The sequence below is a fragment of the Micrasema longulum genome, unplaced genomic scaffold, assembly GCF_059751315.1.
Source record: "Micrasema longulum isolate JH-2025_06_02 unplaced genomic scaffold, ASM5975131v1 h1tg000506l, whole genome shotgun sequence".
NCBI classification, from domain to species: Eukaryota; Metazoa; Arthropoda; class Insecta; order Trichoptera; family Brachycentridae; genus Micrasema; species Micrasema longulum.
The window spans coordinates 80,474-224,652 of NW_028277703.1; the positions used below are offsets into that span (position 1 = coordinate 80,474).

Genomic DNA, 144,179 nt, shown 5'->3' on the forward strand with positions numbered 1-144,179 from the left:
AATATATTTCAGAAAATTACATTTCTTAATAGTACACATATGTATGATTTTATACTCATATACCATACATGTATTACATTCATTCTAATGGTGCACAGGGCAATGTTTTGGTACACTTCACCAACTGCAGCGAATATTAATATTTTTTGTTAGATTAGTTTTACTCTTTAAGTGTCAGTCAACTGCCTATAAAATATTCTAGTGTAAAACACGTTTTCAAATGTATATTTCGTGTTAACCATTTCGGAAATTGCACCCGAGACCTCTCGCATGGTAGGCAAACGCGCTTCAATACTTTGGGCGTTCCGAGAACGGGCGGTCGACTCTCTTCTTTTTAGTCGAGGCTTGTTAACCACATGGACGGTTCTCGGATCCGCCTGAAGACCTTTATCTTCAAAGGACTCAATTACGGATTAGTTTGTTCAAATCAGAATCTCAGCTGGAGATAATCATCATTGTGACCTAACGTTAATTATATTTGCATTCAAAACAGGTTCCTTGCTATACCTAGACTTATCTTTATATATAAAATTCCTCTGAACGCGTGATGTCACCGAACTCCTCCTAAACGGCTTAACCGATTTACGTGGAGTTTTCAGATAAATATAGATCTTAGCGCTGTGCGTATTCGTAGATATTAAAATCTCTAATCTAATGTGTAAAAAAGAAGTTAGGAGCATAAATGTTTTATTCATCGATCTACCAGGGTTGCATTTGAGGAGAATGCATTTACAAAAAAATGGAAAGATGTTGTTTTTTTGTTTATAAAAAAAAATGATTTTGAATGTTTATAAACAACATTTGCTTTTTATGGATTCCAATTAGGTTCTTTCCTTAAATTCCTTATAATTTCTACCCATTTATTTCTTTTTACTGGATGTTTGGTAATACTAAAATAATATTAAATTTAATACATTTAAAAAAATCGTATTCCTACATAAGTACACCACTCTGTTGGTGATAAGACCGGAGTTTGACGTTTGCAAAATAATGCCGTATTTGAAAAAATATTTATTTTATGTTTTAGAATTCAACCATAAACAAGTACCTAGGTACCTACTTAAATTCAATATTATCAATTTTTAGTTTTGGAATTTAATCACAAACAAGTACCTAGGTACCTACTTATAAATTAAAAGTCTTTTTCCAAGCTAATAACAGGCAAGCTAACGTTCGGGCAGGACAACGTCTGTCAGGTCCGCTAGTATTTTAACATATTCTCACGTTTATGTAGAAATGCTTTATTTTCAATTTCAAAAAGTAGGACCAAGTGTCTTCATTTTTATCTCTCACTTCTTTATAATATTCTTCACAACCCCTGCGCTCCAAAATATCTTGCTCAGAGTTTCATTTACCTTTCTGATCATGGTCTTTCGTTTCGCTCTTCTCAGGAGAGAACACTTTCCATTTCTCGACATAGCCCATCATTTTTCAGCTATTCCTTTTCCGTCCAAGCTGCTAGACTTTGGAATGAGCTACCTCTTCATATAAAAAATGCACCTTCTCTAGCCACCTTCAAGAAACGCCTGAAACATTATTATGTATCACCAGAATACTAAACTCCCTAACTCCCTGAATTTCACTGTTTTTATTTTAATATATATTTTTATCTATTTTTCTTTCCTTGTTTTTCCTATGTCTTTCCTTTCAAACTCACATTATGATTCCACATTCCTCATCATTTAATATGTAGGTATGACTTAATGTACTTTAAAAAAAAGTTAATTGGTACAGGCTTTTGCTACAAAATTTTGACCAGCTCTTTTTTGGTTGACTGGAAGATATTGTTTTTAGCAGCAAGTCCGTCAAAGCACTTATTCTTTGTACTTAAAGTTTTAAATAAGTATGGTAGACAAGAAGTTATATCTGAAATCAAATAATGCTAAAATTCCATCTTAAATTTAAATGATGCTGGTAGATTCTGATGACCATTTCATCGCTTTATACTTGGCAAACATGCAATATATTGTTCAAATATTTCGACGCTGACGCCATGTTGAATTGCGGTTTAATCACGATTATCTGCTTTTACGAGGATTACTGATGGTTTCAAATCCTAAAATGGACGAACAGTGAAGCACAAATCTTTCTTTTTTCTCAAATTGATACGATTCAAGCGAGCTGCATAATTCCGTTTTTGGACATATTTACAATGAATGATTTCAATTCATTTTTTATTTTGTATACGCCGCGCGGTTTATATTCATAATATATATTTCTTTTGTGAATAGGAAAATGGATTTAAAATGAGAGCGACTGAATAAAATCAATTTGTCACATGGAATTTAAAAAGCCAATCGTTCATGTAATATTCAATTTATATTTTGAATGATAATTGACCTAAAACACTTTTAATTATGACTGCAATTTTATTTACTACAAATTGAATTATAATATAAATATTTTTTTTAAATAGTTAGACTATGCAAAATTGAACTCTCTATTTAATATACATTTTTCATCAGTAAACATCTAAAATCTACAGAAATCTCGTTATGAATTGACAACATTTTCGTGCAATGCATCCTGATAATCTGTATATTTGCCACCTAAAATTCACATATTGTGAATAGATTTATTTTATTTTCTTAGGTAATTCAACAAAGATACATACTAGAAAACATACTATTTGAAAGCATTCGTCGATTCAATTTTACATGCATATATATCTTCAATTATAGAATAACACAAAATAGATTTGTATAATAAGATGTAATACACTTTTTAAAAAAATATATATACGGATACAATGCAATAAAAAGTGTATGCTTATTAAAAACATGTATTCCTAAGAGATTATTCGCAAAAGCTGAGAGATTATCATGAAAAATGTCCATTTTATTGTTTCGGCAGTATATATTATATTCCCGACACATGCGGGCCATCGGTGTGTGGTATGTAGCTTTACTTAAAAACAAAAGCAGTTTAAATATTTCCCGAAGTCTGAGTGTTCTCAATCCCGCATTTATTTGTATTTTATTTAGGAGGTTAGTATCTACTGTATAGTTTAATATTTTATGCATAAACTTTATATCGAAAACAACGCGGCGTTTTATCAGAGAATCACAATGAAATAAAATTAGAAGTTACTCGTAATTTGAATTTGAATTTGAACGTGGATTAGAAATTTGGGACTTATACAAAAGGTACTTTAAGAACTTTTTTTGAACAGATTCTATTAAGTTTATATGATTTTGTATATGTAGGGTCCATAGTCCATAGTCGATGACACACACGTGTTAAATTAGTTCACCTAAAAGAGACTAATGACCGACGATGCAATGTCATCATTTTCAATCGAATCCTATACATTTATAAAATGCAACTCTGAGTATTTTACATGAAATCGGAGGGCATCGTTCTACAGTACATTCACACCGTCCCTACCATGAAGAAATGAACTACAAAGGAACATCGTCTATAAAGAGACCACAGGACGCAGCCAACATCAGTCAGTCAGTCAGTCAGTCAGTCAGTTCAGTTCACGTCATACCAGCTCGACGACATTACACAGTTCCAGCATGTAGTTCAAGTGCAGCTTCTTCAACTCCTTATTGACGTAACACTCGTCCGACATAATTCATTATTTATTCACCATGTAATAAATAAACATCAAACAGCAACCTCGTGTCTTCTCTGTCAATCTCTAACTGGGGTAGGAACTCCAACCAAACCCTCAGCAAATAAATCCTACATATATTCTGAAAAAGTTTGAATGTTTATACAATTTAATTGTCAAATTATGAATGTTTCTTTTTATTAACTAATGTTATATGGAAAAAATTCTTTCATTATGAACTTGTTAAATTATTTTACATGCGGGGAGAGAGTAAATATTTTGTTCACATATGGTTTTGTCTCTTTTTACTGGACTGATCTGGTCTGTGGATGGGAAGCATAAATGCTTCGCCCTCAAGTTTTCCATCACAAAACACACATGAACACAAACGTATCACACACACGATTATGTAAACTCTCTCCTTCTATATTTTACTATTCCGGTTAATTTTTACATTTTGCCACACCATGGTTTGCTAAAAAAAGTAGCATGGATGATTGGCCTCGAGAGGGGAGACTACACTTACGGAGAAATGGAGTAAATGTTAAAAATTTCAAGTCTACAAAAACGTCGAAATAACATTGACTCCATATTTATGTTTAATTTACTGAATGGCTTAATTGAGGTACCATCGTTACTGGAACATGTGGCATTCAATGTTCCAATCCGCCGGTTGCAAAATAATAATGTGCTGTTCCTCGATCAGCACCTCACAAACTATGGCTTGCATGCACCAATGTCCCGATTGTGTCATATTGTAAACTGTAGACAAGATCTGGACTTTTTTGGTGTAAGTCTTCATACATTTAAAAAATCACTAAGATAGACCGGATCTTGTCTTGAGGTAGTATTTTTTTTTTTTGTCCTAGCTTTAATTTTATATAGTTGTATTTTATTTTATTAGTGCCTGTATTTATTATTAGAAATTCTATTTACCATCGTTAGAATGGACTGCATAAGTCCGTCAAATAATAAATAACAGGCTAGGAGGCTCAACAGGGAAATATCACATACTACAATACCAATAAAAATATATGAAATGGATTTAGAATAATTAATTGTATTTTCGTAATCAATATGGATATTGCGGAGAAATGTTTTTATACATAAATGTAAAAAATAAAACTACGTTGCTAGAAAAACTCAACATGTTTGGCCTTAGTAGTTGTGACGTCACGATTTGTGACAGTGTTCTTAACAAATTTGAATGAATCGTGACGTATTAGGGGCGTGGCCAATGAATTGACCGTTTTTGTGGGAATTCAAAATTACAAATTAAAAATATTTTTTATGCAATAATTAACAAAAAAATTTTTTTTTTAGTGAACAGTTTTTTCTTTATTATCTTAAAAATGTTTTTTTTTAAATGTGAAATTTTGTTATTACAGTGTTGAACATGTGTGAATATGGGTGGACAGATCATTATTGCATGAGAAAATTTATATTCCATTTGAGTATTCCCCGGGAATCGAACTCGAAACCTTACGTGCGTGAGTCAAGCATCTTAACTACGCCACGGAAGCATATTTTATTTTTAAAAAAACAGTGATTATTTTTTTTATTTGCTCTAGGATTGTTAACATAATTTTAACTTTTTGTTGTGCTGTAAAATCCCTAACTAAATTTATTAAAATAAAATAGTTGTTATTTTATTTATTTCTTTTGGCAACCCTTACCGGTGTGACTGCCCTAGGAATGGAAACAATAGATTAAGTGGAACATCGCGTGATCTGCTAAGGGGGTTCTGTCCAGGGGTGGGGGAGGGGGTGTTGCCATGGCGATACCAAGTACCAAGCTGCTACCTACATCAGTAGACACCAGCTTCCAGGCAGAAAAAGGGTGGCTGCTTTGATAAATCCATCTCCACAGGGTTGTACAAAGCTGTGTTGGGAAAATTTCACAGAAAAAAAATATTAAAACGAAAATGCCGACGTTTTGTTACACAGCTATCCATTGCCGAACCTCACAAATAAAAATTATCATAACCCATACTTGCGTTTTATGGTGCAAAGAGCATTACAAATTACTTAAGGCAAACTCGTCATTTCTAACTAAAATCTTTAATTCGGAAAAATATAATTAATACTGCAAAAAGTATTGTTTTTTAATGTAAAAAAAGCAATAAAAAAATGGATGAAATAACAAAAGAAAATCAAATTAATTCAATAAAAAACTAAAAATCAACATTTCGTACTACGAGAATATAAGAGGGTTAGAGTGAAAAGGAAAGAAAGAGATGAAAAGAAAAACTAAAAAAAAGAGAATATTTAATAGTCACATTTCTTCGGTGATTTTAATGTGAAAAATATAGAGGCATCTCTGACATAAAAGTAAAGATTTCTTCACAAACGAGCAGCTATATAAAATGTTGCATACATTGATCATCTATTCCAAAAAGGTGATCAGTTTTACGCTTCAACTTTTACTCAATATTTTCACGCGCAAAATTCAAAGTTTATTTTTTTTATGGCTGGATTCCATCCAGAAATTATATATTTTAATGTGACCATTGGCCAGATGTGGTGCTAAAAAAATTAAATCACAAACAGCAATTGATTAAAAAATACATATGGTAGTTTGTATTCACCCGGTAGTTATAGGGATGTAGCAAACTGCCTCATCGTTTACTCTGACGGAAGTTAATAGATCCCCCTTTAAGAGAATCTTCAACCGAACAAAGTTGCCAAACCCTACACAAAATACCATTTAAAGTTGGAAGCGCTGAATTACATCGTTCTTTATTTAAAACGATGTTTTAAAGGAATGAAATGAAGAGTAGAGGAAATGTAGATGATTTATTATATGAGGAATGGTTAATGTGACAGTGTGTAAAATGGCCACTTAAACCAACCAATGACAGGTCACAAGCCCTGTAAATTCCTTTACTTCCCTATTTCTTTTTCGAAAAAGGTTTCCCTCTCAGTTGCGAAAAAAGTATATCTTAATAACTCCCCAAGGAGTAAATCCAATTTGTCTACAAACATTTCGACGTACTCAAAACACTGTTGTTTTTTTTTTAACAGTTATTTAAAATCTACTTAATTTTAATAAAAATTTCAATTAAAACATTTTTTATTGATTTCTAGAAATTCATTTTTAGTTGAAAAACTTATTTAAGCAAAGGTCAATTCAAATAACTTGGTATTATTAATAAGGAAGTTCCGTTTTTTTAATTTTTTTATCTGTTAATAGAATATTAAATTAAGTCTTTTTTTTTTATTTTTTATATTTTTATATATCGTATTATCATCGCTATGATTTTCTAAAGTTTTGTATTTCTGAAATAACTCCGCGTGTGACGTCAGAGGTTGGTCTCTGACATTTTTTCCGATTGGTTCGTTTACGGTGACCAAACCGGATATCCTTCAAAGCTTTCGTATCATTGGATGGTTCATATGAACCAGTGACGTCATTCGAAGTAGTGCGTTTTTATTAAAATATTTTTTATAGTTTTGTTCGTACCCTTTTAAGAAATTTTGCCGTACAATTAAATGCTCTAATTTTTACCGCGCGCGCAAGAAAACATTTTTTGTATAAAATTTCCCGTAGGGTTGAAGTTCCTCATTGCTCTTTTTGAATAAAAATCTTTTTCATTTACCTCGCTCGAACCGGTAAAACTTTCCTTTGTATTTTCCGGTCGATCCGAATGGAATTTTCATCCTGTCAACACCATCTAGCGACGATCGTCGGAACAACTTGTCTTATATCCATATTATAACAATTACTAAGGAATTATAATATTGCAAAACGTATCTGGGCCTGAGTTATCGTAGGCGGGGGTTAGTTTTTAGGGAAGGGGTGGTATTGGATGGAAGTTTTAACCTTATGAACAAAAGCCTCCGCTTGCGAACAGTTTGGGGTACAATTATGCAAATCACAAGGATATGCAATGTTTTGCCTGCGTTTAATGATTTGGTGTGAGTCGAAATGTTGGTTTTGCGATTACGCTTTGATGTCATTTGTAGGTTTGTTTCTTCTGAGATATTTGCCTAAAATTAAGAGGGTTTGTTTACCAGCGAATGCTAAACGACATGTAAATAATTTCAACCCCATGCATTATCGGATTCACGCAACCAAATGTAGACATTTATGAAAGAAAGTGGATTGAAAATACAAACTTTTAAATTGTTTGTAAATTTATTTGAAATGTGGATAAATGTAAAAATAGGTAAGTCCACTTCGGCTTTCATCACCATCATCATACCTCTGTCCACGCTTGATGGTGCATATGGAACTGAATTAGTACACTAAATGTAGCGCACATCGATGATCTATTTAAAAAAAAATATATGTTGTTCCATGTCTTGATTCTGTCGCCTTTTAACTCGAGAAAAGATCTGGGCATTTTCGGTGTACGCCCTTTGTAACCTGTTAGTAAAATTTATCGTAATAACTTTCATAATATGAATATAATTTAATGAAATAAATTTATAAACTTTTTAAAAACTTATTTGTGCATGTTGTTTACCTGCCACATGAGGATTCTAGTTCTATTTCACACGCATAACTGTTTTTTTAATTCGCCCGAACATATAGGCTTTCATGATGCATATTTAATATTTCTTAAAAACAATTAGTCTTATCCTTAAACTCAATCTTTATTATTTACTCAAATTAATTTGAATAAGTTACACACTTATTTTATATAATTTATGAAGGATGGTGGAGTTGAGGATTTATATGAAGAATGATACCAAAGCTCACTAACAAATTGTATGTATTTTATGTATCCGTGTTAAAATTCTGTCATACATGTAAGTTTTTTAATGAATAAAATAATATTTTTTTAATAAAAATAGTTTTCAATTTTGTGCTTTTTAATTACCGAGTTCTTTTTAACTAATATAAAAAAATACAATGTTTTGAGTTTGTCCGAATTTTAGTAGACAAGAAATGGGTTCAACCTTTAAAATATTTTATGTCTTTCTATTTCTTTTATTGAGTCAACCGGGTGAATCTCACCCACACGATAAAGGTTTCAGCTCTTTTACTTCACAAAGTCAACAGATGGAAGAGTTGAGGAAATGTGGATGCCGAAAATCTAAACTTTGAAGTGCAAAAATGTGTAAACTTTATTTTTCCCTTTTTATAAATTCGCAGTATTACTTTATACATTTTTTGTACAGTTTTATTTTTTTGCTTTTTTATGATAATTTCCTGTTATTTTTATTTCTATTCGGAATGCGCCAATAAACTTATATTTATTGTTTGTGTGGCGCGATCTAGATATAATTGATTTTTGATATGAATACACAAATTTGAATAAATAAAAAAATAAAAAATACATAGGCAGAATAGTGTATGTTACACAGTGTGTAAATGGTCACTTTAACCAGCAAATGCCAAAATCATAAGCCTTGTCAATGCCTAGACTTCCATTTTCCCTTCTCAAAATGTTTTCTCTCTCTGTTCCAAAAAATTAATATTTAAAATTAATTTATGTTATTATTTTGTAAAAAAATTTGGATTCAATAAATTATATTAACGGTTAATCATAACCCCATGACTAGCATCTTGATTCTCTCTTAAGAGGTGGAAACATTAAATATAAACATATTATCACTAGGGATGGAATGACTGAGAAAGATATTGAAAGGAGGGTGAGTGCCGGGAATAGAGTGAACGGTGCACTTAAATCGACCTTGGCAAATAAATGCTTGTCACAAGAGGCGAAATTGGCAGTTCACAACGGAGTCCTGGTCCCATCCCTGATGTATGGGAGCGAAGTATGGACTCGGAAAAACAGGGATGAAAGTAAGCTGAATGCTGTCGAATTGCGATCTCTCAGGAGAATGTGTGGTAAAACTATGTACGATAGATGCACAAATGTTGAGATCCGTACATTATGTAAGGCTGAGACAAGCATTATCGACAAAATCAAGAAAGGAGCTCTGCGCTGGTTTGGACATGTAGAACGAATGGACAGCGAGAGAACGGGTAAGAATATTTACAATGCGAATGTTGATGGATGCAGAAATAGAGGAAGACGGAGAAAGACATGGCATGACCAAATCCAACAAATAGTTAAAGATGGACATGTCAAAAGTCGGAATAATCGGCGCGCGTGCATGAGAAGATGTATGAATGTAGAGGAAGCGAGATCTGTATGCAAAGATAGAGTGTTGTGGCGTTCTATCCTCTCTCCCTACCCTTACGGGGAAACGGCGTGATGGTTTGTTTGTTTGTTTTGTTTGTTTATGATATTTAAAATAAAAAAATAAAAATTGTAAAAGTTTTTTGATTAAATAATAAAAAATTTAAAAAAACTGTAACAGAGATGAATAAAAAAGAAATTTAGGCGTCTATAGGGCTTAAGACCTTTAATTGGATGGTTTAAGTGGCCACTTTACACACTGTGTAACATTCACCATTCTGCCTATATTTGAATATGTATATTCCTTCAATCCGTCTATCTGTTGATGATTGTGAAGTTAAAGAGCTGAAACCTAGACTTCTTTATTCACTTCACTTAAATGTTCCTCATTTCTGTTGGTTAATATTAACAGTTCCCTGGGGGGTTGAATCCTGTCCTTGTCTGTAAAAATTTGGACACACTCAAAACATTGTTGAATTTTTAAAAAATAAGTATAAATTAACATATAACAACACAGATGGAGAACAGTTTAAAGAAGGAAATATAAAAGTCTGGTATTTACATGACTTATGACCTGTCATCGGCTGGTGTAAGTGGCCACATTACACACTGAGTTACTTTTACAATTTTGCCATTGTTTGAACAAACTCAAAATACTGTTTGTTATCTCTTGTCTGGCTTTGATGTCACACTAGTCGACAAAGGACACAAGTCTTGATATATATCTCTTGTTTTTTAAAAGGATTAACTCGTATTTTTTGTAATCTTCAAATTGACATGTTCCCCACCGGATTTGGAAAGTAAAATTTGTAAAACTATGCTGGATGTTAATACAAAAATATTTATCCTTGGTACGCAAAGAATGAATGTCCGCTAATTCACCAACACATCTGCGTAAGAGAGGGCACGAAAATTGAACTCTTAACAAGGATGACAGAGACGATGTTCTTTGGCAGGTGCTGTATAAAACATATTCAGCCTTCAGTCGGTTGATAACAGTGATAGTGGACGCGCGCGCGTAATATTTATGATTTTTATTTTATTTTGCTATAATAAGCGTAAATTTTATGTTTCTTTGCATAAATTATGGGAAAGGAATTATTAAACTGTATTTTTCCATGTTTTTTTTTCAAATGTCTTAACTTTAGAATATTCCGTCTTTTACTAGTGGTAACACAATGTTACATCATTGCGCTCAAAAGGATTATTTCACAGTCTTTTAAGAGTAAAACAAAATATATTTTCTAATTTTTATACTCACTAAATTCAAAGGATTCAAGATTTTTTGTGTTTATATAACTTTAACCAATATTGAATTAAAAATAGTTGACTATTTAAATTGTTAAATTTCAATAACAATAAAAGCAGAAATAAAACAATGTAATTCAAGATAGGTGCATTGTGATTTTATTGATAAAACGTGTAGGTACATGGTATAAATGTGCATTTTACAAAATGTGCAATTCATCACACCACTTACCGTATCATATTTTCATACCAAACAAAGCAATCAAGCACCGTTTAACTGCGTTCTCTCCACCCGCTAAAAGCACCCCTCCCGCCCAGCATTAACACCCCAAGACACCCCCATTAGCAGTACGGCCACAATGTTTACTTAGTACCCTTTTAACTGTTTCGGCTACCTACCCCTAAATTACTTCCCCCAGGGATGGCCAGGGTGGTTATTAATGGGATATTTTTAGACCTATTAAAAATAAAGTAACTAAAATAAATAGATGCCACTCTTCCCACAGAAGATTACTTATAACATCTCTGAAATTAAGTTAAAGAAAAATTATAATTTTCGGGGTTTTTTTTTAAAGGAATAACCCACTCTTCCTCTATTTACAGGCTTGTCAGCAGGCGGGATAGAGAGGATATAGAAGCAGGTAATGAAAAATACGCCACAACACACAGACCGTTTGAGGAAAAAATCATTCTTGGATTTCTTTTCGTGCAACAGGCAGGAATCGAACCCGCGACAACAGTTTCACAGTTAGCCATTTAACCAACTGCGCTACGGCGCTTGTCAAATGTGGGAAGTGAAATTAAAACTGTATTCTTAAACAGAAGTTTAATTATCATCAACATTCCCTTTCCGTACCCAGTGGTGTATAGGGCACTTTATTGATAAACCAACAATATCTTCAATTATTTTTATATAATCCCCTCTTGGCACACTGAAATTTCTTAGACTATATAATATATTGTACCTAGTTTAAACTTCTTGAAAACCATATTAGTTTAACGATGTCACTAGAGGGATGGAACCCTTTGTTGGTCGATCAAAGTAAGTGGGTTCAAATGTTATTCAATCATTCATTAAAAATATTATTAACCCTTTCAGACCTGAATTAATTCCTGTGGATATAATAAAATAATTTTATCATGTGGGTACCAAATAAATTATTTGAAAATCTTTGGCTTTTTTATGTTTTTTTTTATCTTTTATATTTTAAGAATTATTTGACGTCAATATTTTTATAAAGAATACAATGCAAAACAGATAATCAGAAATAATTTTTAAAATACAAATTACGATTCATCCATAATTGAATATACAAAATAATGGTATCATTAAATTAACAAAATAATGGTAAAATATAGTAGTATTAAAAAAAAACAAAATAAGAGTATTATTGAAATCAACAGAAAAAAAATGTATGTATAAAAAACATAATTGAAATGATAATAGAGATATGTTTTCTAGAAACTCACTCAATGCTATAGTAATAAATATAAGAATAAAAGAAACAGAACATGGACTATCTCTTTGATCCAGTAACGAGAGAACCCTTTTAGTACTCATTCATCGCTCTATTTTTTTTGCTTCCTCTTTTGTAGTGCTCATTGCTCGATTATGGAATAATGTACCCACTAATGTCATAGATGCTCCTTTTTTTATTTACATTTAAGTCAAAATTTAAATGTCACTATCGAAAATTTTGAGTTGTTCCTTTCTTATTCTTCGTTCCTTCGAATCCTCTCTTCATAGTAAAGTGTAGATTTTTAGTTAATTTTTGTTTTAAATTTTGTATAAAGCTATAAGATTCCGTATATGTATTCTCGCATATTATCGGCCTCGTGGTGTAATGGTCAGCGCGTTTGCCTACCATGCAAGAGGTCTCGGGTTCGATTCCCGACATGGATGACATGAAATATTAATTTAAAAGAGTGTTTTTACACTTAGACTAGAATATTTTATAGTCCCTGGACTGGTACCTGAAGCGTAAGACTGATCATCTTACCTTCATGTAACAAAAATGATCAAGATACGCTGCAATTGGTGTACCAATGCAGTACCCTATGCACCATTGGGTGCGGAAAGGGAATGGGTATGGGTATATGTATCCTAGAATATGTCCATGTACTTGTAACTTTCTCAAATTGAACGGTTTGGGTATTTAGGAGGAAATTGCCTAAAGCAATATGCCTGCCCTTATATGCATATATTTTTTATTGATTAATATCATTATAAAATTGAAATAAGTTTTTTTTTGTAAAATCTAATTTTTCAATTTATTAATGATATATTTGTTACTTTACAAAAAAGAGACTAGCTCTTGTGCCTGGAGAGTTACGCTGTTATATGTATTTAGTAGTTTGAAGTTTTATAATTTTGAAAATACATAAACATAAAAAATTATATTTATATGAAATAAAAGGAAAACCAGAGAATACTTGTACACTTATACTAATTTAAAAAACAAAATTTTTTTTACTCGGGTTCGAAAAATTTCTTTGAATTTACCCTGGATTTATTGACTGATGTATTAGTTTTAATAGTATTTAGTTCATTGCGGATTTTTGTAATTTTTTATTACTAAAAAACAAAACTATTTTGACCACGACTTGTGTGGAATTTAGAAATTTCGATATTATTTTGGTATGTGAGTGACTTATTCATCTCAAATACGGTTTTTTTTTCTTCTTTGTGAATTTGTATAGTGAAATAATTTTTTTAAATAGCGTTTACTTTATGAACTTCCAATATAGATTTTTTGTTTTGAATGTTAAAGGTTTCTTTAAAATTGCTTTGATAATTAATCATTGTACCATTTTATGAGGGTTTAATACATTGGCATATGCACCACCCCATCCAACAACACCATATAACATACATACAATCGGCATTTGATATTTCTTTTAAATTAAAATTTTGATGGAATATGTAGTTGAAAAGGAGAAAAAAAGGAAACGGTCTTATCATATTGTTTATGCATATAAAGTGTTAAATAGATCAATAAATATATTTGAATAAATACACGGGCTTTAAGTGGTTAAAAACAACAAATATGTCATCATTTTTATTAATGATCAAAATACGCTGCTACCAGTGTATCAATGAACGCAGTGTTCTGTCATGCTCATCATCGTCACTCCGCGAATTGTGGTGTATAGGGTACTACATTGGTAAATCAAATGCAGCGAATTTGATCATCAGTTACATGAAGGTAAGGTGATTAGTCCTTCGCCTTAGGTGTCAATAAACAATAAAATATTGCAGATTAAAAAAACATTCAAATCAATACTTTAGTCCACCCTGCTTCCAGGAATCGAACCCAGGACCTAAAGAACGGTAGGCAAACATACCAAACAATCACCACAACGAGGCGGATTTATCTACACTCGATTATCTTATTCAGCATTTTTTCTGAGAACAGCTATCGAGTCGATAGCACTCATCTAGGGTTTGGATTCTATTTCACACACAGAACTGTATTTTTCATTTGCCTGGACACAGAAAACTTAACTTAACATAATAGTAAATAATAAAGAATTTAGAGGACTAGAAAATATCTTTATTATTTTTTTATTTATATTTTTTATTTAAATTTTTCGTTTTTTTTACAATATACATAAGAGGTAAAACAGAGTATTTAAAAATAAAGGATAATTACATAGCAATGAAATACATATAAATAGTAAAAATAGGCATGGCGTGTTCGTGGGTATACAAGAAAATGTTAATGAATTTTTGCTCCTATAATAAAAAGACGGTTATAATATTTTAGTGTAACACAAGAAAGAGAAAATAAAATTTTCTTTAGAAGATTGTATGGTATTTTTTGTAGAATAATTAAAAAAAGAAAAAAAACATAAAAATATTCCTTATTATAAAAGGGCAAGAAAATATACCACAAAAAAGAGTTCATATCTTCATCGTTGTTTACACTGAAATATTTTATTATTCCTGGAATAATGGCACTTGAAATACGACTGATCCACTTACCTTTATGTAACAGACGCTTGAAATAAGCTGCATTTACAAATGCAGTGCCCTATGCACCACTGGGTGTAAAAAAGGTGATTTTGATGATAAATAAAGTTAAAACGCAAATTTATAAAACGTTTCAAATTTATTTTTTACACATATTTATGTGGTATGTTTTTGGTCCTGTATTACTGCAGGATTCTGAAATGAATTTCAGTGCTCACCTCTGGCTGAAAGCGTTCAGCTTGTTCGATTCGAGGCCTAATCTGTTGAAGTTCGGGACTCCCTATTTCGACAGGAAGGCTGTCCATGTAGTAGTGTAGGGGGTGACGTTGGTGGGTGGGGCTGCCAGTGGGGGATGATAGATACTAAACAAACGATCAGCGGACATTGCTAACTGCTTTGTAATAGGGCATTGAAAGTTCCCGCGAGTGACTGAATTTAGAGTGATTTTAACAAGATGTACATCCAATAAAATTAACAAGTTCAGCCACTTAAAGGTTAAATACACAGGTAATGACATTTACCTGTGTTAGTTAATCTGTATCATCATCACAGCTCTATCTGCCCCTAATGATGCATAGGGCACTAAAAGTTTTCGAGAGTTAATGTATTTCGAGTTATTTTAACATGCTGTATATTGGTTTGTCAAAATAGATTAAGAAACTGATTGTTTGACAAACCAAAAAAAGGTATGAAATTTTTTAAAATACAAATCCAAACGAAAACCTTGAAACGTTTTAAAGGATTCTTAATAATTACATAAGTATTATACTATTATAGCATTAGATAACAACTGGGCTAATTATTTCCATAAAAAAAAAAAAATATGTTGTAATATCCAGCATATATTATATGGCGGCACATTATATGTTACAGCAACTCATCCATCTGTCGACTTTTGTGAAGTCAAAGAGATGAAACTTTTATAATGTGGGTGAGATTCATCCGGCTGAACCAATTCACCTATGAGGCCTGAAAACAATTTTCTATTTTTTTCGTACATGCGCTCTGTAGCTGCAAGACATGCTGGGATGTTTCTTTATTTACAGCGCCCTTAAGGTGATTATCCAAATAAAATAATTTGTTTATTCATATATTGATTAATATTAGCATATTACAACAGAGATGAAAAGAGAAGGTAATATAGAAGTCTAGGCATCTACAGGGCTTAAGACCTGTCATTGGCTGGTTTAAGTGGCCACTTTACACACTGTGTAACATCTACATATGTATATCCCTTCGATTTTTTTATCTGTTGATGTTTGTGAAATTAAAGAGCTGAAACCTTTATTTATGCGGGTGAAATTCGTGTAGTTAAATTATTTTTTTTTACCTACATACTAGGGGAAAAACATTTTTTTTCAATAATTATACTTCTTCATGGACCAGGTGGATTTACCAACATTTTATTGAGTTTGTGCAAATTTTCGTAGACAAGGACTGGATTCAACTCCCTGGGGAGCTGTTAATATTAAAATATTACAACATTTATTAATATTTTATAGGTTTTAGGCTAGATGTGCCAGTATGAAATATTTTAGTTTCTAAAACACCTTTTTTTAAGTAAGTATTTAATATTTTTTAAATTTTCTTCAATGTAGGTATACTTTTCGCGCTTATTGAAAGTCAATATATATGAATAAACAAAAGAACACAAAGATATAGTCAAGTTTCTATAAATAAATACAGATTAATTTTTTTATTTGTTCTTAAAAAAGTACAAACATAATAAATGAATGTCCTAATATTACTTATATCTAATTATTATTAAAACATTTACTAATTATTAAAATTTCTAAATAACATACGTACACTTAAAAACAAAACTTCTATATAGCTAACACGAATAAGATTACTTTTTTTAAAACTAATATATCTGCTAAACATATGTTTTTTAAACTTACATTTAAATGAAATAATACCTTTTTGCTCTCTTATTTCTAATGGTATTTCCTTATAATATAACTGTACAGAACGGTGCATCAACGAGTTCTATGTATTTGTTTTTTTACGAAATGGTACTTTTACTATTTTATTTCTTGTTTTATATCCGTGTTCACATTGATTAGAAAAAACCTTTTGATTCAACTCTTTTGAAGTATAACCATTATTCATTTTGTGAAAAAAAAACATTACATTAAACTGTCATAATTTTTGTTTGTTTTAACATCAACTTTATCCGAGTGTATTTATTTTTTCTCAAAATAACTCTTATGCCCTATTCTGCATAACAGTAAGTTTATTTTTTTCCCCTTCAGTTTCCAAAAACAAAAAATAAATAAATCAAAAATTTCATATACTACTGTCTTCCATGTACTTATTAAGTCCATAATAGGCCATTTTTAGAAGTACGCCTTTTATAAAGATAAAAAAAATATTGTCTGTCATAATTATGACATTATCGGGTATTCTATTGTAGAAGCGTACGCAGTGCCCCACAAACAATGTGCTTACTTTATTTAGCTTTGATTTCGGGATTACTAATTTGTCATTACTTCTAGTATTATAATTATGTTTGTCGCTATTTTTTTAAAAATGGAGATATATTTAAGGCATATACATAATATTTTCATAAATAAACTGACTTTTTACCGTCATAATGTTTATTTCTTTAATAAGCTTTCTTAAAAAATCACCAAAATGTAATTTTTAGTTCTAATTATACCGGCAATAAAATAATTGACGCGCCTGACCTAATGCGCTAACGCACTAGCCACTAGACCACTATACAGACAGATAATAACAAAATAATAGACTAGTTAATGTGCAATAAGTTCGGAATACAAACATATTTTCTATAAATATATTTATAAATTGAAAAATCATACAAATTAAGCAATTTATCAAACGGATTCCAAAAACTAATAATGCTTTCGGAAGTTGCTCTTGATTACCTTTAACGACACTAACATGCTTCATAAATTACAACACGGAAGAGTAAAATCAATTAATTCACGTAAAAAAGCATGCATCAAAATTATTTAACGAAAATTATGCGGTATAAATGGTTTGTTCCTTTTTACCAGAGCCGCGCGCTTGTAAGACAAATCGCCGCCAACAGATGCCGTTTAAATGCCAAACATAATGTGAACTCACTTTCATGCATCTCTCTCACTCGCATTGGCTAGGTTACAACGGTGGGAGGGGGACGCGAGCATGGCGCGGATGCTGCGAGGGAACGAGACGGCATGCAGTAGTATTACCGGAGAGAAGGATAAACAGTATAGTGTCATAACATAACAAAGGACAACTGCCTCACATAAATCAATGGTTCGTGGAGCACTGCGCGGGTAGCATTAATAATTTTTTTTGTTAATGTGATTTAATTTCTCCGGCTTGTTCCACTTAATATTTTATTTAGAATTAAGGAGATTTTTAAAAAGGAGTATTTTTTAACAATACAATAAACTATTTTCATAGATATAAAAATAGTCATTAATATTATCTGATTAGTAAAGCGCCATTTTTATGTAAAACGACCTCAATGGTAACTTACTTAAGATTTTTATTTATTAACTACTTGATATATATATATATTGATATGGCGGCCTCCGTGGTGTAGTGGTCAAGGCGCTTGACTCACGCATGGAAGGTTCCGGGTTCGATTCCCGGTGAGAGAACAAAAAATAAAATGTGATTTTTCTCAAGCCTGGGTGTTCTGTGATGTAATTCACCACAGTCATTGGGCCTCTTGGCCTGTTGCGGTGCAAAAATAAATAAATAAATATTAAAAATATACTTAATTTGGCGGGCTAATTGCCGAAAACAATATCTTCCTTATAAAAAAAATTAACTGTTTTCATATTTTAGCTGTTTTAATATGGGTAGACAGAGCTTTCAAATAAACTAATTGATAAAAATACTTTACAATCGTGTACTCACGTTACATTCTAAGGAAGTATAATTAACTAGCGAAAGATGCCCGGTTTGCTTACCGTTAACGGACCAATCGGCAGAGCTGACGAAAAATAAGCGGAAGAGGACCTCTGACGCCACTCGCGGAGTTTTTTCAGAAATACAAAACTTTAAAAATCATAGCGTTGATAATACGATATATAAAAAATAAAAAGATTATTTTAATAATCTATCATTTTTTATCTAAAAAAAAAAACCTTTCAACTTTATTGGTACCGCATGATCTCTGAAGCTAGTAGTTCGACATGTTTTCCTCAGGCTGAATCTAATGCTGACCTAAGTAAAGATTTTATATAATTTTGTTTGTATAAACATTCCATATAGTCGTGATAAAGGCCCTGTTGGATAAACAGGTCTGTTGGCTTCCATAAATAATTTAAAAAAGTTTTATAATAATTTTCGCGAATTGGTCATGTCTAATAAATTAAAATACCTGTCAGTTAGAATTCACTTGTCTCTTTCCCTCAATCCAAAAAAGTGCTATGAACATCTGGATTATCTTCTTCAGCACTAGTGCCATTTCATGAAAGGATTTGAATACTATTTATCTTTATATATAATTCCTCTGTACGTGTGATGTCACTGCACTCCTAAACGGCTTAACCGATTTACGTGCGGTCTTCAGAGAAATATAGATCTTTGCGCTGTTCGTGTTAGTAGATATTAAAATCTTCAATCTAATAAATAAAAACGAAGTAAGGAGGATAAATGTTTTACGATCGATCTACTAGGGTTGCATTCGAGGAGAATGCATTTACAAAAAAATGTAAAGATTTTGCTTTTTTGTACTTGAAAAAGTTTGTTTTTGTATGTTTAAAAACAACATTTGTTTTTTATGGATCTCAATCAGATTCTTTCCTTAAGTTCTTTATAATTTCTACCAATTTATTGCTTTTTACTGAATTTTTGGGAATACTAAAATAATATTAACTTCAATTCATTTTTTAAAATCGTATTCCTACATAAATACACCCCTCTGTTGGTGAGAAGACCGGAGTTGGACGTTTGCAAAAAGAATGCCATATTTAAAAAAATATTTATTTTACGTTTTGGAATTCAACCATAAACAAGTACCTAGGTACCCACTTATCAAAGAAAAGTATTTTTCCAAGATAAAAGCAGGCATATCAACGTTCGGGCAGAATAAAGTCTATCGGGTCCACTAGTATTGTATATATTTGTTTATATATTTATAAGTATGTCGTATGTTAAAAATGCTTTTTTTCATAGGACTTTTTCAGTGCACAATACAAAATTTAAAGATATAGATTACACAAACATCACTCTGTCAGATTTAAAATTTACACTAAAAATGCATTATGTAACTTAGTAGACATATAATAATAAATGTGTACATCTCCCTTCCCCTCCTTATCCTCTTTTCAAGCATTCTTGTCCTAATCCCCGCCCGATTTACAGTAACTTAATTTTCTTAAAAAATATGAAAAAAAAAAAAAATTGATTATTAAAAAATATTTACGAGTACATGAAAATAACATTTTTATATGTATAAACTTAAATGTATTTATTTGATATGTAATATATTTTCTTTACTAACTTTGTATACTTTGTGGAAATCTGTTATTAGTGCTGAGTTTATGCACTAAATCTGTTTGTTTACTATAAATATGTATGTAGAACTGTTGATTTCCCAAATAAAATAAAATATGTCTTTCTACTTTTCTTTATAATATTTTTTTATGTAATAACATGTCATTTAAAATGCTCATTGGGCATATATATAAATAAATAAATATAATGTATAATTAGTATCTAAGGTGATGAAAAATACAGTTATGTGTGTAAAATATTATCATGATCCTGAAAAAATGTTTTCGACTCAATGACTGTTTTCGGGCAAAAAATCTGAAAAAGTCATCTCGTGGTGGACAGAGCATCGCGTTGACGCTCCAATAGGAGCGCATCTCGATCATTTTTATGACACTGAAGACATGACAGCCTTACGCTTCAGGTATTAGGCTAGAAACAATGAAATATTATAATAAATATCACATAAAACTAATATTTTAAGTCCACCTTGCCAGATAAGACCTCAAGCGTGATAAAAGAATACGCCAACCACTACGCTACGAGGGGAACTTATCTCTACTCGATTTCCTTTTACTGTATTTTTACCTGAGAGTAGCCATCGAATTTTAAGCACTCGTCCAGGGTTTCGGTTCTATTTCACACTCATAACTTTGCTGGTTTCTTCATCCGCCGGACTCGTAACAGAATTTGTAAAACAGGAATTATTTATTTGAAAAGGTGTTATAACTAGAGTATTTTATAGGCCCTGGACTGGCACCTAAAGCTAAGACTGATCATGCTATCTATATGTAACAAAAGAAATCAATATTCGCTACGTTTTGTGAACCAGTGGAGTGCCCTTTGCATCATTAGGTGCGAAAATGATAATGATGATTATCCATTTATTTGCATATAAAATATATCATTAGATTACTATACGACACCTCATTATAAAACAGTATTTGTATTCTCATGATTAGCAATTTTTTTTATATGAAGACTATTTGCTAATTATCGCAAGAAAACGAAAAAACGACACAAACTTTTGTAAAAAAAGGTTAAACCCTTAGTCCATGTGGCTACACACATAAATAATACAAGAACAATTTACAGCGAAAAAAAATGTATGGCGTTGATATAAAAAAAAACATATGTATAACAGTGTAGCTACATTGTTTTTTAATTTAAAAAGAAAATAATATATCTTCAAAACTGATTAACTACAGAAGAGTTTTTTTATTATTTTCATTACTTTTTTATGTAAGTATCTAAACAATTGACAATGAGTTAATCTAAACATAGAATTAATTGTATTCTTAATTATTAATTAGTAAAAGGAAAAATAAATTCATTTGTGAACAATTTAATCACGCTTCTAAAGGCTAAATAATTCCTGAAAACCCCACTTTTAGTGGACATTAAAAAAAACATACTCGAAATTGGCTCCCACTTCTAATATAAATATAATTAATGTATCAATAAATATAAGAAATTTAAAAAAATATCCAGTAATCATATTTCAATAAAATTATAAATATACGCATTTTTTGCCGAAATAATAATTTATTAAAATCAATCCAAGTAAACTTAAAAAAAAAAACGGAATTTGTATGATGTTTTTAATTTAGAATACATATATATAACATTTTAAAACCTGTATTTTAAATTATTTTTTGAAAATGAAAATGATGAAAGTAATAAAAAAGTAATGTGTAAACTGGGCCATCAAGCTGAACGTAATAAATAATGTAATCGACCTTTATTAATTGATAACCAATTAAAAATGTCCGCCAACTAATATTATACCTTCATATTATAATAAGAAATAGATGTAGAGTGACACAAAAAATAAGTTGAGTCACTTTACCCATTAGCGTCAAAGATCACACATTAAAAAAGAGATCTGATGAATCTATTTAACTTATAATATGTACGTCACGTCATCCCAAGCGCATACATCATAGTGACGGAATAAACCTTAATTATAACGGGTTATTTTCACCGATTCAATTAACGTTATTGATTCGGAACAACAGAAAACGTTGTTTGTTAAATACTTAATCATAATAACATATGTATATAATATGATACAAGATTATGACATGATGTTACAAGTCCGATTGTACGTAGATATGTTTTTAAATCTAACCGAAAATAATTTATGACTGAAGACAAATATCGATGATTGGAAAATATAGTAGGTATATCATAAAATCATTCATGTATACTCGTCACTGGCCATTGCCCGTAAGATAAGCAGAGAAGTAGGCACGACATACCACCTTATTTAATTAACTGTATGAAGATTACACTAAAATTTCCCAAATCGACTGATTTACTTTAAATATTTAATCATGAAAATAACTGTTATAATTGTTTTTAGGTCTTTCGTTTTTACTTACTTTTAAATAAAAATTTAATCTTAGCTAGTTCAAGAATATTTTTTTAAATTACATTTTTTTTTTCTTTATTTGGATAACCAACAACTAAATTTATCGTGCGGTTTTCAGAGAAATATAGATCTTTGCGCTGTGCGTGTTCGTAGATATAAACATCTTCAATCTGATATGTAAAAAATGAGTAAGGAGCATAAATGTTTTATTAATCGATGTACCAGGGTTGCATTCGAGGAGAATGCATTTACAAAAAAATAGTAAGATGTGATTTTTTTGTGTTTAAAAAGTTTCTTTTTGAATGTTTACAAATAGCATGTGTTTTTTGTAGATCTCAATCATATTATTTGCTTAAATTCCTTATAATTTCTACCCATTTATGTCTTTTTACCGGTTTTTTGGTAATACAAAAATAATATTAAATTCAATACATTTTTAGAAGTCATATTTTTACATAAGTACACCCCTCTGTTGGTAAGAAAACCGGAGTTTGACGTTTGCAAAAAGAATGCCATATTTGAAAAAATATGTATTTTATTATTTGTAATTCAATCATAAACAAGTACCTAGGTACCTACTTAAATTCAACAATTCAATATTAACAATTTTTAGTTTTGGAATTCAATCACAAACAAGTACCTAGGTACCTACTTATCAATAAAACGTTTTTTTTCAAACTAATAGCAGGCAAGCCAACGATCGGGCAGGACAACGTATGTCGGGTCCGCTAGTCTTATATATAAAATCAAACAAATTACAAATAAGCCAATTACAGGTTTTCACAAGTAGCATCACAGTAAGTTAAAAAATATTCTCGAACAAAAAATGTACAGTAATAGTAACAGTAATGTCAAATCAAAAACAAAAGAAAAAACACCACGAATTATTTCGAAAGCAGACGCCGCACGTCATTATGATTATTTACAAGTAAATCTATATTTTATGATTATGTTTGTGCATTACAATTATTAAAAGTTCGCCATAAATATGAATTTTGCTTATAATTAGATGAAACATTTTAAGAGATTTTGGTATAATTTTGAATTAAAATAAAAAAAAGACATGTTGTAACCAAAGGCTATTTTATTAGAGACAAGGGTTGTTAATTGTTTATTCTGTGATAATTATCTTTAGTTTCAGCTAGTCAAAATTCAGAGCAGTATGTTAGTCGAACAAATAAAATAAATAAGTGGTTCGGCTAGTGTCGTTAAATCAATATCGATATTCGATTCCTATTTCCAAACAACGAGTTAATTCAAAATAGTCCCCCAAATTTAAACATCTTTTTGAATAGTAAGAACGGAATTATTATTTTTTTCTTTTAAAAAAGCATATTATTGTTATCGTAATATGGCATAATTTTATAATTATTAAAATATTCTTACAACGGAATTTTTCGATTATTGACTGTCATAATCATCGAATAATTCCACTATGACGTCGAATTAATCGCATCACTAATTCACTCTGAGGCATAAAAAATAATATTAAAAGAATCAATTACATAAAGTAGCTAGTGATGATAATAAAAGTGCCGTAAATCTCAAGCAAGTTTGACCGCGCGTTGGGTCGGCCGTGCTCCCCAAACAAGTGACAAAATGCCTATAAATTAGCCCTAATGGAGTGGCGAGGTGATTCCTCTAGCCCGTTGTGATGGACGATGTACGGGGGCGGGAGAAAATAACAACTTTGCGGTGATGTCAAAATTACGACACCGATATATTTTACAAAATTAACTGATTTTAAATAAATTTCAAGGAGATAATTTGTTCAAAAATTATTTTTCTACAGTAGATAAACATGTTTCAGACACTTTAATTTATTAAAATTACAAAATTCGATTATAAAAAAGCCACTTCAGTAAATTTCCTTAATTTGAGTAGAATTTTTAATTACGACAGTGGGCTTATTATACTACTCATCATCATCATCATCATTCCCTTTTCGCACCTAATGGTGCATAGGGCACTGCATCGGTACACCTATTGCAGTGTATCTTGATCACTTTTGTTACATGAAGGTAAAATGATCAGTCTTACGCTTCAAATACCAGTCCAGAGACTATGAAATATTATTCTGTGAAAACACCCTTTAAATAAATATTTCATGTCAATTATGTTGGAAATCGAACCCGAGACCTCTTGTATGGTAGGCTAATCCTCTCACCACAATACTGAAAATGCTTTACTACTAGTTTTCGTTCATTATTATTTTACAAATAAGAGATATGTTCTTACCATTCAACTATATAATAGTGTAAGATTGTCGGCAATGTTTCTACGGACAACTTAAAACAAAATAAAATAAGGTGGCTAGGGCCCCAATTACAATTGAAATGTAAAAGAGTTATCTTTAATTGCCTATAAATTCAAATAAAATTTTCTGCACTAAAATGTACATAGTGGTATAAAAATTAAAAATAGTAACCTAACCGTCAGCAACCTAAAAGGTTTTTGGCGCGGGTAAATTTTGACGGTCTTTAACGGCCATTTTGTTTTAATGACTATTTATATATATATATTTTTAATTAAATTATTTATGCCAAATCACCATGGCAAGTAAAACAATTGAACAGCACGTTCAAATGATATTTTTTTAAATCAAAATGATAGTTCGTTAGTGCAAAAGTTGCGCTCATTTTACGGTAGACGTGGTGGCCCTTCGCAGTCAACTCTTCAACGTTTGGTGGCTAAATTTGAGACGACCGGTTTAGTAATCAATCAACAAATATTTGTACCTTCAAGGAACGCAAGATCGGCTGAGAACATCGCCGCTGTTCGTGAATGTTCGAAAAAAAATGCTGCTTTTGCGATAGACTCATCTCTCAGGACGTCTTTCATACATTACACAACTGTCGTATAGTAGACACCGAACAGTTAATCGATGAACAAATGAATGTGCCCATATATGGCGTAATTTTTGACAATCTAGAAGAACTAATAAGAAACGAGGCCACTGCGGGAATATGCGAGGGTCATTAAAAAACGAATGCATCCTATTTTTTTCTACTTAAATAAACTTAGTTAAGTTAAAATTTGGAATTTGGCGCTATTTCTCGAACCTTCTTCTAAAATCTATTGCAGTAGTAACTTTCTAAGTCAACAGATGGCAGCACTGCATTCGCCTGAAAAATGGCCGATATCAATGTTTGTATTAGACAGCGTTCTCTGATTGAATTCCTAGATGGTGAAACGCCTATTTGCATTCATGAAAGACTGAAAAATGGGTAGACTGATTCAAACAGTGGATGTCAGTACTGTTAGACGATTGGTTCGTTGCTGTAAAGAAACTGAAGAACTAACACCGTTGGCTGACGAAAAGTCGAGCGGCGGGCCGTTGACTGCAGTGTTTCCACGCAACATTCAGCGAGTCAATGACATCATTCGTGGTGACTGCCGAATAACTACAGATGAATAGTATCACATTGTCTCCCTCAGTAAAGGCGGTGTAGCTACGATTATTTGACAATTGGAGTACTCAAATATTTGTACTTTTTAACATAATGGAATACATGTCCTTGTTAAAAGATGGACCAAAACAGTGGATATTCGCGGAGATTATATGTCACTCTTCAATCAGTCAATTGGGCAATTGGCAGTTGTGTTTGGCTGACTCTCGTATATCGACTTTTTGAGGACACTAGTGCCAAAAATTAAAAGTAAAACAATAATAATACGGATAGTAAGTAAAGTTAGACACATGAAATCTAAATGGAGCATGAAAATATTATGGAAAAAACATTTGGATGTTTAATACAATCAATAACTATAAAATCAATAACTACATAAAAATATATAAATATATTAGTAAAATTCTTGTAAATTTCTGTCATGCACTCTGAAGCATACACACATATGCGCACAAAAACAGTTTTCCGGGAAGCGAAGGTATTAAAGTTAGTTTGTTTATGACGCACCACTTATAAAGAAAGTGCTGTAATGATGAATGACCAATTAAAGTGATATTTTATATATACGAACCTATTTAATAGTTCAGGACATAATAGTTTGATTCGTAATGTGTCCAAGTACCAGCTGAATATTTTATTTGTACGAAGTAATAATGTTTCCATGAAATTTAAAAAATGTTGCCAGTAGAAAATGGTTTCTAAAAATATTACATACTTAGTTGAGGTAATTTAAAAATCAGTTCATACGCTATTTGTGGTTTTTTTAACACCCGTAAAAAAAAGCGTTCTTCAGCAAAAAAATATAAATACTAAATAAAAAATGAACTTAGTCAAACAAAAAGTTTAACATAATTTATTATAGTATTATTCTATCTTGTTTTTATTAATGATAAATAATCACTTAACATATGATTTTTTTTTTTTTGACAAAAACGTTTTTATCTTCCAATACCACATCAATAATAATACTTAATTATAAGTAATAAAAGAACAATAAAAGTACTAAAAAACGTCGTTACAATTTGGTCTTCGATGGCTTACAAATTACAGCATAATGATATGTAAAATTTATTTCATGTATAATAACTATAATATAAATGTAATGTTAAATTAAAATTACGCAATCAAAATAACACTAGCGCCATGATGACGTACGTTTAAGGATAGCGCTTTATGGCTCGAAATGGGGGTAGCGAAGCCAACAACTCATAAAATTAAGCGATTCGAAATTCGAATGTGAGTTTAGTTGAACTTTGAGTATCGTCGGGTCGGTTCTGTCGACAGACTTGCGCTGCTCGGCGTACATATAAATACTGCAAACCTTCGTATAAAGTGTCTCTATAGAGAAATACACACACCGGCGCATATTTGCTACTCGGGGTTAATTTTACAAATCGTTTGGGGCACTTTATTCAAACCCCCGAGTGTTGCAACTTTTTTGTTTTACTGTCAATTCAATTATCACCCCCTTTGTTGACTGGTTTTTTATCGGCTTTTTGACAGCAGTGAATTATTTACGTGATCATCTGACAGTTCGTTAACAATAAGTTTGTTTTGTTTTGTTGTTTACTTTTTGTGTTTTGACATTTCGTATGTTTTGTTTGTTTTTGTGTCGTGGTCTTGAGAAATCGTTTTTAATGGATCTGTATCGTTTTAGTGGATTGTGAAACTAATAAGTTAGTGATTTTATGTTCCGTCGGCATATGGATAAATCAATGGATTCAAATTGAAGTATGTCAAAGCATTTTTGTTAATACATTTTCATTTTGTTTTATTCAACACCTGTTTATTTATTGTCATTTTGCATTGCTCACATTTATATCAACATATTAAAAATCAATATAATATTCGAATCTACTTACTTATTAGTAGTATAAATAGATAATTTTTTAACAGCTGTAAAATATTATATTAAGTGTTAATTTAAAAATACGTACTACATTTATATTTATTTCATTCATTTTCTTAGTTATTATTATTATTATTATGGATAACTTATATAGCGCCATTTTCGTAACTAAATACCTCAAGGGCGCTTTACATAGTGATTCTTTTAAATTTGTAATTTTATCAAAATAATTTATTTTGCTGTCACATGCTACGGATTTATTCAAATGATTTAGAGAACAAGTGGGTTTTAAGCTTTTTCCGAAACATCACTTCACTTTCACAGCCTCGCACCTCTGCTGGGAGAGTATTCCATGCCATAGGGCCTGCGACCGCAAATGCACGTTCACTAAATTTAGTGCGTTATTTTATTCATTTCGACGAAATATTATCAAATAAAAATTCACGTTATTATAGATCTTTTTTTTTGTTGATAATGCTTTTCAAGATGAAACGACCGTCATTTTTATTCAAAGTGGCTCCGTAAAAACAGTTTTTATATAATTTGAATTTCCCCATGTTTTTAATCAATTAAATCAATAAATAATTATTAATTCTGCTGTAGGCTTTGATTGTTTATACAGTCGTTTAAATTTGTATGTTTTTTTACCCTATCTGCGATTTACATTGCATTAGATACCCAATTTGTTGCATAAAATGAGGATAGATAATCAGTTGTTCGTCTCAGATGACCGTCCTGAGAATAAAACAAATTGTAATTAAAACAACAGTGTATATAATTATTAAAATTATGTTGATCGCGTCGAAAATTGAACTAAAAAAATATAGTAGCCAAATGCGCCGCGCTGCGCTGACCGCTAGATACGCACATTACACGTCATGCCCATCGATAATGCCGGTCGAAACGAAAATTATGCTGGACGTTAAAAAGTGATACTTCAAAATAAAAGACGAGCCACAAACACGGTGTTTCAGGGCCAGACCGCAAAACTACAGAGGAACATTCCTCATGGTAAACTTTTTTTTAAAACCTAATAATTTTTTCCAGAAACTAATTTTTGAACAAAAAATATATTTTTTATTAAATCTCAAAATAGAGAAAACACATCCCTAGCCGCTTTTCTTGTCCGCGTCTAGTGCGTATCGCTTCGTTGGTCAAATGCGTTTTTTATCTCTTTTTTCGTAGGGGAGGGGTAGGGGTTTGTGGAAGGGATACTAGTTAGAGAAATTATACAGATTAACTCTAATTTCAAATTTTATAAAAAAAACAACAAAAACATATATTAGGATTATTTTAAAATTAACCACGAGGAACGTTCCTCTGAAGTTTCGCAGTCTGGCCTTGAAACACCGTGTATACATATTTAAAATTATTAAAAAACCTTTACATTAATTTTTGTATTTACACAGCAACATTTTATAAGAATGTCCTTTAGACAATAGTAATAAAATTCAATTACCATTATACTATATAATATTGAGTTCTTTATCGTTACCAACTTTCTATAAATGGACATGATTTTATAATAAAGATTCCAGTCTCGAAGATGACACGAAAGCAACGAAACCGGTCACTGGTTATTTCAAATTTGTTGATTTAAGTATCACTTGTCTTTTTATTTCTACGGTTAAATACTCGATTTATATAAGGGCATTACAGAGCAGTGAAATTAAATAACACGGGCACAGCCTAAAAAGCCTTAATAAATTCATGAATATGTAAGCGAGTGTAATTTTGAATGAATAAATAAATGAATATATTTTCGAATTAAAGGTAGGTATAAGGTTTATATTAACATTAAGTACAATTAAGTAAATTCAAGTAGGTAGGTAACTTCTATGTTCATTTAACGTTATAAGATAACTGAATACTAGATATTCATTTACTAAGAAATTACTCTTTTTCCGCTAAAATATTTGTGTAAAAAAATAAGAAAGTTTTTTAAAGCTATATTTTTTTAATGATAAACATGTTCTTATTTGCTGTTTTAGACAATATAGTTTATTTTTTGACATTAATATGTAACCCGTATAGCAAAACATAAATTCAACAATGTTTTGTGGATATATATTATTTGGATGCATTATTTGCCAATTTTGTACACAGACTTGTTAACGAAAATCAAGATCTGATTTTTTTGTGCGTCAATTAAATAACTTTTCTAATCAATTAAAAATAAACAATTGTTTTAAATACGTTAGAAAATCCTTACACCTATGTATATATTATAATCAACCTGAGCCCCGATTACAATGGAAATCTAACAGCTTCGACTGTTTATGGAGATATTTTTATATTTTTTTAAAAGAAATATTTGCGTTCTTCTGATTTACCCAAATATTTAATTTTGAGGGCCATTTTCAACGAGTTATAAATACATAGCTCACTATTAGAAAATAGAATCAAGCTGGGGTAGAGTGGGAATCGAACCACGGACCTTTGGTCCGTGAGTCCAAAACACTAGCCATGGGACCACAACCCGTTAAATCGAATTTTCTTGGCGAGAACGTATATACTCGTATAATTAAGATTTTTTATTTGAAACATGTGTAATACATGTTACGAACGAAGATTCTTCAAATTTTTATACAAATTTAAGGTATTTTCGCCAGAAACCTGTAATTTAAAATGTTAGCATTTTTTTTACGAACATTTAATTTTTTATGTGGAAAATTTATTTTGACTATATAGACAATTAAAGACTAACTTCTGTTTTTCTGCTGTTCTGTTAACTTTCTATTGTTTTCGGGGCCCTAGGAAACAATAACATACGCCGTCTCCATGGGTAGACACATTGAGGCAGTAAAAAGTAAAATTAATATTTTTGTATAAAAATGTGTATATTTGTATGAAAATTTAAGTATCGTCGTCAGTTAGCTGTAATTGAACATGTTTAAAAAATATATTCTTAATTTATTTTTCTTACGGAAAAATTTAAGATAAATGTTAACTTCCTATTGTAATATATCCTAGATCTCATAATGTCAATCTATAGGTACTTCATATTTATTTGTCTAAGATTTTTAAAGAAATTGTTTTGTTTCTAGTTTTTGTTACTATATATTGTACGTTTCGTTATAATATTATGTTTAAAATGGACTAAAATAAAAAAGTAGACTTGCAATACTGTGCATGGAATAAGTTATGCATCACAAATGTTCACACGGTAATTTGATAATATAAAGACGATCCGAGGCTTTTATTCGTGATCGTATTAAAAACAACTAACGCGAAATAAGTGTAGCAACCTACTTAAAATAGTTGGTTACACGTGATTTATCGTTCTGTTATTCGGCTTATGTTACATTAATTTTTAGTATTTATTTCTTTTGCAAAAACCCATGCACCGTGTAATACTTTGTGCCTTGATGCTCGAAATTCCCTGACTCTGTCAAACCAAATCATCGAAAGGGTTGAGAGTTTCAAATACCTGGGAGTATACGAGTATATTACATAAAATGGCAGCTTTCAAAAAGAACTGGGAGTGCGGTTACGAGCAGCAGGCGCCGGCAACAGCATGAAGGCTCTCTGGAGATCAGATATTTACTCAGATAACGCCTGCATAACACCTCTTCTCCTCTACGGGTGCGAATCATGGCACCTTACTGGGGCCTAAAACAGCGAAATTCTTAGTTTTGAGAATGGGCGTCTCAGGAGAACCTCGACTGTGCGGTGGTTCGACTTTGTGAGAAATGAAGTAATAGGAGAACGAACGCAGTAAAATCCGGTGCAGCAACTGTTGTCAAGCGGAGGCGATACGGTTGGCTGGGTCAAATATTGCGGATGCCTCCTGAGAGCCTTAACCACGCTTGCCTACTATACGAGGTATCAGATTCTCGACGTCCTGGCGTCCTCTGCTGACTGTTTGTCGGCAGTTTATGTCATAACTTCGGGACGAGAACCTGACTTGGGAAGAAGAAGCAAAGGAGTTGGCTACCAAAAGAGATAAACGGAGGCTCTTTGTGGATACCATATGCTCAAACTAGGGAGCGGACGTGTAATGATGATGATGATGATGATGATTTATTTAATATTCATCACTTTTATCCGTGTCCAGGCGGATGATTTATACAGTGTTTTCGTCTCGATAGCTCATCTTAGGAAAAAATCCTGATAGAGGAAATCAAGTGGAGTGCATAGGTCACTGCATTGGTAAAGTACATGCAGTGCATTCCAATCGTGTGTTACAGGAAGGTAAAGTGAATAGTCTTACGCTTCTAAACCAGTTCAGGGACAGCGAAATGTTACAGAGTTAAAGCAACCATGTGTCAGACTTTTCTCTACTGAAGTTCCTTTTGCAGAATTTTTAACTGAGAGTAACCATCTAGTCGAAAGCACTCGTCCTGGATTCTGGTTATATTGCACACATCATCATCATTCCCTTTCCGCGCCGAATGATGCATAGGGCACTACATGGGTACACCAATCGCGGTGTATCTTGATAATTTTTGTTACATGAAGGTAAGATGATCAGTTTTAAGCTTCGAGTATCAGTCCAGGGCCCCGATTACAATGGGAAGTTAACTGGGTTATCTTCGACTGTTTATAAAGAAAAACCGATATTTGTGTACAAAAATGAGTATATTTGCAGAAGAACTTAAAGTATATTCGTTGTTAAACTATAATTTAACATGTTTAGAAGAAAAAATCTTATGCGTGTTCTGCTTTTTATACAGAAAACTTAATTTTTACTTTGTAGATAAAATTGAAGATAACTAACATAGATTGAAATGTCACTATCTAAATATTTGAGTTGTTCTTTTCTATTTCTTCTTTCTTTCCCATCACCTCTCTTTTCTTCATAGTAAAGTGTGATTTTTTATTTAATTTTTTAATTTTGTAAACGGTTTGGGTAGGTAGGAAGAAATTGCCCTAAGGCAATATGCCCGCCCTTATATGTATATACAGGTGTTCTTTAAACCCTGTCACATCCGAAACCACGATGATCAGTGTGAGCAAGAAGACATATTAGCACATCAAAATAATTTTTTAGAAAAAATAAAATTAATAAAAAAACAATAAATAAAAAAAACAAATGGTTGCTTACTTCTGCAGGGGAAAAATAAGTAGGGGGGAGGGGGGAGTCTTATACACCGTCAACCGCGCGTCCGTGCCCCCTCGCTTCTACCCTGCAAAAGTAAGCAACCATTTGTTTTTTTTTAATATTTATTTTTTTAAATTTCTTCGTTCTAAATATTTTTTTTAATTTGCTAATATGTCTTCTTGCCCATACTGATCATCATGGTTTCGGATGACAGGGTTTAAAGAACACCCTGTATATTGTCTATGTATATAAAGTGTTAAATAAATAAGTAAACTTCCCACTGTAATCGGGGCCTTGGGACTATGAAATATTCTAATGTAAAAACAGATTTTTAAATAAATATATCATGTCGACCATGTCGGGAGTAGAGTTAGATTTTTGATTTGTTCATCTTAAAGTATTTGTTGAATTTGGTCATGCCATGTCTTTCTGGTCTTCCTCGTTTTTTGCGTCCATCGTCATTAACATCGTTAATCCTTTAAGCCGTTTTTTGTTGTCTATTTGCTTTACATGTCCAAACCAACGTAGCTCTCCTTTCTTGATAATTATCGTCTCAGCTTTACATATTGCACGGATCTCGACACCTATCATAAAAAGTTTTATCAACAGCATTAAAAGCGTTTTATTTAATTTATATTTAACAAGTTAACTTCAATTGTCTATGAAGAATTATAATTAATTTAGGTGTATTTATTCAATAAAATATACCTACACATTATTACAATATTAATACGTCATAAAGAAAACAAAGTATTAAAGTATATTTTGTCCCGACAAACTATTCAATAATATTAACATATCACAACAGAGATGAAGAACATTTAAGAGAAGGTTAAATAGAAGTCTAGGCATCTACAGGGCTTATGACCTGTCAATCGCTGGTTTAAGTGTCTACTGTACACACTGTGTAACATTCACCATTCTGCCCATATTTGATCATCTACGTATAATGAGTTAGGAACTACCTTGAATATATCTTCTCTTCAAGACCGTTGAAATAAATCCGACCTTCTAGTCCTATTTAAAATTCTCAACTCACTCTTTGATGCACCTGAACTACTGAGCTCAATAAAATTAAATATACCAACTAGAAACCTCAGACAAAACTTACTTTTTCATACCGATAACCATAGAACTAACTATGGTTTTCATTCCCCTATGCCCAGAATTCTTAGGTCTGCCAACAAACATATCAGTCTTGATTTCTTTGATAACAAGTTGTCTTCTTTCAAAAGATTACTGAATCAAATTCAATTATAAACACCTCTCTCCCGCTTCCACTCCCACAAAGTCTACTACAAACCACTGAGTCTTTCTAATTTAGTTATAAAAATTTTATATGCATAAATGTGTCCATAAAAATGCCCATTGTGCGTATAAATAAATAGATAATTCCCTTTTCTATTATTTTTTTATCAGTAACATATTACTGAAATAATTATGATTCTATTTTATGTTAATTGCCATAATACTTTATGTACTTCTTAACTAAATATTGTAAGAGCCCTCTGGGCGTTTATAAAATAAATAAATAAACATCTTTATTCCTTCAATTCTTTCATCTGTTGATGTTTGTGAATTTCAAGGGCTAAAAACCTTTATTTATGCGGGTAAGATTCATCTAATTGAATTATTTCACCTACATACTAGGCAACGCCTGAAAATCTTATTTTTACAATTTCTATACTTTTTCATGGATCAGGTGGATTAGAATTGAAGGAATATAGATGATCGATATGGGCAGAATGGTGAATGTTACACAGTGTGTAAAGTGGCCACATAAATCAGCCATTGACAGGTCATAAGTCCTGTAGATGCCTAGACTTCTAAATTACCTGATCTTAAATGTTTTTTTTATCTCTGTTGTGATATGTTAATATAAACAGCTCCCCAGGGAGTTGAATCCAGTCCTTGTCTACAAAAATTTGGAGGAACAATATTGTTGTATTCAATAATAGTCACGATAAATTGAATATTTTATTTTTGAAAAATATTTTTTAATTTTTAATACTGATTACCGATGAATATAGTTTTATACTTTTTTTAAACAAATATACACATTTCTGTACCGAAAGTTTAATTTTACTTTATTGACTATTGAAGGATGACTCTATTAACTGTATTACAAACGTAAATAAACAGAATTGTCTTCTAATTTAGGCATAATAAAATCGATTATTCAGTTTAAAAAATTGAATACTCATATGAAGCATCTTAAAAACATACTCATTTTCGTATAGAAAATTTGATTTTACGATATAGACAATTGAAAATAACTCTTTTAACTTCCCACTGTGATTAGGGCTCAGGTAGCTGTAAAGTATGTAACGAGCCGATAAAGTAATATTTTGTTTTCATTCAATAAAAATATCAAGAAACCGATGATTGTGATTATTAAAGACATGCATATTAGGAATGTATTTTAAATAATAATTATGCTGGTTTTAAATATCTAAACATTCTTAAGAGATTGTTTGTACACAGGTATGCGTAATCATATTGTAGAGACGTATGAATCAGTCAATGACATATGGTAAAATATGAGTGTGTTAACATTTTCTTTAATAAATGCACAGTAAATGGTTTTTGAGTGCTCATTTTGCCGTTTAATTAGGTGATAATTTAAAACGAAGCGAATATTTAATTGTTTTGGTTTAGAAACTTAGTAGAAGCCGTATGAGAGACTGTTAATATTTAAAATTATTTCAATATAAACCTCGCTTACTTAGAAAAGAAAGTTAACTCAAGTAGATATTATAAGTCATTAGTCAGCCTGTTTCCCTTATTTATTTATGTTTGTATGATAACAAAACACCCTGTCTTCAGGAGAATGAGAACTTTATGTTATTTTGAAGTGAGATTTGTTATTCATAATGCCTTCATGTGTGTCCACCATAAAAAATTCAAAGACTTAAAAATTTTGAACCACCAAAATAAAAAAAAATACCGATGAAATTATTTAAAAAAAATGAAAAGTAACTTGCAAGTAAACTGTATACATATAAACAAACTACAATATATCTATTGAAACGTTTTTATGCAGTATTGCTGCACTTTTGTTAATATTCGCAAGTACGTGCGTAAAATAATAAAAACATGGAATTGGCATATTTTCCTACTTTAACTAAAAGATAATTAACAAATATAACCCAAAAAGTATAAACATAGTGCAGGAATAATATAAAAATAAACAGATATATGAAATTAAAAATGTGGTTTTCCTAATAAAAGTATAATGAGGATTTTAACGTTATTTATTTATTTTATATGGCCTAAGCCAACTACAACAGTTACACAGAGAAACATATATTCAAGAAACTGAACAAAAATAACATACAACTAAGCAAAGAGAAACAAGGGCAGTAAAATAATGGTATACAATATATTCATAAACACGATAAACATATGAGACTTCGAGACAAATCATGCCAATCTATCTTCATCCCACACTGTTTTGGTCGCGAAGACATCTACGAAGAGCCAGAAGATCTATCCCAAAGAATTCCGAGTTGTGTGACGAATTGACTAATCTTTACTAATCTATCTAGGCTAAAACTAATCTATACTAATCTATTGATGATAAAAATTATGTGGCGTCTAAAAAGATCACCTCATGAGATGCTTACGTTCTTAAATATACATAAACTTCCGTACCAACTTTTCAAAGACAGTTTACATCTATGTATTTTTTTAAAATCAACATTGGTTGAATTCTTAATTGTCCAATTGAATTCAATGTCGTTCCTAAAAAAGAGTTTTATTTTAGATTGATTAGTTTTAAAGGTACTAATATTTTTGATTAATAAATCGAACTTATGTAATTTGCCTGTAATAGTACCCTTTTTATGTCTCATATTTTATATCATTTTTACGAACACGCTTCTAGATAAGAAAACTCTTAATGTTTGTATTTATGTGTTCTTATATCTAATATATACTATTTCAGGTTACATGTGATGAGGCATTCCTGACCAAATAAATAATTTGAATGACTTAAATTAAATTTAAGTCAAATAAAATTTAGTTTAAAAACTACATACTATCATGCCATTTTCAAAGCGCCCTTGTGCATGGTTGTTTTATTACGAAAATAGTCACTCTTCCAAAAAGCAATGATTTCACTTACTTAATTATTCCGCTCTTATATTTTACATGATGAATAAAAAACGCATTAATAAACAATGTAGAACATGAGTTTAATTAAATCAATAATGTCCGAGAGAAGTGAGAAGTTTTTGTTCAATATTTACTTAGCTAATGGTCTCTTCGAACAACATTTAATTTGAAATAAAAAATTTCAGCAATTTTTTATTTCAAATTAAGTTAACAAGCTATTTATAACCCTCTTATGTTTCTTTGGAAATAATTATTAATTAAAGGTACCTGCTACCTGCTACTACAATATAAATATATAAATTTATATAAGTTAATACATTTTCTTTTATGACAATATTTATTTATTAAAGAAATCAAAGTCTTTTTTTTAAATACAAGGTACAAGAGAACAATTTTAAAAAGTAAGATCGATTACTGATTTCACATCAATTTATTATGAATACGGAAGAAGAGGGAAAAAAAATTAAATACTAAAAAAATAAAATAATTAAAAATTAAATAAAATGTACATAAAAGGGAGAAAACATTGTATAGCTATAACTCTACTTTCATCCCCTCTTTCTCTACTTCCATGAACAATTATATTTCTTAGTAAAAATACACAACCAACAATACTCAATTAGATGCAGTTAGTAAATGTATATGTGAATAAGTAAAAATTAAAAGTTAAGCAGTAGATAAATTTCAATGTCTTAAACAGATCTGATAAAAATATAGTATGTACAGTGTATTATGTTGATGTAACTAACACTGTCATTATAGGTAGCCTGTATTCTTCATAGAGTGCTATTTTTCATATAATTAAACTGTGAGCTCGGAATGTCGAAGAGTACAGAATGACGAGTTCAACAGATAGGGACTCGATATGAAATGCTTCTAACAATTTCTGGGCTATCGATTAGGTTATTAATAATTTTATATCTTTGTATTATCCACCTTTGGATTTTTCGACAGCAAAAACACTCCGCGCAAACCATTATTAATCCCATAAGTCCCTTATTCGAATCGCTATTTATTTATTCGATTCATCTTATTATAGGTGAAATTCATATTTTTGGCGAACCTTCAATAATTTAAAAGTACCAAAAAAATCATTAAACTTACATTTATTTGCGAAAAATCACAATGACGTGCGGCGTTTGCTTTCGAAATAATTTGTAGGGTTTATTTTTCTTTCATAGTCCCTGGACTGGAACTGAAGCGAAAGACTGATCATCTTACCTTCATGTAACAAAAAATGATCAAGATACGCTTCGATTGGTGTATCAATGCAGTGCCCTATGCACCATTAAGTGCGGAAAGGGAATAATGATGACGATGATTTTTCTTTTGGATTAAGATTACTGTTTATTTGAGAATATATTTCAACTCACTGAGGCGCTACTTGTGAAAACCTGTAATTGGCTTATTTGTTGTGATTTTTACATATGATAAATGTAGCTAATAAAGAATAATGTTTTTTTTTTGTTTTACTTTATTTTATATTTATTGTAAAAAAATAACAGAATATTCACATATGGGTTACAAAATAAGAAAGTTTGTTTTGCCCACTGGGCATATAATATATTATTCAATATATCAAATTGTTTAACATGTAATATCAAAAGGATATTGCCTTAAAATATGTATTTTCAAATGACTTATTTTACTTTTTTTTTCTTTGTTCGGATAACCAACAGCTACAATTATCATACATAAAAAACAAAACAAATAACAAATAAGCCAATTACAGGTTTTCACAAATAGCACCATAGTATGTTAATATATATTCTCCAACATAAAATAAACAATGATCTAAATCCGAAAGAAAAAAAAAAGAAAATAACACTAAAAAAATATTTTGAAAGCAAACGTCGTACTTCATTGTGGTTATTCACAAACAAATATATGTTTAATGATTTAGTGTTTACATTAACATTATTAAAAGATCGTCATAATTAAATGAGACAAGAGGAGTATGAAGAAGTAGGTTATTCCTAAGAACTTTCTGAAGAACATTTATATGGACTTTATATAGCAATTTAGTAGCTCAATCACAAATAACTATTGACGTGCTAATAAGCGACGTGATAACGATTTCTCACCGTGGTTATTTATCGTATTCGCGATCACAATGCAACATCCGTGAACACCTAATATTAAATGTCAAAATATATATATTTTTTTCATTTATTTATTATTTATCATGCTATTGCATTTAACTGGCGGTTGGCAAGCCAAATGTCAAGAAAAGGAGTCGCCATAGTAATTGTAATTAAATTTTCACTTTTTTGTATTAGATACTTCTTACTATTTTGCAAATGCAATATATTGTATTATTTTTTATAGTAAACGCCAATTTTTCACTTGTGAATTGTATTTATTTACGAGGAAAACAAAAAACAAACCGACACGAGCGTTGACTTAGAGATTACACACGCGTTGACTTATGGTATGCGATAACTTAAGCATGTTCATTATTGTTCATTGTCATCGCTCAAATGCTTAGCATGTTTTTAAGCACGTCGGTAGTTATTTGTGATTGAGCTACAGGACAGTCAATTTAAACAGACGCAATTTTTAATTGATAAATTATATCACCTTTTTGCGACGGTTTTGCAGAGGTAGTAGGTGATTCAACACATAGATGCAAAATATCGTTAAATAGTCGCCAGAGAAATAAAGTGTACAGTAAAGTTATATTTTGATAGATACGAGTATATAATATATACCTACATTATGTTTTTAATTTTATTTACTCAATTTTATTTATTCATATAAATGTACATTACAAAATGGAATATCTTAATTCATACATATATAAATAATTAAAATAATTAGGTAAAATTAGGTATATATAAAAAAAACACATTTGTATACATAATATCCAAAGAATAATATGTTAAAAAAGTAAGAGAATCTTGTAACGAAAAACTCCCTTAGAGACGTGAAAAATATCTTTGTCCAAAGTGATATTGTTCTACATAGAGATAGCCTTTCCAACAGGCATAACCATTGGCAGGTTGGTCCTGTATATTGGAATGTGAAACAGTCTATGCTGACGCTGTCTAAGGTAATTATCCGGAACATAAAAGCTAATGCTCCGCATAATTTCAGGGTTGTCAATAATACCGCGCAACAATCGAAAGAAGTGCGTTGTTAAATACACATTCCTTCTAGTCTTCAAACTGCTGTAACCAAGTATACCCTGGAGGAACTCCGTGGGATAAGGCCATGGATAATATCCGCACTCCCTCATGTAGAGAAACCGAAGAAATTTCTTCTGAACCCTCTCCACCATAAAAGAGTACTTCAACTTATTTGCTTATTAGTTTCTCATAGATAAAAAAACAGACGTATTATAATAATTATATGTATTTTTGTATAGAAATTAAAATATTACTAAAGTAGAAACCTCTTATTTATGCTTTATTGGTAAAATTTAATGGCAACGGTATATTTTGAATATAATAGCGCAGGTCTTAAATGGTCGGAGCTTATCTCCGCAAGTCTTATTATAAATGAATAGGTAATGTAATAGGATACAGAATAAAGACAAGAGGTAAATGTGTGATGTCATATGGAGACGGGCGTGCGCATTGTGTAAATTCAATTCTTTTTAATTCATGAATCATCAGAAATCCATGAATTATCGTATTCATTAATTCAATATAAATTGGCTAATCTGTTCATTTGTGTGAACCATGTCTAAGGTATTCTAATTAGTCAGATATTTCTAAATTACAAGTGTAAAGATATTTGGGAATAATTTTTGATAAATATTTCAAATGGGCAGAACACATACTTGATGCATACTTCATTAGTGAGAAGCCAGTTAGAGTATAACTCTACAATATGGACTCCTTACTACAATATTCACCAAAATTCTCTTGAAAGAGTCCAAAAAAAATTCTTATAGGATATACATTTTAAACTTAGAATCAGCCATGAAGTTTTAAATTACGATTTCTTACTTAAAACATTAAATTTGTTAAAACTTAACGATAGAAGAAAAAATATACACCTTTTAAATTTAATCAAAATTGTAAATTCAATATGGGATTGCCCTGAACTATTATCTCTCATCAACTTCAGGGTGCCTGGAAGAATGACTAGACAAGTGCCACCGTTTTGTAGCAACAATTCACGGACAGTGTATACTTGTAATGCCGTATTAAACAGACTTCATGAACTCTTGACTCCATTTTATTTTGATTTGACTCCAACAATATTTGGGATAATAATATAACCACGTGAACTGGGTCGTGTACCTGCGATAGAGTTGTGAACACACCGATCAAAGGTCCAAAGTTCAAATGCCACCCGATTCCCATTATTCCAGCATGTTATGTATGACCTGAGTAAATAAAGAAGTGCATTTTTTAAATTTTCAATACAATAAAAAATGAGACGTCGAAAACTTGTCATAGTCTTCCATTGAGATGTCTCGACCTTTTTCTGATTGGTTGTTTTATTAAATGTTAGTAAATATTCGTATTAAACCACTTACCGGTAGTAAATATTTAAATTAAACCACTTACCGATTAATTAAAATGTTTGACCACAAACTTAATGCTTTGAAGATAAATAATAGTTGTTTTATTCTTTAAGGTGCTGATTTTTTTAGTTTTGTAGTAGGGTGTAATGGCATTGTCTCAAATAAAAGATTCTTCTTTATAACATTTCGATCGCTCACTAATCTAACTTTTTGTGTGACTATTGTAAGTGAAAAGAGAGTAGAGTTTATTTAATAAAAATCCTCCATTATATTGTTTGTCTGACGTACGTGACACATCTAGGACTCACCATCTACAGACAATTAAAATTGACGAAAAACATAGACGGACGCACTAAAGTAATGCCATCATAATATAGCCCCTTCTTAGAAAACTTAGTAAAGTTTAAGACCTCATACCAAAAAAAAAGTCATGATGTACAAAGCCTACGTTGAAAGCATATTGAGCTTTATGATCGCAAGACAGACAAAACAGTAATACAAAGGCAACAAAATAAAATAATTAAACTAACATACAACTTGGCCTACCTGACCCTACGACAAAACTGTTCAAAAAAATACACCAGATTGATATAAAATCAAACGCAGGACAGTTGAAGTAAGTTATACAATGGAATCGAATACTACAATGACTTACATTAACACTTGAAAAATTACACTGAAGACAAATTTAAAATCAAGCTGAAAAAGTAGATGATGACTACACTAACCAGACTAGATATAGCATGACTAGACCTTATAATACTTCTTAAATAACTCTAACGGGTTTTTAAAAATTAAAAATAAAAATAAATAGCTTAGAGAATATATTGTTTACGTATTGTATGAAATTTGTCAAAAGTAAGACATTTTTTTCCGGTCTTTATGAATTATTAATGAAGCAAAATAATGTGTTTAAACGATTTACCAGAACTTGAAAGAAAGAGCTCGTTGGCCCAAAACAAAACAATAAAACTTTTCCAAGGAATTTTATCGATTATTACTCGTAGGTGCTAAGGTTTTCACGGTCACTAAAAAAAAACGTATTGAATTTTATCGATATTTTCATCAAAATCATTCATGGCACTTATGCAGCTCATTTCGACTATTCGCTCTACCAGATTTAACTGTTGTTTTGAATCCTTTTATAAATACGTTTTTGTGTTGTTCATCACAAGACGGCATCGCGTTAAAAAAAACATTATTCACTTTATGATGTGCAATATCTCTCTGTAAATTTAATTATATGTATTTAAAGGTGCAGTTAATTAACAATTCTAAATCAATTTAAAACGAGGATTCCTGTTTAATTTTAACGAAGTTAATACGAATTTCCTCTAAAATTTAAAATCACGCACAAAGGACCCTTTGTGCATGCCTTTGTGATACAATGGAATTAAATCGCACGCTGCCTAAAAACCGCAGAATATTTTTTGCAATAAAGAACACCATGATTAATAATGCATTTAATATAAATGTGCTGCTATAGAGTTATGCTCGATTGGTTTAATTAATATTTCCAATTTTACAGTAAACAGCGGGTACCTATCCCTAGGCTATTTGGGACGCTGTTTTGTGAAAATATTGTCGGTTGGCCCCAATGTCCCTCCGGCATTTTTGATTGGTCGTCATAATAGCTATTATACTTATTGAAATTATGTAAAACTACAAAGGTATGATTTACTCATTGTTCTTAATTAATTAACATTGCTCATAAAATATTTAAAAAAAAATAAAGTTGAGATATATTCATTACCTGGTTATGGATGGTATTTGTTCCCTAGTTAGTCAGAAGATATAACGAGCATATTTATAGAACAAAAAAAAACAAAAATACCTCAACTTTAATATTTTAACCTTTGTATTATTTGGCTCAAAATTGGACAGCGGAGAGACTATCACGCCTCTCACTTTGGTATACTAAACATCTCTCCCATATACCTTCGTAAAAAATATCAATGCTTTGTTCGTTGTTATTCTCAAAACAAAACTCTTTATTACCATCCACAGTTCCACTATCATCTTTTACTCATATGGTGTCCATGCGGCTCAACTGTGGAATCATCTTTCATCCTCTATCAAAGATGTTTCTACAGTATCTCTGTTTAAATCACGCCTAAAGAAACATCTCCCTTATCTTCCTTAATCTCTCTCCCATTCCTGTCTCTTTAATCCCCTTTCCATTGAAGACCAGTAATGAAAATATTTTTTTGTACAAATATTATAACTTTTATTTTTGTGTCTATTTTGTTTTATTATTGAATTTTCTCTCGATTACTTTTTGAAACTCAAACTTTATAAACAACATCTTTTATTTTATTTGTTGGTTGAAAAAAAAAATTGTCCAAATAAAAAAGAAAAACACAAAAAAAAAATAATATAAAAAAACACGTTCTAAAAGCCAGATTCTCAGCAGACGTCTTTCTCTTGAGCCAGATAAGTTTTTTTGATTTTTAAAATTTAATGGGAGCATATTATACATTTTCGGTATATTGTACTCTAAAACGGGTTCTTTTCCCATATTTATTATTGAATTTAGGGAGAGCTAGTCCATCTACACTAGCGAATCATATCATCTACAATATTATATACATGCTCCAATTTATTTCTATATTCAGATAGAGACGTATGCTGAGAAACCAGCATAAGGCACTGCATTGGTACACTAATCGCAGCATATCTTGATCATTTTCGTTACATAAAAGTAAGATAAGCGGTTCAGGTGCCAGTCCAGGGACTATGGAATATTCTAGTGTAAAAACACCTTTTTTTAAAAATAAATATTTCATGCCAACCATGTCGCGAATTGAATCCGAGACCTCTTGCATGGTAGGCAAATGCGCTGACCACTACACCACGGGGCCGATAAATGTGAAAAAAAATGAATTGTAATATGTGAGGAGTATATGTTTAGTCTATAGACTTAAGGGCCATTAGTACCAAATTTTCGTTTTTTGTGGTTATTCATTATTACTACTACTACTACTACCATCACGCCATTTTCCCGTAGGGGTAGGCAGAGAGAATGGACCGCCACACACGTCTATCCTGGCATACAATCCTAGCCTCTTCCACATTCATACATCTTGTCATACATGCCCTTCGGTTCTGTCTGCTTTTGACATGACCAGACTTAAGATTTCGGTTTATCTGATCATGCCACGTCTTCCTTGGTCGTCCTCGTCTAACGTTGCCGTTCATTTTCGCCATATATACTTGTTTTACCATTTTTTCGTCGTCCATTCGTTCTACGTGACCAAACCATCTCAGAGACCCTTTCTTAATCTTATCAATTATACTTGTCTCAGATTTACACTCTCGCCTGATTTCATCATTCGTAACCCTGTCATACATTGATTTCCCACACATTCGTCGCATTTCGCAGAGATCGCATTTCAACCGCGTTCACTCGGCTTTCATTCTTCCTCTGCCAGTTCAATGTTTCACTTCCATACATATGTGTTGGGACTAAAACTCCGTTGTGCACTGCCAGTTTGGCTTCGATTGACATATTTTTATTAGAAATTACTGTGCTTAGTGCTCCATTCATTTTGTTGCCCGCATTCACTCTCCTTTCAACATCTTTTTCTACTCGTCCATCTCTTGGAAACATGCTTCCCAGATACACAAATTCTTCTACTTGCTCGAAACATTCGTTGTTTACATTTATTATGCAGTCAGTAACGTCACTATCCCTTTCAAATACCATCAGTTTTGACTTACTTTCGTTCATCGCCAATTCGCTCTCCAGGCATACATCATACATTCTAGAGACTATTTGCTGCAAATCAGCCTTGCTGCTTGCCAACAGAATTTCATCATCAGCATACAACAAGCAGCTTTCTGAAAAATTATCCATTTTTGCTCTATTCTATCTCTTTCATACAGTTGTCCATGTATAGATTAAACAACCATAATAAAATTTAATTAATTTAACCAGATTAAACATCATTATAATGAAATAAATAAAACAACTTTGATTTTAACCACTAATTCATTTAAAAAAAAATTCACTGTTCGGTTTCAAAGCAAACAAGCTTCTTCGTCAAAGTTTACGTAACAAATTAATTCTTTCCTATTTTATTTTTATCATGTTAACTAAATACTACACGTGGAACCAAAAAATAAAGTCTTTTTTTATCCCTAAAAGGATGGTAATTTGATATGATTATTTTCTGAAAATAAAATATTACAATTATACAACTTAGAAATTAAAAAAGCGATTAAATAACAAATAAACAATATTTCTTTTAGTCCAATCCTGTCTAGCTTCGAAAATAATCATATCGAATTACCACTCTTTTAGGGATAAGAAAGACTTGATTTATTGGCTCCACGTGTACTATTTAGTAAACATGATAAAAATAAAATAGGAAGAAATTCATTAGTTACGTAAACCTTGACGAAGAAGCTTGTTTACTTTGAAACCGGTCGGTGAAAAAAAATAAAAAAATTAGTGCTTAAAAACAAAGTTGTTTTATTTCTTTTTTTTTATTATTAAAAGTTCACTTAACTTTTTATTGTGCAATTGGTCAAATAGGAAAATATAATATATGCTTCGCGGTTTGGAGTACCCTATCGGTAAAAAAACTATGAATACGATAGGTGTTTTAGGGCTAATGATTTTTATAATGTTAGTGTTTTTTAACAGTTAAAAACTGTACAGCAATTTCTGAAATTTGTTACGCTGGATTATTCCATTGCAAGTCTATTATCAAAGGAATTCATCACACTAGATCTCATGTTACCAGACAGAATGCAATAGACGTAGCGTACAATAGATGCATTTAATATCGGCATCATTATAACCGGTTAAACAATTTCCGTGTTCATTGTAATTAAACTGCTTAAGGCTCACTTGTGCGCTTTGCTCTCCATACTCATTACTGCACTTCTCCCAGTTACTTATATGGATGACAATTTAAAAAGTAATTAATGATAAATATTTCAAGTGAAGTCAATGGCATGCAATCACAGTGGAACACGGCATTTCATAATTATTGTTATTAATCGATTTTTTTTCTGAATAAAAACTTGCGAAGCATTGTGGTTTTTTAAAATTTAAAAGTTTATGTATTCATACCGACATACACGTATATGTGTATTATTTATAAATTGTTATTTCAAATGAAATTTCTCTACTGAATTTTTTATTATTGCAAATATCACTTTAATTAAAGTTTATTGACTACCTTTGGTTTAAAATCTTCTCTTAATATTACTTTTTCAAATTTTAAAGATTACTTGTTATTCTTTCTTTATTCTCTGCTACACTTGACATGTTTTTATACTTTTAAACTACTTTAAATTACTTTTAGAATTGCTTTTAAAAATAGTATATTGCTTTTTAACTATAATGTGTCATTATTATTTTAGCTGTTTTTAAAATTAACGTAAATTTATTGTCTTTTATTTCTTTCAAAGATTTTTCTCGTCGGTTTTTTTTTAAAACCCTAAACTTATGTATGTTTATATTTGTTTTTCCTCTTAGATTTTTTTTACATTTGAGCATGTTTTTTTATCTTAATAATTTTAATTCTAACCTTTTAATTACTTTATTATTATTGTAACATTTCTATTAATGTAAATACTAACTACAAACTTTTGAAATAACCCTTTAACATTGATTTTAATTTCTAAACTACTTTCATTTTTTTTTTTCCCTGTTTTTTGTGCTTAAAAAAATAAAAATAGTTAATTGATAACCGCAGATTTGATAATAATATAATATGGAAACTTTACTGGTCTATTAGAGTTAATGACTATGTTATTGTAGTGTGTGTTTCTTAATATTTTTTTTAATACAAAAAAATAATAACGTATCCCTAACTGTATGAGGCCAAAAGCCCTATGTTGAGTTGGGATACAACATAATGGAAAGTGGAAGCATGCATATTAGTGACATAGCATACACATAATTCCCTTTCCGCACCTGATGATGCATAGGGCACTGCATTGCTGCACCGATAGCAGTGTATCTTGATCATTTTTCTAACATGCAGGTAAGATGATCAGTCTTACGCTTTAGGTACCAGTCCAGGGACTATTAAATATTCAAATGTAAAAGCACATTTTAAAATAAATATTTTATGTCAATCATGTCGGAATCGAACCCGAAATCTCTTGCGTGGTAGGTAAACGCGCTGAAAACTACACCACGAGGCCGACTGCCGAGTCGAGGCATATTATTAAACAATAACAAAATTAAATATTATTGACTGTGGTGAATAATCCCTTTGCGCGGTGATGTAACATCGTGTTACCACAAGCGAAAGACCGAATATTCTAAAGCTTAGACATTTGAAAAAAATAAAAACATAGAGACATTCAGCTTAATAATTTCTTTTCCATAATGTATAAAAATAAACATGTAATTTAGCCCTGTTAAAGCAAAAAAAAACATAAATTTGCCGCTCATAATTCACGCACGCGTCCCCCATCACTGTCACCAATCGATTGAATTTGTTTCACACAACACCGGCTTCAGCGGCTACAGAAGAGCGTCTCTGTCTTCCTTGTTATGTGTCCCATCTTCGTGCTCTCTCTAATATAGATGTATTGCTGTATTCGCGGATATCGTTCTCCGGGTAGCAAGGTTAAATATTTTTTAAATTAAAATCCAGCATAGTTATACAAATATTACTTTCTATATCCGGTGTGAAATGTCCTTTTGAAGATTATAAAGAATAAAATTTAATAATTTAAAAAAATAAGAGAGATATATCAAGTCTTGTGTCGTATGTCGACTAGTGTGACATCACAGCCACACAAGAGATAATAAACGTCTGGAAAACACGATTTATAGTATGCAATGTCTCGTAGCAGTCTTCTGCAATGGTCTCTTCCCTCAGACAAAATCCAAACTTGTACACTTCTCCTGAAAGTGGCCTTCGTTTCGGATAACTTAATATGTTCATCCAGGACATTGAGCGCTCTTGGGGCCACAATTGAGAAATTTATCTGATCAAAAGTCGTACGTATTTTGGTATTAAGTAACTCAAATTACAGGAAAACCTCGCACGAGCATTCTGCTGAGAACTTTTCTTGTATCCGCATGACCAGAAATGTGTCGATGACTTTTTTTTTTAAATTGTCTAATGTCCAGTACCTTCATAAATTAAAACAATGTCTCATTTTGAAAAGTGGGGGGACATCGAAGCATCACTCTAAGTATTCATTTTTATACATTTATGAGGGGGTTCATAATAGACGCCGCGCAACCTCCCCAGCCCATGTTTATAGGTAAATAATATGAAAATGCGTTATTTTTAATCGCATTTGAGTGACAATGCTTTAAAAGCTCCTAAAATATTTTTTTTAGGTTTTATTCCGTGCATTTATAATTGATGCACACCAGAAAAGAAAAAAAATATTTTAACCCTTTCAAAGGAATTATTTTAAAATTTATGTATTTGAAATTTTTTATTTTTTATATTTTTTCATTATCGTAACATTTATTTGTACTCATTTACTGAATTATGTATTGTACAATATTAACGTAACATAATTATTTATTTATTGAATCATTTTATTTATATTTTGTTAATAAAATAGAATTACTCGTAAGTAAGAATTAAGTTGAGGTTCAGTTTCAGTGCCGAAATACGTCGTTTATTGAAAAAAAAATAAAAACAAAAATACCTGTTCTAAAGCTAAATTTACAATGTATGTAAAAACTGTATGTATATATAAATATATATATATACAATATAATAATACATTATAATAACAATAATAGTACCACATTGTAATAAAAATAAAGAAATAACAAAAGTAAAGTTCTTAAAACATCCTATTAGAGGGCGAAAGCGCTAATTGGTCGAAAAAGTAAATGGAAGTGTACAAAGTATTTTTAATTAGTAACCTATATGTAAATATAAGTTATTATATCCTTTATGAACACAAGTGAAATAAAAACTAAATAAAAATATATATATATATATATATATATTTATATATATATATATATAAAATTAAATACAAAATATAAATTAAATATATTACGAAGAAAATAAATAAAATAAAATTAAAATCAATAAATATTTACAAATATAATTACAAATATAAGATACGAGATCCTAATTTGGGCACACTATGTTTTATTAAATAACTTTTTTGCAATATATTTTTTGATTTGTATTGTTTTTAATTATGTAATTTTTATACTGATGTGTCAAAATAAATATATAAATATATCATTGTATTCATTTTTAGTATGTGAGAGTCCCGATTTAACACGGAATTTTTTAGCAAGTTGGGACATGAAAATCTAAATTGTTCAATAATGTAATAAATAAATGAACAACGCGTCTTAAACTTAAGATATTATAATATTCACATCTAATTGGTGAAAGATGTTTAGTGTTATTATTTTTTTATTTTATGAATTCTATATTGTGATATCTTTTACTGTTTGTAAACTGAAAATAAATAAATATTTGAGCATGTCAAATCGAAGTTACTCGATAATTTGTTACTAATAGTAATTAAGAACATAATACAATTTGTGTCTATCGGACATTTTACGAATTTTGATTTTTATTAACCTTTTGGATAAAAATGTTTGATAATTATCATACCGGGACAACAATCAACAATATATGGTTGATTTAAATAAACATTCCCACACAAATAAATATAATTATATTGGGGATTCTTTTATTTAATAAGGTAATCAAACTTTAATAAAATATTTGTATTAAAAGTGTTGTATACCTAACACACAATCACTCAAACCAGAAAATGTTTTACTGAAGGCAAAATATTAACAAAATTTAAATTATGTATAACACAATTAAAAAAGTTTATGATAAAAAATTGAAAATTTCATAGAACTTTGTTTTATTTTCTTTGTTTACTGTTAATTTTCTTTGTCATGTATTTTACTGCGGTCAAACAGAAGCCGTTATTACATCAGTAGGAAATTCATTATTTTTTACTGTGTGTGTTTCAATCTAAGAATCCACCCACCAGTAGAACAGCTTTCAGAGGGAGTACCCACTCGTTCATAAAGTGTCTAAAGAATTAATACAGTTGTGCGGTACGGTGAGCAGACCGACCATACTAGAGTTTAATTACGTAAAACCACAGCTGCTGATCATTAAAAATCAATTAACTGAGAATCGAATGCTCGTTGAACTATTCGGTAATATTTAGCAAACGATAGCAATAATTGCAATACGTCGAAAAAATCCCTAACCGATCAAATTATTGGGCAGCTTATATATAAAGTTTGTTAATTTATTAATTTATTTATTATTTGTTAATTGAAGTAATACTGAAATAATACTTCTTTATATACCTAGGTATATAGTAAAAAGGCCGTATTGAAGTGCATCGGTGCTTTACCTACAATGAAAACAAAATCAGGCACACACAAACGCAGTTTAAAATATTTAATACTTCATTTAATAAAAATTGACTTAAAAATATCCAAACGTTATTATTTATAATGTATGTACCAATAATTTTGAAATTTTATACTTATTTTGTCAATATTTCTCAATAAATATATAATAAAAATATGTAACACTTAATTAAGAAAATAAATATCTAACTGTTGTTTTTAATTTATTTCAGATGTATTTACGGATATCTACTAAAAGCCTGACGTAGTCAGACAGACGACTTAAAAGACAGATGTTGTATCAAAATGCAAGAGTCGGAAACGAAAACAGAGAGTATAGAAAATCTACTAGACATGCCTACTGCAGTCAACAAGATCATGGCGCCGGAGAATAACAACACAGTTATAGCACCTGGTGCGTTTCTCAAGGCTCAATCCAATCCAGAAGTCATTTCCATCAATTTCCCGGACAACAGTGAAAGTGATTGTGATATTCAAAACATGAAGGACAGTTTCAATATCTCTTCGGAGTACGGCAACTCTTTCGCGGGGGATCTGTCGAACGATTCCAAGCTGTTTAAAGTCGATAATATTGAGGAAGTGAAAGGTGCGGTGACTGAGCGACACACTAACACAAACGGATATGAAATATCCATACCGGAAAGTAATTATAAATGCTCATCACCTGTTGAAAAATTACAACAAAACCCAGAAGATGATTACTTCTTTAGAAACTCTCCCAATAGCGGGAACGAAAGTGACTCAGAGAATAGACTGAAGATTGACATTTCGGAAGACGAAGCGGATTATGACTGCGGAATCGGGGAGACCAACAAAAGACGAAGGAATTTCGAACAGGGCGAATACGTGTACACTAAGTTTTCCAAAAAAGACTCACCGTCAGAATACCACGAAATGAGCTCTCCTACTTTTCAAGATAATTTTGTCAATTCGATGAAAATAAGTAACTCACAGCAGTCGGAAGATATCTACAGGGGTGAGGAGATCGCTACCATAACAATGGAGGATGTCCCTTATTTTAACGATCGAAATAAGAGGGAAGATCGCGGTGGTATTCGCAACAATGGCGCGGACGAATTTTCGTGGCACCCCCATGTTTACGCGAAGCCTCCGAAAACGCCGACGCCCCATTCCATAGTTGACATTCTGGGATGGGGAATTAAGAATACTAGAATCCAAATTTTCTCCCCGGTCAGGGCAATTAGCGCGAGTCCCGGTTACTCGTCCCGTCACACGTCAGCGGGGGACAGCCACTCTAGTCCCGAGGCGAGCAATACTAGTTTTAACTCGGCTAGAAATTTAGCGGATCACAGCTCGACTGTTAAAGATTCTTCCGCCAAACAAAACGTGTTGAGTCAACTCATGAACGTGCGTAGAAAAGATAATACCAAGAACAAAGCGGAATCCAAGACTCACAGCAATTCCATGTTGCTACAGCGTTTGGAAAACCAAGGGAGTGTAATGAGTTCTGAGAAGCATCGTCAGGCAATGTCTCCGGTTGGAGTGATGGGGTTTGTGAGTTGCTCTCCCGTAGGGGGGATGCACGGTGGAGGTATGGTAGCCGAGCAACCCCTAGACTTGTGCGTGTCGCGAGGGAGAAAGCCTTCAGACCCCACCCCGAATCCATCTCTCGTCAACCTGCCCCAAGATCTCACCAAGTCTAACAAAAAAGGTAAAGTAATTGTTTTATATTTTCCAATGATCGCATTTATTATCTGAGCGCAATAAGGATAAAATAAAATCATTATTTACACAAATAATAATGTTAAATTTTACGTCATTAGATAAATTGATCATTATGTACGGATAGGCTTACTATATAAAGTATTTAGTATTTTAATTGGCCTACCTTCATTATGATCAAAATTGCTAAGATAAATTGAAATACATTTTTGAGATTACTCGCGAAGATAATAAATTATTATCCTTGATTAAGTCATGAAAGTGGAAAATGGTACTTTATTAATGTGTAGTTTATAAATCTCAAATCGAAATTACGTAATGGCGGAAAGCATTATATTTAAATAATTTTGAATTAAGATTTGTAAATGCCACATTTGAAAAGTACCCATTTTCACCTAGTCAACAAATATTAAATAAAAAAATGGAAGAATTGTACAAATTCTTATGAATTTAGTTAATAGACGTGCCTGCACAAGGTTATTATAAATATCTAAATATGTGGTTACATGTGTTCAGGCGGTTGAAGAATACCATCCCGTGTGTAAAATAAAACCCGAACCCTGGACGAGTGTTTTCGACTCGAAGGCTGCTCTCTAGTAAAAATCCTGAAAAAGGAAATCGAGTAGAGATAAGTCCGCCTCGAAATGTAGTTGTTGGGTGGTTGGCGCTGGCAGAGTGACAAAGTGAAACGTTTATTTTAAAGGTTGTTAAAACTGTAATATTTCGATATTCCGGGCTGGCACTCGAAGCAGAAGACTGATCACGTTACTTTCGTGTAAAAGATGATTGAAATACGCTGAATTTAGTTTACTAATGGAATGTTTTGTAACTTTTAATTGAAAAAATCTCTTATTGTTTTTATGTATATTTCATTTTTACTTTTTATGTTTATTCATTTACATACGTTTTTTTTTCTTTTTAAAACTAGTATTTTAACCGTATCTTATTTTTAAAAAAAATTATAAATGGTATATTCTGTAATTTATTTTTGTTCTTCAATTTTTATTATTATCGGTATGTTTTCCAATTTATATTTTTGTTTAATTTCTTAATTACTCATTTTATATATTATAATGTGTATTTGTGGTTCAATTTTTATTATTATCGGTATGTTTTATAATTTATAATAATTGTGTCTCATTTATTTACTATTAATGGCATATTTTCTAATCTATTTTTATGATTCAATTTTTATTATTATTACTTGCATGTTTTCTAATTTAAATTTATATTGATTTTTTATATTGTTATTATTATTCTTTGAATTTATTAAGCATCATTTAATGAAATTAAAAATAAAAAAAACACATGAATAAAATAAGGTCCTTCCTAAACACAGGAATTTCCTAGCTAGTCGGGACCTGAAACAAATAAACTCTGTACATTTTAAAACTGTGAAATACTAAATAAATAAAAAAAAAAAAGTCCTATACGCTACTGGGTGCGGAAAGGAGAAAAGTCATGATAATGATACCGGTAGTTTTCTTTTGATGAGTTCCGTGATCTAATATCAAAATTACAATTATTATCTTCCTGCCAATTAGCGTAAGAGTCCCGATGAGATAAGATCGTGTGGCAAAAAGAGTACAGTGGAGATAATAAAAAAAACTTTTGCAAATATAATATTGAAGGGGATTTCGTATGAAGTTACAGCGATGGGGAGAATTCGTCCATTTTTATCTCAGCTAACAGACGTCCTTACATCGATAAAACAATATTCCTTGGGCACCAAAATCTCTTGTATTGGGTGTCCCGTAACTAAATATTCGACAAATATTGATTAATAAATTTTGATATTTTTCAAATTCGGATTTAAAAACATATACATTTCATAGAAGTGATCTCCCGTTTTCAAGTCTCTGCAAATTTTATTCATAAAAAAAACCAAATTATTTCTTTAGAGTGATAATTCTATAGAGAAGCCCTTCAGCTCTTTTACATATAACAAAAGCGTTCCAAACGTTTAGTTTGATTTTAGTTTGGTTTTTCGTTCAACAGCAAACGTGTAACAGACGGTTTCGATTTGCGCTTGAAATTCTCTACCCCTAATTCCTACGAATCCTACGACACGTCGTGTTGCTGTAATTTGTAGCTAACTTTATGGTTAATAATATTAGCCAGGGGCGTGTTATTACTCTAAGAATATTTCAGAGTTTTCTTGATATTTTTTACATCTGAAATGACTGATCATATTAAATTCGTGTTAGAAATCCTAAAAATACCGTCGTTCAAAAATATATTGAATGTTTTATAATACCCGAACTCTCAACATTAAGGTTAACAAATTACAACAGGGATGGAGAATACCTTAAATAAGGGAATATGGAAGTCAAGGCATTTACAGGGCTTATGACCTGTCTTTGGCTGGTTTAAGTGGTTCCTTTACACACTGTGTAACATTCACCATTCTGCCTATATTTGAACATCTATATTCCTTCAATTCTTTTATCCAAATTACCTGGTCCATGAAGAAGTATAGAAATTGAAAAAAATAACATTTTCAGGCGTTGCCTAGTATGCAGGTGAAATAATTCAATTAGATGAATCTCACCTGCATAAATAAAGGTTTCAGCTCTTTAACTTCACAAACATCAACAGATAAAAGAATTGAAGGAATATAGAAATCAGGAATAAAAAAATCAAAATAAAAAACCACGTTCCAAGAGCCAGATTTTCAGCATACGTCTTTCTCTTGAGCCTGATAAGTATTTTCGTTTTTTTTTGTATTTAATGGGAGCATATTTTACATTTTTGATATTTTGCACTCTAGTGTTCTTTTACTGTATTTATTATTGAATTAAGGGAGAGCTAGTCCATCTAAACTAGTGAACCGAGTATTATATACATAGTCCAATTTCTTTCTATATTCAGATAGAGACGCATACTGAGAAACCAGCTTGGACCATAAAAAATCTCTAACGGATAAAATGTTTATAGATTTATACAATAAGGATATTGGAATATCGTGTCGCTGACAGCACATGTATACTGATATAAAAACGAACTACTTTGAACGACATCATATGAATCAATGATATGAGAGCTGCGAAGGAAATACGGTTTGCTTATCATAAACGAACCAATCGGTAGAACTGACAGAGAAAAACCTCACACGCGGACTTATTTCACAAATACAAAACTTTAAAAAATCTTAGCGCTCATAATACGATATATAAAAATAGTTTTAAAAAAATGGCTTAGACTTTAATAGTCTATTAACATATAAAAAAAATTAAAAAACCACTTAATTTCCTCATTCTTCTTAATTTATATTCTGAAAATAGTTGATTGTTTTGAGCCCCAGTAAGTCATTATGATTCGCGCCTGTAGAATAGAATAAATGTTACACAGAAATTACAACGTCTGTGTTCAGGCAGATGAAGAAGTTTTCCACTCGATGACTACTCTTATTAAAATATTCTTTAAAAGTAAATCAAGTGGAGATAAGTCCGGTGATTACCATGGAGTACGCCGTCCGGAACAATTCTACGCCGCTCCTAATGCCAGTTCACTCCCGTACGTTAAGAAGTCATGACGTCTGGCAACGTGCGATTCCTCGGTGTCCCTCTATTTTGCTTTTCGTAACAACTTGGAGAAATTTATACTTGTCCGCATGCAGGATACACCCCAAGTTTGCTGTTTACAACCAGCTCGCGATACACTCTCGCTCTGCTGAATCTGCATTTGTTACCCTTTGCATCCATGATACTTTTAGCATAAGTCCACATTTCAAAGGTTTCCAGCTGGTTGGGCATATTGACCATTAATATGGGCCAAATGCAATATTTAAGCAAACGCAGGCTGATTTAAAGTTTGAGGTTATCACAAATAAATAAATTAATAAAACAACTTTGTTTTTAACCACTAATTTAATTTTTTTTCCACCGACCGGTTTCAAAGTAACACCAACTTCTTTCTCAAGGTATACTGAACCAATGAATTTTTCTATTTTATTTTATCAATATGTTGCCAATAAAATAAAAAAATCAAGCGTTTTTGTCTTGAAAGGATGGTAATGTGAGATGGATACTACCAAAACTAGACAGCAGTGGACTAAAAGAAACATAGTTTATTTGGTTATTTATCAATTTTTTCTTAATATGAACCGCTTTTTTAATTTCTTATATTTCCAAGTTGTCTGATTTAAATATTTTATTTTCAACATGAAGAAGTTTTAATCCAGTGTCTTTATTGAAATTATGCTTATTTTTCAGATGGTTTGCAATTCAGAAAAAAATTTTATTTATGTACCTTAAGTGTTCCTTTACTCTAATATGAAAGTTTATTTTAGTTTTTCCATTGTAGATTGAATCGCAATCATTACAATTTATTTGGTATATGCCAGATTTACTATATTTATGCACATTGTCTTTGTAATTTTTTAACAATGTATTTATACATTATAAATTGTATATAATGCGGGTTTAATGTTTAATGGTAAGGAATTAGATAATTCTTTAGAAAAATTGTAATTTATAAACAGAATCCGCCTCCATTGTTAAGGTGGGTTTACTTCATTTATTGTGGAAGTGGAATATATATTTATTTATGTTGAGGTTACCGTTGCAAAAAGGGTGTTTTCATTTCAAGAAACATTGCACGAGCTGTTTGAATACGGCATCTCAGTTCCTTTTCTGAGTCTATGTCTTTGGGAGGATAGTTTCGAGGTAATTTTACAACGATTTCAATTAAATTACATGAAATGCAATAGCTGCTGGAACTAAACAATTCTGACAAAAGTGATCAATTCCTACTGAAATATTTTGTTTTTCAACCACCTTGTGCTTCTTATTCCTCTAATAATAATTCTCACTGAATGATTCTTTTTTCCGAGAATGAACTGAAGAATTATTGACGGATATAATTCGGAGGGTTGGTAAGTGGGGGCGGCGGTACGAACAGAGGGGGATAGCGTTATACTTAGGGGAGGGGGCAGCGGGCTCTTCAAAAGTCGAATAATAAAATCATAATACTTTTAACGACGAGGAATCACTTGTCGGAAAATTTAATGGAAGTCGTTGTCTGTATTTGAATGAGACCAGATTTACAAAGAAACGATTTGATAAGATGAATAATTACTTGAGCAAAAGAAGTGGGTACTATTATGTTCGCTAAAAAGCTTCCAATTTAATAACATTTGGCTAATTTTACTTAAATATAGGCACATTTTGATTTTCTAACTTACATAACAACACTCAGTTCTGTGTAGAACAATCCGTTCTCTCTTTAGATTCATTAAACATTCTTTTTAACATTAAAAATATTTTGCGCTCATGAATATACCATTTGACTCTTTTGTTTATTCAAAAATATTTTGGCTTTGTTCAAATGTTTGTAGGCAAAGACTGGATTTAACTCCCTTGGAAGTTATTAAGGTTAACATATAAAAACAGAAAAAGATAACTTTCTTGAGATAATGTGTAATTCCTTTTGACCTGTCATTGGTTGGTTTGATTGACCACTTTACACATGATGCAATATTTACCATTCTGTCTATGTTTGAACATCCATATTTATTAAACTATTCAATTTTTTTATTTTCGTGAAATCAAAGAGCTGAAACATTGAAATAATTATTTTACCTACATACAAGTACCTACTTACTAGGTAACGCAACGACTGAATTAAAAAAAAATATTTTCTTAGACCATTGGCTTGATTAATAATATTTTGAGTTAGTTACTCTATAGAAAAGCATTTTTATGTGTAATTTTTGATACTATGCTATGAATTTATAAATAAATAATTTCGAAGTTTATATTTTTGCTGAAAAATCCTTTGAAAGATTAAACTATATTTATATTTTATTAATTTTTCACGCCCATAAGGCTTTTACATGCATGAAAGTTATATAAAATATGAGTATATAAACAACATTAAATTTAAAAAAAACAACATAAAGCAACAAAAGATAGAACAGTGTTTAGAAGTAAATTTGGTATAACAAAAAGAAGACGAGTATATAAACAACATAAATTAAAAAAAAAAAACAATATAATGTAAATAAAAGATAGGAACAGTGTTAAGAAGTATAGTTGGTAATACGAAATAAATTTTAAAAAATACAATATAAAGTAATAAAATATAGAACTGTGTTTAAAAGTTAAGTTGGTTTAAAAAAACTTAAAAAAATTATAGTAATATAAATATATAAAAAATACATATGTTTATATATATTTTTTTAAAAATAAGCTAAAGAAATGCAGTTAAAGGTTTAAATCAGCTAGGTACATAATGTTATAAAATACAATATGAACAGAATATTAAGTTCTATTTGATATGGATAGTATTACAATATTTAAGTTTGTCCAAATGTTTGTCATAAGCCCTGTGAATGCCTAGACTTCCCTGCTTTAAGATTTTCTCCATCCCTGTTGTAATTCGTTAATATAAATAGTTTGTTCCTTGATTCTTGTGTAGCTGTGGTGTAACACGAGTCTACATACAATACAAGACTAGATATATCTCTCTTATTTATTTAAATGATGAAGTTATATTTTTTGTAATCTACAAATTGAAATTCTTGCATCGGATTCGGAAAGATTATTTTTTATAAATATACTGGATTTTAATAGAAAAAATGTTTATCCTTACTATGAGAAGAATATTTAAACGAATGAACGTGATGCCAATACCAAAATACATCTGTTTTTATGTATAAGAAAGAACACGAGAATAGAACTATGAAGACAGAGACGCTGATCTGTGGCCGGTGTTTGTGTGAAAGAGGCAAAAAATCAATTCGTTCAATCAGTCGGTTATTGGCAGTAAGCAGGAGTGCACGTTCGTTATATGACCGGCGTATTTATATTTTTTTCAATATTTATTTTGCTTTAGCAGGCCTAAAATATAATATATTTTAAACAGAAATACTTGAGTTCTCATTATTTACTGAAAAATTTTAATTTTTAGACTGTTTCCCAAGTCTTACATAACTTATGCTGAAAAAATGGGAATCGAGTTGTGGTAGAGTGGGATTTGAACCTCGAACCGTTGGCCCGTGAGTCCACAATACTACCACGGCACAAATCAGTTCAAACGATGGAAAATAAATTATTTAACAGTGTGTATTTATTTTTTAAATGTATGAACTTCAGAATATTCGGTCTTTCGCTTGAGGTAACGTGATGTTACATCACTGCCTTTTAAAGGAATTTTATAGCACAAGTTTTTAAGAGTTGAATATCTTAATCGTTTTTTTACAATTTGTTTCTTAAATGATAAATAAAAACACAGTTTTATGGTATGTAATCTAAAAGAAAAATCTCACACTGATTCAGTCAATGGCTGTGTATAGGAGGATGTGAATTACGTACATGCCTTTTAATAATTAATAGGCTATTGAAATTCAACCAAACCATCCAATCCGACTATTCAACTAAGACAAATCTGTTTTACCGCTTTAGCTACGATTGTATCCACATTACTGGCATCTAACATGATCTGTTTTATTCAATGGATACGTTGCACTAATCGTCTATATCTCAACATCTGTATGGAATCACTCCTCCACATTATTTGTGTATCTGAGGATCTAAGGATCAAAAGACCGGGATAATGAGAAGTCCGACAGAAGGTACATATCCTCTCGATTAACTGTGGGGCTTTGATTGGTAATCAGATAACGTTACTTGTTTAAAAGCATTGGCATTTAGTGTAAATTGATGTAGTTCGTTTTTATTTCTCTATTGTTTTATTTTAATCTTGAAAATAAACCTATCTAATACATGATTATTTATTTAAAACTTTATATACACATACAATATATTATATACATTAATAAAGCATAATGCCTTAATGCAGTTTCTTCCTACCTACCCAACCCGTTCAGTTTGAGAAAATTACAAGTACATGGACATATTGAATCTTATGATTTTATCCAAAATTAAAAACAAAGATTAACTAAAAAAACAGAAAAAAATATCACTTCACTATGAAGAGAGGAGAGGAGATGGCGAGGAAAGAAGAAGGATAAAAAAACCACTGAAATATTTTGATTGTGACATTTTAATCTTGACTTAAATGTAAATAAGAAAGGGGCGTCTCTAACATTAGTGGGAAGATTATTTCACAATCGGGCAGCTACTACTGTAAAAGAGGAGGAAAAATAATTAGAGCAATGAAAGTGTTCTCTCGTCACTAGAACGAAGAGATAGTCCGTGTTGTGATAGAGGTTGGAAGAGCTCTCTCAGATAAACAGGCGAAGGGGGATTATCTAAAATATTGTGAAGAAGTAATATAATGTAAAAAAAGCGGTATTTCCCTATAACCAAAATTATTAGTTTTTCTTGTAATTCATCATCATTATTCCCTTTCCGCACTTAGTGAGTCATAGGACACTGCATCGGTACACCAATCCAAGCGTGTCTTGATCATTTTTTTGTTACGTGAAGGTAAGATGACCAGTCTTATGCTTCAGGTGCCAGTCCAGGGTCAATGAAATATTTCTGTTTAATACACATTAAACACATTTTTGAATAAATATTTCATGTCAACCATGCCGGGAATTGAATCCGAGACCTCTTAAATAAAAGGCAAACACGCTGACTACTACACCAAGAGGCAGGCTTATGTATTATGTACTTACTAGCAACAACTTCGCATTGTACGAGGTTCTATGTAATGCGCGAGCTGTCACCACTCCGGGCCAGCGTTATCCAATTCTACCGATTTAAAGGTAGATCAAATGAAATCTGCCGGTCTACCGAATTTGAAGGAGAATTACCATTCTACCGATTTTTAAATATTAAAAAAAAATTACAACATTTCTAAAAGCTGTTGTTTTTATTTTTGTTTGGCAAATAATATACATGTATATATTGTATATATATGATATGTAGTATGTAGTATATATGTTTTCAGTTACATATACTTTTGATGTTGATGAGACAGTTGATTTTTTTAGTCTCATAACTTTTTGTTAGATTATCATATTTTTATATATTATTCGATTTGTATAAATTATCTTTATACATCTTTTAAAAATATGCTGTATTTTATATTTAAAAAATACTGTCTATCTCAGAACAGGTATTTACTATACCTATTGAGAATAGACAGTGCCCACTGAATATGTTTGCTTGTACTTTAATTTTACTTTAATTTAGCCTATTTGTATATTTTTTACCTTTTTTACTGTTTTGCAAACAGATCATAATACTTCTAGAGTGTAAATGGGTGTAATGAATACGTAATACTTAATCCGCGTTCATTGTTAAAATCCCGATTTATTTAATGAGTCAGAACACATGTTAAACCAAACCACTACAAATTGTTCAGGTACGTTTGCTATTCTCCATAATACGATATATAAATATAAAGCATATTTTTTAGTTTAATTTAATAGTCTTTCAATAATAAAAATAAAAAAACCATTGAACTACCTCATTTAAAATGACGTATTAAGAAAAGTTTGCAACTTATATACGATTTAAAGATTGACAATTTTCCATCTTAAACATAAAATATGACAGCCCGTGGACTGTCAATAAACAACACCCCTTTTCTACGAATCGAATTTCCCATAATTTCCTTGCCTCGTTTCCTCTCTGATGTTTTATTTTAAAATATTGAAATTTAATATCAAACCTTATATTGTTTTTTCCACTGCAATATAAAATTCATTAAAAAAATATCTGTTTGCTGAATTTGACCGAAAAATAAACAACAAAATAATGTTTATGTCCAAAATGTATTAGAAAAACATTTTTAAATGTTTGTATGATAAAAATGTATAGAAATAAAAAAACAAGTGATATTTCAATCCGCAAATTTAGGATGACTGGTGACGGGTTTTATCGCTTTCGCGACATCTTTGAGACTGGTATCTTTATTTTAAATTTAAAAGACCCTTTGAACTCACAATAGACAGACAATTGACATGGACAGTTCATATAAATAATTTAATTGGCAAAGTGGCAACATTACTGAATCTTTTTTTTAATATCAATAACTTAGTTCCAAAAACGGAATAAATTCTAGGATATGAAGCCGATGCAAAAACTAAAATATGTTATATGCAACTCTATGGGGAACAGGAAATCAAAATGACATCAACAGACTATAAATACAGTATTATAAAATTAGTACATGACTTCCCTTATCTAACAGCAACTAAAAAACTCTTTAAACAAATTAAACAATATGGTATAACACAACTAGAATCTGTATTGTTTTTTTTAAGTTAACCTTAATGGTTCCCTAGGGAGTGAAATCCAGTATTTTATCTACAAATCTTTGGACAAACTCAAAATATTGTCCTTAAAATTTGTTGATAAATTAGCCACTCATTTAATTATAGACGAAGAACTAAAACTTGAAAAAAAAAATGTACCAACTATGGACACAATACGTGAATATTAGACCAATATCATATACAACAATCTAAAACGAGACAAGGACAGTCGGGACTTATAAACCAGGGGCTGTAACCTGTAAAAAACAAAATCGGCCAACCTTAACAAAAGATGATAAAAATATTATCATTAACAATAGAACATGAATTTAAAAAAGTAAAAAATATTTCGTTAAATGGATGGAATCCGTAAGAGTTAATAAATAAATCATAAAAATACAATATGTTGCGTAAAAAGGTTCTCCAGACAAAGTAATTTAATTAAATTAATATTGTATAATTCTGAATTCTATATCCTTAATCCTTACCGTTTTTGTAAAAATACGTGGAATTTTTGAACATCCATCAAATTTTTCATTTAAAAACCTAATTGAGTTTTAGTAACTCCTGGGAATGTAATACATTGACTCCACAATATATGATTTATAAATAAACAAAACATTTAGAATTATTACATAATGAACAAATAAATGAAATTGTTTCAAAAGGCAATGAAAATTTACGGTATAATAAATATAAAAAAAATCTTTAATTACAAGATGGACTTAAAATGTTGATTGAGTTATTAAAAGAGATTAAGGATGCTTTGTATATCGCCTCCTTTCGTGGGATGGCGATGATTTTTGTTAAAAGCAAACATCCATATAGGTAGATCGAGTGTCATTGGAGAGCGTCTAAATGTTATAACAAATAAAAATATAATTTACATCGGGTTGTGGTCCTGTGGCTAGTGTCTCCGACTCACGGACCAAAGGTCCGTGGTTCGAATCCCACTCTACCCCAACTCGATTCCCATTTTCTGACAGTGAGTTATTTACAACTCGTTGAAAATGGCCCTAAAAAAATTAAGTATTTGGGTAAATCATAAGAAATTAAATATTTTTTTTTCCTTAGAAAAAAAAAACAATATCTTGTTTTTGAAATAATTTTTGTTCATATATTTATTTTATTTTTATTTATATATTAGAAAAATCACATAAGCCAAATTACAAAAAAATATTCTCCTTACAAATCAAGCAAGCGAAGGAGTGCGGTGTAGCGGAATACTTGAGAGGATCTATCAGTTATATATATGCAATGCCTGTTCTAAGGAACCGATATGTTGCGGCAAAAAAAAAGGGTCGTATTTGTAAAAGTTTACACGGATATAATAAGTATGAATGTAATAATATTACATATTTTGTAAGTATATATTTAATAAAATAAGTATTTATATAATATAATAAATATCTACATAATATATAAGTATGTATATAACATATAGGTACAAATTAAGTTATATTTGTAAACAAATTTTCTGATTGTTTTCTTCCCATGTCTATCAACCATTTGCCAATTTTTTTCCCAAAACATGTTCTACTTTCGTTTTTCCAGATGTAAGGCACATATATCCGTATGCAGAGACAAACCTTAAGGTGAGGAAAGTACATTCTATTGTCTTCACCTTCGGGTTATTCTCTGCATTTGAAATTAGAATGTACTTCCCTCACCTTAAGTTTTGTCTCTGCATACGAGTATAAGTTATATAGCTTTGGTCCCGTTAAAATAAAAGATCTTTGAAACACCGCTACACGCGCTCTAGGCATCATTAAGTCATTCCCCACAGAACTTCTTGTTTCGTGTGCATGGTGTACCCTGTTTAGGGTATCCCAGTGTTTATGGGTTTAAATAAAAGAAATTCTCAAATAAGATTGCCTTACATCAAGAACTCATAGAGTTTTAAACTTAAAACTCTTCACCCGGGGACCTATACGGCCTTTTTAGAATAACTCTCAAAACAGATTTTTTAGCTTTTACTAGTGGTTCTAATATAGTCCTAGCAGCTCCTCCCCAACCGATACATCCGTAGGCCAAAACAGAATTACACAGTCCATAATATACACTTCGTATGTCAATCATAGACAGTATATTACGTAACGTTACGAACACATTTATTAGTTTTCTTACTCTACCTACTAGATAATCAATGTGCTTTCTCCAGTTGAGGTTAGCGTTAATAAAAATCCCCAAATATTTTATGTCATCCACTCTTTCTAGTTGATTTCAATTGCAGAATGTGGGTTTGTTGCATTTTGATTCATGAATTTTTAATGATAAGGTATTTTTGGGTTGGCCCTTAACTGTTGGACTAAACGTTACATATTTCGTTTTCGTAGTGTTAAGAGTGAGTAGATTATTATCAAGCCAGTTTTTAATAGAATCAATTCCTAAATCTGCGTTTTTGTACGTTTGTTCCCAAGTTCTTCCCTTCACAACTAAAACTGTATCGTCAGCAAATGTCATATATTGTTTGTTAGTTGAGGCATAACTAGGTGTTCACATTTTATTTGTATAACTACCTAAAATAATTACATTACATGACAAATATGTCAAATAATTGTTAATTTATAAAAGCCGAAAGATTACACGGCAAATACCCGTAATTTTTTTTAATTGAACTGTTTCTGCAATTTTGACACCAGCTTCGTAACAAAGTAGATGTATAATACTCGTATTACAGTAGACAAAACTTGCCTTTCAAATTATAAACACGCCAATCTAGTTCCATCCCCGAGGCTCTATATGACGTACCGCGTAGGTACTGAAATACTAAATTGACTGCGGCAGACAATTCTGCAGAATAACTGCAAGTCCGTATGAATATTAATTATTGCATAAGTTCTGAGTACCGTCTATTGTCTGCATTTTAATTATATCTCCGGAATTTAGGACACTATTAATTACCAACACGAAGATTGACTTATTTATTGACAATTCTTGATGGGATTCCATGGTAATTTTATAATAACACATATAGAATTTAATAACATAGATTATTAATACTTGGTATATTTCCACTTATTTTTACTTCTTGCGGTGCATTGTCAGGTCCCCCCGAAGTTGGCGATCACTACAGCGAAAGCATTTCGGTCCTGCGCTACTTTTATATTCCGCAGCCAGGACAACTGCTTATTGGATGTATTTGCCAAAGTGATTCTTGGGAAAAGATGACCAGGAATGATATTCCAAACGCTATCGTGGCCGTAGAAAAAGCATTTATCTCGCGTATTTTCATACAAAATAAAAGTGTTTTCTACGGCCGTGAGACCAATTCAGAATAGCTCGGCAGAATGGCTTCCCATTGCCTTCTCTAGTGGATTATTCCGTCGGAGTAACTTTCCCTTAGCTGGTTGGTTTTGGTTTTGAGGCGCCATTTATTTATTTCACTCATTAGCGCTTTCACCCCCTAATGGACATCTAGTTTTCACGGTCACTATTTTTCTTTTTCTGGTGATCCCTACCATTGATAGAGGTAAACTGTGTGTTTTGTTTGTAAAAAGAGTTTTTGTACTAGTAATTTGTACTGTGTCGCAGTCCGTAGCAAGCATATTCCGGGAACCATGTTGAGTTTAATTTCAGTCTTTGTTTATATTATTTGGGTATTTGTGTATTTCAATTGCCTCTTTTAATTCCCGTGCACTGTAGTCAATATTCTAGGTTTATGCAAAAATGTTGTTACGAAGGCGAAAATATTTCCTGTGTCTATAAATGCGTCAGCAATGATAGCCAAAACGTCAGAAGAAATCCAACTTACACGGGATGACCCAAAAAAGATATACAGTGTTACCATTATTTGTGCAAATATTTATACTCGTATGCAGAGACAAACCTAAGGGGAGGTCAGTACATTCTATTGTCTTCACCTTCAGGTTATTCTCTGCATATGAGATTAAAATGTACTTTCCTCACCTTAAGTTTTGTCTCTGCATACGGATATTAGACTCAGTTTTTGAATGTACCTGTACTTAAGCCAATATATTTATTTTTTATTTTATTTATTGCATCATATATATTAGATTATTAACATGAATGTGGAGTCCTTTAGTTAGGTTAGTATCCATCTTACATGAATTAGTTTTTTTAAGATAGAGATTGTTTGTGTTTAAATTATTATTTTTAAAAGAATAACCCGCTAAGCCTTTATTAAGAGGCTTGTCAGCAGGTGGGATAGAGGGTGAGATAGTTGTTCTATACTATATGTGGTCTTGCTATTTTCACCCTTTCTATGATTACCGAATGGAGCTTCTCGTTACTATCCGTAGCCCTGTTATAGATCCGAATTCGATGAATTGATGTCCAATCAATTTAATCCCAGTCAGAAAAGAATTCACTTCCCTCTTTTCTCAATTTAATAAAGGCCATATTATTTACTTCTGGATTACTGTCTTTCAGCACAAAGATGCTAAAACTACCGGATTACAGAGAACTCTTTTCGACAGCTTTTCTCGTTCGGCAACGAGCAAATTTTCCGTGTTTATGGGCACCTAAACATAAGAGCACTAAGGGATAAAAAATGTTGCCACTATAAAAAAATATTTAGTTACTATATGTTTTCCATCTGTTTTACTATCTTTTTGAGTGTACGTATCGAGACGTTCAAAGAGCCGGCTTTATAATCAATCGAGAGGTAAATGCAAACGATCGTTAAGCGTACCGTCTTGGTAATTGTCAAAAATTATATAAAAGTTATATTCAAGCGAGCATTAATTACATTTTATTACAGAAGCCTATTTAAAATATAAATGAGAACTATTTGAGAAAATTATGAAGTAAGGAACGCGCACTAGATTTTTGGGGTCATTCATTGGTTGGATTTGATCATATTATTTCATTTCATTTCCTTTTTTTTGCACCACAACAGGCCAGGAGGCCCAATTACAATGGTGAATTACATTACAGAACAACCAGGCTTGAGAAAAAACACATTTTAATTTTTGTGTTCTCACCGGGAATCGAACCCGGAACCTTCCGTGCGTGAGTCAAGCGTCTTGACCACTACACCACGGAGGCCGCCGAATACTCTGTCAAGATGACAAGTAGGTAGAACATTCCGAGGTAGATTTTTTTTTTTACATTTTTTTTTTGCACCACAACAGGCCAGGAGGCCTAATTACAGTGGTGAATTACATCACAGAGCACCCAGGCTTGAGAAAAATCACATTTTAATTTTTGTGTTCTCACCGGGAATCGAACCCGGAACCTTCCGTGCGTGAGTCAAGCGTCTTGACCACTACACCACGGAGGCCGCAGATAGATACAGATAGTACAGCAGTTAAGTATTCCTCGATATGTACAGATATATATAGCGTTCATAATCGAGGCCCAGGACAGTCAAATGAACCAGAGGCAATTTTCAATAGATAAATTATTTATTTATTTTATTGGGTGAACAAACGGTATGTACAGAAACATTGAAAATTATATCGGCTGTTTTGTATGTTACATAATAATGCAATCTCTTTATTTTTAGAAATTTTGCCTTGATTTAAGGTTACTTTTATAAAATTATTCTTCTTTTATTTATTTTTCTTTATTAAAATAACGCTGCTAAATTTAATTAAATAATTATTTAATTATTATCCTAATGATAATAGGATGAGAAGAAACAAGTAAAACCACATTAGAGCCATTAAGAAAGCACAAAAAGCATTACCAAGAGTTGACAGCAAAAAGCATTACCAACACTCTACAGATAAACTTTTTACAGAATTTCTAGTACTAGACATAAGACAAATATACATAAAGACAATTTTAAGACACTTCCATCAACATCCTGACAGACATAATGACGGACAACAAGTTCACGACACTAGGCAAAGACAAAAAACAATACTTTTTCTCCCAAAGAAAAAAACGAATTACGGACAAAGGCATTATACTTTTCTGCCCCCTAAGCTATACAACTTTTTAAGCAAGGATATATTGGTGAACAAAATGAAAAACAATATTTTCAAAACTCGAGTCTATAAATGGATTGCTAAAAAAGCTATACAGAAAGCTAAGGGATATATTTCATATATCACAATATAATTTTAGTTTCTTGAAAGTCCTGCCTCGTTTTATTGAAGTAGGTATGATTTAGAATCTTTTTTTCAGATTTCTTTTGAATTTTTACACAACAATTGATGTGAAAGTATTTATTTCATTTATTTATTAACATACATGGCACGCAGTGCCTTTTACCTTAAAATAATATAAAAAATAATAATATAAACATTTCAATATAATGTAAAAAACTTAAAAATCAAAAATATTTATTTTACATAAATACTAAATATATAATACAACAGTTTTGTATATAAAAAAAGCATATTTAGATATAAAAATAATTAACAATGTGTGCAAATAAAATTTTAAAAGGAAAATAATTAATGTATATTTTTCTTAAATGGTACAAAATATAAGTATATTAAATACAGTAAAATCATTTTGTATCAAAAAAAATAATAAAAAAAATAAAAAATAATAATAATAATGACAATTTAAGTAATTTAAAAAATAAGTAAACACGTATTTACAATTATGTATAAAATAGTATGTACAATTATGTATAAAATAAATAATACACTGATACTCCGGAACGTGCCTGTGGGCCAGTAAAGTGGCTACATCCATAAATATAAATAAAATTATATGTAATGTACCTATTGTATAAACATTTTTGTTAACTATGTATTTGTATTTATATTGGATTAAAAAAATCAAAATAAATAAATAAATAAAGGAAACTAAATTTTAGTGCACTTTATGGAAATCGTTTTAATAATACTTGGTTCTTAAGTCTACATCCATAATATCATTTACTGCTTGTGAGTCAGCCCTATTCGTTATACTTAACAAGCTAGGTCTATCGTAGATGGATCGTAAAAATGCACACGGCACGATTTGATTACGCTTACGATTGTTTTCATTGTATTATATTTTATTTATTTATTTTTATTAGTGACTTTACTAAACTGGCCGTGCTAAAAAGATTCTCGTGTCCAGTTCTGTTTTTGGAATATAACCGGCACTTATTTGAAAGAGGAAGTGAGGTTACTGATTGCAAAATAAATGTAAACAACGAATGTCTTGAACAAGGAGAAGAATTGTGTACATGCGAAGCATGTTTTCAAGAGATGGAAGATTTTATTTTTTGTTTTTATTTATTTATTCATTCAAAATTACACTAGTTTAAATATAAATGAAATTCTTCAGGCTTTTTAGGCTATGCCCGTGTCAAGCCAAATTAATTAACAATAAAAATACATAGTAAAATTAATTAAATTAAACTATAATGACATGTGATGCAATAGAATAACATCTAGAAAAAGGGTATAAGTAATAAATAATAAAATTCCAAAGAATACAATGCAAAAAAGTATACTATCGAAGTATACCCGTAAAAAAGTATACCCTATGTATACCATCGAAGCTGCGATTTGCAAAGTTTACAGGAGAGCAAAAACAAAGCTTGATATATTTTTAAAAAGCCATGAGATACTCTAGAGTTGCCAAACATGTGTCAATTGTATTTCAATATATTGTAAGATATATGTTTGTTTTTAAATTATTTTTTACCGAAACGCCCCGGGAATGTTAAATAAAATTATGTTAACTCTTAAAATACTGTGTAAATAATCCCTTTGCGCGCGGTGATGTAACATTCTGTTACCACCCGGGAATGTTAAATAAAATTATGTTAACTCTTAAAATACTGTGTAAATAATCCCTTTGCGCGCGGTGATGTAACATTCTGTTACCACTAATAAAAGACGGAATATTCTAAAGTTTAGACATTTGAAAAAAATGGAGACATACTGCTTAGTAATTCCTTTTTCATAATTTATGCGAATAAACACATAATTTAGCCCTGTTATGGCAAAATAAATTAAAAATCACAAATACGCCCCTCATGCTACGCGCGTGCGTCCCATTATTGTCATCAACCGACTGAAGACTGAATCTTTTTTAGACGACACCCACCGCAGAACAGCGTCTCTGTCTTCCTTGTTATGACATGTATCTTCGTACTCTCTCTTGTATAAGGTATCTGTATAGATGTGTTGCTGAATTAGCGGACATTCATTCTTCGCGTAGCAAGGATAAATATTTTTTTGTATTTCAATTAGTATAAATATACAAATGTCACTCTTCAAATCGGGTGTAAAAATGTCCATTTGAGAATTAAAAAAAAATACGAATTCATCATTTAAAAAAATAAGAGGGATATATCAAGTCTTGTGTTCTATGTCGACTAGTGTGACATCGCAGCTATACAAGAGTTAATTATGTTTTCTAAATAATTTATTAAGATAAATCGTCTTGCATTTACCAATACCAATGCAATGCCCTATGCACCGGTTAGTGCGGATAGGGAAATAATGACGATGAAGAAAAAGATACACCTACTTCTAATTTTACCGTGCCGTTTGGATTTGCACGTCCCGTCTGAAATGAGCCATACTCGAATAAAAGTTCTAAGTTACATTTTATGTCTAGTGACCATTATGATCAAGGCAATTTATTATTGATGACGTTCCAAATTACAATTCGGATGATGTCATTTCTCTTTCGTTGGGGTTTCTTTCATTCTAATTTTTAATTTTAGTAAATACGTATAGCGTATCAAAGCTATATTGACAGTGCACAGTGGAGTTTGATTCATGACAATATTAATTGAGTTTGGAAGCGAATTGTGGAACTGGGAGAGGAAAGATAAACACAGAGTAAAAACGTTTGAAATGTCATCAGAATGTTCGACAAATCGATGTATCTATGATACGAATGCTAAATTGCAATGGAAACGAAAATTTGAAATAGGTAAAACTAACATTATAAAAAAAGTTTGGTCGTGTGTCACGAATGGATGATAAAATAATATCAAAATAAATACATAGTGATAAAGAATGGTGGTAACCTAGGACGTAGATGACCAAGAAAGACGTGGAATAATTATTTTTTAAATTTAATTTCCGAACTAAAATTTTGTTTACTGTTAATATCGCTTAACTATTCTTTTGACAACCTCTAGTTTAATTTTTTTTTTTTTAATATTTCTTACAAATTTTTTTAAAATTTCTTGAAATATTGTTTGTTTTTTTTAATTACTGTGATCATGTTTTTATATTTTTTAATTACTTTTAAAAATAATATATTAATTTTCTTACCGTAATATGTTATTATTTTTGACGTTGTTTTTTAAATTTACTTAAATTTCAACTGGTTTTTAAATTCTTTAAAATATATGTTCATATAAATATATATGGATATAATTTTTTTTTTCGTATTTGAGCATGTTTTTAATTCTTATTAATTTGAATTTCTACTTTTCAACAACTTTTAATAACATTTTTACCCGTTGTTTTCGGAGTACTTTAAATATTACTTTTTCCTGTAACTACTTTGAGCGTGTTTTTATTGATTTTAATTCAATCTAGAAACTACTTTTAGTTTGGTTTTTGTTTTAACCTTATAATATTGTTGAATATAAACATACCTAGTTAGTTGATAACCTTAGCATGAATTAAAACAATGTAATTGCGGCGTATATTTCCTGAATATAAAAAATAATAATCAAATAAACAGAAATCTCAAGTCAGCAGCATACGCAACCATTAAATTTGTTCGTACATTCTGTTTTGACAATGAAATAAATAGTAATCACCGTTAAAATGTTTATAGTTTGTCCAAATTTTTGAAGACAAAATACTGGACTTAACCACCTCATTAGGATTAACAATTTACAACAGGGATGGAGAATCATTTAGGCCTGATATAGCAAAATCAATTTTAAATCACAAATACTGTTATTAGTTCTGAGTTTATACACTATATCTGTTTGTTTACTAAAAATATGTATGTAGAACTGATGATTTGCCTAATAAAATAAAAATAAAAATAAAATAAAATACGCCGGTCATATGACTAGCGCGCACTCTCACCTACTGCCAATAACCGATCGATAAAACGAATTTCTTCTTTTGTTTTATCTCTTTCAAACAAACACAGGCCACAGAACAGTGTCTCTGGCTTCCTTGTTATAAGTTCTATTCTCGTGCTCTTTTTTAATTTTTTATCAATAAAACAGATTTATAAAAGTATACTAGCGGACCCGACAGACGTTGTAATGCCCAAACGTTGGTTTGCCTGTTATTAGCTTGGAATAATACTTTTAATTGGTAAGCAGGTACCTGCCTAGGTACTTGTTAATGATTGAATTCTAAAACAAAAAAATATTCATATTCTAATATTGAATTTAGGTAGGTACTTGTTTATTGTTAAATTCCAAAATATAGAATAATTTATTTTCAAATGAAGAATTTAATAAACCGGGGTGCACTTTATTCATGAATGCGATTTTCAAAAATATATTGAATGTCAGTTTATTTTATTTTAGTATTACAAAAAATCCAGTAAAAAGAAATCAATGGTAAAAAATTACAAGCAATGTAAGGAAAGAATTGTGATCCATAAAAATCAAATGCTGATTTTAAACATTCAAAAAAAAAACTTTTTATAAGCACTAATAAACAAAATCCTTTCATTTTTATCTACATTTCCCTAAAAAACCGCACGTAAATCGGTTATGCCGTTAAGTTTAGTAGTTCAGTGACATACGTACAGAAGAATCACATATATATATATAAAGATAAGTACTGAAATAAAAAAAAAATATGCATGTGTTCTTCAAAAATTGTTATTAGATAAAATGTCTATCTCATTACGTTACATTAGTAGGTCTTTAAACTGTTTTCTATCTTAAACCATCGTCCAACGTGTAATGTTTTTTTTTAAAGGAATGTATAGATTTATTCATTCAAAATTACATTCATTTAAATATAAATGAAATTATTAAGACTTTTTAGGCTATGTCCGTATCAAGCCATAATAAATAACAATAAAAGATACATAGTAAAATTATTCAGATAAAAATATAATGACATGTGATGCAATATAATTAAAATCCATATTATTGTTTTATGTTTTTTCTTTATATATCCTATGTTTTTATTTTTCTTTTTCATGTACTCGTATTTTAAATTAAATAAACTCTTTTAAATAAACAACTAAAACAGTGTAAGTCACTCTCCAAGCACAAGAGTTCGTCTCTTTTTTTGGAGAGTTACAGTTATAACATTTACTAGATATGTCAAAGTAGATATGTTTAGAATTTTACAAAAACATGTACTTTTTATGAAATTTATAAATAAAAAATAAATAAAAACCAGCCCATGATAGGTCATAAGCCCTGCAGATGCCTAGACTTCTATATTACTTTCTCTAAAACGTTCTTAATCTCTCTTGTAATATGTGAATACACTTATCATAAATAATGGGCACGAAAAGGGCGCGATATTAATTATCCTACAATAATAATTAGAATATACGATGATCTAAAACGGTTTTAATAATTATATTTTCGTGGAAGCTAATATAAATTTTACTAAAATAATAGTTAAGAGAGTGTTTAATATTTTAGAGAGCGTATTAAGCTCTTAGGGAAAAAATCTGTTTCCAATAAAGAGATTCAGGACTGAATTTTCTTTAGGGGAAGCGATTTAAGTTGGAAACCCCTTAATGATTTTTCAATTATTTGACTTGGTTTTTTTATGCAAATCAAATGTTTTTACCGTACTTTCTGTATAAATTAAAATTTCTATAGAGATGATCATTATTGTTGTACATTATTCGTCACGACTCAACGCAAAAGTTAAGTCCAATGGAGACTTGTGTCTCAATAAAAATATAAATTATTTGTCAATAAATATCTTACTTAAATATATTGAATTTAAATCAAAATCTAATCTAAATAATCCAGTTTGATGCCAGCCAAAATAAACATTAAATATACATTATAAGAAATAATAAATTATTGCATTTCGAAATTCGCTATAAAGTTGGATTAAAAAGCAATTGTGGTCCGGCCATAAATAGCTATATTAATACCTCGCTAAACTGAGCTTAATTTGCGGTACTACATTTAACTCGACACTATTTAGTAAAAGAGGTTGAAAGCTCAAAGCTTCCTTCTACTAAACATCGGAAAAGGAAGAAGGGATCAAGTAAGAAGCAATATTCCTTGTATTAAATATTAATTTAGATATTCAGGTTGATGTGGCTTTTTGACTCTCTGGTTTATTTTGCTTTATATTTAAGGGGGGTTTTGTGGATGTCAGTTCGGTCCATAAAGCTTCTAGCTCCCTATAAAACAAGCAGTAATGGCTCAGTTAAGTTGTAGTAGAGGATCCGCTTACAGGAGAAGGGAGTAAGAATGTAGAAGAACCACTAACCGTAATGTAAATAGGTACATTATGGACATTTTTATTCCCTATTAAACTTCCATATAATAGTTTCAAAGCTCCATTTTCTTCTTGCGTTGTATTTCATTTATTTAGGTACTTACCCAATAAATACAACATTTTGTCACCACCAAAACATTAATACTACAATACAGAATTGATTCTCCGTTTAAACAAATATCTAAAAAATACCTCTATAGTCTTTGTCATAGAATGAAGAATAGTCCAGAAGGCGTAGAATCATATTTGAATACATCGAACTGTGTCTTACAATTCCCCCTCTTAGACAAACTTTCACCGCACGCATACTTGAAGTCACCGAGTAATATTGCCAGATCGCGAAAAATATAACCATAACACAAATGTAAGGTAAAAAAAAAACAATTTGTTAATTTTTCTAAAATTTTATTGTGCACTCGGAAACATTGATTGACACAACAGAGTAGATAAGTAAAGGGTCATTTAATAAGAGTAATTAAATTAACGAACTTTGAACTATAAAACAAATTTTATTTGACATAAAACGTATATTTTTATATCATGTTAAATAATATTGTATGTTTTAAAGATAGTGTCAGCCAAATGTCCACCACGGCGTTGTTTAATCCGAGGTTCAATTATCATTATTTCTCTTATTATATGAGCAAAGTAGGGTAAAAACTTTTTACTATTCTGGCAACACTAACGAAATTTCCATTTAATTTCTTCGACAATCTTACAGATGAAAAAATAAATAAATTTTCAAGTAATGCATTTGTGACAAAAACATGCATTTGATAATTACACATGAAATATAATTGCACCCTGTTTCTTTAAGATCCTAGCAGTATTTCTACACTTTAAAAGGACACAACATGGCATGGTTAAATTCGAATCAGGAGTTGCGTACTGAGTAACGTCTACAAAGAAACTAATGGGTCAAAACGTAAACCTACTCATTTATGAGTGGTTGAGTTGCTTTCTGTTCTAAGTGCATATGCGGTGTGTGGACTATTCTTAATTCTATGGTCTCTGTATATCTTTACTATTTATCTAGATAAATCGTTTGATATCCACATTAAAATCAATATTATGAAATACGAATTATCCAGATTAATGTGTGCCAGATGCTTTCAGGATAGTTGGATTAACCATTAAACTGAGGCAATGTTTCGAAAAAAAAGGTAAAATTTCCTATAAGATCACTGTTTTATTGCCATTGAAATAATTTAGCGGATTGGAATCACATTCAAAACATATTTAAACGTGTATAGCAAAGTGAGGTTGCTTTGACGAAGAAACTCGTTTACGCAGCGAGGTTCTTATATCGAGGTTTTATTTCCTGATAAGGATCCGGATGACTGGAGTTCGAATAAACGAAGTTTTACTGTACTTAAGAAAAAAACACTTTGATCAAAGTATCGGAGACTAGAAGTAAATTAAATTACCTTTTATGTATAATACATGAAGATTATAAACGGTAAATAAGAAAATTCGTATTGTTTGAGTTATAAAACAATAAGTATTCCTTACGGTCATAACTTATAAAATCGATTTAAATAATTCGAAGGCAGGCAAACGCACTTACCAGTACATCACGTAACTGACTAATCTCCAAAGTTAATTAATAATTAAAAATCATTTAAAAAAAACATAATTCACATCAATCTCCATTTTAATTTTACTGTGTCGCGCCACGCCGTGTTGTATTGAACGACCATTGTAAAATTAGTAACAAATTAAGTAATAATATTACGCACAGGTATAATTTCCTTTCTTGTAAAACAAAAAACAAATCTCTTATCCCGTTTTCTTGTAGTGGTAGGCAGAGAGGATTTTTATAATTATTTTTCTATTGAATATATTCTGTGACCTGAATTATAAAAATAAAACATTTATTTTATTGGTTGGTTGGAAGAAATTGCCATTTGGCAATAAGCCCGCTAATGTACAAATAACATTATGTACAAAAAGTTAAATAAATAAATTTTTTATTTTTTAAATTTAAATTTCATTGATTACATACATTAAACAAAATATTTTTACTTTTAAAATTCACATTCTACTGGTAATAATAATATTTTTAACATCTTTTTTAAAGGTTGTCTGTGTCTTTTGTTAAGTTTTGTCTGGTAGTTTATTGTATAATTTCAGTCCATGGTTTATTAGTCTCGATTGTCCTTTTCTCGTTTTAAAAGGTTGAATATGATATTTTTCTGATATTCTCGTATTGTGTTCATGTTTACTACAGTTTTTTTCAAGTTTTAATTCTTCGTCTACAATTACATCAGTGGCTAATTTATGAATAAATTTTAAGGATTCTAGTTTAAAGAGTTCAGTTACATTTAATTGTTTAGTTTGTTTAAAAAGTTCTTTAGTTGCTGTTAGATAGGAAAGGTCATACATATACTAACTTCAACATTTTATTTTGCTGTCTTTGTAGTCTGTTTATGTCATTTTGATTTCATGTTCCCCATAGTAGTTGCATATAACTTATTTTAGTTTTAACATAGGCTTCCTACATTATTTTTTTTTCCTTTATTGGAACAAAGTTTTTGATTTAAAAAAAAAGACTCGATAAAGTCGCCACTTTGCTAATTAAATTGTTGATATGAATTGTCCATGTCAATAGTCTGTCTATTGTTAGTCCTAAGTATTTAACATGTTCACTTTCAGCTAGTCGTTCATTATTTATGTAAGCATCTACTTTGTGACATTTTTTTCTAGATTCAAAATGGATAATATCGCTTTTTTTTTCATTAAGTGTAAGTAAGTTTGTGATAGAACGCAACAACACTCTGTAGTTACACACAGCCCTCGCCTCCTTCATATTTTAGAATCTTATTTTGCATGGACGCCGATTTTTCCTGTCTCCAAGTATTTATTGAATTAAGCCACGCCGTGTCTTTCTAAATCATGCTCGTTCTTTTTTTTTAAAATCTGAAAAATGAAATCGAGTGGAGATAAATCTGAGAACTGGTTGGTCGTTCTTCTATCATGTTTGAGGTCCAAGGGCCGCGATTACCAACGTTATCTTCATCGGAACATATCGAGACGGTATAAAATACTGGTATAGTCTTAAAGAAATGAGTACCGGAGCGCATCGCCATCACTATGGTGAAGTGTGAGGGAAGTAGGTGGGTGGGTAGGGTGTTAGAGGAGGGGGGGAAAGTGGGTTCTGAAGGAGGTATCATCAGCTCGTCATATATAATTTTGTGAATGATTTATAGACCTTTGTTTTTTAAATATTATTATCCACAAAAAAAAACTATTTTGTGAGTACCTACGAGTCATCTGCATCCAATATTCAATATTCCGCATGTGTTTTGTTTCTGCATTCCTGATATGTGTCCAAAATACAAATGAAATTAAAAATATATGTTTATTACTAAAAAAACACAATCTATTGTTCTGCAAAGATTACAATTTAAAAATTAAGTCACTCTTAAAAACCACGTTACACGACGAGACCTTTATATGACCAGGCAATACAAAAGTTTTCGAAATACTAATTTTTTGAATATAAAATCTGTGATTTGTAAATCGTGTACTGAAAATAGGATGTCATGCATAAAAAAATGTAAAGAGAAAAGGCAAGTTTTTTAAAAAGACAGTTTTTTCACATAATTGGTGGGTCAATAAAACATATCACTTAAAAGCAGTAGAAACTCCAACCATTTATCACTGGCAGAAATCATTCAAAAAAATCATAAAATTAGGTGGTACCTAGTTCAAATTCTTCGGTTCCTGTTTTAAATGGATGAGGTGGCAACATTTGCAATGTGCCATGACCTACGTTTAGACTTTTGCCGGTTATCGGCAAAAAACTTGTTTGTTATTATTTCAAATTGTTTGAAACTATCTTTTTAAGATATCTTTTTGAAACGTAATATTTGTTTCTGACTAGAGCCGGAGCGCCGCTCCGTTTAGATAAAAAGACCGGAGCGCCGCTCCGGTGCGCTCCGGCCCGACTTCATTATTTTAAAGATAAAATATATATTTATGTACAAAAATGTGCATATTTGGTTAAAAATTTAAAGTATCTTTCTTGGTATCGTGCAATTAAACATGTTTAGAAAAAAAAAATTGAATACATGTTCAATTTTTCTCAGAGAAAACTTAATTTTACTTTATAGATGAAATTGAAGATAAATGTTTACTTTTCATTGTAATTGGGGTTCACGTTCGTCTTATTTATGATATGGTCGGAAAGATGCAAGATATATTGATTTAAAAGACAATATTATACCGCAATGTTTCACTGTCACTAAAGTAGCAGCTGAAGCGTAAGATTGACCCCTTACCTTCATGTAAAAGATAAAAAGTACACTTGGAATTGGAGAACTAAAAAAGGGTATCATACACCATTGGGTGCGAATAACTTTATCAAATTCCCTAATTTATAACTTTTTTGTTCTAATTAATATTTTGGATATGTGTCGGTGAATATCAAAATTGGTTAAATCCAAAATTGGTATAAAAACATTTTTTGTGGAAACACGATTAAAAGTTTAGTTTTATATTTAATACTTATTTCAAAAATGGAAAAATTCAATATTATACCATAAAAGTTATTGTCAGGAGTTTGATTTTATATCAAAATCGGCAACATCCACTCAATAACACTCAAATAACAGAATAGCACTCAAAACGATTAGTTTTATTTATTTTTTACTTCGTAAAAGTGACAACCCTGACACAGACATTCAATGAGTTTCAGAAAAGTGTTCTTTGTGAAAAAATGCTTACAATATTTGAGTTTGTCCAAATGTTCATAGACAAAAGACTGGATTTCACCCCCTCGGGGGTCATTAAGATTAACAAATTACAACAGGGATGGAAAATACCTTAAATAAGGGAATACGGAAGTCATAAGTTGACTTCTAACTCAAATATTGTAATGAAACCAACTGGTCCAAGAAGAAGTTTAAAAATTGAAAAATTGTTTTCAGGCGTTGCCTAGTATGGGAAATAGTTCATTCAGATGAATCTCTTCACAACAATAAAGGTTTCAGCTCTTTAACTTCACTAAAATCAACAGATGGAAGAATTGAAGAAATATGGATGTTCAAACATAGGCTAAATGGTGAATGTTACACAGTGTGTAAAGTGGCCACTTAAACCAGCCAATGACAGGTCGTAAGCCCTGAAAATGCCTTGACTTCCATATTCCCTTATTTAAGGTATTCTCCATCCCTGTTGTAATTTGTTAAAAAATGGTAAGTCTGGATATATCCATTTTTTATGTTAACCGACACATGAATTTTTTTTTTTTAATGTTGTAGTAGTTCAGTAGTACAGTCCATTCAAATATTGAATGAACTTTGCACATGTGAGCGAAGAACTTTTTTTCAAATATGCGCGCTTAAACGAGCAAAAATTATGTTTTCTTGGTTTATCGACAGGCGCTAAAATATGACTAAAGGCTTGTTAAACATTCTGACGCACTGTACTTCCCTTAGTGTGAGTAATTTTCCTTTTCTGTCTTGACCAAAGGATCAAAGATGACTCAAATAGCTTCCTAAGCACCATTACTACAAATTGTTAACCTCCTTTAATGGGGTGACCATAACTATTGCAAAGTATGAATTTGAACTCTTTGTATTTATTTATTTGTTATACAGAATAATGTTCCCTCACTGGTGTGTCCATTGTCGAGGAAAACAATTTACAATATGTAAAACATGCCTTAAATTAGTTATTTAACGAAATAATAAAATAAAAACTTAATTAATCTAATTAACCTAAATATCATGAATATAATAAGCAATATAAACTAAAATATTCATAAAAAACAGAAACAATTTATATAGACCTGTAGACCAAATTTCATAAACAGTACACAAATTTTTACCTATTTGGCTTGATCCACTCATCGATCCGTGCGCAACTCACCTCCACTATCCATTTCTTAATAGCAATTTTATATTGTAAGTACTTATTAATTGTCCTTATGAATTGTTATTTAATATTTTAGTTTATTTAAGCGACGTGGTTAAATTAAGCCATCTTTATAATGTTTTTAATATCTGTCTATTATTTAATTTTTCGCCGATAAGGTTATAACGATTTGTTTTCTTGAAGAGCAAATTGGCGATGAACGAAAGTATGCCAAAAGTGATGGTATTTGAAAGGGATACTGAGGTTACTGACTGCATGACAAATGTAAACAACGAATGTCTCAAACAAGTAGAAGAATTTGTGTATCTAGGAAGCATGTTTTCAAGAGATGGAAGAGTAGAAAAATATGTTGAAAGGAGAGTGAATGCGGGCAACAAAATAAACGGCGCACTAATCACAGTAATTGCTAATAAAAATATGTCAATCGAAGCTAAACTGGCAGTGCACAACGGAGTTTTAGTCCCAACAGTAATGTATGAAAGTGAAACATGGAACTGGCAGAGGAAGGAAGAAAGCCAAGTGAACGCGGGTGAAATGTGTGGGAAATCAATGTATGACAGGATTACTAATGTTAAAATCAGGTAAGACTAAATCTGAGTTAAGTATAATTGATAAGATTAAGAAAGGGTCTCTGAGATGGTTTGGTCATGTAGAACAAAGGGACGACGAAAAAAGGTAAAACAAGTATATATGGCAAAAATGAACGGCAACGTCAGACAGGGACGACCATGGAAGACGTGGCATGATCAGATATGCTAAAATCTTAAGTATGGTCATTTCAAAAGCAGACCGAACCGAAAGGCATGTATGACAAGATGTATAGATGTGGAAGAAGATAGGAATGTATGCCAGGATAGACGTGTGTGGCGGTCTATTCTCTCTGCCTACCCCTACGGGGAAATGGCGTGGTGGTAGTAGTAGTAGTAGTCTTTCAAATCTAACGAAGTGTGTTATTTGTTTAAATAATAAACATACTGCATTTGAAAAACTGAATAAAAGACTAATCTACCAGTGTACATTATTACGATACTCTTCTGTTTTTTTTTCGCTGCAAAGCAACCAATTTTTTTATACATACCTTAATTAGCCAAAGTTATTGTTGCAATAGATTAAATAATAAGTTGATAATATTTAGTGGGCTAATCACAAGTAAACAACTTATAGAACGGGGCTAAATAATATTCTTCTTCTTCTTTCGGTACCTTGTCGGGCCTTCCTGACCTTGGCGATCACTGCAGCAAAAGCATTTCTGTACCGCGCTATTTTTATATTCCGCAGCCAGGGCGACTGTTATTGATGTACTCGCCGAAGTGATTCCTGGGAAAATATTATCAAAATGGTATTCCGTTGCCTTTTCTGGTAATTTTTTCTGTCGTGGTTACCTTCCAGAAACTCGCCTTTCATCCTCTCGTTACCTGCTGTGATCACACCGTTATGAGTGCTATCCCACTGCCCAGAGTTCGCAACGTGGACGAGTTGAACCAGTCAGTAGTGCCGGTGGAATGCAACTGAGCGTTTGCAGCATTTTAAAGAACCACATCATTCAGCAAGATGTGGCTCACTGCAACCCTACTGACAGTTTGAACCCCTGAATTGAAATATTATTAGAAAATAAATACTTCAACTCTGGTGGTATATTTATGTTTCTAGGTTGGTTTTAAGGAGTCTTTTAAAGGGTTAACACGTAAGTTTTGCAAAACAACATGCAATCGAATTGTGGAGATGAATTCTTATGTTTACTTATTTTTGACTATTGATTATATAGGATCCAATTATTATAGAATGTCTAATTATTTTTGCATGTCCAATTACTATAGCACTCCCCTATATGAAAATACAAAGAAATAGAGTATACGTACATATAAAAATACGATATTATTATTTGAAACCGGTAAGTCATCATCATCATCATCATTCCTTTTCCGTGCCCTATGGTGCACAGGGCACTGCATTGGTACACCAATCGCAGCGTATTATGATCATTTTTGATACATGAAAGTAAGACGATCAGTCTTATGCTTCAGGTACCAGTCCAAGAACCATGAAATCTTAAAGTATAACAACACCTTTTTAAATAAATATTTTTATAAACCATGTCGGGAATCGAACCCGAGACCTCTTGCATGGTAGGCAAATGCACTGACCATTACACCACGAGGCCGCCAAACTGAAACCGGTAAACAGGTACATAATACAATTTTTTTTAAATAATTTTATTTATTGACGTATTAATATAAATATACATATTACAAAAATAAAAATAATATTAACAGTTAACGCTATATTTGATTTAATAAATATCTATACAAAAAGAGTGGTAATGTTCATTTCTGTTTGATGAGATAAATATATACAACACAAAGAATGATTTTTAAAATGTACAAGATTTATATTAAAGACAATATTATTTATCTATATATCTTGATTAAATTCACGAGTGGGAAAAAAAAAATAACGTTTGTTTAAAGCATATTAATTTGTTGTTATATATTTAATTATCTCTGTGATACACTTTGCTGCGTCCACTTTTGTGGTACACAGTATACATTAAAAAAACTTCTGAAATGAAAGATGAAAGATTTACGAAAAACTGTATAAATCTAATACAAAACTTCATAAAATTGCTATTGTAAAATTTTGTTGTGGTATTTTACCGGGTCGAGCCGACCATAAAAGCCCCTGCAGCCCAGGCTTCGAGAGCACAGGACCAATCATCCAGCCTTTTTAAAACACCTCCATTACGAAAATATCACCCTCTGGTGATGTCCGCCCCTAAGTGGAGCATGTGGAAAAGAAGAAGAAAAGAAATAAATGTTTAAAAGGTGGTATATAATTAATTCAGAATTTATTAAAATTTATGTTCCATTTTCTATCAACTGATGGTCACCCTAATTTCAATGATAGCACCCCAAATGGTAGAGATCACAAAGCAAATAAATTTGACAGCCACAGCCGGCATTATCAACAGTATCGGGTGACACCCTTTTACTCAGCCCTGCGGGACGCTAAGGACCAGTACTTATTGACTTTTTACTGTTCCACGGTGCACTTGACGCTAAGCAGGCGACAGATGACGTCAGTAAAATTATGGGAGAGAGTAATCCCGAGTTTCTGATGACTTAAAACGGTTTATGACGTTACTTTGCCATCAACGAGATGTTTTCCAGATGACAACGATCTATTTAAACCATTTAACAAACAAAGCAACGATGATCTTGTTTAAAATTATATCTGTTTTTATTTTTATGACTATGGATACCGTATAGAGCGCCATTTTCGTAGTATGCCACAAAGGCGTCTATTTATTTCTTTATTCACAAATTATTTATTTATTTACTTTTATTAAGACACACGTCCCAACTCCGTGTGTCTAGAATACTGTGTTGAGTTGGGACGAACAATATACTACGAGTATAATAATAAAGTTTAAAAAAATATTATAGTATAAAACGAACATCGATCATCCGAATACCCTGAAAATCACCCTTGAGGTGATATTCACAAAAATGGCGCTATATAAATTATCCAACTACTACTATTACCATCACGCTATTTCCCCGTAGGGGTAGGCAGAGAGAATGGACCACCACACACGTCAATCCTGGCATACATTCCTAGCTTCTTCCACATCTATACATCTTGTCATACATGCCCTTCGGTTCTGTCTGCTTTTAACAGAACAGACTTAAGATTTTCGTTTATCTGATCATGCCACGTCTTCCTTGGTCGTCCTCGTCTCACGTTCGTTTTCACCATATATACTTGTTTTACCATTTTTTCGTCGTCCATTCGTTCTACGTGACCAAACCATCTCAGAGACCCTTTCTTAATCTTATCAATTATACTTGACTCAGATTTACATTCTCGTCTGATTTAATCATTCGTAACCCTGTCATACATTGATTTCCCACACATTTCACCCGCGTTCACTCGGCTTTCATCCTTCCTCTGCCAGTTCCATGTTTCACTTCCATACATAAGTGTTGGGACTAAAATTCCGTTGTGCACTGCCAGTTTAGCTTCGATTGACATATTTTTATTAGCAATTACTGTGATTAGTGCTCCGTTTATTTTGTTGCCCGCATTCTCTTTAAAATATGCTTCCCAGATACAAAAATTCTTCTACTTGCTCGAGACATTCGTTGTTTACATTTATTAGGCAGTCAGTAACCTCACTATCCCTTTCAAATACCATCACTTTTAACTTACTTTCGTTCATCGCCAATTCGCTCTCTAGGCATACATCATACATTCTAGAGACTATTTGTTGCAAATCATCCTTGGTTGCGGGATGGTTCGTTTGTTCTTTCAATCGGAGATAACAGAATTTTAATACACTAATCAGTTTTATTTCTACATTTTTATATAAAGGAAGAAAGTGCAGATGTAAAACACATTTCCGGTGGGTGTTGCAACAATTTGATACAAGTTTTTGCAGTACATCCCGTGTTTTGTTGCAATTAGCCGATAATCCTGTTTGTAATCTTTTATAAATAAGTTAATGCACTCAAGTGTACCCAATCATTTGCAGAATTCGTCGGTAAAACAAAGCTTGAAGGGGCAGATAATACAGACACCTATATAATATAGTGTTCCTTATCTCTTCTCTTCACTTCTGAGTGCCTTACTGTTAAAGTTCGCACTTTGAGCTTTGAATAACTTCAAAGCTATTTATCTTAGCCGTTCACAAAAGACGGCGATTGCGTTCCTATGACAAGCCGCTTCTTGAAATTACTTAAGTTTATTAAAAGGTGCATTTTATTTTATTACAATAATTTAACAGTAGCCATCGAGTCGAAAACATTTGTCCAGGGTTCAGGTTCTATTTCACGCACATACCATTTTTCTTACGCTTTTATGCGGATTGCATATTTTTTATTTATTAATACAGTATTGTGCGAATTAATGAAATAGGAGTAATTTTTGACATTTTTTATAGCAACACTCATATGTCAATTTGACAGTTGTTTGGCGCCAAAAAATATGACCCACAGTTAATTAATCCTTTGGGAGCTCATATTGGTGTTTTTCGGTGTACTGTCTGTTGTTTTTTTTACATTTTCTCAACGAACGACTTTTTAATAAATAGAGGACCATTTTATAAATTGTTTGCGTATTAAACAATATTTTTGGGATGGATTAAATCATGGATATCACGCCGAGGAAAAGGGAAAAGATTATAACCCTAAGTGAACATACATCAATGACTCAGAAAGAGATTGCAAATGAATTGTTAGTGAGTCAGGGAGCTGTCAACCAAATTATTAAGCGGAAAAGAGAAACAAAGTCAGTTAAAGCAAAGAGAATTGGGAAATGTGGAAGAAACCGGAAAACTAGTGTACGAGATGAAATATCTTTAATCAGAAATAGTAAGTTAAGCCCCAGAAAAACAAGTTACGAACTTAAACGAGATGTAGCAGCCACTGAATTGATGAAACATGATTCAACAGTACGAAGAAAACTCATTGAATCTGGAAAAAAGCAATTCGACCAAAAAAAACAACTCCTGACGGCACGTATAATGAAGCGAAGGCTCATTTGGGCTAGAAAATATACCAAATGGACTGTAGAAGACAGAAAGAAGGTGCTGTTTTTAGATGAGGCCCATTTTCTCGTGCAGGGATATCGCACAAAATTTGTTAGAAAAAGTAGGGATGAAAAACTTACTGTGGCTCATATTGACCAAACCGTGAAATATCCTGTGAAGAAGATGTTTTGGGGCTGCATTTCGTACATGGGGACCGGATCTTTGATACCAATAAAAGAGGAATGATGAATAGCCTAAATTATAAAGCTCTATTGGAGCAGCACTTGAGTACAGAACTGAGTAAATGTTGTCCTAATGGTGGGGCTGTGTTACTCAGCTCCTTGTCACGTATCGTTTATGCTTAAGCATTTCAATGATAAAAAGATAACTCTTTTAGACTGGCCTGGAAATTCACCTGACTTTAACCCTGTCAAAAATTTGTGGGCGATTTGTTAATCTAGGAGACAAAAATCGGACTGCACCACTCAGATAAAGATGATAGAAGCTGTTATTCATATGTGGTTTCGAGATGAAAGAATAAAAGGAAATTGCCAAAATTTTATTGATTCCATGCCAAAACGTGTTCAGGCTGTTATAAAAGCAAATGGACGGCATACATCCTATTAAATAAAAAATATTTTATGATTGTACGTCACCTGTAACTCAAATTATTAATAAAAAAAGCATTTTATGATTACGAGGAATTTTATTTCACCGATTCCCCCAATACTGTACCATTATTCTTACGCTTGAAGGCGGATTACATGATTTTATTTTATAAATACTTGGTGGTGATTTAAAAATTGTATTTATGAAGCTCGAAAACGGATATTTTTTTTATAATTCCTTATCAATTCAACTGGACACATTTTATAGTTGAATCAACAATATTCCTTACTGGGAAAAGCCATGCCAATGAATACATGTCACAATATAATTTTGGTTTATTTGTAATAGCTGTTGTTTTCTCAAATCAATAAATTCATTTTATTTCGCAACTTAGCATACAGGTTGAAAAACGATCCGAATCTTGTGGCAGTGTCGCGGATTCACGGAGTATGGAGCAGGTACGAACGCAGGTACACTACAATTCGATTTCCGTTATTATCAAGTCTTAATTTATAAATATAATGATAGAGTAAATTATAAAGCGTAGTTTTTGTAAAAATCACCTCAAGAGCACTGTACAATAAATATCTCTAAACGTCTAGCAACTATGGAGCGCACGAACGGTTGAGATTCTCCTGAGAACTCCTTGTTTTCAATTACTATCCGCTTACTTGGCTAATAGGCTGCTACAGGACAAATGAACGGTAAGAAATCTAGCCTCCGTTTGTATTTTTTTTTAAATTAGACTAGGAAGTGTTTTTATAAATAATAAAAAATCGTTGACAAAAATGTAGCAAGGTAACACGGCATGCAGCTACAGAGCACACGGGCGGATGGAATTCTAGTTCCCGTTTACAAAATTTAGGTACAAATATTTATGTTTTTAACTATCTGTAAAGCGAAACGAAAAATCTAATTTAAAAATGAAGGCATCACTACATGTTGACCAATACGTTCACCAGTACGCTGGCAAATAGTATTAGCGAACGTGCAGAGGTGGGTATTTGTGGCTGGCAGGGCTGGTACTCGCACTGGTACATGCGCTCGCACCCGACCGGAGTATTGTCGGTTTTTCGAAACAGATCAAAGGGCCCTGTCAAAGCGTCCATATGGTGGGCTGGTTTTTAGTTTTTATTACGCAACGAACTGCCAGAGATAGTGGACGCGTTTTTTGGACATTTTTCGTATATTTTTCTTGGGTTTTCGACAAGAAAGCGACCTGAATATAAGCAATGAAGAAACTTTTTGATTTTATCGAGCCATACCATTGAGAAGAATGTCTATAAAAGCACATGTGAAATACTTTTTTGAAATAACTGAAACCCTTTATTTTCAATGTGCACACTTTGAAAATAAAGGGGTTTAGTTATTATTCAGTTATTTCTGAAATATTTTTATGTATTTCTTTTTCTTTTTTTCCTCGCTTCTACATTTCTCGTTATTAAATTGCGGATAATAAAGTATTTTTACAAATAATTTTATGTATACAAGCTATATCTACCACTGATTAAATACCAATAATTTTGGTTTATTGATATATATCGTTTTTTTATGTAATGACTGTTATTTCTGTCTTTATTTATTAACGGACATTGTCCATTTATAAAATTTATAGACTTTAAATATTAAAATAAAAGAATAGTTAAAAACATTTAAAAAAAGAAAAGAAGCATTGGCAAACATAAGGGACATCATGACAAGATCTGGACTATGTATTTAGTGCTCGTTTAAATCGCTGTAAACTTAAACCAAAAAAGTCCAGATCCTGCCTTAAGTAAACAATATGACAAAGACGAGCATTGAAGAAATAAAGCCATAGTTTGTTCTATGCTGATCGATGAACAGTACTCCATCGTTTTTCAATCTACGAGTCGGAATATGGAATTTTACTTGTCCCAGTAATGATGGAATATTGATTATACCATTTAGTTTGCCGAACATAAAAATGGAATCAATATTAGTTCTACGTTTTTTTAGACTAGAAATATTTCACATTGACTATATATCAGCATAAAAATAATAACCTCTTTTTAGTCCAATTAAAGTTTTAGCCTCTAGTTCAATTAAATACATTTAAATAAGTTATTTACAACAGCGCCGATTGATCAATTTTTCGCCAGATGGTTTTTGGTTGGCTGGAGGATATTTCTTTTATCAATATGTCCGCTAAAGTGCATATATTTTTTTAACTTGTAATTTGAATTTAAAAAACATAGCGGATTCAACAGTTTCTATATCCATCTCGGCGCCAAAGCAATATATTTTTTGTGCGCTTTTGACGTACGCACATTATCCTCGTTCGCAATTTGGCCCGCACTGAGAGATACTAGACTGAACGACTCACGAACGTGTGGCCAGTGCCAGTGTAGCGATTTTGTTACCAATACGCGCACAGCGTGCTGGTGAACGTATTATCCAACACGTAGAGTTGCTTTAAATTGCACAACGTTTGTGAACTGAGATATCTGAACACACAAGTTATGGCTGACTTGATTCCTATATAATATATTATTTTATAGTTTAATTTCTTTTAACTCGGAGCTCCACCTACACCTTATCTACCATCGGTTCAAGACTCAGTAAATTGTAAAACAGGAATCCATTCACTTTGCATATAAAAATGATTGACACGATGTACATTTAGTGATGATTGTACATTGTATAGTCAGCTGCAAAGATTTACAAATATAACCAAATTCATTTAATTTATTTTATCCTACTTCCTAATATCTCTATTCGCTCCTAATGGTGCAAAGAGCGTTGCACAAGTAATCAAGATATTTTTCGATACATGAAAGATAAGTCTTTATCTCCAGAATAGTAAGCTCAATGCTTATAGGAGCTAGGTGCTCAATCACAGATGTTTATTACGTCGATTAAAAGTCCTTAACCAACACTTATCCATAATCAATTTTTATCGTATCGGTAATTACCTACAAGTGCAGCCATTGTGATTGAGCTGCTGAATTCCATTTGCGCATGCGCTCTGTATCTGCAAAACATAATGTAATTTGGGTCTTATCTGTTATTAAAATTCGCTCTAATTTACTTTCATTGCAGCAAAAGTGTGAAACTGAGAGTGACGAGATATTTCGGAAAAAAATAAAACCCACCCGTTCTTTAAATTATTTTAATAAATCTGTAACAGCGTAATAAATTTAATAATAATGTAATAAATTTGTAAAGCGCCTTTGAGGTATTATAGGTATAACAAAAATTTCGATATAAGTTATCCATACATAAAGACCTGATGGGGTATTTATTGTTCAGCACCCTTGAAGTTATGAATGGAAACAGCGCTATATAAATTATCGTAGCTAACGATAGTAATAAAATTACCATATATTTTTATTATTGTAATGATACAATAACCGACGACGACGCACATGCTGGGATAAATTTCCTTTAGACATTTATTTTAAAATTATTTATTGTATTTTTCAGCAATTGGATTAAAGAGCACATATAAGAATATAATGTTTATGTTTTTACTATTTTAAGATTTAAACTATATTTTAAAAGTAAAACATCAAGATAATACCAGTTAAGAGAATTTAACAGAGTAAAATTATTTTCCAATACCTGTAAGTTCAGCTTTCTGTAAAAAAATAAATAAGAGCTCAAGTATCTAACAATCAAGATTGACTTTAATCTGTTGGTAATATAGTTAAGTACCAAGTTTTTAAAATTAATATGAACCCGAACATAAGATTACAATATAATCCTTTAAATATTTCATATACTAATATATTATTTGAAAACACGATCTAGTAGAATTAATGCTTTTTATTTCGAATGTGGTTAGGTTAGGTTTGGTTAGGTTTGGTTATTATTTGATTTTTTCGATACATCAAAATCATGTATTATTATGTTTATTATTTTATAAGAACCTATGTACAAACAAATTTTGTCTGTACTCTTTCATATTCTCAAGATTACCGAATGGAGCTTCTCGCTACTATCCGTGGCCCTGTTGTAGGTCCTGTCGGATATACAGATCTGGTGGCTTCAAAAAAGAATTTCAAGGCTTTTAAAAAGTTTTGTAATCATTTCGGCTTATTGAGTCCAATAAATTTAATCCCAGTCAGTGAAGAATTCACTTCCCTCTCTTCTCAATTCAATGAAGTACATATTATGTACTTCTGGATTACTTTCTTTTAGCACAAAGATGCTTAGGCTACCAAATTTCAGAGAGCTTTTGGGCAGCTTTTCTCGTTTGAAAACGAGCAAATTTTCAGTGTATGTGGGCACCGCCAAGGAGACTTTTGTCCTCAGATGCGGTGTACGGTATGTGGTGGGCAAGCTGTGTACTCTTTTATATTTTATATTGACCTGTGCACACGATGACAACTTATGTGTTGATAGTTCATCAAGACAAATACGTTTTTTTTTTGTAAAATATTAACTGAGATTTGTTTATTTCAAAATACAGACTGAAGCTATTAACTAAGTCAACTGTACACTGCATACAATCCATAGACCACAGTAATTGCAGCAATGCTAACACAATATGATTACATCTTAATTCGTGTGAAACTTATAGTATTTTCACGCCATAATGTACTTACATACATAATTATAATCCTTTCGCTTTTATTTCTTATTTTTTATTTGTTTTTTATTTTCATTTAATTTTACAATACGCCCAAGGGGCATTTACAAAAAATATACAGGTAAGTACAAACATAGTGCGTAAAAATTTAAAAGATAAACAATGCTTTTTTGTATACATTTAGAAACAATAAGAAGCATATTGCCATGCAAAATAAAAAGTGAAACTTTACATAGTAAAAAAAAAAAAAAATTGGATAAAATAAAAGTAATTGAATTAAAAAGCAAATTGTAAATAACTTGTAAAGAATTCAAACCAAAAAAATAAATACATTTTTATATACTTATAAGTATAAAAAAATGGTATCAACAAATTATTGGTTAAAACAAATAATGAAAATTAGTTAACAGTTAGTATATATGTGAAAATAATATAATATACGGTACGCAAAAATATTTGATAAATTAATATCAGAAAGAGATAAGATAATAATAATACACAAATGTGTTGTAAAATCTACACTAATAGTATAAATGCGAAAGTGTATTTGTTTGTTTGTTCGTGTTTCCTTCACGTATCAACGGAGCGACCGATTGACATATTTTTTTGCATAGGAATGGCCGGAGATATGAAAAGTAAAATAGGATACTTAATTTTAATCTCGAATTGAAAAAAAAAAGATATTTGAACAATGAGTAACATTATTTGAAAATGAGTCGGCGGTAAGATATGATGTCAAAGAGAATCGTTTTAAAATTGATTTATGATTTTTTTTCGTTTTGGTTTTGCAGCAGGATTTTGCATTTCTGAACAGATTATTCTACGTCACCATGGACCAGTGGTCGGCAGACCGTGGCCCACGAGCCGCATACGGCTTTTTAACCACTCGAGTGCGGCTCGGCGCAAGTTACTACTAAGTTAGTCTACAGGTTCTATAGAAGAACTTCTAGAACTTGCCTTTTGAATTTTTGAGGATACTGCATAGAGAAGCATCATATTAAACTTGAATTTTGTGATCGAATTGTCAACACAGATGTCGTTAAATCTCCTTTACATCACTAATTTAAAAAAATGTTTACTCAGTAGCCGAGAGTAAATACGGAGATCTTCACTGTACAATATGGTTCGTTGGCCGAAGCCAACTCTCTTCAAAAAGAGGAAACAGTTTAACGAAAAGAAATTTGACTCTCAAAAGAAGTCATAATGTGATTTTTGGTTCTTTTGACGAATGAGTTTTCCGACCACTGCTATAGACTAACGGATCATCATTTTTTCTTCTTCATAGTAATAGTTGGAAGACCGGTAATCGACACAGGTTACTTTTTGTTCCAGATATATAACGTTCCATTGGAAAAAATCTTATTACTAAACGAAAAAACTATTTAATTACCCAACTAGTTTCTCCCTAATACCACGTGAGCGAACCCGCGGGTAAGATTTAGTACTCAAATAAAGTTTCATCAATCACTTTGATATTTCACATGTCGAATTAATTTCAATAATATAGTCACAAATAACTTAATCTATTGATTTTGTTTTTTTTCAATTGATTTATTTTGTTCATTAACGCCCAAAGGGCATTTACAAAAAATAAAAATAAAACACATGCAAACGTACTAAAGAATAAACACAGAATATACAGAAAAAACTATTTATATCATTTCGTCATTTGAATTTTAACAAAAAGGTTTCTAACTTTTTACTAAGCTCTTTATTGTACCATTTTTAATACAATTTACAAGTTTTAAGCAAATATATTATTTTCATACTTACGCACCTATACACACGCACCCTCTCCCCCTTTCATTCCCACACGCACATGTATCCTCTCCCTCATTCATTCACGCATACACACATTCACATACACATAAATGCAAACGTCACACAAATACAATTACTAAACTTATTTTCTTATATATTATGTGTCATTATATTTACAGTGGATTTTTTTAATTGGCTTTAGTATTGTTAAGATTTTTCTAATTATTTTGTTTATGTAATAGCTGTAAAAATCCCAAATAAAATGAAATAAAATAAATTGAAATTGGTTAGAAAGGATATAATAAAAAGTTTTACAAAGTAAAAAAAAAACAATAATAACAAAGGTATGCAAGAAAAAACAGTAAACATATAAACAAAAAATGCATAAACATAAGCTTATGAAATAAATTCTGTAAAGCAAACAAAGTAAATAAAGTGTTACGGTAAGCACGAAAGACAAACTTAAGTTAAATTAATAATCAAGCAAGCATATATTATCGCGAAAAAAGAGAAATGAAAATAAGTATACATGAAATGCGTATTTGCCAATACTACAATGCAATTTGATATTATAGTAAAAAATAAAAAAAACAAGTATAAGGTAATAAAAATAAACAAGTAAGTATTTTTTAATTTATGGAATTGAATTGTCAATAATAGTTTGACGAGCAGCTCCAAATAAATTTGATATTGTGGACTTATAAGATTATAAAGTATTGGACAGAATGTCTGCAGCCGTCCCATAAGTGTTACCTAACCTAAGCAGTCTCAGTATCAATGAATTGTTTTGTTGGTGGGAAGAAGTACTGGAGCAATGAAACAATAAGGTACTCCTAGTGTTGACAGCAGAGTTATGTATATTAATGAGTAAATAGTATCGTGGTATACTTTGCGCCAAATGAAGAAGGCAAGCAAAAAACATTTCCCATAAAAAAGGATTACGTGTAATAATGGCATTGCAATTATATTATTTTAAAAATGTCACATTGATACATTACGATATACCACTAACGATCCAATTTACAAAAATATTTTTTCAAAAACTATTATTGTTTAAACGTAAAATGATTGGCAACAAAGTATAGTTTTGGTGCAAAGTGTACCAGGCAGGCCACTCTGGTTTACTTAACTATGTCGTAATTTGCTTTAGTAATAATAATATAATTAAAACGTACATCCATGGGCTTTTAACTTTAAGCAACTACAAGCTTGCTATCATCGAAGGGTTTCTTGATATTAATTAGTGTGTTTACATAATCTCACATAATATATTTCATAATAGGTTGCTTTATTCGATACCCAGGTACCTACTTAGTTAATTATCTCGTTTAATGTTAATTGCAATTAATTGAACGCTAAGATGCTAGTTATAATGTTGAGAGGAAAGGCGGTATGTAAGAATTTTGACAAATAGGTATTTGAACCTTGTCTTTCTGGTACTCTCTCGCTGATGCTTCCCCGATACAGTGCAAAAATGATAACTGTACGACGGACCGATTTTGGCCAACTGTAAACGACAAAATCGACTTTTCGCCGTCCCGTTTTCCTCACCTCAAAACTGAACCAATTTCAATTATTTTTTTAGGAGGAGTATCGACATAAAATTTACTGTATTAATATTTTTTCAGTTATTCAAAATTATTGATGATGAAGGCGGATATACGAAGGCAGATAAAACTAAGCGCTTTTTTTAGTTTTTGGATGGTTCTAGCTCTTATAAGAAACAATCTATAGAAAAATCAAAATAATAAAGACACGCCAATGGTAAATATCCATATTGTGTAAAAAAAAATTCTTTGGTGCCATAACCCGGGGAGAAAATACGGGACTACGTTTGTTAAAAGAAAATGAAGACCGTCTATCCTCTTAATTATCAACGTAAACTTTTAATTTACCTTATCAAATATTTCCACTTACCTTAAATTTATTTAACCATTTACCTTAAATACTTTATCATCATCATCATTCCCGTTCCGCACGTAATGGTGCATAGAGCACTGCATTGGTACACGAATCGCAGCGTATCTTGATATTTTTTGTTACATGAAGGTAAGATGATCAGCCTTACGCTTACAGCCAGGTACCAGTTCTGGAACTATGAAATATTCTAGAGCGAAAATCGGGTTGTGGCCCTGTGGCTAGTGTCACGGACTCATGGCTCAGAGGTCCGAGGTTCGCACCCCGTTTTACCACAACTTGGTTACCATTTTCTAATAGTGAGTTATTTGCTTCTTGTTGAAAATGGCCCCCAAAAGAGAAATATTTTGGTAAATCATAAGAATGCGAAGGTTTCCTTTTTTTTTTTAAATCCTTTTAAAAAAATATTTATTCTTATTCCTATTTATTTTATTCATACAAATACATAAAAATTACAAAATAATATAATAATAACGTATCCCAAACTCTATGAGGCCAAGGGCCCTGTGTTGGGTTGGGATACAACATAATGGAAAGTGGAAGCACGTACATAATTAAATAAAAGCAGAAATAAAAATGAAATATTATTACATAAACATACGTAAATTTCAAAGGGCACCTGGACAACACGCTTAATAGTATACAAATCAATGCAATATCTCGCAGCAGTCTCCTGCAATGGTCTCTTCCCTTAGGCAAAATCCAGACTTGTACACTCCTGTAAATCGCTTTCGTTTTGGAGAATTTGCTATGTTCATCCCGGACATTGAACACCCTTGGGGCCACAAAAGAGGCATTTCTCTTAGCAAACGTCGTACGTGTTTTTGGAATTAAATTATTCAAATTACAGGAAAACCTTGCACGAGCATTCTGCTGGGATCTACTCTTGTAGCCGCATGACCAGTAATGTCTCAATGACCCTATTAAAAAAATTGTCTAATGTCCAGAACCTTCATGAATTGGAACAATGTCTCATGGGACTTCATGTCAACCATGTCGGGAATCGAATCCGAGACCTCTTGCATGGTAGGCAAACGCGCTGACCACTGCACCACGAGGCCGACGAAATACATTATAGGTAGGTACATATTAATCAGTATTAAAATAAGAAAACGATTGAAAAATTATTTTATTCCCATCCTTATAGTGAAAAAATGTACCAAAATGTTGTTTGTTTACTTCGTAACAAAAAAAAGAACAATATGCCACTTTTGTCCTCGTTTACAAAGCTTAAATTTAGTAGATCTAATTTTAAAGCACAAAAAACATGCAGTACGATTTGATCGTCTGTAATCCCTCTAGTTGCCCCCTCCCCTTCATTATATTCCCCCCACTCTGCCGCCCCACTTAATGTGATCAAAGGATATGATCATTTCTCTGAAACACTTTTCCCATCCGGCTAGGCACGACCCGACACGTGTGTTATATTATATATGCCATCGTTGTGATAACTATGGCCCTTTTCACATGTATCGTACTAATCCGCCCGGCCCGGTAAAATTTGGGTCGGCAAATATTTCAACAATATTTGAGTATGTCCAAATGCTAGCAGACTCGCTGGATTTCCTCCCAGGGAGTTATTCATATTTAAATTTATCGCAACAGAGAGGGAAAACATTATTGAGGACGAAATTTGGAAGTCTAGGCATTTACAGGGCTTATGACCTGTCATTGGTTAAGTGGCCTTAGACTTCCATATTCTCTTTTCAATAATGTTTTCCCTCTCTGTTGCAATAAATTTAAAGGGTATGTATTTTATTATTCATACTGTATACAACTCAGTAGGACTTTAGTTTAAAAGTATTTTGTAAATATTTTTATAAAATAAATAAAAAATAAAAAAGAAACTGTAAAAAAACATGTTAAGATTTTGTCTAAATATTTGCAGACTGGCTGGATTTCCTCCCTGGGGAGTTATTTAGATCTAAATTTGTTGCAACAGAAAGTGAAAACATTTTGTAAATACCTAGACTTCCATATTAAGAATGCAATATGGAAGTCTAGGCATTTACAGGGCTTATAACCTGTCATTGGCTAGTTTAAGTGGCCACTTTACACACTGTTGAAATTCGAAAATTGTTTTCAGGCATTGCCTAGTAAGTGAATTGGTTCAGCCGGATGAATCTCACCCACATGATAAAGGTTTCAGCTCTTTTACTTCATAAAAGTCCACAGATGGAAGAGTTGAGGAAATAAGTAGATGTTTAAACTTGAGCAGAATGGTGAATGTTACACAGTGTTTTTGCCAAAATAAATCGTATGGACATTAGTTTACCGGTGTACCGATTCATGCGTTTACCTGCCAAGTAATAAAAAAATAAAATATTATAATTTAAAGGTCAATCCACTCTATGTTATTTTATTGGGCCGAGTGGATTTTTTCTGTAGCGCGGAAAACGGCATATATGCTAGTTGTGTGTCAAATGGGTGCTATAGATGTGAATAACCGGTCGAAGTAATCGAATACTGCGATTTTTTTCATAACCAAATTATTCGATTGTATTCGTTATTCTAATCGTTATTAATCGAGTCATATATAAAAAAATAGATTTTGAGTTAAGTATACAGAATAAATATTATTTGGTGTTTATTTATACCACTCCGAGAGGCAGACGAAGTAAGGCAGACCAAAATTAAGATGGCTGGATAATGTGAAAAGTGACACAAGAGCGATTGGCCTGACGAACTGGAGAAGAGCCGCGGAGTGCAGGGACGAATGGAGACAAATTCTGGAGGAGGCCAGGGCTCACAACGGGCTGTAGCGCCACTGATGATGATGATACAGAATAAATAATAATAAAACTCTCATATGCTAAATAATAAATGTAATTCTAGCCTAACCATTTAACCGCTTTATATGGCTTTATGAGACACACTAAACATCATTTGAAAGCCGCCATTCTTAATCAGGCTCTCGTTTGGTTTAGTTTCATTATGCAGTTGAGATTTTTTATAAAAAAATAATAGCATTTTTAAGACATCTCAAAACAAAGGCATTGTTTTAGATAGTGAAAAGAAAAAAACCAAATAAAAACATGGTTTTAAGAACATTTTTATTTAGTTTTTAGGCTCTCTGGGAAGTTGTGCTTTTTGAGTTATGATTCTATTTTATCAAATGTGTGATATGTGAAAATGTTCTGGTTTTATATCGATTATCTGGATAAATGTGTATCTATAAAATAAAAGATTAAAATGAATCTGGTTGTGGTCCCAAGTAGTGTAGACTCACGGATCGGAGGTCCAAAGTTTGAACCCACTCTACCCAAACTTGATATCCATTTTGTGATATATCCAATAGTGAGTTATTTACAACTCATTGAAAATGGCTACCGACATTGAAATATTTTTGTAAATTATAAGACGCTTATATTTATTTTTTGGAAAAAATAAACCTAGATATATATATTAATATACATATACTAGCGGACCCGATAGACGTTGTCCTGCCCGAACGTTGGAAAACGATTTTTTATTGATAAGTAGGTACCTAGGTACTTGTTTGTGATTAAATTCCAAAACTGAAAATTGATCAAATTTAATATTTTATTAACGTAGGTACCTAGGTGGTTGAATTCATAAACATAGAATAAATATTTTTTCAAATATGGCATTCTTTTTGCAAACGTCAAACTCCGGTCGTCTCACCAACAAAGGGGTGTAATTATGTAGGAATACGATTTTTTTTAATGTATTGAATTACTTTATAAATATTTTATGCTTCTTGTAATGATCAGTTTTTTAATAACTGATGATATATTATTCGACTTTCTCCAATAATCTGCGCATCACTACTCGGTTATAGCAGGGTGTTGACTGATTTCACGTGTACTACAAGACATGGGTACATAAGGGCTTCAGATCCTTTAATTGTTTCGTCAGAGTGATTTGTATAAAAATATAATGCTTTGAATTCTGGGTCTTTTAATATCTAAATGTATCAGTGAAAGAAAGCGTTGAAGCGTAATTTTTTTTAAGGTAAATATTTTGATTTTATAAGTTTGTAATGTGAAATAAAATTAAAATGACGATGCAATTTCGGGTGATATATTGAGTATTGATTGATTTGGTGTTTTTTTTAGAGAACTCCATATTGAAACTTATATTATTAGAAATCAAACACTGATTTGAGTCCACTGAACACTTTATTTTATTTTTACATATATAAAAACAATAATTTCGTGACAGTTGTTTCGCCTTGTTAGGGCATTTTCAAACAAATGTGAAGATTAGATGGAATGAATGTCCTTATATAGTTATTATATAGTTATTAAGGATATTCAATCCATCTAATCTTCACATTCGTTTGAAAATACCCTAACAAGGCGAAACAGTTGTCACGAGATTTTTGTTTTATATTTGTAAAAATAAAATAAAGTGTTCAGTAGAATAAAATTAGTGTTTGATTTCCAATATTATAAGTTTGATATATTGAGTATTATAAAATAGATATATCTATTATGAGTGAGCTAAATAGGTTTCGACGGCTTGGGTTTTAAATCGATATTGCAAAAACCCATGTTCTTTGTAACTCTTCGTGTATTGATCCCCTAATCCCCCAACTCCGTCAAACGAAATCATCGAAAGGGTCGAGAGTTTCAAATACCTGAGAGTATATTTTACAGAAAATGGCCGATTTCAAAATGAAGTGAGATTGCGGCTAGGAGTAGCAGGTACCACATTCAACAGTATAAAAGCTGTCTGGAGATTTCAATTTTATTTATTCATATAAATGTACATTACAAAATGACATATCTGAATTCATACATATAGAAATAATTAAAATAATAAGGTAAAGTTAGGTATATATAAATATAACACATAAGTATACATAGAAAAATGTAACTGTCCAAAGTAATATTGTTCAACATAGAGATAGCCTTTCCAACAGGCATAACGATTGTCAGGTTGGTCCTGTATATTGGAATGTGAAACAGTCTATGCTGACGCTGTTTAAGGTAATTATCTAGAACATAAAAGCTAATGCTTCACATAATTTCAGGATTGTCAATAATACCGCGCAACAATCGAAAGAAGTGCGTAGTTAAATACACATTCCTTCTGGTCTTCAAACTGCTGTAACCGACCATACCCTGGAGGAACTCAGTGGGATAAAGCCATGGATAATATCCAAGATCGGGTATTCACTGATGCACAGTAGCTGGCAGCTGACATATGCTTGGAGGATCTTTGTGCACACCATATGCTCCAACTAGGGAGCGGACATGGAACGCTTAAAAAATATTTTTAAGTTTTGTGCATAGACCAGTTGGTCTTACAATATTTTAAGTGTGTCCAAATTTCGTTAACTTACACAAATTCGGTATTTCACTTCTCGAAATACACAAACCAAATAATTAAATAAAAACGCAAGACATAAATATAGACGGCCCCCGTGGTTTAAAGGGTAAGATGCTTGTTTCACGCATGGAGGGTCTGGGGTCGATTCCCGGTAAGATCAGAAAAATTAAAATGGGGTTTGACTCATGCCTGGGTTTTTTGTCACCATTTAAACCGCTGTAGTGCAAACAAAAGACAGAATGGTGACATATTACGCAGTGTATAATGTGATAACCAGTCAATGACAGATCATAAGCTCTATGAATGCTTAGATTTTTAGTATTCTTTTTTTTAAATCTCTCCGTGTCTGTCGGAATATTAATAAAAAATCTTAATTTTAAGGATTTATTCTTTAGAAATGACTTTTTTGAATTTCAAGTTGAAGATCCTTAAATTTTAAAACTTTTTATCTCTTGATTGATGATGCCGAGACAGCAACATAAAATAAACCCTTTCTGCCCTTCCTTTTTTTGGACGCTTTGAGGATTTTAACCCTCTGAATTTAATTGAAATAACAAGGGTTGAATTCAATTAATATTACTGAAAGCGCGCAACTTGAATTATTTCTCAGTAAATGAATGTCAACATAATTTTCAAGTATTCACCGGATTATGAGTAAGTTCTTAGTTGAGCAATAAAGAAAGGTTATTTTAAAATAGTCATATTCAGAGATCTCGACACAGACTTTAAAAAAAAAAGACATTGGTAGTCTAGCTATTACAGGGATTATGTGATTAGATACTTATTTTTTATTTTTTTATATATTTAACTTTTGTACATAATGTTATTTGTACATTGGCGGGCTTATTGCCAAACGGCAATTTCTTCCAACCAACCAATAAAATAAAAGTTTTATTTTTATAATTCAAGTTACAGAACTTATCCACCCCTGAGAAAAATAATTCAAAATATATTGTCCATGGACTGGCACCTGACATGATCACCTTACTTTCACGTATTATATGATATATGGATGTATTCGATGTTCTAGTGTAGTTCCTTATGCACCATCAGGTGCAGATACGATATACATTTTCCTTGTTTTCACGCCTAGCCAATAAACCTTTTGGTTGTTGTTTTACACTACGACAGGCCAATAGGCCTTGAATACAGTGGTGAATATTACAGCACATGAATTCCAACACCCAGGTTTGAGATAAATCAAATTTGATTTTGGTTTCCTCATCGGGATTCCAACCTGAAACCTTAGATCTGCTAGTCAATTGACTTGGTTACTATACCACGGTGGCCGTCAATATATTTTATCAATCGAATCCTGAAAGAAACACTTAAATGCGTTACAACATAAATTGTAAAATATTAATTAAATACACGAATCGACAATGATTTTGTTACATAAATTATAATCGCTGATTCTTATGAAATTTTGCCGGCTAAACCCAAATATGCCATCAACATATTCATATCACTTTTCGTTTTTTTGTAATTTTATGTTTTACTTCCGAATTACCAGATCTCGCCTCACATATTTAATTTTTAGAATTTGTAATTTTTGTACCCGTTTAAAAAATATGTCTTCAACCGTTTTTTTTATTTACCCAATATCGTATTAGCCTCGAATTTTTTTTTGGCTACTCATCCTATGAAGGGTGATTTGTCTTGATAAATCTTATTTTGGGCAATTATTTGAGTTTTTCGACTTAAGGTTTTCCAACAATAAGAAACTGCAGCATGCTTCAAAATGACGTGCATGGTGTTATTTTTTTGCTTTAGTAAAATGAAAATCTATTCTTTATTACTGTTAGTTTCATACTTCAACCAACCGAATTTTTGAGCCATTCAAACTTTTTCATTTTGTAACGGCAATTGATTTGTACCAAACTATAAAAAAATAATAGTAGAGATGTATGGTGTATGCAGTGAAACGAGTCGTAAAAGAATAATTTTTCGCTTTTATACAGTCAGATATATAAAAAAAACGCAGTTTGTAGGAACATCTCTTTCAAGGTCTAAATTAGTATCAATATGCCGGTTAAGATCAGGTCACGGCTGTTTTCCATCACATTTATTTAAAATTAACTGTAGAAACTCTCCAATCTGTGATTGCGGTGAGAATATTGGTGATTTGAACCACTTAATTTATAATTGTACTTTAATGGAAAGCAGAGACGAATTGATTAAGGAAATCCTAATTGACTTTTACCAATTAATATCCAAATGTTACGGTCATGTATAAGAAACTGGGGTTTAATTTTTGCAAAATGTAAATATTTATCTAATAACAATATGTGTGGACCTTTGTCTGTAACACCGTTTAAAATTGTGTATATTAATTAATTGCTAGATAATGTTATAACATTTATTTTAAAATAAAATCCATCAAATAATTATTGTTGTATCTGAATACTTTAAGCTCTTAATATGTAAATAAGTTTTCATTAATTATCTTTATCTTTAGAATATAAACCCATGCCAAATAAGTTTCCGTTATGTATTTTAGTTACAAAATATGTACTATCAAGGTTTTGGGTGTTTATTATTGAGATTTTTTTTTATTTCCAATTTATGTTATTTTAATGTTTTATGTATTTTGAAGTTGTTCAAGAATTATCTGATTTTTCTTCCTATTAACAATAGGAAGAAAAATCAGATATTGTTTTGCTCCCATTAAACATTTGTAAATATTGTATTTTTCTGGCTAATATTACCAAGAACCATAGTAAATGAAAGTAAAAAAAGATAAAAAAATCGATTAATAAAAAAAAAAATTGTACTCTCAAATCACGTTCCTTAACATCTCAAATCACAAATTAAATAAAGATTTTCAAAATGAACGCTAACTCAAATATTAAGTGCTATGAGATAAAGTATTTTAGTACGGTGACCAGGAACCAATTAGTTTTGCAAGTAATTCATACTAGCAAACGAGTCAATCCTCGTTCAAGAAAGTTCTGTGCAGCTGTCAGTGTTTGTCGTTCTGCAAGTTATTTGGGGATCCGTAATAAGCTGGTCTCTAATTTGCTTGGACATTACTCATATTTAGTAGGGACGCAGTGATGACGATTAAAAAAACAAATTATGATTTTTTGCCCTTACACACAGCATATTTAAAATACTTTAAAAACAGACCATTTTAAATTTAATTTCTTATTTCATATCGTCGCGCGTTGCTTCACGTCAGCGGAAATGTGACGGACAAAGTGTAAATTAATTAATTTATTTTATTTATTCATTACACGGCACAAGTGCCTTCATAATATAAAATATAAAATTAAAATTAGTTCAATTATACGAAAATAAAAAACAACAGTAAAACATGGATGTATAAGAAAAAAAAACAATAAAAATATATCTTATACGTATTTGTATGTCAGCATACTCGTATGTCTGTGTCAACTAAAAACTCGTCCCAACTCACCCTAGGACTTTTAGTCCCATGGTGTTGGGACTTATGTCTAAAAAAACATGTAATTAACTACTTTTACGTAAATAAATAAGTCAGTTGTATGTATATTTATCAAATACTAGTGGACCCAACAGACGTTGTCCCGCCCAAACGTTGGCTCGCCTGTTTATTACCAAAAAATACTTTTCATTTATAAGTATTGATAAGTAGGTACCCAGGTATTTGTTAATGGTTGAATTCCAAAACATAAAATAATTAATTTTCATAAATAGAATTATTTTTGCAAAAATCAAACTTGGCTCTTCTCACCAACAGGGGTGCACTTAACTTATGAATGCAATTTTTTAAAATGTATTGACTGTCAGTTAATATATTTATAAATATACATATTTTTTGCACCACAACGGGCCCAATTACATTGGTGAATTACAACACAGAAAACCCAGGCTTGAGAAAAATCAAATCTGATTTTTGTGTTCTCACCGAGAATCAAACACGGAACCTTCCGTGCTTAATTCAAGTGTCTTCACTATTATACCACGGAGGCTGCGATTATTTTAATATTACCAAAAATCCAGTAAAAAGATATTGTTGTTTGTAAACATTCAAAAACGAACTTTTTTAAACACAAAAAAAACAACATCCTTCAATTTTTTTATATGTATGTATTATCATCGAATGCAACCCTGGTAAGTCGATGAAAAAAAAACATGCTTATAACTTTATTTTTAAAGATTCGATTGAAGAAAATAATATTTACGAACTCGCGCAGCGCTAAGATCTACATTTCACTGAAAACTGCACGTAAATCGGTTTAGCCGTTTAGGAGAAGTGACATCACACGTACAGAGGAATTATATATTTATGGTTAAACACATATACGTTTTAACGTAAACATTCAATTTTGTTACAATATTTAAGTTTGTCCAAATGTTTGTAGACAAAAGACTGAATTTGACCCCCTCGGGAGTCATTAAGGTTAACAAATCACAACAGGGATGGAGAACACCTTAATGAAGGGAATATGGGAGTCTGGTCATTTACAGCTCTTATGACCTGTCATTGGCTGGTTTGATAGGCCACTTTACACACTGTGTAACATTCAGCAATTTTGCCTATGTTTGAACATCCATATTTCTTCAATTCTTAAGAAAGACAGGTCATAAGCCCTGTTATTTCCTAGACCTCCATATTCCCTTCTTTAAGGTGTTCTCCATCTCTGTTGTAATTTGTTAATCTTAATGACTCCGAGGGAGTGAAATTCAGTCTTTTATCCATAAACATTCGAATAAACTCAAATATTGTAATAAAATCAACTGGTTCAAGAAGAAGTTTAAAAATTGCGAAATTGCTTTCAAGCGTTGCCTAGTATGTGAAATAGTTTAGTGTGATGAATCTCTTCACAACAATGAAGGTGTCAGCTGTTTAACTTCACTAAAATCAATAACTGGAAGAATTTAAGAAATATGGATGTTCAAACGTAGGCAAAATGGTGAATGTTACACAGTGTGTAAAGTGGCCAAGACTTCCATATTTCCTTCTTTAAGGTGTTCTCCATTCCTGTTATAATTTGTTAATTAAAATTTGTCTTTTTTTTTCTTTTTTTTCACCGCCTTATTTAATTGAATTTCGTGATCATCTTCTTCATAAATGGGAGTCCGAATTTTACTTTTTGTATCATTAATGTTTTGATTAATTCCCTTTAGTAATAAGTAATCATAGATAATTAAACATTGTGTTTACCGCAATGAAAACAATTAGTCGTTATGCTTATTTTGTGGGTTTGAATCAAGTAAATTAGTACAATGTATAGGTGCACGCCACTATCTGTATGGATACTTTGTTTTAACTTCCTCTCTGGAGTAAAACCACAAGAGATACAATGTCTCATTATCACTCCTCAAACGTGAAGGTACTTTTATCATCACGTACTTAATTTTTAGTTGCGCAATACACTATCATATCCGTTTACATTTTTATGATATTTAATGGGTTTAATTAAAATCAGCTTAGTTAATAAAATCAGATTCAATATATTAGAAAATAGACAAAGAACATTTCACTAAAAGTTAATAAATATTTATATATAACCACTTAGAATTATATGGATAGGATTATTATATACGCGACTTTGATTAGATTATTAAATATGAGAGAAAATGAAGTTGTGAAATTTTTAAGAACTTCTAAAAGTGTTCATAATAAATTCCACTTGTGTAAGCTGATACATAGATTTTACATACACATGTATATGCTTGGCGCAGTTGGTTAAACAGCCAACTGTGTAACTGGCGTCGCGGGTTGATTCCTGCTAGTTGCAAGACAACCATATTTTATTTTTCTCAATTGAACTGGGTGTTGTGTTGTATTCTGTGTAATTTTCTTCCATATCCTCTCATTCTCACCTGTTGACGAGCCTCTTAAATAGGGGCGCAGCGGGTTATTTAAAAAATATATTTATTAATTTACTTATACATTCGCTCAGTGGCCATTTTCAAGGGAGGTATACATTTCACGATACAAAAAAAATAGACTTAATTTTATGTATGTACTAAAGTATAAAAACAAATACAAAACCATTGATATGAACATTCAGAAAGAGAGATAACGAAATTGGATTCGGTGGGAATAAAAGTATCTAAGTATTTTATTTAAATTATTTATTTATTTATTTATTTATTTTATTTATTTAAATCTTAAAGTAGGGCACACATATCATACATATTGTTATGTGTGTTCTAATAATAACATTGAAAATATATTTAATTTATAAATTGTTTATCACATATGTCTTGACCATTATTTTAAATTTTGATATGTTTTTTTCTTCATACAAATTTTTTTCCATTTCGTAATACTTTTTAATTGCTTTAAATAAAATTGAATTTTGTGACTTTGCCTTTTTCCTAAATGGAAGTCTAATTTTGTTCTTTTCTCTAGTATTGTGATCGTGTTCATGCTGGTTCCGATCAATTTTTTTCCAAAATTCTGTTTTTTTATTTTTTTTTTTTATTTAAATATTTATTGATAAACCCTTACGGGTTACATACATTTAACAAAATATTTTCACTTTTAAAATTCAAATTCTACTGTTAATAATAATATTTTTAACATCTTTTGTAAAGGTTGCCTGAGTCTTTTGTTTAGTTTTGTCTGGTAGTTTATTGTATAATTTCAGTCCATGGTTTATAAGTCTCGATTGTCCTTTTCTCGTTTTAAAAGATTGTATATGATATTTTTCTGAAATTCTCGTATTGTGTTCATGTTTACTACAATTTTTTTCAAGTTTTAATTCTTCGTCTACAATTACATCAGTGGCTAATTTATGAATAAATTTTAAAGATTCTAGTTTAAAGAGTTCAGTTACGTTTAATTGTTTAGTTTGTTCAAAAAGTTCTTTAGTTGCTGTTAGATAGGGAAGGTCATATACTAACTTTAATATTTTATTTTGCTGTCTTTGTAGTCTGTTTATGTCATTTTGATATCCTGTTCCCCATAGTAGTTGCATATAACATATTTTAGTTTTAACATATGCTTCATACATTAAAATTTTTTCCTTTATTGGAACAAAGTTTTTGATTTTAAAAAATAGACTCGATAAAGTTGCCACTTTGCTAATTAAATTGTTGATATGAATTGTCCATGTCAATTGTCTGTCTATTGTTAGTCCTAAATATTTAACATGTTCAATTTCAGTTAGTCGTTCATTATTTATGTAAGCATCTACTTTGTGACATTTTTTTCTAGATTCAAAATGGATAATATTGCATTTTTTTTCATTAAGTGTAAGTAAGTTTGTGTTTGTCCATTTAGTCAATATAGTAAGGTCTTCGTTTATGTCATTGTTTGTTAATACGTCTGTTTGATTTTTATAAAAAAGTCCAATGTCGTCGGCATACATAATAATTTTCCCTTTAAAATTATACAGTGATAAGTCATTAATATATAAAATATATAACAGTGGACCCAAAATAGATCCTTGTGGGACTCCAAAATTTACTGTTTGTATTTTACTTTTTTTTTCATTTACAAAGGTATACTGCTTCCGATTAGTTAAGTATGATTTTAATAGTTTGTATTCTTGAGATTTTACTCCTATATCATTTAATTTTTTTATCATGGTCTCAATGTGAACCGTATCAAAAGCTTTTTTAAAATCTAATATTACTCCTGTGGTTGGAATTTTAGCATCCATATTTGTTTGAATATAATTAATCAAATTTACTAGAGCGGTTCCAGTTCCTTTTTTTTCTTGAAAACCATGTTGGTTTAAGCATATTATATTAAGATTTTTAATATGTCCCATTAATCGTTTATGAATACATTTTTCAAAGATTTTATTAAATACAGTTAAATTTGCTATAGGTCTATAGTTACTAGGTTCCGTTCGATCTCCACCTTTAAATATAGGAGTTATTCTTGCAGTCTTTAGTTCTTCCGGGTAGATTCCTAACTTTATATGCATGTTAATTAATTTTGATACGACCGGGCTTAAAATATCTTTGAGATTTTTTATGAGTGAAGGTTTAATTTTATCATATCCTGGCGATGCATTTTTTTTAAGATTGTCAATTATTTTACACACTTCTTTTGTCGTTGTTGGTCTAAGAAAAAAGGTACTATTTATTTTTCTTCTTCGTTTTTCTGATATGTTTAGACATGGTCCATCTAACTTACTTGCAAGGTTTTGGCCTACATTGGAGTAATATTCATTGATAATGTTTGATATTTCTTCTTCATCATTTGTGAAAATCCCATCTTTTACATTCATTTCTTTTATACTAGCTGACTGCAATTTTTCTCCAGACTTGATATTTTTTATTATTTTCCAAAGTTTATTGCTGCTGCCTTCTGCTGATTTTATATAATTCTGGTAATATTGTTTTTTTGATTTTCTGATTTCATTTCTTAAATCTTTTTGAATATTTTTTAGTTCGGTTACAAGTTGACTGTTATTTCTTTCTTTAATCATTTTTTTATATACTTGATTTTTATTTTTTATTTTTTGAAATATGTTTTTAGTTAGCCAACCCTCCTTTATTGACGTTGTGAAGTTTCTCACCTTGGTTTTTGTGTTCTTTTTTATTTCGTTTTGGATAATGTCTTGTAACTGTTTAAAACTATTAACTTCTTGTATTTTCGCCACGAGATTTTCTTTTAATTTGACATAATCTGTTATTTCTAAGGTGTATTTTTGTTTAAATATTTTTTGTCTTTCGATAGGTATATCTATATTTAGATAGAGTGCTCTGTGATCACTTAGTGGAGTATCTTTGTAGTCTATTGTATATTTAGCTTCTACAAAATTTGTTAATACATGATCAATAATCGAATTTTCTCCTCTGTGATTCCATCTTGTATATTTTTCAAGTGAAATTTCGTTAAGAATTACATAATTATTAGATATTAGGCTATTTACATATTCATTTGTTAGTACATTGTCTTTTTCTAATATATTGATATTAAAATCCCCAACTATTATTGTTTTTCCTTTATTTCCATACGGAAGTATTTGGGTTTCTAGAAGATTTATGAAACTATGTACTTCGGTTTTATTTGGTCGTCTGTAGATAGCACACAAATTTATTTTTTGTTTTATGAGACTTATTAAAACAATGTTTGCCATATCTCTGTTATTTTCAATATTTTTTGCTTCGTAATTTAAGTTTTTCTTTATGTACATTGCTACACCTCCTCCTCTACCTTCCCGGCAGGAGTTTATTACATTGTAATTATTGATGTCATATAATTCTGCTTCACTATTAGTGAGCCATGTTTCAGTTAGAATGATGAAATCGGGGTTTTTAAATTCACTTATTATAAGTGCTTTTAGTTCATCTATTTTGGGTTTCAGACTACGAATATTTATGTACAGTATTTTAAGGTTTTTAATGTGGTTATTTATTATAAAACTTGTTAGTTCAGGCTTTGATCCGGTTCTTTTTCCAAGTTTTTTGACCCACTAGAATTTTTTTTGTCTAAAGTATTATTTTCATTAGTATCACTGAAAACATTTAATATATATTCTTGTTTAATCATATCTATAATTCTGTATGTTTCTGTTTTATAAGCATTGTTGATGAAATATGAATTCATTTGGTCATTAAATATTGGGCCAATAAATTTAGCATGCTCAAATCGATTAGTTTTGTTTTTTATTTCTACGTTTAGTTTTGATACATTTAAGTTTTTATTTGTTGCAACCGAATGGACAATTACATTGGTATGCTTTAAGTTTTGGAGTATAAAGTAAAGATTGCTTAAAATATTAATAGGTGATTTTTCATGTTTTCCTGGGTATAAAAATACAAGATCATTTTTTGTTAGTTGTTTACACCCTTGAATAATTGTCGACATATAATTATCAATTGTTGCATCAGGAAAGATGTAACTGCTACACTGTACATTACTGAATAGATTTTTTTCTATTTTTTTTCTAAGTCTTCTCCCTTCTTCATCTCCGAATATTAATATTTTGATCTTTTCTCCTGGTGGTAAAAGTACTTTGTTTATTATTTCAAGAGGTTGGTTTTCATAAAATATTTCACTATTTTTGGCCACATAATTATTTTCTTCATAATTATTCTTCTGTATTGTTAATTGCATTTCTTCTATATTTTTTTGCAATGTAAATATTTTGTCTTTTATTTCTTCTTTATATTTATTTAAATCCGTGATGAATTCTTGAGACATACGTTTAATCAATTTTGTATTTTCTTTGTACTCTAGTAATATTTGTTTTGTCATAATAGTATTTTCTTCAAATTGATCCTTCAATTTATTTATCATACTTTTATCTACATCTTGGGTTTGTTTACAAAAAGGACATTTGAGTATTTCTAAGTTAGTTATTAGAGTTTATAATTTTATGAACAAATATCATTGTATTGTAAAATATTCTTTGTTTATATGTTAATAATTTCATTTCATTTACCATCGACTTTACCCTCGTATATCTGTTTTTTTCAAAATGATTCTAAAGGCTTTATTTTGTAATACAGTTAGTTTATCTATGTTTTCTTTGTTTGATAAAAATAAAATGCTACTACAGTAGTTAACGTGTGGTTCAATAATTGCTTTGTAAATAGTTTTGCAGGAGTCCTTATCAATAAATCTTCTGATCCTTCCCAAAATTGATACTTTTTTTGCAATCTTATTTATTACCATCTTAGCGTTTTGGTGAAATGTAAGTTTTGAATCCAACATTACACCTAAATATTTAATTTCAGTGACTTCATTAAGTTTTTCATTTTCTATTACAATTGATGGTGTAATTTCTATTCTTTTGTTTCCTATATTCATATATTTAGTTTTGTTAACATTCAATTTTAATTTATTAATTTTTAGCCACAGTGATACACTATCAAGATCATGATTTAGTATGTCCATAATTGTGGAATTTTTTATGGAATTCTATTGTAATAATGTAATAACTTATATTTACATCTAAGTTAGTCTGAAGATGCCTATTAGAGGGTTAAAGCGCTAATTGGTCAGAATAAATAAGTGAAATTTTTAAAATTAATAACTTATATGTAAATATAAGTTATTACATTAGTATCTAAGTATCATCGGACAATAATAATTTAACAATAAGCGTAAACGGATAAACTGCAAATTGCAAGCGATTGTTTAAAATACCGATAGAAAACATGTTGTATGAAATAAATATAGAAGACAACTAAAAAAGATTATTAAATAAAATAATTATTAATAAAGAGATTATTTGATATTTTCTTAAATAAACGACATTTCCTCTTTTAATATCGTTCTCAGTTTTCCATTTTGTCTTATTAATAAACTGAGAACTAAAACTCGAACTTTTGTTTCAGAACCAACCAAAACTGTGAAACGGAAAAAGTCCACCGAAACACCAGTTGTCAAAGCATCCACACCCTTACCCTCTACTCCTTCTGTTGGCCTGGCAGAAGACGACGTTTCCAGAGACTCTTCGGAGACTGAAGCTGATGGAAGGAAGAAGAAGAAGGCCAGAACTACGTTCACGGGGAGGCAGATCTTCGAACTGGAGAAGCTGTTTGAGGTCAAGAAGTATCTCTCTTCCAGTGAGAGGACCGACATGGCGAAGTTGCTGAATGTCACGGAGACTCAGGTTAGTTTCTTCTAACTAATTATAACTCTCAGTTTTAGTGTTGTAAAAACATTTTTTTTCTAAATTTATTTCAACAGAGAGGTAAAACATTTTTGAGAAGGGAATATGGAAGTCTAGGCATTTACAGGGCTTAGGACCAGTCATTGGCTGGTTTAAGTGGCCACTTTACACACTTTGTAACATTCACCATTCTGGCCATGTTTGAACATCCACATTTCCTCAACTCTTCCATCTGTTGACTTTTGTAAAGTAAAAGAGCTGAAACCTTTATCACCATTTTTGAAAACCAAGCTGAAACCATTTTTTTCTATTTATTTAGGGACACATTTATAATTATAAGTTTGAGGTACATACCCAATAAGTGTGAAGACTTTTAGGTAGGTCATAAGTTTCAAGCCAAGTTTTTTACACGCATACATATACGGCTAATGACAACAACAACAACAAATCATCACGCCGTTTCCCCGTAGGGTTAGGCAGAGAGGATAGAACGCCATAACTCTCTATCTTGGCATACAGACCTCGCTTCCTCTACATTCATACATCTTCATGAAATACAATGTATTTAATATAACACATGAATAGATCATTGAATAATCGTGAAATAATTGGAAACAACGCAATTTAATGTTCGTTCCCTAAATAATTTGTTATTTGGGTAACGATCAGGGAACCCGGAGTATTCAATCGATGTAGTGTTAAGATTGTGGGAAAACCATATTTTATGGATATCAGCAAAAAGATCCACATTCAATTTATAGTCACAAAGTGGTTTTACTGGCAGGACACGACATAGAACAAATTTTAATATCTATAACAACAAATGAACAAGAAAAAAATGATTAATTTAATAAAAACAATGTTTTGAGTTTGTCAAAATTTTTGTAGATAAGGACTAGATTCAATCCCTTGGGAAGCTGTTAATATTAACATAATACAACAGAGATGAAGAACATTTTAGAGAAGGGAATATAGAAGTCTAGGCATCCACAGGGCTTATGACCTGCCGTTGGCAGGTTTGAGTGGCCACATTACACGCTGTGTAACATTCACCGTTCTCCCTATATTTGAACAAATATATTCCTTCGATTTATCCATCTGTTGACGTCTGTGAAGTTAAAGAGCTGAAACCTTTATTGTTGAGGGTGAGATTCATATGATTGAATTATTTAACCTACATAACAGGCAATGCCTGAAATTATTTTTCAATTTACGTACTTCTTCTTGGACCAGACGGATTTATCAAATATGGGCGGAATGGTGAATGTTACACAGTGTGTAAAGTGGCCACTTAAACTACTCAATGACAGGTCATAAGCCCTGTAAATGCTTAGACTTCTATATTACCTTCTCTAAAATGTTCTTTATCTCGATTGTAAAATGTTAATATTAACAGCTTCCCAGTATGTTAAATCCAGTTTTTTTCTACAAAAATTTGGGCAAACTCAAAATATTGATAATTATAATGGTTCTTTAAAAGCTGAATGGTGTTTTATTTAAAAACATCCTCTAATGAAAATAATGTCATCCCTATTGGTTTATCTATAACCGCACTCAGAGGTTTTAGTCTTTTAATTTGTCAAAGTGCCGGACTGGTCCACTGGCGGTGAACTATCCGTCTATCCGTTAATTTGGAGCATCAATCAATGTGTTTCATCCTCATAATTACACTTCCGATTTCCTACTATCTCTCGGGAGGTTCCGCCGCTGATCGGTAGCACTCGACTGTCGAGTGCGGAGGTATGTAGCGAATAGCAATGTCTAACGAACGAGGGGTCTTTCGACTTTTTCTTTTACGTCAAAATTAATTAGATATACACCGAAAAAAAATCCAGAGGGTACTTAAGGTTTCGGTCAACCAAAAGCAATTACATGTGTGACAAAATAATTATCATCAACATCCCCTTTTCTGCATCCGGTAGGGCATAAAGCTTTGCGTTGGTAAATCAAATGAAGTCTATATCAGATCTTACGCTTAGGGTGCCACAAAGCTACAATAAAATATCGCAGTTCAAAAGACCACTATGACAGGTTTTACGTCTACCATGACAGGAATCGAACCCAGGACTTCAAGGGTGGTAGACGAACGTGTCAACTTCTACACAACAATGCGGAATCATATCCATTCGATTGAAAAAATACAAAAATTAATTATTAAAGTAATTTTGAAAAAACCGTCTACTTTTCCCACTATTCAATTATTTAAAAAAAATAAGGTTTTAAGTACAAAATTGCTATATAAAAATATTTTTTTGCTTCAAATACACAAAAAAAAAAATAGTAGTATTTCTAGGCCACAAAACGTAAGTACACGACCTAGAACAGGTGGTAATATCTTAATTCCCAAATTAAAAACAACTACTGTACAACATCATTATACTTACAGAGGAATATTTTTCTTCAATGAAATGAACTAAGATAATAAAACGTACAGTCAGGAATAAAATATACTTAAGAAAGAAGTGAAAATTTACATCTTTAATTCTTCTTTATGTAACACTGATTTAAATCATCGTTTAAATTTTTTTTGTAATGTATATATGTTATCCTAAAAATATTATTAATTGAAATAAAATATGTAAGACTTCACTCCCCATTATGTACATAATAATTGTTTATTACTTTTACGTAATGGGAAACAGTAATGTAAATATATGTAGTTGATAAATGTAAAAAAATTGTATTTAGTTACATTATTGTATTTTTATTTGTTATTAATAAAAAAAATATTTTTTCAAAATATAGTCCGGATTTTCACCTGAAAGCTCTCATCGAGTCAAAAACACTCGTTTGGGTTATTTATTATATTTCACATGTTTTTATAAATAAACTGCCTATGTCAAATATTATATATATTCCACTTAAAATTATTACGTAAAATTATAAAACGTTAACAAAGGCTGCTAGTAACGCGCTCACACTTGAATAGTGTAATATTAATTTAATTGATTTAAAATAAATTAGAGTTTTTACAGCTCCTTTTTTCGTCTTCAGCTCTAGACTTGTGAGTCGTGGAATCTCGCGGAAATCATAGAGAAAAAAAATTGAAAACCTTGAAACTATTTAAGTTTGTTGCAACAGAGAGGAACAACATTTTTGAGAAGGGAATATGGAAGTTAAGGAACTTACAGAATTTATGACCTGTCATTGGCTGGTTTAACTGGCCACTTTATACAATGTGTAACATTCTGTTACAACAAATTTAAATACGAATAACTCCCTAAAGAGGAAATCCAGCCAGTCTGCAAGCATTTGGAAATACTTAAAACATTGTTGACTTTGAAATAAAATTATTGCCGCAAATAAGTTAATTTGGCTTTGTCAGGAACGAGGATTTTAAGGAGTAAACGTAAAGATGCGGTGCAAGTGGCTGGGTCATAATATGCGAATGTCGCCTGATAAGATTGTGCCATACCTTAAGCACAATCCGCGAGATCTAAATCAGACAGGCGCTGTCAAAATACTAAAAAAATAAGAACACCAGAGAGATCGTTCTATTTTTCTCCCCGACAGATTCCGATGTAATATGTGTCATTTAAACTGTACAGCTCTTGATTTGATTGTAAATTCAGTGAAAATAAATCTCATGTAAGTTATCCTAATCGCGTATCGTTAAATAATCAAAATTGATTGGGTTGTGGTCCTGTGTCTAGTGTCTCGGACTCACGGACCAAAGGTCTGTGGTTCGAATCCCACTTTACCCCAACTTGATTCCATTTTCTAATAGTGAGTTATTTACAACTCGTTGAAAATGGCCTTCAAAACTAAATATTTGGGTAAAGCATAAGAACGCAAATATTTATTTTCCAAAAAAAAAAAAACCTGCAACATTACATATAACTGAATTAAAAATTCTATTTTATCGGGGTAGTTTTATAATGGTGCATATCCCGACAAGATCAACTTTGCCTAGCTCTTTCACCAGCCCTTGTGCCGCAGGCTCCTTTAGAGGCGACGAGAGTCGACGACTGTCCTCTGACTGAATTCAATGAAACTTCGAAAAGCTGGAATGTCTTAAAATGAAGCTTACAAGCTGGCGCAGAAAAGGGTTGAATAGAGACGACTAGTGGTGGCCATATGCTCCACATAAGGATTGAAAATGGTAGAAGAAAAAGCTGTTTTTAATTTTAATGTCTGACATTTCACATTCAATTTCACCTCAAGAGGATTGCGACGTACAGTTAAAAAAAGAGATTTATTTAATTGAATTTTATTTATTTTTTGTAGATAATGTTATTTGTACATTGGCGGGCTTATTGCCAAATGGCAATTTCTTCCAACCGACCAATAAAACCAATAAAATAAAAGTTTTATTTTTATAATTCAAGTTACAAAACATATTCAATAGAAAATAAAGATTAAAAAGGTCGAGATATATAAAAATAGAAATAAACGTTTTTTTTTTAAATACCTTATATCAAAACTATTACTCAATGGGAAAAAGTAAAAAATAGGAAAAAGGAAAGGAAGAGAGATTAAGGAAGAGAAAGGAGATGTGATTTAAGCAGAGATACTGTCGTAACATATTTGATGGTGGATGGGAGATGATTCCACAGTCGAGCCTCATGGGCACTATATGAGTTAGAGAAGAAGGAGGAATTGTGGATGGTATTAAGAAAGTTTTTTAAATATTAGAATGAAGAGGAAAACCATGAACTGATAAGCGTTGAAAATTTTCACGCACGTATATAGGAGCGTTAGGACTATGAAGCACATTGAAGAGAGGTGAGAGGGAGTGATAATGAAAGTGATAATGAGCTCAAAATTAGAATTTTGAGACATTTCAGTTGCCTACGATAATCAGAAATGTGGTCATATTAGGATAAGATAGGACCAAAAATGTACCTTATGCATGTATTCTGAAGTCATTCAAGTTTATCGAGTTGCTCGCAGCTTAAATCAGTCATGGAAACATCAGCGTAATCTGGAATAGGTAGTAATTTACCAGTCGGTGTGAATGTGGAGAAAATAATTGCTGAATCAATAATAAAGCCGAGTCTGCAGCGGATTCGGAGAACTAAGTAAAGTTTTCAAGAAGTATGGAATACATAATATCAAGAATTATCGCTGTCTACTGTTGGACATGGGGGTGCTTCATGACATACTTAGTGGACGCCTTGATAGTCCGGCTCTTTTGTCGGAGTTATCATTAAATGTCCCCAGCTACCGCACCCGTCACACGTCGAGCTCTCTATTTCATCTGCCAGCAGTTCGTACGAACTATGCCCAGAACTCTCCACTAATACGTTTTGTTAGTGAATATAATTTGAACTTTCCCCTTATTGATCCATTTGATTGTAAAAAAATAACATTTAAAATGCGCGTCTTAAAACATACTTTTTTGTCTTATACTTAGTTTCAATAATAAAGTCTTATTTTATCTTATTTTATTTTATTATATTTTATCTCTAATTCTTAATATTTTAAATATATTTATATTTTCGACACTTGACACTCGTGCAATATTTACACACATGTCCACCCTCATTCCAATATTACACCCACCCTCTCACTTACTTACACTCACACAAACACACTAGTATGTATTGTACGTGTATTTAATGTATTTCTGTGGATATCTGTCATTGGTTTTATTCTCTATATATTTTATTTGTTGTATTTTTGTTAAATGTATTACTGTTGATATCCCCAATAAATAAAATAAAATAAAAAATTAGGTATATGGCTTGTCTTTTTATATAAAGTCAAAGCATTACTCCTTTGCAATGGAATAATTATGTATCATGCTATACATAATAGACCTTCTGGCTATATTGTATCGGATAAGGGCATTAATGCATTACTGTATGTGTATGTAGGTTGACGTACTTACGAACCAAGGGTGATAGAGAACTGGATTGGACAATAATTATTAGACTGGCTGTCCGGAACATTTGACTCTCTGTTGATAATTGCAGGATTAATTGTCACAATGACGGCATATAAATAATGTGCTCTGTAATACTTTGTGTCCATTTTAAGTTAGACTAGGTGACTAGACATAGGTAGTAATTGTGATAAAAATGAACTAACAACGAAATTTCAAAGGTGCGTACGGTTTCACAGTCACTGTTGTCAATTTGTATATTTTAGGTGATACCGTGTAATTTTTATTCCTTCCGACGTTACGGCTACCATTGCAGGGGCCATCTTAAAGGTCAACTGAGTGTTTTGTAGAAAAAAAATACGTGTTATTTTCTTGTAATTTGTACCGTGTCGCAGTCGGCAACAGGCACTTTCCGTGTCATTTTTATAGTGTGTGATAATATATAATAATATGAACAATGACTACAAAAAACATACAGAAAAAAAATATTTAGTGTAACACATATTTTTTTCTACAAAACACTCGGTTTTTCCTACGGTGACAGCCGAACAGCTTACACGGGATCACCCAAAAAAGATACATATTAACAGCGAAATCATAATATTTTGACGTAGACAATATAAAATAGATAATACATTTTATTTTAAGGTAATAGTTTATATTTCCATATAAGATATTACTTTAATATTATTTACTAGTTTGAAGATGTATACCCGTGAAAACGCTTATTGTTCAGAATAAGACTTAAAAAAGTATCCTTTATTTTGATTAATCTGAATATTGTTAACTTATAATCGGGTTGTGGTCCCGTGGATAGTTGATCGAAGGTCCGAGGTTCGCGCCCCACTCTACTACAACTTGAATTTAATTTTCTAATGGTCAGTTATTTACAACTCGTTGAAAATAGCCTCTAAAATTGAAATGTACAGGTAAATCATAAGAACGCAAATGTTTCCTTCTATTAAAAAAAATGTTCTTATAATTTATGTGCTATACGTAATTAAGTTATATAAAAATTACAATAGAGTTCCATCAAGAATATTGTTAATAAATTACAAGAATTTTTTTATTTTTTTTACGTTAATATTTATTTATATTTGATTACAAGCCTTCAAAATTAAATGTCAAGTAGGCGAACGTAAACATTTTGGCACCTCCTTCTGTTCGCGTTTAATCGAGAGAATAGATGAGAAGACAAAAAAAGAGAATATAGAAAAAAAATATTTATTCATTTGTCGTAAAATAATGAAGGAGAATTATCGGGGTCGCTATTAAATAAGAACGCTTTTCTTGAATACCGCCATGAAAGTTTAATTTCAAAACTTTTACCTTAAGTAAAGGTGTTAACCATAGAATTAAGAAAAGTCCGGAAATCGCATACGAGCATCAAACAAAAGGCGACTAAACTACTCATAAATGAGTAGTTTTACGTTTTGACCCATTAGTTTCTTTGTAGAAGTCGCTCGAATTCAACTATGCCGTGTTGTGTCCTTTTAAAGTTTAGAAATACTGCTAGGATCTCAAAGAAACAGGATGGGATCACATTTCGTGTGGAATGAGCAAATTAATGTGTAAGTAGCAAATACATTACTTAAAAATTGAATTATTTTTCCATCTGTCGGATTTTCGAAGAAATCAAAATGGACATTTTATTAGTGTTGCTAGGGTAGTAAATTTGTTTACCCTCCTTTGCTCGTCTAATTAGAGAACTATTAAAAATTGGACCTTGGATTAAACAACTCTGTGGTAGACATTTGACCGACATTATCTTTAAAACATCAAATATTATTTAACATGATATAAAATATCTGTTTTATGAAAAATATAATTTGTTTTATATTTTAAGTTTAAATTTCATAAATCCAATTACTCTTATTAAATGACGCTTTACTTATTTACTCTGCTGTGTCAATCAATGTTTCCGCGTGCACAATAAAATTTTAGAGAAATTCATAAATTAATTTGTTTACCTTACATTTGTGTTGTAATTATATTTTTTCCCATTTGGCAACATTACGCGGTGACTTCACAAATGCGCGCGGCGAAAGTGGGGCAAAGTGGGGACATTTTTGGACACAGTCCGATGTATTCAAATATGATTCTACGCTCCTTCTGGACTTTTCTTAATTCTATGGTGTTAACACAAGAAGAGAAATTAAAAATAATAATGAGACATTTGCATTCATTATTAATAACAAATTATTAGTCAATTACATCTTCTTATTTGTTTTCTCATTTGTTCCTTCGATTGAACGCGAACAGGAGAGGGTGTAGATATAGATAATGCTCACTTTCGTTTACTTGACGTTCCATTTTGAAGGCTTGTAATCAAATAAAATTACATTAATAACGTAAAAGCAAATACAATTTCTTATAACCAGAGAAAATTTTCTTTCTAATGACGTTTAACTTTAACCATCTTGTTTTACTTTTGGTGCTCATTTTTAAAATGAGAAAAAAACGGACATAATTTTTTGTTAAATCTTTGCAATATGCTCTTATTGATAAAACCAGGTATTTTTATATTCACAGTTTTTGACATAACAATAGATAAAAAAAAAATCACTAAACAAAATATCTCTTTCAACTCTCGAATGACAAAACAATTTACAAATTATGATACAAATTATTATGATTAAGCTAAAAATGTTCTGCCATACCAGTTTTCACGTGCGGTTTTTCGTCGACCACAAAATGTATGTAATAAAGAACTTAAAGAAGAAATTACTTATCTATTTATGTCGTGATCCTGTGACATATATTTAAACAGAAAAGCCTTAGCGTGTTATTAAATTGTAATTTGTATTGGCCAGTTTTAACCATTTTTGATCCGGATTTTATTCCTGCCGAATAATATTTAAAAAATCCGAAGGAGTTGTTTGAGTTTTTTCGGTATTTTTTTACCTTTCATACTTCAGAAATTATGTTAAAGGAGAGAGGAGAGAGGAGAGAGGAGAGAGGAGAGAGGAGAGAGGAGAGAGGAGAGAGGAGAGAGGAGAGAGGAGAGAGGAGAGAGGAGAGAGGAGAGAGGAGAGAGGAGAGAGGAGAGAGGAGAGAGGAGAGAGGAGAGAGGAGAGAGGAGAGAGGAGAGAGGAGAGAGGAGAGAGGAGAGAGGAGAGAGGAGAGAGGAGAGAGGAGAGAGGAGAGAGGAGAGAGGAGAGAGGAGAGAGGAGAGAGGAGAGAGGAGAGAGGAGAGAGGAGAGAGGAGAGAGGAGAGAGGAGAGAGGAGAGAGGAGAGAGGAGAGAGGAGAGAGGAGAGAGGAGAGAGGAGAGAGGAGAGAGGAGAGAGGAGAGAGGAGAGAGGAGAGAGGAGAGAGGAGAGAGGAGAGAGGAGAGAGGAGAGAGGAGAGAGGAGAGAGGAGAGAGGAGAGAGGAGAGGAGAGACATTACATAGAACAAAAGCGTTCCAAATGTTTTATTTGGTTTTTAGTTTAACAACAAACGAGTAACGGACGATTTCGGTTTGCGCTTCCAATTCTCAATCTGAGTACCTACGGGCCGTTGTATTGATGTAAACTGTAGCTAACTTCCTGTTTAATAATCAGAGAATAGTTTTTGTCCGTATGGACGACTCTTTTAGCCTGTGGCGTGTTATTACTTTAAACATTTTACACACAACACAATAGAGAAATATAACTTTTTTTACGATTTTAAAGTAATTAATTAGTAGCATAAAGAACATTTTTAAATTTATAATTTTGAATTCCCACAAAAACGGACATTGCATTGGCCACGCCTCTTATACGTCACGATTTATGTTTATTTTGAACTTTGTTTGAAACCGTTAAAATTTTTATGGAACATTGTCACGAATCTTGACGTCACAATTATCAATGCCCATCATGTCGCGATTACCTAGATACATATTTTTTTATAATTTCATTTTTAAAGTATTGTATGAAAAAAATTCTCCACAATATTATCCATATTTATTTTTAAAATACAATTAATTTTTCTACATCTGTTTCATATATTTTTATCGGTATTCGTAGTGATATTTCCTAAGTGTACAGCTAAACTAAAAAAATCCAAAATGTCATACTATAAAATGATAAATGTTTACGATATTACATACATTATCTATTTATGTTTAGAATTATCGTTCAATTCTATTTTATATTATATAGTAGGTATTTAAATGCAGGTCGATTCTCAAATGTGTATTCAAAATCATCCTTTACCCACGTCAAGCAGATATGTGTCAAGTTATGTGTCATTTTGGAGTCTAATTAGCCTGTCATTCCAACCTGACCAACGTTAAACCGGGAACAAACCCACATATATAAAACAGATTGCCCAGAACTTTCATATTCCACATAGACCAACAAGAATTCGTTTTTTGTTTTACAGTCATCATCATGGTACTAATTATTTATTGAATTCACTAATTATTCGCATGCAGCGACTTGCAAATCAATACAGTGATGATTTAGATTTATTTTATACCACGCCGCTGATGATCAAGTCCTGTGTTTTGAAAAATAATTAATAATTGAGAAAATAAAGAATGATTAGTTCTTGACTATGGTTTTAATTCTTTACTCTCGTGTTTTAAATTATTTAAAAAAAATATTATTGTTAAGTATTAATTTTTATATATACCATGATGTCAGCTTTTAAGCTGTAACTTTCGTTTCGAGGCACTCAAAAAGACCTGTAAATGCCTAGACTTCCATATTCCCTTCCCTAAAATGTTCTCAATATTTGTATTGTAATTTATTAAACATGGTTATATTTGATATATGGGTAAATTCTGTTTTGATCTGATATACAATCACACGATTGGAAAATAGTTCTCGAACTCTTGATGTTTGTGAAATATTTTGGCGAAATTTCAAAGTGTCGCGGTAATATGATAATTTTCTGTAACATTGGTTCGTGCACAGATTATTATGCGGCTACAACTACGTTGCTTCATCTCCCATATTAGATTCCCGATATCAAATTCAAATCTTAATGCACGGGATAAATTATTTGTTAATTATATGTTTGACGTTACTCTAAGATTATTATTTCTATCCCTATCAGCTTCTAATACTGCGCAGAATGCCTCTATTAAAATACTTGCAGCGTATCTCGATCACCTGTTACAGGATGGTATGGTGATAAGTATTACGCTTTAGGTGCAAGTCCAGATACAATGAAACATTTTATTGTAAACATTCTTAGAAATAAATATTTCATGTCAACCTTAGGGATCGAGCCCAGAACTTCAAGCATGGAAGGCGAATTTGCTAACCACTACACTACAACGGAGACTTTTCGCCACCAGATTTTTTTTCAAGAATTTTTTACCCATCAAGTTAAAAACACTCGTCTAGGATTCTTGTTCTATTTTACACACAGAATTGTATTTTTCATTCGCGACTTTCGTTTTTCAGCCTGGACACGGGGAAGACATTATATCTGATGTATCATTATTTATGTAGGATTGATGCTGATCAAGCATAGGAGCACCTACCCAGTTAGAGTTTGACTAAAGAGAACGATGTCGAGGGTTGAATTGTTTTTATTACAAATGATGAATAAATAGAGTACCGAAGAGAGTAACTGAGTAAACGTTTAAGTTAAATCACTAGGTGCTGAACTAAACTACATGTAAGAAATCACTGTATGAACTGCACGTTGTAACTATTTTGAATGAACTGCATATTATACCACTTACAGTCCATTGTCCAGTGTTATTTTTTTTTAGTGAGATTTTGAGGTCGTATACTAAATTCTTGTTCCTCAGCAATTTTACATCCACTCGTGTCAGCAGTTTGTTAAGAGTCAATTGAATATTTTGAAAATTATTATTTTACATACAAAAGAATTTGATCGTATTTTGGACATATTGCAAAAAAAACTAGAAGATTGTCGACAAACTGGATGTTATTAAGGTTGAGCGAGCAGGGGACGATTACCTACATGATGGACTGACTAAATAAAATAACTAACGGGATCCTTATTAAACGCTACCCTTAGCTTGGCTCAGGGCTAGAAGGAATAGGGGCGTATCATACATCGAGTGCCTGATATCCCATCAGACCTCGACTCTAAGCATTGAAAAAGAAAATGTAAAAAAATGAATAACAAATCCTATATTTGATAATGATCAGTGGTATTTTTTAATTTTTTTTAAATTTTATTTTATTAGGGAAATAAACAGTTCTACATACATATTTATAGTAAACAAACTGATATAGTGTATACACTCAGAACTAATAACAGATTTCCACATAGTATACAAAGTTAGTAAAGAAAATATATTACATTTCAAATAAATACATATAAAAATGTTATTTTCATATACTCGTAAATATTTTTCAATAATCAAAGAATTTTTTATATTTATTTTAAGAACATTAAGTTACTGTAAATTGGGAGGGATTAGGACAAGAATGCTCGAAGATAGGATAAGGAGGGAAAGGGAGATGTACATATTAAAATTGTGACCATTAAAATAAAAGCAGAATTGAATCCAATAACATTTTCTTTATTTTGGATACCTTACCAAACTTTAAATTCATATATTTAGAATTAAAATTCAAGTAATTTCAATACGTTGTGGTTTTAGTGATGCTTGCATATCATTATCCAATTAAACATAGGGTATCTTGCCACTGCTAACAACATTAATTGATTTGATCTCGTAAGTCTTAGAAACTATTCTAGCTGACGTTTAAGTCACAAGTGATTAAATTTGCATTGCGATGCAGCTGGCCTGACAATGTTGCAAGTGCAGCATATTGGTGACTATATTTATCCATTTTCACTGTTGCAGTTAGGGTTTAAAATACGATCGCACAGCGACCAGAGTAACGTAGGTATCAGCAAGGTTTACTTTTTGCCCTTTTGTGATTATTGCGAATGACGGACTGCCTCTGGATTCTGTAAGCAATTCCGTGACGTTGATTGCACTAAGTTTTGCTCTGACTGTTTGACCACGGGGCGGATAAATTCTAATTAATATTTACAAATAATTTCATCCTGAGCAATATTATTTTTATACATTTTAAAGGAATAACCTGCTAAATCTCTATTTTAGAAGCTTGCCGGCGGGCGGCAAAGACACGATATGTAAAGAAATTATGAAAAATACATCAAAACTTGGCCATTTGGAAAAAAAAAATCGTGGATTTTATCTCGTAATTGGCGGGAATCAAAACGGTGACGCCAGTTATACAGTTAACAGCTAACTAATAAAATAATGTTTACGTTTATCATATCATAAATGATTCTTCTATCTGTAAATGATAGTGTACCAGATGAAGCGTATTCCGATGATTTATAACACGAAGGTTAGTTGATCAGGCTTACGCTACTGATGCCAGTCAAGGAGTGCTATTCTTAACCACTCTTGCGGCACGAGGAAATAATTTTTGTTGTGTATTTTGTTTGTAAATACACAAGATAATACGGTCACAAGAGCGTTTGAAATACCAGCCCAGGGACAATAAAATATTACAGTCAAAGCACTCCTTTCACATACTTAATAACCGTCTTTAAGAACAAGGGTCTTCCTATCAGTTTCGCTCAAATAAAAAATATTATTTATGGTAAAAAATCTAGTTTCTTTATTTTTTAAATTTGAGTGAAAAATGGCAACGTAAAACCAAACTTAACGTCAACCCTACAAGGAATGAGGCAACCACTAAGTCGTCTAGAGTCGTCCAGGGTTCTTGTTCAATTTCACACACATAATTGCATTGACATAATATCTACACAAATTAGAAACGATTTTACATGTTGATAAGTCTCAATTGATACATCATGTGAAAAATACTAAAAGTGAAAAATGTAAAGCTGAAATTTAATAATAATAACAATGCAACCTTTCACAAATTCATTTTTAAATATAATAATTTATTTATATTTAACTTTTAACCTCGCAGTTTCCTCTATCGTTCTTGTTCAAATTATATTGATTTTGTTCATCTATTGATATATTTTACATACCCCTTACCTAATTTAAAAATAAATTACGACTCGTTCTACAATATCAAGCTGCGAAACAATCCCACTTACTTTTTGTTGATGCACACGCTTACACACACCTATCAACTTTTCCTTATGTAAATAAACAGACACACTCTCTTACCTGTGTATATATACGCACGCACACATTTAAGAATTTCCCACACTTTAATATGCATGATTATTATTTTAAAACCTCGCTGGTCCGTTTTTTAACCCTTTTTGTATTATGTAATTTTAAGATTTGAGGTAGTTGCTAAAAATATTATTTGTGTCGTCTGGTAAAATCAAAAACTAATATTAATTCATTTTAAGTGCATTATTAATGATTAATTATGCCATTCAGCATCGAAATAGAACGCATATTTCTCCTTAACACTAGTGAGACAATGACAAACTGCACTACATAAGACTCATTAGATAAACAAATAATAAAATCCTCCTCGTATAACTTAATGAAATAGATTTAATTTATTACTTGTCTAATATATCCATCACAGAGAAGGAAGTTACATTTTTGGAATGAATAATGTATCCAAGACAGTTGTGGGCTTGTCTAGTAGCACCGAAAATAAAACTATTTAATTAAAATCAGTCTACATGTAAAAAAATTGATTTGAAAAAAAAAAGATAAACAGTCAGCAGTGGACGTCCAGGGCCCCGATTACAACACCCCCGAGTTAACATTTACTTCAATTTAATCTACAAAATAAAATAGTGTTTTCTGTATGAGAATTTGCATACATTTTTTTATTTTTAAACATGTTCAATTATAGGTTACCGATGAAGGTACTTTGAATGTTCATGCAAATATGCTCATTTTCGTACACAAATATCGATTTTTCTTTATGGACAGTCGAAGATGATTCTGTTAACTTCCCATTGTAATCGGGGTCCAGGACGCCGAGAACCTGATGCCATGACAATTAAGCGCGCTGTCAGTTCATGAGGGTTTTAAAAGCAATACATTTCACAAACCGTAAAATATTTCAACTGATTCTTTTTTTAAATATTTTAAATCCTTTTTGCATCCAAAAGTGGAACTCGAAATATAATTGTGTGCACTTCATAGCGTTGAAAAAAAATGCCAATAATTTGCTTATTTCAGAGAGTTTTTCTGCTCATCGGCATAAACCATAAAATTAGAAATATTAATCTCTAGACGTTAACGGATTTATAATTATTGATAAATATATTTCGAACCTTAGACCTTGAGCATGGCAGGCGAGCGCCCTAACCACTACACTACGAGGCGAACTCATTGCCAATCGATTGCCCTTTTCAGAATATTAAAATAAAAAGAGAAGTGCTGCGTTGGGTCAGACATGTGGAGCGAATGGAAAGCAAAATAAGCGGGTAAAAATATTTTTTATGCGAATGCCGAATGCGAAGTCCGAGAAAGACAAGACATGACCGAATCCAACAAATGCTCGAACATGGACATATCATCATTCAGAATAATTGGCACGCGTGCATAAGAAGATGCATGAATGAAGAGGATATAAGATAAGTATTCAAAGACATAATAATGTGATGTTCTCTCTTCTAAATTGACGATCAAGGTATTGGATGAAGTTGTTGCAATGTGCTGCAGCTATTTGTTAAAAAGGCACTTTTAAACTTTGAAATTTAGATGAAATTAGGTCACAGCAAAATAGGTAATCGGACGCGATCCGCGCGAAGGATAAATCGCATTGGTCCAACCACTCACTCAAATCTAGCTCAAAGGAAGTTTACCTCCTTGGCTACTAAATTCTTTAATCGTCTTCCGATAGTCATAAAGAACCTCATAGGTACAAACGTCATTAATAAAAAGCTATTAGGACGAGGTAGTGGAATTTTTAAAAGTTCAAGAAATATTAAATTTTTATATAATGCAGTAATTCATTAAATGAAAATCATTTATTGTATCGGTAATTTCTTTTCTTTATTACTTACTTTAAATGTATCGTTTGTGTTTTGTTTTATTGTTCTGAGGTGAAATTTTGTTTCTTTGCTGATTTAATTTACCATCTTCATCATCATTCCCTCTCCGCACCGAATGGCGCATAGGGCACTGGATTGGTACACCAATCGCAGCACATCTCGATCAATTTGGTTACATAAAGTGATCAGTCTTACGCTTCAGGTACCAGTCCAGGAACTATGAAATATTCTAGTGTGAAAACACAATTTTAAATACATATTTCAGATCAACCATGCCGGAAATCGAACCCGAGACCTATTGCATAGTAGGCAAACGACTGACCATTACATAACGAGGCTGAATTTATACTTTATAGATAATATCTTAATTTGCTATTAGATATTGCTATTACGTACATTTCGAATAATTTTAATGTAATACTTCTTTCATTATTTTTTTGATATTTGAGTATGTTTGTAACCATGTTTAATTTCTTTTATGATATTTTTACTTGCCTATAGCTATTATTTTTAAAATTTTTATTTGATTTTAATATTAAATAGATATGCTATTTTTTTCTAATTTAATAAAATGATTAAAAACTATAAATAATCATAAGTAAAACACAGTAGGTATATCAATTGTTTTTAAGCGTAAAACCAGTTTGTGTCATATATAAACTGTGGTTTTGCTTATAAATCTCTATATACTGTGTTATTCCTTAAAAAAAACATTACATCGTATTTCGCACTGAAATATGTTTATTACTGTTTTATGCTTTTTTTTTTTTCTTTTTTTTTATTTATTAGGAATATCAACAGTAATACATGTAACAAAAATACAACAAATAAAATATACAGAGAATAAAACCAATGACAGATATCCACAGAAATACATTAAATACACGTACAATACATACTAGTGTGTTTGTGTGAGTGTAAGTGAGTGAGAGGGTGGGTGTTATATTGGAATGAGGGTGGACATGTGTGTAAATATTGCACAAATGTCAAGTGTCGAAAATATAAATATATTTAAAATATTAAGAATTCGAGATAAAATATAATAAAATAAAATAAAATAAGATAAAATAAGACTTTATTATTGAAACTAAGTATAAGACAAAAAAGTATGTTTTAAGACGCGCATTTTAAATGTTATTTTTTTACAATCAAATGGATCAATAAGGGGAAAGTTCAAATTATATTCACTAACAAAACGTATAAGTGGAGAGTTCTGGGCATAGTTCGTACGAACTGCTGGCAGATGAAATAGAGAGCTTGACGTGTGACGGGTGCGGTAGCCGGGGACATTTAATAATAACTCCGACAAAAGAGCCGGACTATCAAGGCGTCCACTAAGTATGTCATGAAGCACCCCCATGTTTAATAGTAGACGGCGATCTTCTAAAGTAAGCAAGTGGTGTTTTTTGCAGGAAAACATATAATTGAGATCGGTATACCTGCATCTCCAGTTAAGATGTCTAAGAAATGTCCATTGAATTTTCTCGAACTTTTTTTTATGTGTGACATAAACTTTACCTTTACTTTACCCCTAATTGAATTTCTTTGTACAATATAAACTCACATTTAACTATTTTTTTCATTTGTATCGAAAAGCAGCCATTTTGCTTATGAGGGCAGAACCTTTATTATGTCAAGATAAAAACAATAAAAAAAATCGCGTGTCAAAATGCATCCGAACCGTCAACAACTGTATGTCATCAAACAGACTCAAACTCAATCCATTTAAAACTGAGCTTCTATTGACAGCGACAAAAAAGCGTCAACACCTTTTAGACCGATCTCCAATTTAAATGACAGGTTGTGATCTAACCCCTAGTATAAATGTTAAACTACTGGGTGTTCATTTAGATTCAGATCTTTCTCTTCATTCTCAGGTCAATAAAACGGTAAGTGCTGGTTTCTTCCATCTCCGACAGATCAAATACGAGCGGAGAAATATTCCCATAGACGCAACCAAAGCTCTTGTAAATGCTTATGTCGTTTCGCGTTTAGATTACTGTAATGGAATATACGCAAATCTCCCAAAATATCAAACTAATAAACTTCAATCTGTTTTCAATGCAGCAGCAAGGCTTATTACGGGAGTAAAAAAATATTCTCACATCTCACATCTTCGAGATTTGCACTGGTTAAAAATCCCAGAGATAATAAAATACAAGTTTTGCTGGACCGTATTCAAATCTCTTCATGAAATGGCTCCAAAATACCTATCGGACCTTTGTATTACGGAAAATACACGTCAAAGAAAATCTACTCTTAGGTCAGCATTTGATTCAGGAAAAAGAAAACTTGTCGAAATCCGGCGCTCCCCAAACACTGGATTTGGAGATCGTGCTTTTGCCGTTGCCGGCCCTTCTGCCTGGAACCAATTGCCTTCAAACTTATGAATCATCGACAGTCCCAGTCAGTTTAGACCCCACCTAAAATCCCATTTCTTTAGACTATCATACGCTCAATTTTAAATTTGAAAATATAATATGTCACTTAAATTTAGTTAGAATGTAAGTTTAGGTATACAATTGTAAAGCGCCCTTGAGGTGATTTTTCACAATAATGGCGCTATATAAATAAGCCAAATATTATTATTATTTAAATGCCCGTTTGCATGCGCCTAACTGGTTACCTGATGAAAGCTGAAGCGATCGGAACGCGACATTAGACAAATACCGAAGGAAGCGCTTAAGTGGCCAATGATAATAATTACCAAAATAAATATTCTCCTTTGGGAAGCGACACCTACCAAAGACATAATATCTCTTGTCGACAGCGCGGTCTCGCTCCCGCGCCGCTGCGGGCCGCGCCCTGGGGGGAGAGAGACGGGAGATTTTTAACAGACGACAGTCGTTAATTATTTTCCGGCTGACAGTTTTATTAGTTGACGTTTTGTGCGGTTGCAGTCTCCACTGTAGACATATTAAATTTCTTTGATAAATTGGGATCATCGGGTATTGGAAACGTGTAAGGAATTCAGGGGTTAATTGATTCACTAATATCTCGTGAAATTACCGTTAAAGCAGGTTCTTACCTAAGTATTTTTTCAGTTGGAATCGAAAGTAAAAACGTTTAAAATACGAACAGTACTTTCAAGTATTTAATGCGCCCATGTATTTCCAGTATTGCCTATCGGTGAACCGAATAAACATACCTTAGAGTATATATATTATATACTCTAAGAAACATACAATGTTTGCTTGTGTAAGCGCGCACATTTAAATTTCGTATCTAAATTTATTCATTTATTAGGTACTACAAAGTGATTAATGTTTCATTATTTTAATATTATCATCTGATTCGTCATCATTCATTATTATGATTCCACAAGTTGTAAGATTGTCATATTATTTTAATTATTTTTATGTTACTATGAATCGTAGTTTGATAGGTGTGTCTATATTTTTAGTTTTTACCCAGTATAAGTGTACTTATTACGTAAATATGCGTTTTCTACGCTCACTTTTGCATTCAGAATACTCTGACAACCTTGACAAAAGATGTTAAAAATATTATCACTTACAATAGAATATGATTTTAAAAAGAAAATTCGTTTATAAAGAGTTCATAAATAAAATTCAAATGAAAAAAAACATTTTTGTGGGTTTTAGATCTCAAAAAATGTTAAGATCCAATTTTTTATTACTTTCACGACGAGTTTTTCTGGGTTATTATACCGTGTGTCGTTTGCACTCTTTTTCGACGTTTTGGATCGCATTTCAACGTCTATCAACAAGGCTGGTGGACTATAAAACATCACAAAAAAGTGAAACGTCACACTTTTGTTTACCTGGTTCTATTTCACATACAATATTGTATTCAAAGGTATTTTTTTTAAATAACCCATATATACTTCAAATGGTGGATAGGGCAGTACATTGGCAGTATCTAGATTTTTTCGTTGCATAAAGGTGAAGTGATCATTCTTACGCTTCAGGTGCCAGTTCTGGGACTGAAATATTCATTTTTACTGTTTTTTTTTCATGTCAACCAAATCGAGAATTGAAACCGAGACCTCTTGCATGGTAGGCAAATGCACTGAAAATTAGACCATGGGGCGGACAAAGTATATATTGTATTATGGAAACGATAATATTATTCTTTGTAATTATATTCGAATTTTTATTCTTAGTTCTAATTTTGACTTTGAGCATCATAAAGTTTTGGTATCATTTGTTTTAAAGTCTTTGATTGATGACATCCACCAATCGCTGCTCTTCAAATTAAGCACACTCTTAAAGGAAGCTCCAAATAGATAAAAGCCCGCCAAAAAAAGTTCACGCCATTAAAGTGGCGGGAAGTTAACCCTTAACGGCCCAGGGGTACAGAAAGGGGCTATTTTTATTTTCTGGTATTGAAAATTGAAATTGGACAGAATTAGACATATTCATTATTTGTTGAAGTTGATGTTCTATTAAATTTGCAGAACCGAAACTTTTTGACTCATAACGATTTTATTTTTATCCACGTTTTTGTTTTATTATATTTTTATTTAAATTACACTTTTTAAATTTTAATACTTATCATTTTAACATAAAAATATAATTGGATACGCACAAATACTTACAAAAACCGCATCAAGTATAGACAGGCGCCGGCGCCGTGGCACAGTTAGTTAGACGGCCAACTGTGAAACTGGCGTCGCGGGTTCGATTCCTACCAGCCAAGAAAAAAATCTTAGAAATATTTTTTTGTCAATTAATTTGGCTGTTTTGGTGTGTTTTTCATTATCTCCTTCAATGTCCTCTTTTTTTTATTTGTTTATTTTTCCATACATATATTATTTATATAGAAATATAATTACAAAAATATATTTTAGAAAAATACATCTTAAAAATAAGCTATAAAATAAATTGGAAAAAATGCCCACAAAGACTTCAGCGTCTGAGCGGGGGCCATTCCTTTTTTAATTATTAAAAAGTTTATTGCATATAAATATGGTATGACATGAAAGAAAAATAAAAGAAAAACCAAATTAATATATACTGATATTACGAAGACATGATTTATTTGCAGTATGCATTTATTATTTTTATTTTTTTTTAATATTTTTTAAAAAGAATGTGTCTATCTGTTCCTTCCATACTAATCCAAGACCTCAAACCTACTTTTAACTGTACCAGTGATTTAATGTTTTCTAGTTCCTTAGTTAGAAGATTGAAGGATCTTGGACCAACATGTAAGGATTGTCTCTATGCGAACTTAGTTCTGCATCCTGGAACTGACAGTACACTTCGGATCTATAACTATCTATCCTCTATCTCATCTGTTGACAAGCTTCTAAATAGTTATTCCTTTTAAAAAAAAAACTCTAGTTAATCTGACCGAGGTGAATTTTTTCTTGTTTTATATTTATTCGTGTTTTTGCACATCATCATCATCATCACAATCCCCTTTCCGCACTTAATGGGAAATAGGCCAATAAATTGGAACGCGAACCGCAGCGTAAATTGATTATTTTTGATACTTGAAGGTAAAATGACCAGTCACTCTTCAAGTGCCAGTCCAGGGACTATGAAATATTCCAGTGTAAAAACGCATTAATAATTATTTCATATCAACCATATCGGAAATCTAACCCGAGGCCTCTTACAAGCTAGATAAGCGTGCTGACCACTGCACTACGAGGCCGACATTTTTTTCCTTAATAGGCTTATTCTCCATGAATATTTTTTTGAATGTGTTTGAAAATTTAATTTTCTAATTTATTTATTTAAATTTACTGCATGAGTGCAGTTTGTCAGTAAATGATCACTAAGATCTTATGTGTATACATATTATTATCTTTTAATTCAATAACATGTCGAAAATCTTTTAATCATGAAAAATATGTGTACATCAAAACAGATAGAAAATGTAAAACTATAACACGGTCCAAATAAAAAACACAAAAAAATATATCACGTTTCAAAAGCCAGATAATCAGCGTATGTCTCTATTTTGAACAAAAATAGAGACCCAAATAAAACATATTTGAAGTATTTAGAGATTATTTATTTATTTATTTATTAACGGACATTGTCCATGTATACAATTTATAAGGTTTAAATATTACGATAAAAGAATAGTTTAAAACATTTAAAGAAAAAAGAAAAAAGCATTGACAAACATAAGGGAAATTGAGACAAGATCTGGACTATTTATTTAGTGCTCGTTTAAATCGTTGTAAACTTAAACCAAAAAAGTCCAGATCCTGTCTTGAGTTAACAATACGACAAAGGCGGGTCATTGGAGAATTTAGGCCATAGTTTGTTCTATGCTGATCGATGAACAGTACTTCATTGTTTCTCAATCTACGAGTCGGAATATTGAATTTTACTTGTCCCAGTAATGATGGAACATCGATTATACCATTTAGTATGCCGAACATATATATGGAGTCAATATTAGTTCTACGTTTTTGTAGACTAGAAATATTTAACATTGACTCTATTTCAGCATAAGAATAATTATCTCTCTCTAGTCCGAGCATCCACGCTATTTTTCGAAGCAAGCGATGTTGGACTGATTCAATGTGATTTATGCGATTGACATAGAATGGAGACCAGACCACTGAGGCATATTCAAGAAGAGGGCGAACAGTTGAGCAATAAAGAGTTTTGATTGTACGGACATTAGTAAAATCAGAGGATATTCTGTTAATGAAGCCAAGTAATTTCAGTGATTTATTTACTGTATTATCTATATGCTCGTTGTATGTCAGTTTATAGTCCAAAACAACTCCTAAATCTCTGATGGACTTGACTACAATCTACCTTCATTCTACATTCTACCCTCAATCAAGATTAATATCAACAGGCGTAACCTAGAAGCTGAAATAATTAAGCCAGTTGAATCTCATCCATATCAATAAAGGTAAGAAAATAAAAAGTTAAACAGTTTGTAAAGTGAACACGTAAACCTGCCAAAAACTGGTTCTAAAAGCCACGTAAATGCCTTTTTATGTTAATGTTAAACTACAAATTTAAAAAAATAACTAGTGAGTTTTTTGCAAAATTTCAAACAGATCAATAATAAGTTATAAATAATAATAACAATAAATAATGCATTCATGAAGAAAAAAAAAATATAGTTCAAACAGAAGGTTGTAAAATATATGTTTAACAACTCATGAATGAAATATATGTACATTTTTATTATTAGAGCATACATATAAATATGTTTATGTGTGCCCCATTTCAAGATTTAAAATAATGAGAAGAAAAAATAGGTTTGGACGTCTAGCGGGTTAATCAGTATGCATAAAACAAATTAATATTGTAAAAAATTGAGTGAGCCCGTTCGAAATTTGAATTCGAGTGTTGCTGGGTGTGGCAGCTATGTAGTAGGTAGGCAAATGGAGCAATTATTAAAAGTTGCCGACAGATGACATTTGTCACATGCGCCTACTCTGCCTACAAAATTTGTCAAATGGCGGTAGTTTGTTAAGTGTTCAGAAAACATGAAATCACAATGTGTTCCCATTCAAGAAACATGCTTAAGAAACGAAATACATTGAATCATAATAATTATATTATGCGTGCATTATAATTATTGTTTTAAACGGAGGCCCCGTTGTACACAATAAATGATGACACGTATTTAAAAGGTCCATTTTTGTATGATTTTTTCTAGTTTTTGCTTTTATTTGTTTACACCGCGGCTTCTTACTGTCGAGGATAGTAATATAAAACTACAAAGTTCAAAAACCAAGGGCCGAATATCTTAGCTTGTAATAGAATTCAACATTTTAGCAAAGGCAAATTATAATGTCTTCGTGTTTTACCTCTACTGACTATTTTGTTAATTCATTATGTCTATATTGCTTAGTTCACACGAGGACAGGGCAAGATTGTCTTGTCCCAGCTTCGGCCTGTTGTTTTCTTTGTTATTACCACTGCATTGATTGTCAAATAAAAAAAAACTCTTCTAACATAAAAGTTTGTCGATTTATAAAATCATTATTCAAAGAACTGTTTATTAAAATAAAACAGCTTTAATTTTAAAACAATTATATTCCACGAACGTTTGTTTATTTAATTTTAATGTTCTGTATCCAATTAATATCGCAGTTAATGAAATTAACTTTATTTAGCGTGGAAAAAGAATTTGTGAAAAATTGTTCGTTGACTGTGAACACATACGAAACTTACGATTTGTGTAAATCCATAAGTTATTCAGAGTGAAAAATGTTTCCTGTCGTATCTAAAACGATAACACTAAAAAATAGAATATATTGATTTAAGAAATATGCGAAAAAACGTGTAGTATTCACAAAATTTTGTAAGTGCTTAATCGATGATATATGGTAATTGCTGTTAAATTTTACGTTACGAGAGTCTAATTTCGTTTCATTTAACAAATAAAAATAATTTGGTTTTTCGTTTTCAATGTTTACAAAAATCTGTTTTCATTCGTTATTCTCATTTTTTTCATTCACTTAAATCATTTAAAAAATAAGTATTACCAATCTTGATAGCAATCTCCCTATTCCGCAACTAGTCTGACGATGTCGGTCATAACGGAATCCGGTCACTGGTGAAAATTATAAATAAAAATGGGGTCTGGTATAAGCGAGGTCGTAGAATAACGACGGATGTGGAAAAAGTGCGACTTTTATTTTCTTTCACATTTGATCTTGAAAGGCTTTATATTCTAGGTTTGAAGAAAAATGTATATTACTAACCCAAGCATTGAAGCATCAAATAATATACTTTTGTACTTATCCATTTATTTCACTGTGTAAAAAAAATCATTAAACCGCTCACACGTATAGTTGAAGAAAATGACATGCGTCGTTGTTCGACAATTTCAGTCAATGTTCAGACAACTTTATGTTAGAGAAGTCCTTACAAATTTCTGGTCTTCAATAAAAAATAGAACACAACAAAATATTAAAACAAGATATGCAATGAGCATAAACTTTGGGGTACCTCTAAGTAGAACTGCCTTTTTTCAGAGGCATTTTGCAGTATTGGGCCCTAGGTTTTTTAACATGTTGGACCCTGACATAAAGACGTCTGTCAGTTACAATGTTTATAAGAAGAAGGTGAGCAAGTGGATTAGGGGTAGACCTTTTTATATCCTGTAATTATTTTCATGACTAAACATTGTGTTGCTTTTAATTGAAAAAAATCTCTTATTGTTTTCATGTATATTTCATTTTTAATTTTTATGTTTATTCATTTACATATGTTTTTTTTTCTTTTTAAAACTAGTATTTTAACCGTATCTTATTTTAAAAAAAAAATTATAAATGGTATATTCTGTAATTTATTTTTGTTCTTCAATTTTTATTATTATCGGTATGTTTTCCAATTTATATTTTTGTTTAATTTCTTAATTACTCATTTTATATATTATAATGTGTATTTGTGGTTCAATTTTTATTATTATCGGTATGTTTTATAATTTATAATAATTGTGTCTCATTTATTTACTATTAATGGCATATTTTCTAATCTATTTTTATGATTCAATTTTTATTATTATTACTTGCATGTTTTCTAATTTAAATTTATATTGATTTTTTATAATGTTATTATTATTCTTTGAATTTATTAAGCATCATTTAATGAAATTAAAAATAAAAAAAAACACATGAATAAAATAAGGTCCTTCCTAAACACAGGAATTTCCTAGCTAGTCGGGACCTGAAACAAATAAACTCTGTACATTTTAAAACTGTGAAATGCTAAATAAATAAATAAATAAATTGTGACGATATTTGTATTAAAAATATCTTGGGACATGATACAAAAAATATACAAATAAAATGACTTAAAAGATTTTTAATACTAGTAACAGTTGCAAATTAATATATAGCGCGGTGCATCGCATATTTGCGTACTAAATACGCGCTACAAAAAAATTCAGAAGCTCATGAGGCAGTCATCTTTAGATTTCAGGCCTCGGAAGTGTAGGGCTAATCACCTTGCCTCCTTAAATCAATTAAAAACAAAACCAGTACAGATCGCCTCGGACACCGGCATCTTTCAAAACACCTGTTTTGCGTTTAGTCGAGGGAATAAAATTTCGAAAGCTGCTCTCAATATTTGCGCAGTGCATGGTGAAGATGCTATGAATTATTAACGTATTTGTTTTTTTTTCGTTGTGTCCTTTTGTTCCCTTCATCTGGTAAAAAACGGAAAAAAACTTATTTTAATGCGAACAGTAGGTAATGTCGAAAATTTTTACTTTCGTCTATCTGATATTCTACATTGAAGGTTTGTAATAAAATAAAATAATGCATGTAACGTAAAAGCAAATACAATACCTTGTAGAGCGGAAAATTCTTTCAAATGACGTAAAATATTTACCGTTTCGCTCTACTTTTTTTTTCTTTTTAAAATTTGGAAAAAAAAGGACCCAACTTATCTTAACACCCATCCACCAATAATCAAAAATTATATCTTTATCGAGTCACATGGTACAAAATTTTTTGAAATTCAGAATGTTAATGTGGCATGTGGCGCCCGGTGTAATACCTTTGACAGATGAAAATGACGAGCATATGGCCAAATTTTAATTATCCTTGTCGCGCAGTTCTGTATCGGCAGATTCATTATTCAAATCGCATCGCAAAATAAACTAAAGCAAATGAGAAATCGACAAACAGTGGGCGCACCGCAACACCAATTAAAATTTAATTAATTAATGCCGGAGAGATAATAATTATCTGCCGGCAGCCGAAGCTTTTAATAAGACCGTAAAATCCATAAAATTCTTCCATTGATACGATATACGGATGAGCACAGGACAAACGACTTACCTTTATTTTTTGGTTATTTTTAATCCAAGCCGCGAGCTTATACTGACAGTTAAGAAAGAAAAAAAGTATCTACATATTACAACAGAGATGGAGAACATTTTAGAGAAGGAAAAATAAAAGTCTAGGCATCCACAGGGCTTATAACCTGTCATTGGCTGGTTTAAGTGGCCACTTTACACACTGTGTAACTCTCGCCATTCTGCCAATATTTAAACATCTACATACTACTGTATATTCCTTCGATTCTTCCATCTGTTTACGTTTGTGGAGTCAAAGAGCTGAAACCTTTATTGTTGCGGGTGAGATTCATATGATTGAATTGTTTCACCTACATACTAGGCAACGCCTGGCCTGGTCCAAAAAAAAGTATAATAGATATAAAAAGACAAATGAGTGACTAATTAAAAAATTGTTATTGCCAATAACTTATTACATAGCACTTGACATGATTTTTGATTCAATTAAAACAGGCAAAAAATACATAGAAAAGATCGTTAAATTTGTTGACATTTAGTTGTAATTGCACTAATGGGGAGAACTGAGCATAATTTGTTTGAAATGATTTTGTGTGGAAGGTGGAAAGTCTAGTGATCTTAAATGGAATCCTAAAGTTTTTTTCATTTACCAAGCATGGACAATCTATAACATTATTCACAATATTGTGTAGTGTGAAAACATTAGCTACTATACGTCTAGTTAAAAATGAGGAAATATGCAAATTTTCCAATTTATTTATATACACGCCCAATAGGCAGTTTAAGTAAATATTTGTACGAAGGAAATTATTATAAAGGAAAGAAAAAAGACACAATAGTATTTAGTAAACTTGGTGGGAGGGGTAGCGGGAGAGAGGTGTTCATAATTGAATTTGATTCAGTGATCGTTTGAAAAAATACAACTTGTTATCAAAGAAATCAAGACTGGTATGTTTGTTGGCAGACCTAAGAATTCTGGGCATAGGGGAATGAAAACCATAGTTAGTTCTATGGTTATCGGTATGAAAGAGTAAGTTTTGTCTGAGATTTCTAGTTGGGATATTTAATTTTAGTGAGCTCAGTAGTTCAGGCGCATCAAAGAGTGAGTTGAGAATTTTAAATAGGACCAGAAAGTCGGATTTATTTCGACGGTCTTGAAGAGAAGATATGTAGAAGTTAGTTTCTAACTCATTATACGTATATTGGTCTCTGGATAAGCCCAACCTCCAGCCTATATTTCTTAAAAACGAATGTTAAACAAATTCAATATTTTTAATGTGAACATCATAATATGGAGACCAGATAACAGAGGAATACTCTAGATGCGGGCGAACTAAGGAAATTAAGAGAGTTTTAAGAGTATTGATATTTTTGATCTCAGTTGTGCTTCTGTTAATAATTCCAAGGAGTTTTAAGGATTTATTCAATATTAATTGTTAAATAATGTTTGTTGTCAAGTAAAATACTTAAATTTGTATACTAAACACAGAATAAAAAAAATCAAACAATATCTCAGAAAGGAAAAGACCCATCTTGTAGTTAATATATCGTAAGAACTTTCTTTGGACTCCCTCTAGGTTATCTATATTTACCTCATAAATAGGTGACTATATTTGAAATGCATATTCTAACTGAGACCTCACCAGTGAGCGTTATAATAATTTAAATGAATTGATGCTGTAAAAATGTTTTGTATTTCTACTGACAAATCCGAGAGTTCACATTGCCTTGTTTTAAATCATTTCACAGTGCTGTAAGAAATATTTTTTTTATCAAATATGACGCCAACATCTTTGATTGATGCAACCGGTGTTATAGCAGTATTTTGTATATAATAGGTAGATACTATTGGACAGCGTATGCGATTGCGAGATATGTGATAGCACTTTTTAATATTTAAATATAATCAATTTAACATACACCATTCACCTAATCTATCGATATTTGACTGTAATGTTATAACATTGACGGCATGCTTCTCGGCTCAATATCTACACAGTACCTATGTACTATTATGATTTTTTGTTATAATTTTCACAATTGAATTAACTGTTTATTTATGTATGTGTACAAAAAAAAAATACAATACTTTATTCATTTAGCCGGCTCTATGAATTGCTTCGACGAAATAAGATTGAAATAAGTCATTAAATTTCCCGAAATATCGTTATCCACTTAATGGTGTTCTGATTATGTGTTCCATGTAATTGAATATTAAATTGTATATTATTTTATTTTAAATGCTGGTTTTTCCTTATAAATCTGAGTATCTTCTTTCTAGAGTAAACAAAAATTAATGAATATGCTCCCACGCATCTGAGATTACTTTCTTTATAAAACAAACCGATTCTTGGACCTACGAAGGAACTTGATACCGCTATACGATTGCTCGCTTATTTCAGGTGTGATGATTATTTATTATATGTTTGTGAACAATTAAACGAGGAATATTTTAACAAGAAATAATCTATTTGAATGAAAATAATCGAATGCATTCTATGACTAAATCCATTGGATTGAAATTCCGAATGAAGCAACTTTTTTTTTGTACCACAACAGGCCAGTAGGCCCAATTACACTGGTGTCTAATGTCAGATTAAAAATCCTGAAATAAAATATTGAGTGGAGATACGCCAGCTTCGTAGTGTAGTGGTTGGCACGGTCACTTACTAAAGATACTGACCTCATAAGCAAAAAGACAGCTATTTGAAAAAGTCATATTTTGAGATATAATATTATGCATTTTTTTTTTAAATTGTAAAAATAATTATATAAGTAAAAACACAGAATGTCAATTGCTTTTAAGCATAAAATCAAAATGTGCCATTTCTACACTGCATTTTTGCTTATGAATCTCGTACTGTGCTATTACTTATAATTACAAGACATAATTTGATTTAGGATACGGCACTACCCGATGTGAGGAGTACCGCTTTACCCACCGTTAAACTACTAGAAGTCATCCTTAATTCTGACCTTTCTCTTGACGCTCAAATTAGTAGAACGATAAGTTCATGCTTTTACCAGCTGAGACAGATTAAATGCATACGCAAAAATTTGCCAGTTGATGCCGCCCGTCAATTAATAAATGCGTTTGTAGTATCTAGAGTCGATTATTGTAATGGTATCTACGCAGGTCTACCGATGAATAAAATGACTCGCTTACAGGCTGTATTAAATGCCGCAGCGAGACTTATTTTTGGAATCTCTAAATTCAGTCATGTCACTCCCACTAATTCGGGAATTGCACTGGCTACGTTTTCCACAGAGGCTGGAATACAAACTCTGTTGGCTTGTGTATAAGTCACTGCACAACTCTGCTCCAGAATATCTAAGGGAACTCTGCATTCCAGATGAACTAGCTGACAGACGTCTTACGCTTAGATCAGCTACATCTACGTCGAAAGGAAAAGTTATTATACCTCTACGCAAACAGCGCACTAAATTCGGCGAACGTGCATTTGCGGTCGCAGGCCCCACGGCATGAAATGCTCTCCCAGCAGAAATCCGAAACTGTGAGAGTGAAGTGATGTTTCGGAAGAAACTTAAAACCCACTTGTTCTCTAAATCATTTGAATAAATTCTTAGCATGTGGTGGAAAAGTAATATGAAAAAGTACATTATTTTTCTTAAATTAAAAAGTTAAAGTTAAAGTTAAAATAAAATTTATATCTTTATATAATCACTTTGTAAAGCACCCTTGAGGTTTTATATTATGAAAATGGCGCTGTATAAGTTATTCATAATAATTATTATTTCAAACGTTTTATATGAAAACATAAAAAACATTATGCCATTTTTCACAGCGAAATATTTTTTACCCGCTTTTTGTTTTATTGATGAAAATAGAATATACTTAATGTAATTTAATATTTGTTTATAACCACTTACCGACTTTTCTATGTCTACCGGTTTCGAGACGTACCCGTCTATTCAGGACACCAATTAAACCAACATTATAAACAAATATTTAATGTCATTTTTTATCATGACCACAAAGTTAATGATTTAAATATTTATAATAAAATATAATATACTTTCAATATGTTCATATACGTAGGACTTTTTCAATGTACAATACAAAATTTAAAAATATAGATTACACAAACATCACTCTGTCAGATTTAAAATTTACACTAAAAATGTATTATGTAACTTAGTAGACATTATAATAATAAATATGTACATCTACCCTCCCCTCCTTATCCTCTCTTCAAGCATTTTTGTCCTTATCCCGCCCAATTTACAGTAACTTAATGTTCTTAAAATTAATATTTAAAAAATCTTTGATTATTGAGTACATGAAAATAACATTTTGATATGTATAAATTGTATGTATTTATTTGATATGTAATATATTTTCTTTACTAACTTTGTATACAATGTGGAAATCTGTTATTAGTTCTGAGTTTATACACTATATCTGTTTGTTTACTAAAAATATGTATGTAGAACTGTTGATTTCCCTAATAAAATAAAATTTAAAAAAAAAAAAAAATACCACTGATTTTCTCAAACGGTTTGGGTAGGTAGGAAGAAATTTCCTTAAAGCAATATGCCTACCCTTAAGCATATGCTTAAACAAGAATCCAGTAACTAGGAGTTCAAAATTTATTTGTACAACTATCAAAATAAATAAATTACATTAAATATGTATGTAAAACGTATGTGTATATGAAATGTTGAAATAAATCAATTCCTCGCTGGGTACAAGTAAAACGTTTCTTTTGCAAGTGTTTCAACACCGCAATACAACACAGTCCTCGGACTAATCGTATGACTGATGACGGGATGACCTAACATTTAATGTATCAATGTATGGAATACCAATACTGTGCTTTATGTACCCCTGTTAATGAATTATGATGAAGTCGGCAAACTTTGTGGTCGAGCATTTTAATTAATGTCAGTAAATATTAGTATTTAACCACTTACTAACTTTTTATATCTAACGGTTTCGAGTTATAATTATACATTCAAATAAAAGAAAGACTTAAATTAAACAACATTGAGGTGTTTCACATTAAATGGTTTTAAAAAATAATATTCCACAAATAAATAATCAAATATCTTTTCAATATAGCCCACTTTATGATTTCAGTTTCAGTGCTGCAGAGCAGCGTTTATTTTATAATTGAAAAACACATTTAAGAATTTGTTACCCACTAAGTCTAAAGACTTTTCGGTGGGACACATTTTTAACATTTTTTTATGACAGGTTTATATTACATTTATTTTATTTATATTTTACAGATTTATTTATAAACAGGCACTATAAAGTATCTAGAAGATATTTCTTCAGTTCTTTTTTTTTCATTTGAAGATTTTTCATGTTAATTATGGTTTGTGGGAGATCATTGAACAATCTTGGAACAACGCAATTTAATGTTCGCTCTCCGAAGTAATTTGTAATTCGGGGAACAGACAGGGAGCCCTTCGTTTTTAATCTAGTGTTGTGAGTTAACCAATCGTGAAACTTTTAACCACTTACTCGCTCCCTCTCCTTCATATCCCCTCCCCCATAAATTCTTCGATATATCGCTGAATACTATTATCCTAATTTTAGTGGATGTTCGGACATG

At 31.3% G+C, this 144,179-nt stretch overlaps 1 protein-coding gene across 1 annotated transcript; it reads left to right on the forward strand.

Annotated features, from left to right (window-relative positions):
- Nucleotides 1-27,362: 27,362 nt before the first annotated feature.
- LOC148281004 (uncharacterized) lies at nt 27,363-112,166 on the forward strand (the record flags this gene model as incomplete). Its single annotated transcript, XM_088227466.1, has 3 exons — nt 27,363-27,849; nt 51,181-52,640; nt 111,889-112,166. Coding segments are annotated over exons 2-3 (1,665 nt in total), but the record flags the coding sequence as incomplete, so codon positions are not given.
- Nucleotides 112,167-144,179: the final 32,013 nt, after the last annotated feature.